At 53.1% G+C, this 138774-nt stretch overlaps 5 protein-coding genes across 12 annotated transcripts; 1 reads left to right on the top strand and 4 right to left on the bottom strand.

The window, feature by feature from the left end:
* Nucleotides 1-3012: 3012 nt before the first annotated feature.
* FADS3 (fatty acid desaturase 3) lies at nucleotides 3013-17816 on the bottom strand. Its single transcript, XM_043581361.1, has 12 exons — nucleotides 17399-17816; nucleotides 9110-9220; nucleotides 8347-8544; nucleotides 7886-7987; nucleotides 7645-7767; nucleotides 7287-7347; nucleotides 6658-6734; nucleotides 6113-6210; nucleotides 5616-5712; nucleotides 5440-5519; nucleotides 5096-5221; nucleotides 3013-3925 (listed from the first exon to the last, which is right to left on the bottom strand). The coding sequence occupies exons 1-12, from the start codon at nucleotides 17603-17605 to the stop codon at nucleotides 3874-3876; spliced, it is 1332 nt and encodes a 443-aa protein (XP_043437296.1). The 5' UTR covers nucleotides 17606-17816; the 3' UTR covers nucleotides 3013-3873.
* A 5456-nt stretch (nucleotides 17817-23272) lies between these two features.
* Nucleotides 23273-43796, bottom strand: RAB3IL1 (RAB3A interacting protein like 1). Of its 7 annotated transcripts, none has more exons than XM_043581370.1 (11): nucleotides 43630-43796; nucleotides 32897-33152; nucleotides 32346-32441; nucleotides 32159-32236; nucleotides 31254-31472; nucleotides 30168-30320; nucleotides 29524-29652; nucleotides 29317-29429; nucleotides 27704-27803; nucleotides 25092-25158; nucleotides 23273-24263 (listed from the first exon to the last, which is right to left on the bottom strand). In XM_043581370.1, the coding sequence occupies exons 1-11, from the start codon at nucleotides 43779-43781 to the stop codon at nucleotides 24181-24183; spliced, it is 1446 nt and encodes a 481-aa protein (XP_043437305.1). In that variant the 5' UTR covers nucleotides 43782-43796; the 3' UTR covers nucleotides 23273-24180. The 7 variants fall into 7 exon arrangements, with proteins under 7 accessions (XP_043437305.1, XP_043437307.1, XP_043437310.1 ...); XM_043581372.1 differs by lacking the exon at nucleotides 43630-43796 and adding an exon at nucleotides 40933-41033; XM_043581375.1 differs by lacking the exon at nucleotides 43630-43796 and adding an exon at nucleotides 40933-40961 and having other exon boundaries at nucleotides 33013-33152.
* Nucleotides 43797-53481: 9685 nt separating this feature from the next.
* Nucleotides 53482-68587, bottom strand: LOC122484374. The gene is made up of 5 exons (XM_043582322.1): nucleotides 68440-68587; nucleotides 65479-65827; nucleotides 64801-64890; nucleotides 55227-55278; nucleotides 53482-53730 (listed from the first exon to the last, which is right to left on the bottom strand). Exons 1-5 carry the CDS (start codon nucleotides 68585-68587, stop codon nucleotides 53587-53589), a joined length of 783 nt encoding a protein of 260 aa, XP_043438257.1. The 3' UTR covers nucleotides 53482-53586.
* A 1471-nt stretch (nucleotides 68588-70058) lies between these two features.
* BEST1 (bestrophin 1) lies at nucleotides 70059-83126 on the top strand. Of its 2 annotated transcripts, XM_043581378.1 has the most exons (11): nucleotides 70060-70213; nucleotides 71239-71411; nucleotides 72823-72917; nucleotides 73392-73625; nucleotides 74197-74351; nucleotides 74710-74787; nucleotides 75317-75469; nucleotides 77052-77132; nucleotides 77429-77580; nucleotides 80032-80676; nucleotides 81661-83126. In XM_043581378.1, exons 2-11 carry the CDS (start codon nucleotides 71260-71262, stop codon nucleotides 81677-81679), a joined length of 1764 nt encoding a protein of 587 aa, XP_043437313.1. In that variant the 5' UTR covers nucleotides 70060-70213; nucleotides 71239-71259; the 3' UTR covers nucleotides 81680-83126. The 2 variants fall into 2 exon arrangements, with proteins under 2 accessions (XP_043437314.1, XP_043437313.1); XM_043581379.1 differs by lacking the exon at nucleotides 77052-77132 and having other exon boundaries at nucleotides 70059-70213.
* FTH1 (ferritin heavy chain 1) lies at nucleotides 82137-85059 on the bottom strand. Its single transcript, XM_043581380.1, has 4 exons — nucleotides 84674-85059; nucleotides 82988-83134; nucleotides 82558-82683; nucleotides 82137-82463 (listed from the first exon to the last, which is right to left on the bottom strand). The coding sequence occupies exons 1-4, from the start codon at nucleotides 84785-84787 to the stop codon at nucleotides 82299-82301; spliced, it is 552 nt and encodes a 183-aa protein (XP_043437315.1). The 5' UTR covers nucleotides 84788-85059; the 3' UTR covers nucleotides 82137-82298.
* Nucleotides 85060-138774: the final 53715 nt, after the last annotated feature.

Consider the following 138774-nt stretch of genomic DNA (forward strand, 5'->3'; position numbering starts at 1 on the left):
GGGCCACATTTGTCTATTGAAGGCACTGGGCTACAGTGATCTGACCTGCGAGCCCTTGCCCTGGCCCTTCTGGGAGACCCTTTAGAGGCTCTTGAGGCTGAAAGACCTTGAGGAACACACTTCCCATCCCTCTCACCTGGGCCTGTGTTCCACCTCCTGCCTAGGCTGGGTGTGGTCCCCTGTGTCCCAGGTGGCCCTACCACCCCACCGGCTGGAAGCCCGGGGTTCATCACCTGTGACAGCCTGGCTCCTGGGGAAGGGGAGAATGGTGGTGGGGTGGGAGTGGGGGGCGGCTGATGGGCTAGGTGGACGCTGGGGCTATGAGGGCACCCGCTAAACCTCAGCTCAGGTCAGTGGGCATGTGGAGCTTCTCTGTGACTCCTTCCCACCACACCGTCCTTGACCTGAAGTATTACCCTTGGGGCAAGAAGCTGGGGACGCCCATACCTGCTCTCTGCCTAATTGCTTCTCCTGTCCCCGGACCTGGCAGAGAGAATCATGGGGGTCGGATCCCCACCCCCTGCCAAAGTCATGACACCCTCACATTCAAGGCCCTGAGTGATGATAAGACTGGAAGCTTCCATTCACAGGTAAGGCTGGGACGGGAAGGGAAGGGCCTGGCCTGAGGCCACTTGGTGGCAACAGCTGGGTCCCTGCTCCTCGCCCAGCACTCCGCCTGGGCATCTTCTTCGCTTCCTTGAGGGAAAGGCTGTCTTCCAGAACAAGGCACCTCCCCACCCCCCTGACACACACACCATGTCAAATGCCAGTCCACTCCCGAGAGGCCAGGCAGCTGTCTAGGGGGGACAGCAGGCCGAGTCCTTGCGGAGAGGAGAGCACACTCCCAGCAAGGTGGCCACCCTGGTGAAAAGTATCAGTTTGCTGGGTGGCCCGGGCACGTGCAGGGTGCCAGGCCCCGGAGGAAGGGTCAGCAGAGCAGCCCGGCCTGTGTGTGCTCCTTGAGCCCCAGAGGTGGTCAGTGCCCTGGCAAGTTCCTTAGGCCTCTGGTGGGACCCTCAGAAACCCTCCTGGCCCACTGGGAGGAGAGAGGAGGCCTTTGGTGACAAGGGGCAGGGCAGAGGCGGCAGCCCTGGGCCCGGATGGCCCTTGGGAGCCATCGGCCACTGCTCATGAGACACAGTGCTTTGGACCAATCAGGACTCCTCAGCTGTCCCAGCCACACCATCCCCAGAGAGGTGTGCCCCTCTGGACAGGACATCTCAAATAATCCTTGCTCTGACAGCTGACACGCGGAAATGATAGGCTGTGGACCCCAGGAGTGCCCACAACCACTTGCGAAGAAACTGAAGCCCCTGGGGCGCCTGGGTGGCTCAGTCAGTTAAGCATCCCAGTTAAGCGTCAAGTTCAGGTTACGATCTTGCAGTTCGTGAGTTCAAGCCCCACATCAGGCTCTGTGCTGACAGCTCAGAGCCTGGAGCCTGCTTCGGATTCTGTCTCTCTCTCTCTCTCTCTCTCTCTGCCCCTCCCCTGCCTCTCTCAAAAATAAACAAACATTAAAAAAAAAAATCTTTTTTTTTTAGATAAGAGACTGAGGCCCGGAGAGGTCTGGAGACCTGGGGCTCTTTTGGCCGCATCTGACATTTCTAACCAAACTGGCCCAAGCATACACACAAGGGGCCACCTAGCATGTTAGCATTTGAAGGCCACGTCTCTATGGTCCTCTGCCATTATAAATGTGTTTCTTTGTATTTTGAAGGCATTTAGTTCTTTCTTCCAAATTCAAGGGCCAGTACCCAGGAGAATTAGTGACAGGTCCCGAGAGCTTGGAAAGGACCCAGCAGAAGAGGCGGCCAGGTGCTCTAGGACGTGTCAAGGGAAGGCGAGTGTGGGGAAGACCAGTGAAAGACAGTGACCTGTCCTGTCCCAAAGGAGTCCGTTCATAACTGGGACCAGCCATTCCCAACATCACAGGCAGGGCTGGTACTTGTGAATCTCCTTTTCCGCCATCTGCCCGGGCTGTGCAGATGTAGGCAGATGGTAAAGCAGGGATACGGGGTTTCTTGGAGGCTCTGCCAAGGCCCTTCCTTCCTTCCTTTTACAAACCTAGCCCACGCTCCCTAGGTTTTTGTTCCATGACTGCATAAGACATCTGATAAGGGGGAGCTCAGCCCAGGAGAGGGGTGATGACCTATCCCCAGAGGTTCTAGCATGGGGGACAGAGTGGAACAAGGATAAGGATGATCCGCCAGTGAAGGATTTCAGGCAATAAGGAGAGATCGGTGGCTACTTGAGGCCAGGCGTCTTCCCAAAGCGTCCTCGGAGGAGGAGGTCCCTAGGCAACCACCCATTTGCAGGCGGAGAGCACTCCCCAAGGCCACCACCAGGGGCAGCATGGAGCGTGGCCTGCCCCACAATGGTGCAGATACTCTGGATGCCCCTAGGTGGCGTTGCAGGCTCAGCCTTCCCCCCGGTGGGGACTGCTGCCCTCAGGTCTGTCCCTGCGAGCCACTGCAGGAAATGCCGCGATTGTACAGGAGATGGAGGGAATGCCATCCCGGGGCCCGCATGGCACCGCTCAGACAGCCACGGGCTTGTCCCAGGTCAGGGCAGGTGGGGCCCCAGGGTGTAGGGCTTTGTGCATAAAACTTTTTACATTTCAGAGGCCTGTTGCCAAGCCCTATGCAAAGAGCCTTCCATACAGCATCCCTTTTACCTTCCGTCACCCTCGGGGATCATACTACCGCTCAGAGAGGTTGAATAACTTCCACAAGGTCACGCAGCTCTGAGTCCAGGCAGAGGCGGGACTAGTCCCCTGGTTTACGGGACTCCGGAGGAGAGGAGGGTGGGAGCTGCATGGGGTGTGGATCAGGGTGGGGCCGGGCGGTCCAGGGAAAGGACTGAACGAGGCCCCAGCACGTGTGCCCCTTCCACCTCCCGGAACAGAACCCAGTCCAGGGCCATGGGGGCCTTGACAAAGCGAGGGGCAATCCTGTGGCTGGTGGGGAGAACTCCCCGTTCCCACTCCAGAAAAGGCCTCAGAGAAAACCTAGCTCAGCACTTTGTTTTCTTTAAGCTGCTTCCAGCAGGCGAGCACCGGGTCCCAGGAAGGCATGGGAGAAACCCAGGGTCCCCTCCTGTGGGCCACTGAACACAGTCAAGCTGCACCCCCGCCAGCATGATGCTGGGTGCAAATGCTAAGATGGGCAGGTGGCCCTAAGAAGCTCCTCTCCACAGAAGCTTCGGGAGGCCAGTGCAGGGCCGGGGGGGGGGGGGGGGGGGGAACATCCTGGCTTCCCCTTCCTGTGCTGGGTGGGAGGGGGGCGCCTGCAGACGTGGCCCGAGCCCTGGTCTGCCGGACCGGCTCCCGTCCCACCTTGCAGAGGAGCAAAGCGAGTGAACCCAACGTGACGGCCGCAGGTTGCTGGTGAGTGGGTGAAAGGACAGGAAGGGAGGGACCCTCACAGAGACCCGAGCCTGGGCCAGCTGCCAGCTTCCTGACCCAGGGCCACCAGTCTCTCCCCCTGACCCCCTGCCCCCCCAGCACCCTGATGGCCCAAGTGGCCTAAACTCCTCTCAGGAAGTCCAGCTCCAAGATTCTTGCAGATTCAATACTCCACCGTTTTTCTGTGTTTGTTTTTATATAAAAATAACCGTTTTCCCTAAATTTTTGCTCTAGGAAAACATGCCATGCTGTGTGGCTTTATGTACTATCCCCCTAGCCCTGGTCCTGTTTGGCCAAGAGCCACGGCCTTAGGGCTGCCAAGCAGACAGGCGAGGGGGGTGGTGAGGTGAGGACAGCAGATCCAGAAGGGTGGGCAGGGCCCCATAGGCCAGGTGGGGGGTGGGGGTGGGGCAGAGTGGTCAAGCCTGCCTGGGCCGGCTTGGTGGTCGCTGGGGCCCTGGGTGCCGCCTTCACTGGTGGAGGTAGGCTTCCAGCCAGATGTCGCCAGACTTCTTCAGGGACCTAGGAGGCAGAGGTGGGGTGGGTGTCTTCTCTCACCCCTCCCCCAAGACAGTCCTCCGCGCGTCCCATTCCCCTGGGCCAGGCAGCTGGGGTGGGGGAGCAGAAGGGGAGACTCGGGGAAGGGGCTACACTCTCATCAACTGGAGTAGAATCTAGACCTCGGGTCGGGGGAGACCAAGGCCGGGCAGCAGCCAGCACGGGCCTGTCCCTCTCTCTTTGGTCTCCTTCTGCGAGGCCCTGCGACCCTGGAGCCCGTGTGTAAGGCATGGAGGCTGCCCACCAGGAGCCCGATGACAGGCAGAGGAGCCAGAAATATCAACCACTCGCCAGGAACCCCTGAGCCAGCTCTTCTAATGGGACCCTGCCCAGTGGCAGGGGCTAGGACGACGGGGCTTGGAAGGGTCATGAAGGGGAAGCAGCAAGAGTTCAAACACCAGCATAGAAGGAAGGGCCTGCAAGCAAAGGGAACAGCATGTGCAGAGTGCAGAGGTGGAAGAGCTCTGGCGGGGGGAATCTGACCTCTGCTCCCCACTGCCAAGGCCACCTCCATTGTCCCTCACCCAGACGGCTACAGGGACCCCTGCACTGCTTCTTGCTTCAAATCGAGCCCCATCGGTGCACTCCCGGTCAGGGCATCCAGGTCCCGCGTGTCCCTCCTCCACTCACACCAGCACACGCCTGCCTCACGGCCTTTGCACTGCTGTTCCCGTGCCCCAGATGCTCTTCCCCCCGATGTCACCACTGCCAACCCTCTGCCCCCCTCCCTGTCTCTGCTTACATGTGACCTTCTCGAATCCACCTACCCTGCCACCCTACTAAAACTCACAAGTCCCCTCTCCTGCTCCTACTCTTAGGTTTTCTGGTTCCATTTCGCCAAAGCATACCTTCTCTTCCCACAGTTTCTGTAATTTACTTAGTTTAACTGGTTTCCAGATCTGCTAGGCAGGGATCTCGGCCTGTTTTGCTCACTGATGTTATCTATAGCCCTCAGGACAGGGTCTGGGCCCATGGCAGAGGCTGCCCTAAACCCCGGCAGTGTGAAAGAGCCCTGGGAAGGGAGGGCAGGCACAGGCTGAGGACCGGAAGGTGGATCAGACAGGCCTTGAATGCCAGCTCTTGGGCTCAGAGAGCCAGGTGCCCAGGAAGGGGCGCTGAGCGGGGGATCCTTACCCAACGATGTCCACCAGGGCAGTGAGAAAGGGCTTCACCTCGTAGTTGAGGCCGTGCTTGGCACACAGCGCCTTGACCAGCGGGGCCACCCTACGGTAGTTGTGCCTTGGCATCGTGGGGAAGAGGCTGGTGGGGAGAGCGTGTGCTGGCACCTGAGGTGACGGGTGACGGAGGGGGCCCCCACCCCACCCATCGCCACCCAGGCCCCCCCCCCCCCCGTTCACCACCTGTCCCCAGCCTCCAGGGAGTCCAGAGCTTATGTCCTGGCCTCCCTGGGGGAAGACTAGACACAGGGGCCCCTCATCAGCTCCTGGGCTCAGGACTCACTCCCACCCCACACTCACTGGTGCTCGATCTGGAAGTTGAGGTGCCCGCTGAACCAGTCGATGAAGAGCGAGGGCTCCACATTGCAGGTGGCTGCCAGCTGGTGGAAGTGGGCGGGGCCCAGGTGAGAGAGGCGGGCATGGGGGCCCCCACCCCCCTCACTGGGTCCCTGCCCGGGCCCACCCCTGCTGCCCACCTGAGAGCTGGCCCAGTCCCGGTGCTTCTCATGGCCGATCTCCTTGGGGATGTGGTTCATCTGCGTGATCCACACGAACCAGTGGCTCTCCAGGACCCTGTGAGGGGAGCTCAGGCACTGCCTATGTCCAGCTCACCCCTTGCACCGGACCCGGGCCTTGGCTTCCTCATCTGCACCATGGGATCACGGGACCCCTTTCCCAGTGGTGTTTAAAGAGGCTGAGCAAAGCCGGGTCCATTGCCAGGCGGAGCTCGGAGCAGCCCTGCTCACGAGGGCGGACATCCATGGGGCTGCTTATAAGCCAGGCCGCTTCCTGCAGACCCACTGTCCCTGGGGTCCTGTCACTCGTGTTTCCCAACAACCCAGGGAGGCTGCACTGCTGTCCCCATCCTGCAGATGGGGCAATGGAGGCTCTGACACTGGAGGGCTGTGGTCAGGGTCCCCTGCTGCCTGTGTGTGGCCTCCCCACCTCCCTGCCATCCCGAATCTGGCCATACCTGACAGCGACGAAGAGGAGCAGCGCCCCAGGAACGCCGTAGAAGGGGATGTAGCACAGGAAGAAGCGGGAGTAGAAGCTGGCAGCCCAGAGCAAGTCCTGCAAAGGAGGGTGGAGGAGCGCAGAGGCCCCCGAGGCAGCCGGGAAAGGGAGCTGGGGTCATCCACCCCTTCTGCCTGATGTGCCTTGGAGCCCCGGACGGGTCACTACCCCTCTCTGGGCCTCTGTCTTCTCAGCTACGTAAAGGGACGGGATCCTTGCCCTGCTGGCCTCATGGAGGAGTGTGCAATGGGGGAACCCCTCCCTGGGGACAAGTGCCTGGCAGAGCCGGCCCAGGGGACCCCCACCCCCAGGGAGGGCACCCCGACCGGGAGAGCACCGCGCGCTTCGCGCACACCCGCACAAGTACACACGCATCACAGCGGCACGCGCGCGCACACGCGTGTGCACCCGTCTGCATTCGCGGACGGGGCCGCCCCCTTGTGCCCCACGTCCCGCCACCACAACTGCACCCCCTGGGGGGGCCGGCGCAGAGCCCGCACTCACCATCCACCGCATGCACACCAGCATGTACGCCAGATTCTCCACTTCAAAGTTCACCAGGGTGAGCAGCGGCGGGCCGACTGCGAGGGGCACAGGAGGGCTCAGGAGCAGGGCAGGGGTGCCAGGCAGGCCAGGCCGAGGGAGTCAGGGAGCGGGGCGGCGAGGACATCCCGGGAATGCCCGTGGGGCCTGGTGCCGGTCCCATCCAGCCGGCTGACCCTGCGTCACCCACGTGGCCTCGGCCACCCATCTTCCCTTGGCCTCCGAGCCTCCCCGGGCTGGCCCTCGCCCCCCCCCCCCCCCCCGCCTCCGTGTTCCTCCTGAGGAGGCCAGCCTCCCACGTCCCCTTAAATCTTCATCCTGGCCACCCCGACAACCCCCCGGGGCCCTAGGGCTCCAGGCCACTCTGGCGTGCGTGCAGGAAGGAATCCTGAACACCCCGGGGCGGGGCCGGGTCGAGTGGGCCCGGGCTGCAGGCCGGGGCCAGCAGGGCTGGGAGAGGTGTGCCGGCGCCATACTGAGGGGGTTTGAACAGGTCCGCCACTGGCCCAGGAGGGGGTGGAAGCAGGCAGGGGCAGACAGGTCCTGGCCGTGGCTGTGCCCCCACCTCCAGGAAGACCGAGGACACTCACTCAGGAAAAAGTACAGATGCTGATGGTTGTAGGGCAAGTATCTGCGCTTCTTCCTGCCATACTGCAGAGGAGACAGCCGGGGCTGGGGTCAGGGGGCAAGGGCAACCCCGGGTTCTAGCAGGTGGGCCCTTCACCCCCGGCAGGCTGGGAGGTGGGGAAGGGGTGCCCTTTGGGTAGGGACTCAGTGTGGAGTGACAGTGGGGGGGCTCGGTCACAGTGACTCAGTGGCTACCGCAGATGGGAAAATGGAGGCTCTGACGACGGAGGGCTGTGGCCAGGGTCCCCTGCCGCCTGCCTGTGACCTCTCCGCCTCCCTGCCTGAGGCCCAGACGAGCGAGTCCACATCCTTCCCACACACCTCGACCGACGACTCCCCCAGGAGGAAGACGGGCGCTACGGTCACATCCGGGTCTTTGTGGAAGATGTTGGGCTTGGCGTGGTGCTGGAAATGGCGGAAGTTCCACCAGTGGGCAGAGAAGCCCTGCAGGGGACAAGGGGGGCTCTGAGGGCGGGGGCCAGGTGCCTGACCGCGTGGGTGGACCCGGCGGGGCACCCCCAGCTCAGCCCCACGGCTGCCCACCACCCACCCCCACCCTCACCTTCAGCTGTCCCATCACAAACTGCTGGGCCAGGTGGTTCCACTGGGACTTCCGGAAGACGGAGGTATGGCCCAGGTCATGCTGCAGACACCAACACTGAGCCTGGGGAGGGGAGCAGGGTCAGGAGCCGGTGGGAAGGGGCCCCAGGGTGCCCTCCCTGCTCACAGGATGCGGCCGCCGCTCATGCTAAGACCCTGTGGGCCAACTCCCTCTTTTAACAGGTGAGGGCAACTGAGTCTCGGGAGGCCTACGGGCTTGCCAGTCTGTCATGGAGACTTCTGGTTCCCCGCCCTGAGCTTCCACGGCTCATTTAAAATGCAGCTTGACCTACAGATACAGCCGTCACGGGGCCTCTGGCCGGTCATTCATTCACTCAGCAGGTATGTCCAGAGTGTCCCCAATGGCCGGGCCCCACTGTCTACTGGGCAGTTCGGGTGGCGGCAAAAGAATGCTGGAGTCACCTGGGAGGTGGCCAGGACAAGGGCGGCGAGGGTGCTGGGCACCCAGCCCGGGCCGAGGAGGTAGATGGTGAGCCAGGCGAGCACCTCCATGGCCAGGATGTGGCCCAGCAAGAGAGCGAAGAAGGCGGGCTTGGCCTCAAACAACTTCATGTCCTCAGCTGCCTGGCGCAGGGCTCGGAAGTCCTCAACCAGCTGGGCCTGCCACGGCCGAATGGCTGGTCAGCTATGGAAGCGGCCCTCCCCTCCCCCCCTCCCCCCGGGTTGTCCCCGGGGAGCCCCCAACAGCGCCCCACGCTGCAGCCACTCCCAGTGTCAGGCCCAAGGGGTACAGCCCAAGAGATGGAGGGGTGAGAGCACAGGCGTGGGATCTGAGCTGGGGAGCCGGCTGGTGGCCGGGGCTCACCCCACCAGAGGTGTGGGCACACAAGAAGCAGAGAAAGGCAGAGCTGGGAAAACCCTTAGGGCCCAGTGCTTCAAAACCCTCAGTGTCGATGGGGATGCTGGACCCAGAGCAGGAAGGGGCTTGCCTTCAGCAAGAAGGGAAATGGAACATGGCAAATGCCGGCCCAGCCAGACCCGGGCCTTGGGCTCCTGCGGGCCTCCTATAGCTCTACCTTCGGCTGCTGCCCGGGAAGGGAAGGCAAACCCAGCCCAGGACCCGGGTCCCCCCTGGAGTAATGTGGATGGCGTTGCTACCGGCGATGCTCCCCACCCCTCCAGGTCCCCGCACTGGGGGCTTAGCCTCCACCAGGGCCCCGCTCACATTCTGGGGTCCATCCTGGCTGGGCTCCTCCGGGGCCAGCTCTCCAATCAGCAGGGGCTGCAGGAACTTGCGCACGAAATTGAGGTCCTGGTGGAAGGCGTGGAAGGCATCCTGAAGGAGAGCAGACAGTCAGGTGGACGGAGGGGCAGATAGAGACGGGGTAGAAGGCAGAACAGACAGATGGAGAAGCAGCTGGTTGTTCCGGGGTCATAAAAAGAGGGCCAAATGGGTCAGCCTTGCCCATTAGCCCTTCCTGGTCCTCCCTAGGCCCTGGGTGCCCGCCTGGTCCTGCCCGGGCCCTGGGTGCCCTGCCGGGTCCTCCCCGGGCCCTGGGTGCCCTGCCAGGTCCTGGCCAGGCCCTGGGTGCCCTGCCTGGTCCTGCCTGGGCCCTGGGTGCCCTGCTGGGTCCTCCCTGGGCCCTGGGTGCCCTACCTGGTCCTGCCTGGGCCCTGGGTGCCCTGCCGGGTCCTGCCTGGGCCCTGGGTGCCCTGCCGGGTCCTCCCCGGGCTCTGGGTGCCCTGCCAGGTCCTGGCCAGGCCCTGGGTGCCCTGCCGGGTCCTGCCTGGGCCCTGGGTGCCCTGCCGGGTCCTCCCCGGGCTCTGGGTGCCCTGCCAGGTCCTGCCCGGGCCCTGGGTGCCCTGCCGGGTCCTCCCCGGGCCCTGGGTGCCCTACCAGGTCCTGGCCAGGCCCTGGGTGCCCTGCCGGGTCCTGCCTGGGCCCTGGGTGCCCTGCCGGGTCCTGGCCAGGCCCTGGGTGCCCTGCCAGGTCCTCCCCGGGCCCTGGGTGCCCTGCCTGGTCCTGCCTGGGCCCTGGGTGCCCTGTCGGGTCCTCCCCGGGCCCTGGGTGCCCTGCCAGGTCCTGGCCAGGCCCTGGGTGCCCTGCCGGGTCCTCCCTGGGCCCTGGGTGCCCTGCCAGGTCCTGGCCAGGCCCTGGGTGCCCTGCCTGGTCCTGCCTGGGCCCGGGGTGCCCTGCCGGGTCCTCCCCGGGCCCTGAATGCCCTGCTGGGTTCTCCCCGGGCCCTGAATGCCCTGCTGGGTTCTCCCCAGGCCCTGGATGCCCTGCCAGGTCCTCCTCAGGCCCTGGGTGCCCCAGGCCCCAGGTGCTTCCCCCAGCACAGGGCACCCTTCTCCAAAAATCAGTCCAGGGCCACACAGACTGGGTTCTCAGGTTTGCAAGGAAGATACATGGTTCAACTCATTTGATTTTAAAAGCAGACGTGGAAACGATGGGTTTAAAAAAAAAAAAAATCAAATAAATATGGAACATTCCTGTGATTCTCTGGAACAGCTGGGGGTGGGGATGGGGTGCAATGCAACAGGGGTTGGAAAGTCGAGAAAGACAAAGCACTGGGGTAAGGGACCAGTTAGGAAGTGGCCCAGGCAGCACTGGAGCGTGAGCCAACTCGGATTGCCCAGCCGGGCTCCCTCAGTCTCTCTAATCCGGTCCTGGTGTGCCTGGCTCGTTACTGTTCCCAGCTCTTCAATGGGTCTTTCTCCCTGGACTCTCTCTGAAGGGACTAGTCATCCAGCTGCCTGAACTGTGGAAACACCACGGGGTGGGTGTCCCCTGGGCCTTGGGAAGGTGACTGCGTGTGACCAAAGGACAAAGGCTGACAACAGGGGCCTCCCGTCGTTCTCTTGCTAGGGAGCCTACCAGAAGCTGGGCCCCTACACTCACTACCAGGACTTCCCCACAGTCCTGGGAGGAGGAAGCACTTTAGGCCCCTCCGGGCCCCCACCCCCCACCCCCCACGCAGAGGCACCACCTGCAGGATCCACCTGAGCGGTCCCCTTTCCTGTTGTCTGCTCTCTTGCTGGCCCAGGGCAGCCCAGAGAGCTGGGGGCTGGGAGGGTGCTGTTTCTGGAACAACCTAGACTCCCTCCCTGAGCTCCTAAGAGGGGAGGGGGCTGTGTACTACTGATCTCCCCGCCTCTCCGGGATGACCTTGATGGAGGGGCAGGACATTTGGGAGTGAGAAAGTGTGGGGGAGGCTGGCCCCCACCCCAGGAAGCTGCTGACGGGGTGGGGGGTACCCCAGGCTCCTGGGGAGCTAGGAGGGAAGGCCGCTTTGGGGCTGGCTGGGCTGACCCCACTCGCTGCGACCTTGAGCGAGTCAACCCTCCAGCTTGGGACTAGACAAAAGAGGGCAAGACTCCGGGGACTTTCTGGCTCTGGACTTCAGAGCAGTAACTTTTTCTTTCTTTTTTTTTTTTTTTGCCCCTTAATTCACCGCTTTCACCCTTTTTAAGTGTGCAGTTTAATGGCACTGAGTGTGCTCACATTGCTGGCCATCCATCACCACCGTGCACTTCTAGAACTTTCTTACCTTCCCCAACTAAAACTCTTGTCTTCATGAAACACCAACCCTCCACCCCCACCCCAGCCCCTGTTAGCCACCACTCACTCTGCTGTCTCTACGAACTGGACCACTGGAGGGACCCCTGATAAGAGGAATCAAACAGATTTGTCCTTTTTTTATGCCAGACTAACATGTCACTCAGCATAACGTCTTCAAGCCTCACCCCTATTGTAGCAGGTGTCAGAATTTCCTTCCTTTTTAAGGTTGATGAGCAGGCGCTGGGGAGTTTCCGCTGAAACTCCCTCGTGGCACATGGGGCCCACGCGTGCCTACTGTAGCCACGGCCCCAGGATTTCTTCCTTCCTCTTCTAGTCCTTCTCTCCCAGCCCTTCTTCCCTCTGTGTCTTCTGGGACCACCCTAGTGCCCAGCAGATCCCCGGGGGGGGGGGGGGGGGTCCAGGGCCAACTTCCTGGATGCTTCTCCCTGGGTCCTGATTCACCCAGGCCAGGCCTGGGGAAGCGCTGATGGACAGGGCCACCCGAGGGCCCTCCAGCCAGGTCTATCTCCTGGTGTGGCAAGGGGAGGTGTGAGCCCCGGAAGGGCTGGCGAGAAAACCCCAGAGCTCGCAGACCAGGCTCCGGCTGATGGGAGGAGATGGGCAGGGCTGTGGCGGGTCCTTGGAAAGCAGGTGGGCTCCCGGGGCTGGTGGGCACCGCTGACCCTATCGCGTTCTCGGCACCAACAAGGTGGGTCGCCGGCCTCAGACCCAAACCTGATGCACCAGCAAATCAGCTCTTGCTGGAATACTTGCTGGGACCAACGGACCAGATCCTCTCTGGGCTACTGCTTAAGGACCCGGGGCCTGGGCAGAAGACTCAGAGAGGTTAAGCCACTTACAAAGAGCACACAGCTCCATTTGATGGCGAGTGGATCAGAACCCAGTCTGACTACAGAACTGGGCTTGTGGCCGCTCCTGGGCCAGGAGGAGGCAGTGGGTCTCCTGTGTGTGTGTGGGGGGCGGGGGGGGGAAGGTTGTAGTGGGGGGGGCCTCACCATGAAGCTGGTCATCATCCCACACAGCCAGGGACCTGGCTGTTTAGCAACTGGACTATAGGGGACAGGAGGGTGGTCCTGGCATTTCTTGGGGCACTGCAGGAGGCCCCACCCCCACCTACCCTTGGTGCACCTGAAAACATCCTCCCTATGATCCTTCCCCACCTAACAAGTGGAAGGTGGCACTCGGGGTCTCTCACGGGGTCTGGGAAGAGAGCTGGGTGAACCCGCTGGTGGCGGCGACAGGCTACGGTCACAGGAGCGTCCTCAGAGCCTGGCAGGGCAGGGGCTGGATAGCAGGTGTGAGTGAGTGGACACGAGCCAACCATCCACAGCCAACAAGGCAGGGATATGAACCAGTTTGCTGGAACAGAGGCTCGAAGTGGCAGGGGCATCTGCCCAGGTCAGAGCTTGTCATGACAGAGTCGGGATGCGAACCCAAGCAGCTCTGTGATGTCCACGCCCTGCCAGCCCCACCTCGGTCCCTGGAAAGCTCACAGTGGCTCCCGCCCTGCCCCCATAGCCCCACACGAGCCCCGAATAGCAGCCAGTTGAGGGGCGGGAGCGCGGGGCTCAGCGCCAGACTGCTGAGAACGGAACCTGAACAGCTACTTATGAGCCACAGACAAGATCGCACTCTCCTCCACTCGGTATTTTCGCATTAGTAAGTCAGAAACCGCCCGTGCCCATCTCGTGAGGCTGCGGGGAGGACTGAGTCAGTGGAGGTAAAAGTGCACTTAGAAGGGCCCGGTGTCCAGCTCTGGCCGAGGCCCCGCTGGCCTGATGCGCCCGAATCCACTCAGACTTAGTGGCCTTGGAGGGTGGGCCTGTAGGCGTGAGGGAGGAGAGTGGAGTCCACCCTGCCGGTTGGGCCCTGGCCAGCCTGAGGCTGGGGAACAGACACACGGGATGGGGAACATTTCTGGTCACTCCCCCAAAGAATCGGGAATGTTCCAGCTCAGGAAGGGAATGGAGCGGGGCTGTGGGAGGGGGTGGGGGGGTGGAGGGGGCGCTCAGGAGGTCTGGGTCTGTCCTTGCTGCCTCCTTAAGCCTTTGTGGAGGAGGCAGCGGTGGGTTGTGACGATGGGGAGTAGGGGGGGTAAGCGTCAAGGGACACCCCAGGAATCCCGCCGCCCCTCCCTCTCGCAGGTGGAAGATGCAGGAGACCCTCGTGCCCAGCACTCATGCTCTTTACCAGCCCCTCCCCACATCATTCCTCATCAGAGCCAGTGGAGAAGCACTATCAGCGCATCGTTTTGCAGATGAGGACACTGAGGCACAGCTCCGAACGCGACGTGTCCAACTCGCACCCACGCGGGCGGGGGCAACTCCAGGACAGACCCTCCCGGGAAGCCACCCCTGGTGTGGCTGGTGACGGGCCAGCACACACAGTAGGGCTCCTCCCCCCAGCACCCTTGACTTCCCGAGTCAGCGACCCCAAAGGGGCCATACCCACTGACACTTTCTCCACCACCACTCTCCAGTTCCCTCCTCAAGCCCTGGTTCTCCCTAGCTGTTTTCTGCTATACAGAGTAGCGCTTGGGTGCCCTGGGGAGGAAAAGCAGGACAGCAAGGGTGCCCGGCCCACCTCTGTACCGTGTTCCTGCCCAGCACTCCCCCAGGGGGGAGCTGGGCACTGTGACTACCCTGGGAAGGGGCCTGAGTGGGTGGGGACATTACAGAAACCACCTACGGAGCCCCGGGGAGGTCACACTTCATGGGGAGTGGCCATCAGGCAGCAGGGTTTCCAAGGCAGCCAGCGAGGTGGGAGGAAGCCTGAGCGTGGGCTCTGGGGCCAGGTCATCTGGGTTCATGGCCAGCCCCTCTCTGAGGCCCCACCCTCACTCTGAGGCCTGGGATATGCCTCACTTCCCCCCAGCTGCTACCCAGACACAAGTCCCACCCTCCGAGCCCAAGGACCTGATGCCCTGCCCTTTGAGGGCCCCAAGAAGGTCCCTTCGCATCACCCATATTCAGCCTGTCTCCTCATCTGCAAAATGGGCGAACACTCACACCCGCTTTCTTTCAACCGGTTGTTGTCTGAATGCCACACGATAGCCACTCTTGCCTTCTGCCCTGGCCATGCCTGTGTTTCGGAGCCCAGGTGAATGGCCACCTCTTCTGAGTGACCTTACCTGGGAGAATCATCCCACCATCTCTTCCCTTAGCCTCCTGCCTTTCTCCAGGAAGGCTCTGTCTTCCCTAGGGATCCTTTTAAATGTATATCAGATTCCCCATGCTTCCCTGCTCTGCCCTCCAAAGATCCCCTTAGAATAAACCAAAGTCCCGCTTCCAAGGACACAGAAGCCCAGCCAACTCCTGTCACCTCTGGACCTCGCTGCCTGCCCCCTCCCAGCCACACCATACCCTCACTGTTCCTTGAGTACCGTCCCACTTCTGAGCTTTCGCTCTAACTTCCTCTTTGAGATATTTTGTTCGCAGCTGGATCTTCAGAGGTTAGAGCAGAGTTTGGTGGCTAGGACCTGCTCTCTGAATATCTGCTACTGGGTTTACTGGTCCAATAATTGCAGAATGAACGAATGGAAAAGCCGGTGAAGTCACAGGGTAGCGTGGGGTTAAGAAGATGGGCTATGGATTCAAATCTCAGACCCACCACTTAATTTCAAGTCACTCTGCTTTTTTGAGCCTCAGTTGTCCCATCTGTAAAGTGGGAAAAACCAGTAATAGTACCTGCCTCCTAGGGGTATCCTGGGGATTAAAAGAGAGCATCCGTAAGTCAAGTGCTAAACTTGGAGCCTGGCACAGAGCAAGTGCTCAGTACCCAGCCCTGGTATACTTCTGGTCAGCAACAGCCAGGCCTCGCCCCTCCCTGGCTGCCTCCACTAGTCTCAAGCCGCCTATGACTCTTAGAGAAACCTGGCTCAGGGCCCAGAGCACTCTCCCCAGGGTACCCAGTTTTGTATCCCAGGATGGCCACAGGCTGACTTCATGGCACAGGAACTCTGGGAATTTCCTGGCAGGAAGGCTTCTGTTGCCTGGACATGAGAACAGCTGATGGGCGGCTGGGGCTAGTGAGAGATGGCCTCAGGAACACAGCCCCGGCATGACAGCTGCCCCACCCCTACCTGCGCTCCACGGCCTGGAATGGGCGCCTGGGGGCTGGGCCTGACCACACACAGCAGTGGGCCGGTCTATAATCTGTCCATCTGTTTGCAGGACATGCTCACACTTATCAGCCAGCAACGTATACCGACCAGGAAGGACTACTCCATGGGCAGGCCTGGGGCCACAAAGTTGAAAAGGCAGGGTCCTGCCCACAGCTGGCTCACTGTCTGGCCCAGCTCTCCCCTCTTTACAGATGAGGAAACTGAGGCTCAGAGGAGTGACGCCTGGTTCAAGGTCACACAGAGTCTCCACTGGCAGAGCCAGGACCGAGTCCCAGGGAGCACACAGACTGCTTCTCTGGAAATGGGCAACAGACCTTACTGGTGATGAATCAGTGAGAAACCTGCCAGACGGAGGTCTCAGGGTCAAGAGATAAGCGTCTGATGGGGTTCCCCTGTGAGAGGCCCCCCAGCACTGGCCTGGGCACCAGGCAGGAAAGAGCATTGAGAAATGCCCTCCGTCAGCCTTTCCTCTCTCCTGCCTCCATTCTGCCCTTCAGCTCTGAGGTTGAAATAGGCCCGAGCACGCAGCCATAGGATCCCTCAGGGGTGGCGAGGGCACAGCCAGCTGAGGGGGAGGGGCAGCGGCACCCCAACCACCCCATACCCCGGCAGAAATGCATGCGCGTCCAACCGTGCACACGAATGCATGCAGCGCTCACGCACATACAGGCCTGTGCGTGGCCACCCACTTGTTGGCCCCTCGTCATCTTCAACTCCATGGCCACCACCCGGCCCGTGGACAAGTCTGTCAGTGTCTAGCCTTTCAGGAGGCTTCTGCCTCTAAACCCTTGGCTTCTTAGGGGGGAAGTGGGGAAGAGGGACCTTTCCCTTAGAGTCTTTGGAGACTGTCCAACCTGGCAGTCCTGGTAAACAGGACCTCCCGGGACAGGACACGCTCTTCTGCTGCCAAAAGTTCTGCCACTTAGGGATTCGTCTCCTGGAATCTTGAAGATTCCTGGTACCCGGCCGGTGTGGCCCATCTCGAATGTTCGACGGTCAAGGCAGAGCATCGTGGTCTCTCCACATGAGGGACTGCTGGACCACGGGAAGGGGCTGGTGAGGAGGCTCCCCGAACAGGCTGCTCTACCACTGGGCTCCGGCCAGATGCTCCCACTGGACCAGGTCACAACCCTCCTTGGCAAGACATGTCTAGACATGGGCTGGGAAAGGGAAGTCGGGGTTCCCAAGGGTCAGTCTATTCCTGGGGTGACTGTGCTTCCCGAGGAGGCCCACCCAGCCTGGCTGGCAAAGTTCTCCCACGTGCAGCTGCCAGCCCAGGAGAGGTGAGTCACTGCCCCTCAAAGCAGTTTACAGCAGCTCTTGGGAAAGCCACAGACCTCTGGGCACTGCCCAAGCTTTACTGCCCAGCCCCCAGCCTCTGGTGGCACAGCCTTGCCAGTCCCCTGGGGACCCCACCCTACCCCTGGCACTGGGCAGGAGCAACCTGGCCTGGGGGACCCAGAACCGAGAGAAGCTCAGAGCAGCAGGGAGGGCTCACACTTCGGGCCGGCTAGTCGGCCATGGCACACCCACCTCTGAGAGCCCCTCACTCCCCCTACAGACCCGCTCCAGCCCAGCCCCCACCCCGTCCATGGCCGGGTGTGCAGGTCCTCCGCGCAGGGACGTGGCCTCCTCAGCCCACATCAGGCCCTGACTTGTCCATCCCAATTCTGGGTCAGCGAAGAGTATCAAGGGTCAGCGAAGAGTAGAAAGGATGCCGGATCGTGCAAGCAGAGCGGATCGCAGTGCCCACGACCAGGCCCCAGCGAGCTCCAGGCTCCAACCCGGCCAGCGGTGGGCTTCCTTACCGTGGCGTCCTCAGCGCCGTGGTGGCCAATGAGGCGGCTGCCCCCCGGGTGCCGTTGTGCCCAGCGGCTGATGTCGTAGACGCGACGCTCGATGACCAGCCACTTGTCGCCCGGGAGGTTGTGCGGGCGGATCTGCTCCCAGCGGAAGGTGGGCAGCGGCGCCCCCGGCTGCGCGGGCCCCCGGCCGGGCTCCCCGACGTCGCCCATGGCCCCGTGCAAAAGCCCTCGGCCCCCCCGCCCCCTGCCGGTACCTTTCCGAGGTCCGACAGAGACCCCGAGGGGAGCGAGTCGCGTCCCCGGGGGCGTCCTCCGCTGCCACCCGCTCCTCCGCGGCCCCGCCCTGCCGCTGCGGCCGCCGTACGAGCGTGCGCCTGCCCGGCTCCCGGCGCAGGGAACTTTTCCCTCCCTTATAACCGCGCTGACAGCGCTCGCCTCGCCTCCTCCCCTCGCTCGGCCCCGCCGGCCCGCCCCGCGCCCGCTCCAATCCCCGCGCAGCGCCTCGGCCTCCATTGGCTGCGCGGCTCTCCGAGCCGGCGAGGGCGGTGTCTGCGGGGGCCCGCCCCGCCCGCGGGGGCCGCGGCCACCACACCCGGCGCTGCCGGGGGTGCCGTCCGCTCCCGGCCCCGCGGGTGGGGCGGGGGACGCGGGAGAGGGACGGGGACTTTACACCCTGGGCCGGCGCCGCGCGTGCCCTCGGGGCCCAGGTCTGCGCCGGCGGGGCTTGGAACGACAGTCTGCACACACGGGGTTTCGAGCCACGCGTCCTGGAACGTTAAATCCTGAGCGCACAGAGGTGGGGACGCTACCTCGAGGCGACTGTAAACAGCTTTCCACCAATCGGGGCGCCCCAGCGGCGGGGCGACGAGGCCGCCGTCGGGGCTGAGGATCGTGGCCGGGCCAACCCGCCCCACGCGGGGGCCGTCTGCGGGGGCCGTTGGAACTGCAGGGTTGGGATCCCGAAGGGTGGCCGGTGGCGTGGAAGGGGAGAAGGGGGCACCGGAGTCGGGGGCGGGGCGCTGGCATTCACGGGTGCTCTGCTGGATGGCTTGCCTGTTACAGTCCCCTTCCCCCGCTTTTGGCTTAAATAAATTCAAGTCCTTTTGAGGGTGTAGGGGGCTCCCCAAATTACTTTGTAGGGTTTTTTTTTTTTTTTTTTTTGAGATAAAGACACCTGTTCCTAAAAGCAAAGCGTTCACACTCAACGTGAAATGAAATCAGGCTGAGGTTATGTGGCAGGGTAGCGGATATCAAACTTGACCGCATCAGAATCATGGGAGAGCTTGTCATGACAGGCCGGCTGGGCTCACCCGCAGAGTGGGATTCGGCAGGGCAGGTTTGAAGGCAGAGAACTGCATTTGGAACGGGTTCCAAGGGTGGTGATGCTGATGGGCTGGCTCAGAGAATGCACTTTGAGAACACTGAGGGTATTTCTCTGATAACTTTATTTTTTAATGTTTATTTATGTTTTGAGAGAGAGAGACACACACCCACAGAGTGTGAGTGGGGGAGGGGCAGAGAGAGAGGGAGGCACAGAATTCGAAGCAGGCTCCAGGCTCTGAGCTGTCAGCACAGAGCCTGACTCGGGGCTCGAACCCACGAACTGTGAGATCATGCCCCCAGCTGAAGTCGCACGGCTGAGCCGCCTGGGTGCCCCTGATACACTAACTTTTTATCTTGGTTTCACAGTTTGTAGGATATCATGATAGCTGGAATTTGTGGGGCAGGAGGCCAGGGTGCCAAGAAAGGCTGAAGGGGCTTCTGGGATCTCCTTGGTACCACCAGACCTCCATTCGGTTGCCAGGACAACCGGTCAGGCCTTGCGGTCACTATGGCCCTGGATGGCCTGAGCACCGACTCCTCCTTGAACCGCCTCCCTGAGCAGGCGTGCGTGTTGGGGGCCGGGTGGATAGAGGTGTGTGGCTGGCGGCTGAGGTAGGAGGTGACAGCAGAACCCTACCAGGTTTGCACAGAAGCACCAGGATAGCCGAGGCAGGCTCTTAGGGGACCTGAAGCTCCCGCACCCAAATCCAGCCCCCCCCAGGGGCATGGCCCCCCCACCCCATCTTTAGCAGCCCTCCATGTTCCCCTAATGCTGATCCCTTCCCCCACCCCCCTGGTCTCAGCCATGTGCGAGGCAGCTGGGGGACTGGAGTGGGTTAGAATCTTGCCCCAGCTGCCCCCAGAGAGGTGAGGAAGATGAAGGCCTGCACCGGGTCCCCAGGGGGTAAAGCAAAGACAGGGCTCGGGGTGGTGCCACCCTTCCAGCCACTTTCTCCCAGCAAGGAGAGAGAGGTCGTGTAGCTCCCCTGCCCCCTGTGGCTGTGGTCCCCTAAGGCCTGAACTGGGGGTCTCTCCCTCATAACCCAGCCAACAGCTTCCCACGTGTGATTTCTCTGCAGGCCTCGAGGCTTCCATCGGTGGCTTGACCACTCCAGGCTTCCACCCAGGGGACTTTGCAAGCTCCTAAAATCAGGGGGTCTGGGAGAGCTTGAGACTCCATTATCCCAATCCCCACACCCTCCATGTCAGGGCATCTCGAAGCCTCTCAGACCACTTGGAAAGGGAGAGGCTCCACTTGGCGTTCCTGAGCTGCCATTGGGCCACTGCCAGGCCCTGGGTTTAGGCAGGGGGAGAGGAGAACTAGCTGAAAGACAAGGGAGGGTCTGGCCAGCTGCAGCATTTTGGGGGGAGGGTTTTTGTGCTTGTGCTTGAGGTTTGAGGGGAGCCCCTCGAACCACTGGCTGGCCCCTGTCCCGGCCCCTGCGGGGCCTCTCCTGGCCACGAGCTGGCACACGGGCCTCTCGTGGGACACACTCGCGTCTCCGCCCGCTGTGGAACCACCAGCCACTGTCCTAGAGCCCAGTGAGACTCGGGCAGGCCAGCGGGCAAATTTACCCCCAAAAGCTCTGGGCCTACCGGCAAGAGCAGTCACCAGGCCCAGGCACGTGCTCGGCGGCAGACACAGGTCAGAGCTTTGCAACTTGGCTTTGAGTTAAAGTTCACCACACCGTGGGCTTGGGGACCAGGCCCGGGACACAACTCTTCGGCGAAGGGTGCAGTCTGAGGGGGCCAGGGCCACAGAATCACGTACGAGCTGTGGCCCCACCAGCCACAAAAGTCTGTCCCTGACGGCGTCGCTATAGCACGGGCTCCTCCGAAGGTCCCTGAGCAAGAAGGCGGCGCATAGAAGTGGCCGACGAGTGTATGAAAAGATGCTCAACACCACGGATCATCAGAGCGCTAGAAATCACAACCGCAGTGAGCTATCACCTCACAGCCATGAGGGTGGCCATTATCCAAAAACACCGACGTGGCAAGCGTTGGCAAGGGTGTGGAGAAATCAGGAAACCCCCCCCCCCCCGGCGCTGCCGGCAAGATGGTAAAAAGGCAAAGCTACTGCGGAAGACGGTGTAGAAGACACAAGTCAACAAATTGAAGACAGGACTACCACATATCGCCCAGCAGTCCCGCCTCTCTGTATAAATCGCCAAAGGAATCGAAAGCAAGGTCTCAAAGAGATAAGTGCGCTCTCCTATTCATTGCAGCATTATTCACGGTAGCTAACGGGTGGAAACAACCCAGATGCCCCTCAAGGGATGGGTGGGTAAAGAGACTAGTAAATCGTATGTGTTTTTGGCCACCATAAAAGACACGAGAAAGGGGTGGGGGAGCTGCGAAGGTCATTTAGTCCCATCCTCCCAACTCACAGATGAGAAGACTGAGGCCCAGAGAGGAGCCCATCGCCCAGGTACGCAATCCTGGCAGCATTACATGAGGGCAGGCTTGGCAGATTGCAGACTGTGACACAGCAGAGCAGTGCGTAAGGCCAGCGTGTGGCTGGGCTCAGGCGCAATGGCTATGGTTGGAGCTAGCTTTTAAGAGGTGGCCACACATCGCTTCTCGGCCTTTTGGCTAAGATCAAGTGTAAGAGGTGGCCACATGTACCAGGAGCACTTCGAGAGGCCCGAGTGAGTTATCTAGAAAATTCACTTAAGAGGCACAACTCCCGCACGGCCGATGTCGGTTAATCCTCTCCCGACTCCAAGAGCCAAAGCCCTGAGCCCCCTCCGGAGAGCCCCTGTGCACCCCCAGAAGCCTGAAGAGCTGGGGGTGGGGGTGGCTGTAAGCAGGGGAAAACGTGGGAAGCCAACTTAGATGGAAATGCGCTTCTGTCACTGCCTGACACTCGGTTTCTCCGTCTCTGGAGAATAGGCCTAATCCAGCGCCAGGCACAAGGCAGGTGTCTAGGAAAATGATGCTGGCTCTGGGGCACCCGGGTGGTGCAGTGGGTTGAGCGTCTGACTTCGGCTCGGGTCATGATCTCTCTCGTGGCTCGTGAGTTTCAGCCCCATAAACGCTGCCTGCCTGTCAGCGTAGGGCGCGCTTCGGATGCTCCGTCCTCCTCTCTCGGTCCCTCCCCCACTGGCGCTCTCCCAAAAACAAATATTAAAAGAAAAGAAAAAAAAAAAGGATGCCGCCTCTGGAGCTGGTCTCATCCATTCCTATCTAGGGCCACCGTTTTCTGGGTGAACTCTCAGTGCCTCAGGGGCTTTATCTGCAAAATGGGGAAACGATACCTCCCGGGACAGCCCTGAGGGTTAAATGTGTTAGTATCAGCTACTGTTGGGAGATACTGAGGCCAGACTGCGTGTCCCTTGGTCCCTCACACGTCTTGTTGCCCACCACAACCCTCTAGGCCTGACAGGAAATCTATCACAGGGCCAGACAGAGCAAGTCTGGGGTGTGGGACGCGCTGCCAGGGCTCTGAAATGTTGTCTGGTGTCTCCTTGGCCCTGGGTGTGGCTTGTCCGGGGCCATGGAAGCTGGGGGCAGGGATGGGAGGAAATCTGCGAGGCTGGAGATCAAGAGGGACCAGGCTGGCGGCTGGACAGGGTGACAGGGTTGGGTGGCCTTGACAGAGTCCTGATCTACTAGCTGAGAGGCCCTGAGGCCTCAGGCTAATCGGGGCCCCTTCAAGGTATCACCAGCCCCAGCACACACGGATTTCCGAGGCTGCTATGCCCCTCCCCCTCCCCCACTGGCCTGGACCCACACCGCTACAGGTGGGGAGGGGATGTGGAATCACAAGACACCTCTCCAGGCCCACCCTGTGACTACTTTTCCTTGCGAAGAAACCATCTAAGAGCGGGAGTGGCTGGCAAGGCCACAGCCGTCACATCCCTGCCTGCCTGCCTGCCTGCCTGCCTGCCTGTGCTGCCCGCAGACATCACCAATCGATCCCCGCACCACTGTCCTGCACTCACACCCAGCAGCCCTGAGGTTTTGACTGTGAACTCCAACCTTCCATTAGAAAGAGGCAGGGAGGGGGAGCCTGGGTGGCTCAGTGGGTTGAGCATCAGACTTTGGCTCAGGTCATGATCTCACGGCTTGTGGGTCCGAACCCCGCATCGGGTTCTGTGCTGACAGCTCAGAGCCTGGAGCCTGGAGCCTGGAGCCTGGAGCCTGCAGCCTGCTTCGGACTCTGTCTCCCTCTCTCTCTGCTCCTCCCCCGCTCATGGTCTATCTCTCTCCGTCTCTCAAAACTAAATAAACATTTAAAAAAATAATAAAATAGGCAGGGATACCAGAGGGGGATCTACCCAAGGTGCCCCTGAGACGGCTCCACTCTCCGCACAGGAGGCCACCCCGCAGGGGAGAGGAGGTGGGGACCGGCCCTGCTAACCCACAGCCCCATGGACTGGACCCGCTGGAGAAGACTCGAGTGGTACTCCCTACAGCAATCCCTTCAGGATTTGGGCCTAATCCCAAGCACGAGGGCGGGCTAGGGAAGGATTTGGTTTCATTCCTTCAGATGCCCAAGCCTTGGCCTGAGCCCCAGGGCGGAGGAGTGAAGGCGCGTGGCTGCCCAGCCTCTACCAACAAAGCCTTCCTTTATTAAATAGAGATCGTGTTACATTCCATTCAAAGGAGGAAATCGGCCACGGTGAGGGATGTGTCCAGGTTGGACCCCGGTCCTGAGTGGGCTGTGAGGGGCGAGGAGGGGCCTGCGTCCTGCCCACCCTCCCCCGGTCCTGTGTACAGGGCTTGGCGACCTCAGCCCCCACTGTCTGAACGGCCACCCACAGCTGAACACAGACACGGTGTCCTGAGGCCCTGTCTGTATTTTACTTCGGGAGCAAAGTATCCTAATCCTTCCAGTGGTGGGGGCAGGGCCTCCAGGAGCACAAGGCTCAGATGGAGGAGGGGGGGAAGGTCAAGTGCGAGGGTGGGAGGAGGGGCCCTGATCCATCTTAAGAACAGTTTGGGGTAGTTCTCAAGCAGATGGTGTGCAAGTCCTTGACAGCCCCTTGTGGCTGCACTGCCCCCACGGGAATGGGGGAGGGATGGCCACACGGGGGTGCTGGTGGCCCAGGGCTTGGGAACCGAGGTGGGAGATACCCTGGAGGTCAGGCCACCCAGTGTGAGCCCTTTCTGAGGACATCACAGCAACAAGGTGACTGCAAGCAGCAGCTCCCAGGCCTGCAAAGGGGGTGCTGAGCCCCTGAGTGTGGGTCCAAGCTCCTTGGTCTTTGGTGCCTTCTTGAAAGTCTCCTGGTGGCTGTAGGGCCACTGGGGAAGGGCGAAGGGTCAGCTCATGAGGTCCTGTCTTTCCCGGGATGAAGATTTGGTACCGGCTCAGCAAGGCCTCCATGGCCTGGCCATCTGTCCATCTGCCCGGCTTCTGGCTCAGGGCTGGCGCCAGGACCCTGTCTTCCTGTCTGTCTGTGCCGGGGCAGGTGTTGGCTGTGGCTCAGAGCCCCCCTCCAGGCTCCGGCCATGCCCTAGGCCTCCTGGGGAAAGAAGCCGAGCTTGGCCAGCGACATCTCCTTCCGCAGCCTCGTGATCTCCCAGAACATCGGCTCCGCTGCAGGCAGAGAGAAGGTGGACGGCTCAGTGACAGGGTCACCTCAGGCAGATGGTCCAGCCCCCGTCCCCTAACTTTGGGCAGGGCAGCTGGCAGGTACCCTAGGGCTCCCCGGTCCCCCAGGACAGATAACCTCAGTAAGTGGCTGGACCTCTTACAAGCGCCACACTGAGGCCTTGTAAACTGTTGAGGGCTGAACCCACTACTCTGCACCGTACCAGTGGGAGAGGTGACACCACCCCTGCGGCCTGACACCCACCCACACAAGCACGCTGCCACACATTTGGTGGGGACTTCCAACCCGTATCCTTGGGGTCTCAGAGACCCAGAGCAGTCAGCAGAGCCATGGATTCAGCCCAAGATCCCCTCCAAGGCCTTGACCCCCAAGCTGGGGAGGAGAGGCTCAGACTTCAAATGGACTGGGCAGCAGGGAACCGAGTTTGGAGGAGGGGCGGGAAGCTAGACCTTGCAGAATAGGGCTGAAGGGGATAACAGGTGGATGCAGGACCAGCCCTGGCAAGAGCGAAGTGGGAGGCAGCGTTCAGTGTCAAACGATCGACGGTGAGGAGGTTACCCCCAGCGGGAAGGAGATTCACAAGGGACACCCCATCGTGCAAGGTTTCTGATGCCAGGCCGGTAACAGGGAGCCCCGGGGCCTGGGAGAGGTTGCTGGGTGGGAGAAGGCAGCCAGACCCGGCAGACCCTGGCAGGGTCCTCCCCTCTGTCAGGGCAAAGCCCAGCCGGTGGACCCCTCAGATGCTGGCCCGCCCTCTCGCTGCCCCCATCCCTCCCAGGCGCCGCCCTCGCCGGCCACCAGGGGGCGCTCACCTTCCTGCCGCACCAGGCCTTGCTGGATGTAGCGGATGTAGGTGAGGAAGTTGCACACTGCGGTGATCTGTGGACACAAGTGAAGAGGCTGTGACCTGCCAGCCCTCACGCTTAGGGTCCCCCCAAGAGCCAGGGCAGGTCGGAGACCCGAGCCACAAATCCCACGTCCCATCAAAGCTAGATAACGAATGCTCCCTGAGTGGCACAGGACTGGGCTCTCAAATTTAATTGCCAACAGTGGTATTAGTCCTGCTCCTGGGAAGAACAATAGCAGCAGCGAACGTTTAACCCAGTACGCGTATCCGAGTGAGGCAGACATGCTTATCATTCCCAGTTGACCCAGGAGGAAAGCAGAGACTCCAAGAATGAAGCCACTGGACAGCAATTATAGAGGCCATGAAACAGTCAGTGGCTGAGCTGGAAGACGAAACCAGGTGGCTCGCCCTAGAAACCACACTCGTCCCCAGGCAGGCCTGCCTGCTCTGGGCGCTGGAGGCCCCGGCCAGCCAGGCTTTGGCCCAGTGCTCCTGGTAATGCCAGGCGGGACAGGGGGATCTGGAGCTGCTCACCGGGGCTGCCCTGGATCCCTGAGGCCTGCTCCATGCCGGGCCCTGTGCTGGGCACCGTGGACCCCAAGTTGGCCCTTCCACGAAGACTCACATACCGCAGAGAGGGTGCTGCTGGTACCCTGCCCAGGCCCCTTCCCCAGGCTGGGGCCCCCTCTCCCCACTACTGAGAGGGTCGTTCACTAATGGCTCCTAGGTGCCCCTCCGTCCCCCCGTCCCCTGCATGTCACAGCCAGTGACTGGCCCGCATGCGGTGTATAAAAGGTCAGCCCCCTTGCCTCAGGGTGGAACCCACTCTGGGCTCCAGGGCCCCCACGGATCAGATTGCAGCCAGACTCCAGCTGAGACCGGACACTCCTCTGCCCACCCTATCCCGCATTCATGCCTCCTAAGAATAGCATAAAATCTTCGTCCGGGGCTCAGCTTCTAGGGAACTCAGCCTAAGAAAGGGCAGAGGGTAGCTGGCAGCTGTGCCCACGGCAGCCTGTACTGAATGTCCGGCACCCGGGGGCAGGGACGTCAAGCATGTGGGAGCCCACAGGGTCCAGAGTTGCAGGGAGGGGACAACACCCCTGGGCCCTCAACCACGTAGGAATCCTGGCCAGCAGGACGAAGCAGGCGCAGAGGGGGTCAGGGCAGAGGTCGGTGCAGGAGAAGCTTGTGGGCCAGGCCGTGGTGTTTCCCAGTGGCCGGCGGGCCCCCACAGGAGGCTGGTGAACGAGGTGTGGCACCGAGCAGGGAGGTTCTCTCCCCAGGGCTGCACTTTGGGGACACAAATCTCTTCTCCCTGTGGATTCCACACTCCTTGGTCTCTTCGGAGTGTGGGGACCACATCCTGAAACTTCACACCCTTCTCGTCTCCCATCCCAGCTCTGCCCAACGCAGAGACATAGCAGGCCTGGAAGAAACAAGGTTCTAGAGGTAGTTTTGCCAGGCACGGAATGTCTGGCGCGGATCCTTCTGGTGAGCCCTGGAGGGGATCAGGAAAATGCCACCGGACAGGGCTCTGGGCACAGATGCGTGGGGCGGAGGCTGCAGCGAAGGGGGACTGGGTTCGGAATGGGGAGCCTCCGGGTCTAGGCTATCCCCCCTCCTAAGGCATAGACTCCCCATATGCAAATGGGGGCTCAGCTCACTGCCGTGGGGGTGGCCAGGACAACACATTGGACGCCCTGCGGGAGCTGTCGTAACCAGACAAGCTGCCCAGCAGTGGGGCCATCTGTCCACTCTGATCCCTGTGAGGAGCCTCTAGTAGGTTGAGGGCAGGAGATGGTTCCTAAAGGAGGACCCACCCACACTGTGTCACCTTTGTACCAAGCTTCAGAACCTTCTCACACATTCTCTTTGGCTCCTTACAGTCCTGTTCACAGTCTGTGAGGGGACAGAGGAACGAGGACCACCCGACCCCTGCCCCCAGCTCAGTGAGGTCCACTGACACAGCCTGGGCCACTTGGCATGTGAGGACGGAAGCTGGGATTCCCGGAGCCCTCGTGGCACCTGCCACTGACAGTCAGGCTCGAGTAACAGACGTGCCTCAGAACGTTCTCAAGAGCCTGGGGCCAGAGCCTGAGCTGGGAGTCAGGAGCCTGGAACTTTAACCTGAACTCTAATGTCACTCCCATGGTTAGGTTTCGGCCAGCACCCAGGTCCCTCAGTCCTTCACCCCTAGGAACTGAGTCTTGCCGATGGCCATGGGAGCTCAGAAGAGGACCACTATCCCCAGGAAGGAAGCAGCCAGCCTACCCCTTGACTGGAGCCTCTGACACCCTGAGCAGAAGATCCAGCTAAGCTGGGCTGACTCCTGCCCCAGGGAGACCGTGATGATAAACAGGTGTTGGTTTAAGCCACTAAGTTTATGGTCATTTGTTTTGCAGTAATGACAAACTAATTCACCAGGCTCGGCTGTGTGGCCCCAGTCAGTCTCTGTACCTCTCTGAGCCTGCGCCCTGCTCTGCAGATCAAGGTTGTGCTCCCAGGCCTGGAGCCCGGAGCCCCAGCCCAATGTGCCCCTGAGAAGCCAAGTGACACTCCCATTGGATGACTTACCCTGGCCCGGGAGGACGGTGAGATGTAATAGTGATTCTCTGAGTCCCCAAGCCGGATTCGGTGGCGACAGGCACGAGCCAGCCCGCTCAGGGCACAGGTACTAGAGGAAAGCAGAGGGGGCCTTGGAGGCTGGCTGAGGCTCGCCCACCCAGCTCACGCAGGCAGGACGCAGCAGCCAGAAAGATGCACAGAGGGAGGGAGAGGCAAACAGACACGGGGGGTGGGACCTGGCAGCCCCTCCCTCGACCCCAGCTTCCCAAGTAGCCCAGGGCCAGGCCAAGGAAGGGGCAGCCCTAGAAGTCCCTGGGATAGATCTCGGAACTAAGCTGGATCCCACCCCTAAAGGCCTCACCTCGCCACTGTTGGGCAGGAGAGTTCAGTCAACCTCATGCCGGGTGCACCAAAGCTCCACTCTCTGCAGTCCGCCTACTTTATCGGGGCCCTCAGACTCAGTGATGCCCTCCCCAGCTAAACAAGAGTCTTCTCTCTCCTCCACTCTGTCACCAAGTCCCCAGGCTAGGCCACGCAAGGGGCCTTTTGCCTGGATCCTCTCAGCTCCATGTTACAGCCAGGGGCTCCTCCAAATGCCCGTATGTAGCCCATCATCTTTCCCCGCTGCTTTGCTACTGCCCAGGAAACCGTTATGGAGAATCCAGAGCAGAGGAAGGTTAAGTAGGCTCCTGGGGTGCGGGACTTATCAGTGCCTTTGCTGCCTCCAGATTCACTGTGACTCTGATTGCACTTGGCAACCCTCTTTTCAGGGTACATCTACTGATGAGCTTGTGAAATGCTGGCCTAGTGGGTCAAAGCCCAAACTTCATTCAAGGCCCTTTACACTCTGGCCCTCCTGTGTGGCCTCAGCCCCATCTCCCTACCCACGCCACCGCTCTGCAAACCCAGTGATGCTTCCATTCATACCGTGGCCTCTCACACCTTCACTCATGTTGTCCCCTCTGCCTGCAAGGCACATCCCTACTTGGCAAACTGCCACTCATCCTTCAAAATGGCTCAAATATTCCCATGAGTGACAAGACTCTCCCCAAGGGGCCTCCCTGGCAGGTCAAATCCTGGGCTGCCAAGGGAAAATGCTCCCTGTCTCTGCCCCTTGCTCTACCAAGGTTATTTTGTTCTGCTGCGAGCCCTGCTCGATGCCAGCTGAGTAGCAGGAAAGCCAAGACATGAGGGCTGTTTGGTTATTTATTAGCAGAAGGAGAGCCAACAAATGACTTCACTTACATGTCAGTCGGGGCCCAGAGCCCATTGTGGGAGAGAGAGTTGGGGGTGGGAGAGGGATGTCTGTCAGGCTGGGAAGAGGGAGACTCCAGCTCCCAGACCAGACCCCCCTGGATGGCCTGGGGGGTCCGTGACTAAAGGCAGCAACTTCTGCCAAAGATTCCTCCCCGCACAGGGCTGGGGAGAGAGGGGGGTGGTGATGGCAGCCACCGTGCTTTCGCACTCTAGCCCACCCGCCGCCCCTGCTCCTCTCGGGTCCCACACCCGGACCCTCCGCAGGCAGGCCTGAGGCTCAATCCCTGGCTACCCCCTCGGCAGAGCTCAAGGCTGGGTGTGGCTCTCTCAAGTGCGCAAGGAAGGGGGAAGGGCGCTGAACGTACTTGGTGCTGCCACACTCCACCGCGGCCACCTTCACGGTGGGCGGCGTCTGCGAAGCCACGGGCTCGATGGTGAGCGTGTTGTCCTCCACGGCGGCCCGTACCAGCGCCGAGAGCTGCAACAAAGCGGGGCAGCAGGTGGAGCAGTGAGGGGCTGACCTCTGGCTGAGGCGCTGGGCCCCGGGTCGGCCGCCCTCTGCCCTGCCTCACCTCCTGCATGGTGAAGTCCAGGCAGGGGCCCACGTCCTCCCGGTACACTCTTTCAAGGAAGGGGCAGGACTTGTCCAGGGTGGGGGATTCCCTCCAGGCCTGGAACTCTGCGAACAGGGTCGTGTCCACCTGTGGGGGAGGGTGAGCGGGGCGCAGCGGTCAAGGCGCTGGGTGGGGGGGGAGGGGCAGCATGGCCTGGACGGGCAGAGCCCACAGCGGTGGGGAGGCGGGGAGGTTGCGGGACGGGCCCCAGCCTGCCGGCGAGTCTGTCCCCAGTGGCCAGGGAGGGAAGCTGAGTCCCGAGGAGGGATGGCCTCCTTCCTTTCGCCCCAAAGACCTCAGAACACAAACTCGCACATCCAAGTGTGCTTTTAGCTTCCTGCCTCTACTTGGGTCCAGGGCCCCTTCCTGAAGACCCTCACTGCCTCCTGGAGGGGGAGAAGTTGAAAAGTGGCCCCGCGGGACCCCCGCCCCCCTCCCCGTACACACAGGTACCACGGCACACACAGACACAGGCACACAGAGGGAACACACGCGGGCCGCCTGCTCTGGAGAGGCGACCTGCTGGCCGCCCTGGGGCACGTGCAGTGTGAGTGAGGCTGGGGGTGGGGGACGGAGGGGCGGCCCCTCTCTGCGGCCATTACCTGTCGGGAAAAGGAGAGAGAGGTAGCGGAGGTGGAGGTGGGGGCCGTGGGCGGCTCCCCAGGTAGGAGCTGCCAAGCCGGCTCGTAGGTGAGGTGAACAGCCTTGCTGGGGACCACGCAGAGGAGCAGGGAGAGGAGGGGGGCCAGCCCGGGCTGGGTGGGCAGGGCAGACGGACAGACAGACAGACAGGTGCACAGAGACAGACGGGAGGAAGATGTTAGTGTTCAGTCGGAAGCTGAGAGCTCGGAAGTGGGGGGAGGGAGAGAGGCCTGGCCCGCACCTCCTCCCTGGAGGCTCCAGAGACATAGGGCAGGAGCGGGCTGGGGGCTGCCTTGGTGTCAAAGACCACAGGAAACAGAATCCCACGACAGCCCTTGTAGGGCTCGCTGGGTGCAGCCCTGAGCCGAGGTCCTGACATCCAGGTCTCGTCAGCGCCCCATAGCCCCAGGAGGCCCTACTTTTGTGAGGAAACTGAGGCTCTGACAGGTGACCTCACTCGCCGAAGGACCTGTGGCCAAGGACCTGTGGCCGCTGCCCAGCCTGGACCAAGCAGCCCATGCACCCAGCCGGGCGGGGAGGGAGACAGCTCCCAAATGCTATGCTTGTCTAGGCACCGGAGCCAGAAGGCGTCGAGGACCCTCGAGTCCAGGGATGTCCCAAGACGGTCTTGGGCGTCAGGGCTGTGGGCGCCCAGGGTCCAAGCAGCCTGTCCCCAGAGGCCCAGCAGTGGCCTCCTTAGGCCGAGGCCTCCTTGTGTCTCCAAGCAGAACTCCCCCATCCCCCCACCCAAGGCAGGCCCTCAGGCCAAGGCCAGCCTCAGGCGCACAGAACATCACCTACTGCTTAGAGGGGCTTGGAGGGCCTATCAGGGCCCCCACGTGGTACACCCAGAGGCCGAGGCCCAAACCTCCTATCACAGAAACCTGCCCAGCTCTCCCAGAGGACACAGAGGCCCAGAGAGGGCAGGCCAGGCTCCAGGTCACACTGTGAGGGGTCTGGCCTCTCCACTGGGCCCCACTGCCTGGCGGACTTTGGGCACTGTCTCCCTGTCCCGCGTCCACCACCGCCCGCCCTCCGCCCCTCACCTCTTTGCCCTCCTTGTCCGGCGTGAGGGTATGTCCGGCAGCGGGGCACACGGCGGGGCAGAGGGTGCTGCTGGTGCTCTTATGGCGCAAGTGGCCCTTGCGGGGCCCGGCCTTGGTGGGGCTCAGCAGCTGTGGGTGGAGCTCGCGGTTGGGAGAGGCCGGTGTGGACGTGAGGACCAGTGTCTTCAAGGCTGTCACCTCTGCCTGCAGCATGTCGATCTGGCCGGGGTGAGGTGGATGTCAACCTTAGTCCACGGCTAACGCTGCCCAGGCTGCCCCTGCCTGCCGCCCCGGCTCAGGACAGCCTGTCCTGGCAGTGACTAGTACCCGACCCCTGCTGTTACCCTTGGAATGGCCTTTGAAGGGGGGATTGACACACCCATTTCACAGCTAAGGAAACTGAGGCTCAGAGAGGAAACGTGGCCTGCCTGAGGTCACACTGTACGTCAGGGCTCTGTGACGTGCACCTGTCTGGGAGCTGGCCAGGCTTCCCACTGAGGGGCCCTCAGGAGCCAGGAACCACACAGCCCTCGCATTTTACAGATGTGCAAATAGACTCCAAGAGAGGAAGCTACCGGCCCAGGCTCCCACAGCCAGCCTGGGGTTTCTGCTTTGTAAAGGGCGTATGGAAGGAGGCAGGAGAAATTACACTGCCCACGGGATCCTCCCTGCCCTGGTGAGGCCCCGCAAAGGTCTCTGGTGCGGTGCGAACGCTGCTGGGGTCCCCGGGGAGCTGTGTCGTCTCAGACACCTCTGCCTCGACGTCCTGGGCCGTGGTCTGCCGATCCCCGCCACCCACGAGAACATGCCGGGGTCCCACCGGGTAGCGAAAGCCCAGCGCTCTCGGGGGCTGGCGGGGCAGGGCGGGAGCTCTGGGTGTGGCTCGAAGCACGCGGGGCCCTCACCTTGCCCCGCGCCTCCTTCAGCTGCTTTTCCGACGCTGCCTGCTTCATGTTGGCTGCCCGCACCATCTTGTGGGCTTCCTGGGAAGAAGGCAGGCTCCGTGTGAGTGCAGAGGGGCCTGCGGACACCCAGCAGCCGCGTTCCCCAACCTGCAACCACCCCCCGCCCCCGCCAAGCCGGCCACCACACCTCAAACAGGCTGGCTGTCAGCTCCTCCAGCTCCCGTTCCAGCTGCTCCCGCACCCTGGACAGCCGCTCACACTCCTCGTCCTTCAGCTTCAGCTCCTGGGGAGGGGGAGGGGTTCCAGGTGGGTGGCTGTGAGCCCCATAGGGGCCCCAGGCCTGGCATGGATGGGACCAGGCACCCCGCTTCCCCCCACCCGCCCCGATCAGGCTCCATTGCCAGGATCATCTTACGTGGGCCTCTGGGCCCCGACCGCCCTTCCTCTGTTGTCCTACAGTTTATGATGCATTTTCCATTTAGCTTGTGGCATGTTGAAGCCCCACCCGCCAGTCTACTAGAGCTTAGGACAGGCTTTCAGAGAAGTCAAGACTTCTAGAAGTCCTTCAAAAGTCACAAGCAGAACTCTCTTCTGTGCTTCCCTCACGCCCAGCACAGGCCTCCGTGCAGCCGGCCCTGGCAGGTGCACAATCTCTCTGGGTGCCCAGGGAGAGCCCACAGCTCCTCCAGACGGGCCCCTTGTCCCCGCAGCCCCTCCCGCTGCCCTCTGAGCCCCCACCTTCTGGGCTTTGTGAAGCTCCTCCTTCAGGAACTCTGAGCCCTTCTCGCGGATCTCCATGGAAGAGCTTCGCAGGCGGAGCACGTCCAGCGGGGCGGCCGCAGGGCCCTCCTCACCTTGGGCCTCCTCCCCTCCAGGGGTCTCCGCCAGGCCTCTTGGGGACTCCGTCCTGTGGCTTTTGCAGGGGCCCACGCTCTTCCAGGGGACGGGGACAGCCTCAAGGGGCGGCGGGTGGCCCTCGTCTGGGTGGGGCTGGCTGCGAGGCAAACAGCAAATACAGGGTGGGGTCCTGAGACCCAGAGCTGAGCCCAGGCACCAACCCTGGACAGCGCGCCTGCCACTCCCGGCCTACTCTGTAAAACAGGGACTCTACCCGTGAGGCTGTCAAGGGCAGAAGGACCAAACATGAGGTCACCTGGGGGCAAAGCCACGACTCACTCACCTTTGTCAACCACCCTCTCCAGCTCAGGGCCTAGGGCTGAGCTTGGCACACAGTAGGTGCTCAGTTTATCTGTCCAGCAGAAGACTGGAAATGCATCAGTGCTGAGAATCTGAGTTTCCACTTCTACAAAGTGGGGACGATCCCAATGGCCCTACCTCCAGGGTCACTGGATGGATGTGACCTGCATAAAACCTTGGCACCCAGGAGGCACTTAAGTGGGAACCGCCTTCTTGGCTATCGGTAATGCAAATTTTATGCAAATTATACCCCATTTAGGGTGGCGGGGAGAGGAAGGACCCAGCCAGGGCAGGCATCGCTGAGGTAGGAAAGTTTTGCCAAATAGCCCAGGCCAGGCGGACTGTCTTCCTGCTCCCTGTGGGGAGCAGTCTGGGCTCTCTCCGCTGGTCTGCCTTGTGAGCTCAGGCAAACACCCTTCTCTGGGCCCCAGGATCCTTCTCTCCCTGAAGTTGAAGACCCTAGAGGTAGTGAGGGGGCCATCAGCCTCTGTCCCCCACCCCCCACTGTCCATCCACACCCCTCACTTTGCAACAGACCCTGGGGAGGGAGGGAGGCAGGAAGGGAGAGGGCCCGGCCGGCACTGGTTTGTGCCAAGACAGCACCTCTGGACTCGCTCAGTCAGCAAAAGCTGGCAGCTCCTGAGCCAGCAGCTTCTGAGCCTCGGTGGCTGGGCTGAGGGTGAGTGGCTGGGCCAGGCCACTGATAACAGTGGGGAAGTGGAGGGGAGGGGGCTCAGCGGGGCCCACACAGGAGGGAGGAAAGACGAGGCCAAGGGGTCGTGAGACTCAGGATTGCTGAGGGGAAAGTGTGAAAGGCAAGACTGGGGATCAGCTGCTCCTCCCTGTCATCTGGACCCCGGCACGGTCACCAAGAAGCCCCTGAACATCAGTGCCCCTCCCAGGTAACACAAAGGGGCTGGGGACCCAGGGACCCCCGCAATGAGCCCATTCCCAGCCCTTCACGTGGCCCTGTCCAGGCACCTAGTTTGGCCTGCCCCAGGCTTTGGAACTGGCCCAGAGTGTGGCCTCATGGTTCCTTGGCTGAGTCCTGCCTGGCAGGGACCGGGGACTGATAGATGAAGTGAGAAAACACATCTGTCACTCCATCAACAGCATTTATGCCAAAGATCTTTCCTAATACCCTTGGGGGTGGGGGAGAGTCTCGTTGGCAAGGGGTCCCTGAGGCTCGAAGAGGGGCTATGGCAGCACTATGGCAGCCCTGGGCTGGGGTCCGCACCCAGGGGACTCCCACCATGCCAGATGCTGGGATACTCTGCCCATGCCCTCTCATTTAGGGCTCTCAGTAGCATTTGTGGGACTGTCCCCATCCCACAGATGAGGGACAGAGTCTACAGAAGTGCAGAACTTGCCCGGGTTCACACAGCTGGTGGGTGGCTGTGCAGGATGGGCAGCCAGGTCTTTGGCCTGAAGCCCCCACCGGGTGGGGGGGTGGGGGGGGTGAGTATGAAATCACTGCATCAGCCTCAGGGTCAAGGTCTAAAGGCCCCGGGTGGACTCAGGAGACGACTCCTTGCCGCAGCAGGGAAATCTGACCCAATTCTGGCCCGACCAACTTCTCAGCCTCTGCTCAGGCCCAGACACTGCCTCCCAGGAGGGCAAAGCCAGGGTCCATGCCAGGCTCTGAGCTGGGGTACGCGCCAGCCCCTGCGAATGTCACCAAAGTTCTCTGAAGCTGCTTCCCACCTGTGGGACGGGGGTAATGACCTAGAGTCACTGGAGAAGCACCATGTAAAGACCGTGCCGTCTGTGGCCACATTTGGCAGATACCCCTACTGTGCCTGCCCGGGCTCTGGGTCCCGCGGCTGAAACCGCAGGCCTCAGGGAGGTCCTTCCCGCTGAGAGTCTGGAGGCCCCGGGCCCAGTGCCATTTCTTCAGGTGAGAGAGGATGGCCATAGTCACTCAGGCTTGGGGGCGGGGGGGGCGGGTGGCAGACCCCAACTCGAGGACTGCACATTTCAACAGGATGGGTGAGAACTGTGGGCCAAGGGTGGGGGTGACCCAGGCAGGATTCCAGGATTCAGACACCCAGCCCCAGTGCCTTTCCCTCTGCAAGGACCACCCCACATATCAGCCATGTCCCCGCCGAGGAGAAAAAGACCTCCAGCCCCTCCCACGAGGGCCACCAGTATGGTCTGGGCCCCCGGCCCGAGTGAAAGACACTAACCCTCCTGCTGGTCCCAAGGGCATGGGCTGGGGTTATGGCTGGACTGCCCCCCCTTAGTTTCCCAACAGGCTCTCACTTCAGCCCCCTGCCGGGAAGGATGGGGGCCCTCTTTTGCAGCCAGAGGCAACAGTGGCCTCCCCACTACCCATCTCCCATCCTCCCTGCCCCCCGTTTCCCCAGTGAAAAAGCCCAACTCAAAAAATCCTAATGGCTGAAAGCATATGAAGAACACGTCCACCCCGTAGTCACGAACCACCCAATGCCGGGGCCAGGGGTTCAGGAAAGACACCCCCCCGCCCACCTCGGTACTGGAAGGGATGCTTGAATCTGTAGGCCCTCCCCTCACACTTCTAGGCTGTGAGGCGACTCAGAAATTTCAGGAGGGGCCCTAGGCCCCACAGGTCCAGCCCCAGCTTCACACACTTCAGCATCCCAAACCAAAGGCTGGCAAACCTCAACGGGACCACCTGCACTCCTTGGACAGGCATGGGCTACCACACCGCACCCCCTCCCCGCCCCTCAGCCCTGGTCCACGGCCCTCTGTTGGAACCTTTTCAGTCCCCATTCCCCGCAGAAACAGAGTCCAGCATCCACAATACGCTGCAGGGGCCCCTGGGAAGGGGTTAGAGGCAGGAGATAGTAAGAGTCAAGGTCAGAGGAAAGTGGGAGCATCCAACACCCTCCATCCTGAACCGGCTCCACTGCCCGGAGCCCACGACAGTTTATACAGGAAAGGCCCCACTGGGTCACTTCCCCAGGAAACACACAAGGGGGTGGGGGTGCAGTAATGCAATCCTCACCCCTGCCAATCCTGCCCTAGGCCAGCCAGCATGGCTTTGTCTCCATCCACAAAAAATGGCAAAATGAGAATCAGGTCCCCTGGATTCTATGGTCTTCAGTCACCCGGAAACCCCCACTGGACCAGGAGGGCCCGTGCAGAGGTCACTCCCAGGGGCCAGGAGGGCCCATCGAGGATCCTGCATACCTCTTCCCATCTCCAGCCCAACCGGCCCGCCATGAGGTCTTTCTGCCCCGCGGTCTCTCCCTGTCCACTGACCAGGGCCCAGGTCACCTCTTTGAATTAAAGATCCCTGTGCTGATGGGCATGACAGGTTCATTAAAGAAGCTGGAAGGAGCTGGTTAGGGAGGCTCTGGAATTGGAGGGAGCAGAGCTGGGACCATCAGGACACAATGGGACCGCTAGCCTCTGCCCGGGGGCCAACAGGGCGGCTTCGGCTGATCCGGTCTACAGGGTGGTGCCACGGCACAGGGGCCCAGTTGAGACTCGTGCTCATGCACCCACAGGTGTTTCCGTAAGCCCTGAGGGCACTGAGGCTGACAGCCAGGTGACTCCGGTCTGGGGGCCGCGGGGGATCCCAGGAAAGGCTTCCTGCAGAGGCTCCCTGACTGGCCAGCAAGCCCGGCCAGGCTGAGCTGACAGAGAGGGGTTAAGCCTACAGCTCCAAACCGTCAAGCCGTGTTCAAGTCCCAACCTCACGATGCCGCGGCAGGGAGATGCTCTCCCTAGCCCGCTTTGGACGATGAGGCACGTGATGTTCAGAGAGGGGTGGCGACCTGACCGGAACAGACAGCCAAAAAGTGACAGGGTGGGAACTGAACCCAGAGTCCCAGCTCTATCGCATCATGTGACGCGTCAGCCGGAAAAATCCAGACGGGAGGAAAGATGAATGGTGGTTTTGGAGAAGTGGGGCGGGATGCAGATGGGGTTTGAGGAAGTCTGTGGGCCGGGAGGGGGCTGTGCACAGGCCACAGAGACACAAAAGACTCAGGGCTGGGGGGACTGTGGCACGACCTGGGGCTGGAGAGAGGGACAGGGGAAAAAAAAACAAACTGCAGTGCCTAGGGCCAGAGAGCCAGCCTGGAGGTCTGAGGAGCAGCCACTGCCAGGGTTGAGAAGGGATGGTTCCAGAAGAATAGGACAAGCGTGTCATATATTTCATACATAGGAACAGGAGGCCAGGCCTGCAAACAGAGTGGGACCCCAGAGTGGGGTGGGGGGCGGGGAGAGAAGGTGCAAGGGGGAAACAGAGCGGGAGGGCGGAGGTCAGCAACAGCCTCGGGATGGAAAGCAGGGAGGTTGGACACCTGAACCCGGTGGACCAGACCAAGCAAACCGTTCCCCGCCACAGCCCCAGGGCTGCCAACCCGGTCCCAGCCCAGACAAGAAATCCAGCCCCGTGTCTCCACCGGGAGCCAACACAAGGTCTGGGAGGGTGGGCGCCGAGCAAGGGGGCACACAGCACATGCCTCACATCCTCCTGCTTAGTCCTAGAAGAATCTGATGCCCTATGACCTTGAAAGTCCAATAGATATATAGTGAGCGCCCATCGTGTGCTAGGCACCCCACCAGCCCCGATCCACCCAATCTGCATGACTGCACACGGAGCTGCCTTCGGACCACATTCTAACTCATTTTGCTCCCCCTCCTCCACCACCCTATTGGGCACAAATCCTGGGCAGACCTGGGGAGAGTCTAGGACAAGCAGGATTCTCATGAGGGTCTGAGCTCCACACAAGTGCAGGAAATATAGCTCCACCGGTTGAGGGGGCAGGGGCTGGTGGGGGGGCGGGGTTAGTTAGATCCAGGAGAGCTTCCCCGGAAGCAGCAGCTGGGAAAGGTGAATGACTGCTTCCCAGGGAGGACACCCGCCCTCCTGCTCCTGAAGCCCCCAGGCTTCATACTTCGGAGGAAGTCTGAGCCTGTAGACCCCTGTGACCTCGGCCCAACCGGCAGGGGCTCACAGATCCAAGCCCCGTAGGGTAATCAACACCCAGAGCAGTTAAGTGACCTGCTCAAGGCCACACAGCCTATGTGCAGCCCTGGAGCGCCACCCCCCCCCCTCCCCCAGGGGCCTGCCTGCTAGGACACAGTCCTCCATCCCTGGGAGGCTGGGGGGGCTTGTTTCATTCCTGAGGGGTAAGTCAGAGACTGGCCCTCTCTAGAGAGAAGTATGATTGGCCCCATCTGTCAGATAGGGAAACTGAGACCAGGGGGCTAGACCAATGGCATGTGGCTGCTTAGCGGCAGAAAACTAGCCCAGAACTCAATTTCTGGTCTTTGCTGACCGAGCCCCAAGTGCCCAGCACCATGTCAGCCGCAGATATACCCAAGATGCTGTCCTCACCGCCTCAGAGCAGGTTTGGCCACCAAGACTGTGGACGTGGGAAACTGTGGGAAATGGGGAGGGGAGTATCCCAGTTATGGGGGAGCTGCCTCTGGGTTCAGAGTTCAGGGCTCCTGCTCACGGAGTCCCCAGGAAGAGGGCCTGCCTGAGCTCCTGCAGAGTCCTGCCCCTGCCACCCACCCTAGGAGAGCAGCCCTGGGTCCGGGGCCAAGGGGGCGAACTGGCACCAGGACCCAGCCATCAACAGCTGCTATTCCTCACCTACCGATGAGAAAACGAAACCCCAGGGACATTGACAGCTTAGCCAGGGCCACTGACTCCTGATCCCCGACTCATACTCTAGAATGAGAGCCCAAATATATACCTACCCAGACTGTCATGAGCCACTGGAGGCCACAAGCCCAAGCAGCTCAGTCAGACTTACGTGGGTAAGTGTGACCCCAAGCAGGGTCCCTTCCAGCTCCTGCTGGGGTCTGGATGAGTTTCCAGGACACCAGACCCCCAGTGGATGCTGGCAGTTTGGCCCCTGATCCTTCTTCAGTCCCTGCCTCCAATATCCAAGTCGGGGGAGGGGGGTCCATAAAAATGCAGTGCTCAGGGGAACCCCAAAACTCTGCCTCTCATTTCCAGGTCCAGCTCCTCCTTCTGCCCCCTATGCTTTCCATCTGCATTTATAAAGCACCTGCTAGGTGCTCTGTACCTGAGGCCCTAGGGGTCCAAACGTACATGCAAAACGTGAGCTATATTGAGGATCATGGCGTGGGGAGGTCAGCTTGGCAGCCTGGTTCATCCAGAAGGCTCTTGGAAATATGGCAGGGAGGCCGGACTAGGGGTCTTCTCCAAGACCTGGAGTCTTTTTGACTTTGTCTTTAAAGAGAGCGTCTATCTGTTGACGGCTCCCAGCCCTGTCTGTCTGGCCCTGGCCTGGATGCCTCCAGGGAAGGGCACTCTGGGCCTGGATCACGCCTGGATCACCTGCTCATTTCATCCAGAGACCCAGAGAAGTGAAGCCATATGCTCAAGATCACACAGCAACTCAGCGACTGTGTTTTGCCTGGGTGGCCCCAACACGTGGGGTCACAAGCTTCTTCCAGACTAGGCTGCCCCTTAAACACAGTTAACCTCAGGCAAGGATTGCGCTAATCTCACCAGGTTCCACATTAACCACTTTTTCCGGAAACTCACTCTTCTTGGGCGGGGTGGGGGTGGTAGTGGTCATGGTGTGGTGTTTAGGTTTCCAAAGAACACACAGGCTCCGCTTCAACTTTCGCCCTTTAAGAGTCTCACCCCTCTCCACACCTCACCCCTACCAGGAGCCCTTTCTCTCAGCACCCCCTGCTGGGGACAAAGCCCCACAACTCCCTAGCATCTCAGCTCCAGCTTTGCTGGGCGCCTGGAGTAAAGTGGACCCAGCCCACATTAGAAACCTCTCCAACCTGCCAGTCTCCCGAGAGGCTTCCCTCACTCCCCAGCTGTGGCTGGGAAGGGGCCCTGTCCTGGGACCACCCAGTTGGCCCAGTTCTTGACAGGAATACAACCCACCCCACTCTGGCCACATCTCTTCCAGGACCTGGCCTTTCCAGGCTATGGGGAAGAGGAAGTGTTTGCCCAAGTTCCTGACAAGACCACAGGCTTTCCGCACGGCCAGGGCAGGGGTCCCACGCCAGGTGGGCCAGAGACTGGGATCACCCCTGACAGCCAATAAACAGTCACGGGGACTGGGGCCACCAAGCCGGGCCCCACGGCTGTGCCGCCCTCCTTCAGCCCGCAGGGAGGTCCCACCCCACACCTCAGAGCCAGGCCGGAGCCAGCAGCCCCAGACGGAGCTCCATCAACTTACTAGCGACCTTGGCAGAGACCCGGCCCCCTTTCCCCCACTGCACTGCTTTCCAAAGGTTCATCCAGGCTTGGGGGCCCCCTCCTCCAGGCGCGCCCCCCAGACTTACTCTGGCTTGCACCCCCCGCTGCCTCCCTCCTCACTGGCGCTCCAGAGGAGCTAGGAATTGGCGCCGTCCCGCCGGGGAAGGTCTGCCGCCCACCCTTCACAGTCCCCACCCTCCCGGAGACCCCCGACCGCCCCCCGCCGGGTGTCCTTCCACCTCCGCCCCGAGTTGGCTCGCCCGTCCTCGGGCCACAGGGGGCCCCTCCGCCGCGGGCAGGGGGCACACGCGGCAGGGACCCCCAGCCCCCGGGGGGGCTGCCGCGGCCCGAGCCGGCGTGGTGCGGCGAGCGCGCGCGGACCTACCCGCTCCACATCCCGGCGCCGCCGCGAGCTCCCTGCGCCGCACGGCGCCGCGTCCCCGCCCGCCGCCTGTCAGTCCCTCCCGCAGCCCCGCCCGCAGCCCCGCCAGCCGCGCGGCCCCCCGGCCCAGCCCAGCCCGCCCCTGCCCTCCGCGGGTCACGTGGCCGAGGGGGGTGGCCCGAGGACACGTGCCCGGCCCCGCCCCTCCGCCGGCCGCGCGCCCCGGGACGGTGCGCCCGCGGGAGCCGGGGGGGAGGAGCCCGGTGTCGGCGTCCTGCGCCTCGCGCAGCGCTCCGCAGCCCGCGGCCGACTCGTCTCTAGGCCCCCCGCGGCCCCGGCGCAGGGAGGCCCTAGCCCTGGGCCACCGCTGCATCAAGAAGCTTAGCGACTTGTCACCGAGAGCCTGCTAACGCCCTCCCACGCCCACACCCCGCCCCCCCCCCCCCCCGGGGCTCGTCTTCCTTGGGCCCTCCCCCCCCCCCCCCCCCACCGCTCTGTGCCTGCTCCTGCGTGGTGGGAAAGGGGCCAGGCCCCCAAAACAAGTTTCCTCGGGTTTACTCTGAGTGCCTATCCGCTTTTCCCAAGGGAGGACCCACCTTTGGCCCGAGTCTTCAACCCCGGGCACCCCCCGCCAGCCCCGCAAAGGGGCCTTTCCGTCTTGTTCTGAACAGCGGGTTCACTGCCCGTCCCCTCCCTGCCTTTCCCCAGCATCTGTAATTAAGGGGAATGCACCCCCACCAAGCACACCCTTCTGGTCTCACGTCCTCTGCAAAACCTTTTTCTGCATCCCAGACCACTGGTCTTCCTGTTCCTGAGTCCCTCCGTCCCTCTGTCACCCGTCCTGAGCACTGATCACTGGCCTCGACTTCAGCCCAGGGCTGGATCCAGTGAGAATATAGCTCTAATCTCCCGCCAGGGTCGGTAGCTTCCACCCTCCATGTCTAGGGAGGCCTGGGAGGCCAGGAGGAAGGAGGTGCTTCCCTTCCAGAAGCTACCAGAACTCAGGGCACTACTCTTCCGAGCCCACAGAGCTGAAACCACAGGCTTGAATTTGTCAGGTCTTCATTTGGGGACACACATTTCTTTCATTCGTCCATTTGTTCATTTGTTCATGTACCCCTTCGGAACACAAACTGTGGACCATACAAGGGCTAGGGATCCAAAGGGAAATTGCAGACGCATGCTCTATTATCCTGGGGCTCCGATATGGGAGGGAGAAGGGGGTGGGAGACATACTCACAAGGACTTCCACTTCCAGGGTCACGGCTTGCCCAGGGCACACCTTGCTAAGTGCATGGTGTCCTTGTCAAAAATAGAAAACAGTACTGCTTTTCCAGGTGGGCACAGCCCATGCCAAGGTACAGGACTTGGCGAGTGGAGGGCAGGCTAGATTTCATGCCTTGCTCACTCACTCCCTTGGCTGGCACCTCGTGCAGTGCACAACCTGTGCAGGCCACTGTGACATCCCTTCTGACTTACCAGAATCATTCTACCCAGGCCTCCAAAGCCCTTCACTCTGTGGGGCAATTGTTTCCCCGACTGTGGTTTCTCAAGGGCAGGGACCAGGTCCTTCTCGGTGCAGTGTTTCTCCACCTACCCCAGCCCATCCCAGAGTCTGGCCCAAAGCAGATGTCATCATGTTTGTTGACTTGAATTCTACACCAAATAAGCGTTGAGCAACAGTGGTCTTCCCGACACGTGCTCTGTTCGTTATTTAGAGGAAGGAGGAAAAGACACAAATAGAGCTCAGGACAGGGCCTTTACCCTCCAAGACTTCATAAGCCTGGGCAGGAGATAAGACCTGGTCCAAGTCAGGGTAACCCAGACTGGTGGGAGATAAGGCATGGAGAGGGTGTCAGCCCAGAGGAAGAGTCCTTAGCAGGAGGGGGGATGGCTAGTGGGCTGTGGAGGCCCTTAAGCGAGGCCTCCAAGGACAGATGTGGGATCGCCACTCTGGGAGCACGGACACCCAAGTACTACCAAAAAACATCACGTCATCTATACATCCAGTGGTCATCCAGTGGATTCCCGGGTCTCACTAGCTCCTCCCACCGCCCATTGAGCTCTGCTCCTCAGCTGCAAAGGATAGGCTCAGAGAAGTTCGGGAACCTATTTGATATCACACAGCCAGGGGTGATGGGGCTGAGACCCCTGACACCAGTTTTCTGGAAGGACAGCCCAGAAGCCAGAGAACTCACTAGAGGCTGCAGCTACGTGCAGTCAGACAACAAACGGGGAGCCTAGGAGAGGCCTGGCCAGCTGGAGGGGAGGGAGAAGTGAAAGGTATGTCCTTTGCCTTTAAAACACTGCCCTTCCCCACCCTCCTCCCTGCCATCCCCATCCCCACCTGACAGCCCTGACCACAGACCCTTGGCTGGAAACAGATGAGCAGGAAACTGCCGGCCTGGATGACCCCGGCCCTGATTCTGAACTTAGGTCTCTCCTCAGCTCACTGTGTGACCCAGGAGATGTGCCTTGCCCTCTCTGAGCCTCAGATTCTGTGTCTGTACAGCCACCAAGTTAGAGAATCAGGGTCACCCCTTGGCAACTGACCTTGTAGGAGGCTCATGAAATCCCTCATGATTCCATGCCAGTCCCCCCCGTCAGGAGCCTGGCCTCTCACCCCCTCCTCCCCAGTGCCCCCGCAGAGTGGCAAGAATCCTCCTCCCCTCCCCTCTATGATCAAGGTCACTAGCTCACCTGTCTGGGTCCCAAGGCTCCTCTCCCAAGTTCCCGTCAAGGGCAGGTCCCAGAACTGATGGAGCGTAGCGGACAGCCCCCGAGCTCATTGCCAGGAACACGGGGCATGTCCCTCGGGCAGGACACCTGGTGTGCTCCTTGGGGGCATCCATTGCCAGGGCCAGCCTGAAGGTCCCTCCGGAGACTGCCAAGCAGGCGAGCAGCAGAAGCCCTTCTCCCCCACCCCTGGGCTGAGCCTCACGCTAACCTTTGCTATCTCTGAGAAGCAGCAGCCCAGGAGGGAGGCCCCTCCCAGCAGGCCTCTATCTCCTGAAACCCCGTAATTATTAACTCCCGTGGCTCAGTGGGCAGCAGACGGCTCTGGGGCCCTCCTTCCCGGGCTCTGGGCCAGGAAAGGTAAGACACCCTAAGGGGTCGTGGGAACTTTCCTTTACATGCCCAAGGCCCCAGGCTTTCACTCGGCCTGAAGACGGAGCTGTCTGTCCCCTCCTTGGCCAGGTTGCTGAGTTGGAAAGAGCCCGTCCAGCCCAGGCTCTATCTATCACCAGTCGGTTGTGTGGCCTTGGGCAAGAACCTCCACCTGCCCCACCCCCCATCCCTGGCCTCGATATCCCCTCGATATCAACCACCGGCGTGCATGGACACCTCAGTGTAGCAGTGAAGAGCGCAGGCCCGGTGTCAGGCCAGATTCACACCCCACTTCTAGACTATAAACCTTTGGGCATGTTACGTTCTGTGCCTCGGTTTCCCCAACTGTAATATGGAATCTCACCCTCTAAGGCACACCAGGCCAGCTGCTACTGCCCCAGACATGCCCTACACCTCCGCTTTCCTCACACAATGTCCCCTACAGCACATCCTACCCCCTGCTGATAAATCTCTTTTGCGAATACCCCCTCCGCCAGCAAGCCTTCCCCTGTGGCATGGGAGGGGGGGAGCCCTCAGACAGATGTCCACCTTGTGTCATGACGATTGGAACGGTCGGACACCCCCACGAGAAATGAGTGGCCCCGTGGGCAGAGGCTGGCCCGCACTCACCACCAAATCCTCAGGACCCCCTTGTCCGGGACGTGGTCAGCCTCAGTCTACCCAAGATAGTTTGTGTGTTTCACCCTGTCTCATTTGGCTTGAAATCTAATCCTGCTTCTGCGGTTCCTTGGCCCTGTGGCCTTGGGGCAAATCACCTCACCTCTCTGGGACTCAGTTTCCTCATCTGTGAAACGGGCACGATTGTCCCCGGTGAGGTTGTGAACATCACAGAAGGTAACATCTGTGAAGGGTCTGCCACCCCTTGAAATGAGAGTTTCATTTCTCTCTACTCCTTTCTCCCTCACCTTCCCTCTTCTTTCCTGTCAGCCTCTGAGTTCCCCGTGGGGGAGAAGCCGCCAGTTCCTGACTAGCAGTCACACCCCCCACCCCCCAGCCCTGCCCCGCGGATAACAATATCTCCTACTCAGGCTTTGGGCTTCGATGCTCTCAGCCTAATGCAAACCAGATGCTGGCCTTGCCTTTCCTGGCAGTGAATTTTCCATGGCCTGCTCCCACCCCCTTCCTGTTTTTGCTCCTCACGGATCCCCTGCTAAATTCTCTCGTGCCCCCACCTTCCTCTGCAGGGCAACCTCTGGGCCCACCTGGAAACAATTAATGGAAAACAGGAAGTGTGGAAAGGCGGGAGGGGGGCGAGGGTCTCTCCATCACCCCGACATGGCAGGAGGGAAAGGAGCTCAGTCCGGCTGGTGACAAAGTGTATAAGAGATAGTCCCCTCGCTGCTAAGCACCAGCCAGCCCCTCGGGGAGGAAACGGAGTCAGAGTCGCTTTGGGGGCTGTAGAGAAAAAACTGCTACCTTCTGGACATTTAGGCATAGCTGGGACTTCATGGGGAGCTGTAAGGGCCTTGTCTTTGGCTGTGACTTAGAAAAAAATCGGAGCCAGAAGAGGCCCAGGCCTCGCTGTTGCAGATGAGGAAACTGACTTGGAGGCTCGTCCAGGGTCACTGGTGAGTCAGAGCCAAGAGGCAGCCGGGGACTGCTTGCCAGTAAAAGCTGCTCCCCGAAGTCACTTCCCGGGCTTGCTATCTCATCATCCCCGCTGCCCTTCCCCCGCAAGGAGCCCTGGGCCCCATCACGAGGATGCTCACAAGGCCACCCGCAGCACCTGGGCAGGCGGACCTGGATCTTCCCCACCAGGAACCGGTCCCTGGGAAGCGAGGCCTGGGGCAAGCCCTTGAGTGTGCGTGTTGGGAGCTCTACCTTTATCCTTGGCCCGTGAACCCCCTCGGGGCATCCAGGGCTGGCCCTCCTTGGGAGGACTCCACCATTCCCAGGAAAACAACAGCCCGAGGGCTCCCTGAGAGCCCTGGCCCTCGGCTCTGGCCGCCCCTCCCTCGGCCAGCTGTGCTGAGTGTTTGGACAACTGGATGGAATGTTTTGCAGCTACAGTCCTCCCTGGGTCCCTGAGCTCAGATTTCAAGAGGGGCGGGGAGAGGATGCTGGCTCCAGGGAGAGAGAGAGAGGCTCAAGAGGTCAAATATGAGTCTGGAGCGCCGCCCCCTCCCCCAACGCCCTGCCCAGACCCGACCAAGACCACTGGCTGGCCAGCCCCAGTGCGGTGGGGAGACGGCATGAGCCTCAGGCCCCCGAGAGGAGGACAGAGCAGAGGGTGGAGGCAGCCAAATGGTGTCAGAGATTTGGTGGGGCCAACCTGGTGAGGTCAGGCCCTGGAGACAGTCTGGGCTCGGGGAGGGGTCAAGGCCCAGGACAGCACTTTGAGAACACTAAGATTGCGAAGATTCCACCACAGAGATGGGTCCGTCTGCTACTATCCCCACTTTACAGAAAGAACAATTGGGGTCCAGAGAGAGTAGACCATCCCAGGTGATGCAGCGTGCTGCGTGTAGAGCTAGAACCCAGGGCTCCAGAACCTAAGCTCAGTCTTCTCATTATTTTCATGTTCCCACCCTCGTCTCCAGCCCCAGAGACACACACCCCCCCCCCGCCACTGAATCGTCATCCTTCCTCTTCCTTAAAGGACGCAGACAAGGGGCGTCTGGGTGGCTTAGTCGGTTAAGCGTCTGACTTTGGCTCAGGTCATGGTCTCACCGCTCATGAGTTCAAGCCCTGCATCAGGCTCTGTGCTGATGGCTCAGAGCCTGGAGCCTGCTTTGGACTCTGTGTCTCCCTCTCTCTGCCCCTCCCCCACTAGCGTTCTGTCTCTCTCTCTCTCTCTCAAAAGTAAATAAACATTAAAAATAAAAAAGGATAACCTACGCAAGTGGGGTACTGAAGGTCCACAAAGAGAACACACAGACGCTAGGCTCGCTGCCAGCCTCTGAGAGCGTTAACCCACTGCAGACAAAAGGCTGGAGGCTCTGGTAGCCAGAATTCCTGCACCTTCTCCCACCCTGGGACCAGAGGTCTCCCAGATTCCCCAACACAGCTGCTCAGGCCTCCCAGAGTCCCTTGAAGCAGGCTGACAAGACACACAAGTCCTAGACCCAACTATATGGAAGATAGTTTGAGCCTCAGTTTGCTCACTTTGAAATTGAAAAGGTTACCTTTGCTCTACTTGCCTCGCCATCATATTGTGGGTGCTGATGAGAAGGAACAGGACGTTCCAGTGGACCCCTTTGGAGACTTAAATATTTCCCAGCAATAAAACCTTTGGAGCTCACTTGAAGAAAGGAGGGAGGGGATTCCTTTGAGCCCAGATGGGTGTGGGAGTCCCACCGAGGTGCCTGGAGGCCTGGGTTAGATTCCTGGAGGTGGAACCTGTTTGGCCACTCCCAGCACCTGAGCAGGAAAGTTCTCCGGCCGCCAAACTTTCAGAGGCAGATGTGGCTAGAGGGGGTGGGTTGGCCCCACCTCACTCCCTTCCAAAATGGTGGGATGAGGCAGGGACTCTTTTTTTTTTTTTTAAGTTTATTTATTTGTTTAAGTAATCTCTGCACTCAATGTGCGGGCTCAAACTCAAGACCTTGAGATCAACAGTTGCATGCTTCTCCGACTGAGCCACCCAGGCGCCCCAAGAAATTAGGATTTTAATCCACATTGTCTAACTCCAAAAGCTCATGTTCTCATCCCTCTACCATTTATCCTCTCAAAGGGTAAGGTGAGGCTTTTTTTGAGAAAAGAGGGCTTGAAGAACAAGCAGGATTTAAATATACAAAATGGAGGATGGCATTCTATGCCAAGGAACGCCAGGAACAAAGGCTTGGAGGTGGGACAGAGCAGGGCACACAGAGAGAAGCCAACTCTTCCCTTTGGCTGGAGCTCAAGCTGATTTGGGGGACACTAGAGAAAAGACTGCACAGGCAGTCTCGGAATGAATCACGAAAAGTGTTAGAGGCCAAGTTAAAGAGTTTGGACTTTATTCTAAAGGCTCCAAGGAGACAGTTAAACATTTTTGAGCAGGGGAGTGACGTGATCAGAGCCCTGCTATGGGAAGATTAAATTAACAGCAGTGTGCATAGAAAATAGAAATGAACTTATCAAATATCCTGAGAGGTAAAGGCTTTCTAAACTTAGATGCATTTGAAGAGACCTCAACAGGAAAAAATCAATAGGTCTGTTTACATTAAAATTTAAAACTTCTCCATCTTCCTCCTTTCGCCAAAAAATAACCAAAATTAAAAGGCAAAAGGCCTAGGGAAAATATTCCCAGCAAGTGGCAAAGTGTTGACATCTTTAATACATAAAGAATTCACAAAAATCAATAAGAAAAAGAAAAGAAATAGGAGTCCAGTAAACATGTTCATTCATTCATTCATGCAACATGCATTGAGCATCTGTGTTGGGTGCTGAGAAGATATTAGTGGACAAAACAATTTATTTTAAAAAGTATTTGGAGGGGCGCCTGGGTGGCGCAGTCGGTTAAGCCTGCGACTTCAGCCAGCTCACGATCTCGCGGTCCGTGAGTTCGAGCCCCGCGTCGGGCTCTGGGCTGATGGCTCAGAGCCTGGAGCCTGTTTCCGATTCTGTGTCTCCCTCTCTCTCTGCCCCTCCCCCGTTCATGCTCTGTCTCTCTCTGTCCCAAAAATAAATAAACGTTGGAAAAAAAAAAAAAAAGTACTTGGAAACCTGGGAATGAGAGGGAACTTTATTAAATTGATGAAGAGTATCCACCAACACCCCACAGCCAATATCATTCTTTCTGTTTTTCTTTTTTTTCTTTTTTTTGCCAAATATTCTTAATGCTGAAATTCTAGAAACAATCTTTTAAAATCAGGAGTGAGACAGGCATGGCTGCTATCATTGCTTCTATTCTATACTATATTGGTGATTGTAGGCAGTGCAATAAGACTAGAAAAAGAAATTTAAGACACAAATATTGGAAAAGAAAAATCAGAACTCTTCTTTTTCCTAAATGATTGTCTACATGTCAAACTCAAAGGTTTAACTATAGAGAACAAACTGGAGGGGAGGTTGGGGGGAGATGGGGTAAATGGATGATAGGCTTTAAAGAAGGCACTTGTGGGGCACCTGGGTGGCTCAGTCAGTTAAGCATCTGACTTTGGCTCAGGTCATGATCTCACAGTTTGTGAGTTCAAGCCCTGCGTCGGGCTCTGTGCTGACGGCTCAGAGCCTGGAGCCTGCTTTGTGGATTCTGTCTCCTGCTCTCTCTGCCTCTCCCCCACTCGTACTCTGTCTCTATCTCAAAAAGAAATAAAACATTAAAAAAAAATTTTTTTAATAAAGAGGGCACTTGTGATGAGCACTGGGTGTTAAACATAAGTGATGAATCGCTAAATTCGACTCCTGAAACCAATACTACACTATCTGCTAACTAACTTGAATTTAAATAAAATCTTGGAAAAAAAAAACAAAACCCAAAGGACTCCATAGAGTCCTATTATTATTATCTATTATCTATATCTATTATTATAAAAAGAGAGCTTGGCAAAAAGGTTGGCTATAATATCGATATAAAAATTATTCACATTTCTGTACACTGGTAGAAGTTGGAAAAATAGAATTTTAAAAATACATTATTTATTATAGCAATAAACGATAAGAACCTATCATAAATCTAACAAAACACTTGCAAGACTTATTATAGAGGAAATTTTAATTTTGGATACAAATTATAAAATTATACTAATTACAGTATTATTATATAATCTAAATTATTCCAATAATAAAAATATCAAAATGATACAAATTCTAAAACTAGGTATTTCGCCAAAATGCCAGTTTTCTCGAACTCGATCTACGTATTCGATGCAATTGTAATAAAAGCTCCAACAGCATTTTTCTTAAATATGACATGCTGATTTTAAAATTTATATAGAAGAGTAAAAATATCTAAGACATCCCTGAAGAATGAGGCACTTCCTTACTCCCCAGCTATCAGGACTTATAAAACTCTAGTACTAAAAACAGTATGATATTAGCTCAAGAATGAACATATATAGACTGATGAAATCGAAACCAGAAAAAGACCAACACATATCTGGAGCTCTGATGTTCAGATATAGCCTTGCTGATCAGTGGGGAAAGGAAGGGACCATCAAATACATCATGTAGGAACAACTGATCGAGTCTATGTGGATAAGATAATTGGAACCCTATCTCACACTATGCAGAAAAATTAATTCCAGCTTGATTACATATGGAAAGAAAAACTCTTAGAAAAAATTGTAGGAGAATATCTTTTTTACTTCAGAGAAAGGAAAGATTTTTAAGTAATTTCTACACCCAACATGTGAGGTTCGAATCCACAACCCCAAAATCAAGAGTCATATACTCTCCTGATAGAGCCAGCCAGGTGCCCCACGAAAGGAAGGATTCTAAAAAAAAATAGGGGCGCTTGGGTGGCTCAGTCAGTTGAACGTCCGACTTCGGCTCAGGTCATGATCTTGCAGTTCATGGGTTCAAGCCCCATATCAGGCTCTGTGCTGATAGCTCAGAGCCTGAAGCCTGCTTCGGATTCTGTCTCTCCCACTCCCTCTGCCCCTTCCCTGCTCATGCTCTGTCTCTTTCTCTCTCAAAAATAAATAAACATTAAAACAAATTTTTAATAAAAAAAACAAACATAAAAAGCGCTAACCATGAAGGAAGACTGATAAATCCAACTACATTAAAACTGAGAACTTCTTTTCATCAACTGACACCATAAAGTAAATAAAAAGATGAGCCATGGGGCACCTGGGAGGCTCCGTCGGTTGAGTGTCCAACTTCAGCTCAGGTCAGGATCTCGCAGTTTGTGAGTTCGAGCCCTGTGTCGGGCTCCGTGCTGACAGCTCAGAGCCTGGAGCCTGCTTCAGATTCTGTGTCTCCCTCTCTCTCTGCTCCGCCCCTGTTTGCACTCTCTCTCTCAAAAATAAAAACATTAAAAATAGTGATAATAAAAAATAAAAAGAGGAGCCATAACCAACAAAGTTGTAGTATCTAGAATATAAAAGGAACAGGAACTCTCAAGTCAATTAAAAAATATATATAAAATAATTAGAAAAATGGGCAAAAGATATGAACGAGCATTTAAGAGAAGAAACATTACAAATGGCCAATAAGGGTTTGAAAAGATACTCAAACCTAATCACGTTGGTTACCAGGGAAATTAAAATAAAACCACAGCGAGAGAGCATCTTACGTTCACTGGGATTGGCAAAAATTAAGAAATCGGATAATACCAAGTGATGAACAAAACGCACATCCATCCACAACAACTATAGCATTGGTATGAGTGTAAATTGATAACTGTTTCGGTGAGCAATTTGACATTACCTTCTAGAATTGAACATTTGTGTGTGCCGTGACCAAGCAATTCCACTCCCAGGTATATGTGCTACAACAATTCTAGCACATTTGCACCAGGGAACGTGTGCAAGACTGCTCATAATAGCAATCCAAGTGTCCAATGAGCAGGGGCTAGATAAATGCATCGTGTTATTCGTTTACAATTCCTATAACAACTGTATCCACTTACCATAAACCAGGAAGGAGGCTTAAAACAACAGAAATTTATTTTTCCACCATTCTGGAGGCCAGATGTCCAAAACCAGGATCACCGGGCCTCAGTGAAGATGTCAGTTGGTCTCTACTCCCTCTGGAGGCAGTAGGGGAGAGTTTGTTCCTTGCCTCTTCCGGGGTCTGGAGGTAGCTAGTATTCCTTGGCTTGTAGCCACATCACTTCTCCATTATCTTCACATTGTCTTCTCCTCTTTCATTTGTGACAAATGTCACTCTGGCTCCCCCTCATAAGGACACTCGTGGTTGCATTTTGAGCCCCCCTGGATGATCCAGGATAATCTCCCCATGTCAAAATGCTTAACTTGATCACATTTGCAAAGATCCTGTTTTTATGTAAGGCACAATATATTGGTTTAGGGGTTAGACTCTGATATGTTGGGGGGGGAGGGAAGCCCTCCCCCCCCCCCGTTTTCTGCAGTCTGCCATCAGTCTGTCACACACACAAAATACATTCACCCTATCCCAACATCTCCAAAAGTCTTAACGCATTATAATATCAACTCAAGCCCAAAATCTCATCTAAATATAATCAGCTGAAACCCCCAAAATTCATCTAAACTAGGTTTGTAAGATTGGATAGAGTCCATTCTGGGGGGAAAAAAGTTCTTCTCCATTTCTAAAACTGTGAAACTAGTAACAAGTAATCTGTTCCCCTAATATGATGGAATGGGCATAGTATAACAGTTACACACATCTTTACTCCAAAAGGGAGAAAATGGAAGAGAGAAAGGGACTGGTCCCAGGTAATTTCAAAATCCAGCAGGACAAATTCCTCTAGTTTTCAAGGTGTAGGACTAATCCTCTGTCACCCACAGTTCCTGCCTCCACATCTGTGGTTCTGACTTCCAGGTCCAAGGCTCTGCCCTCTGGGCTTGAGGTTAATCCCTTTTGTCATTCTTCGTTTTTCTTTTTTTTTTTTTTTTAATTTTTTTTTCAACGTTTATTTTTGGGACAGAGAGAGACAGAGCATGAACGGGGGAGGGGCAGAGAGAGAGGGAGACACAGAATCCGAAACAGGCTCCAGGCTCTGAGCCATCAGCCCAGAGCCCGAAGCGGGGCTCGAACTCCCGGACCGCGAGATCGTGACCTGGCTGAAGTCGGACGCTTAACCGACTGCGCCACCCAGGCGTCTTCATTCTTCGTTTTTCTTAACAGTAGGCACATGTGTGAAGCTGAGTCATTTTATAAGCCTATTTCCTGCCTCTAGAATCGTGGGGGTCCAATAGCCTTCCTTCATTCCATTCCGTCTCTGTCCCTTTCCATCTAAGATGGCAGCGTTTCTGCTGGTATAACTCTCAGAAGTCTTGTGGGTCTCCTGTGTATGTCACAGAGATTCACATCATTACAGACAGCCCTCCACAGATCTCTCCTGGATAATTCTATCTCTATTCCTGGCTTCTGCTGAGATGGTTGAATGGATCTATGAGTCATACACTTAATATCCTCAAGCCTAGCAAAAAGCTGTTCAACCACACCCATGGCCTTCTCCCTAGAGCACATGGTTCTAACAGTAAATCGCCTAATTTTAGTATATTTCACAGTTCGGAAAGGTTGCAAACTTCCCCCATCATCATGTGCTGGTTCCTTTTGATGTAACAGTTCTTTCCCTGAGATATCTTTTTCCTCTCTCATTTTATGATAATCAGCAAGAAAAAACCAGGCCATATCTTCAACATTTTGCTTGGGAATCACCTCAGCTAAAATCCAAGTTTATCACGGACAAGTGCTTCTAACAGTGCTTCTCGAAATTGTTCCAGCTTCTACCCATTACCCATTCCAAATCTATCTTCACATTTTTAGGTGTTTGCTACAGCAGCATACTCCTCGATTCCAAAATTTGTATTAGTTTGCTATGGTAACTGAAACAAATTAACACAAACTAGATGGCTTTTCGCAACAGAAATTTATTTCACACCATTCTGGGTGCCCAAAGTCCAAAATGACTATCACTGTGCCCAAACGAAGATGTTGGTAGGTCCGTGTCCCCTCTCAAGGGCATAGGGGAGACTTCTGTTCCTTGCTTCTTCCAGCTCTGGGCAACTGCTGGCATTCCTTAGTTTCACTCCAATTTCTGCTTCCAATGATCACTTTGCTTTTCCTCTTCCGTCCATGCCAAATCTCCTCTTCCTCTCTCTTATAAAGAGGCATGTGATTGAACTTGGGGCCCACCCTGATAATCCAGGATAATATCCACACACTTCAAGATCCTTAACTTAATCACAGCTGCAAGGATCCTGTTTTCAATAGGGTAACATCGACACGTTTCCGGGACTAGGACCTGATGTCTTTGGCGGGGCGGCAGGGTGGGGTGGGGGGCAGTTTTCATCCTATCATAGTTCTGTAATAGAACTTAGTTCTATTATCTACTATAAGAACATAGTTCTTATAATAGAACTTTATTTTTTTATTATTATTTTTAAATAATTAATTTTCTTTTTTTTTTAATTTCTTTTTTTTACCATTTATTTATTTTTGAGACAGAGAGAAGCAGAGCATGAACGGGGGAGGCACAGAGAGAGAGGGAGACACAGAATCGGAAGCAGGCTCCAGGCTCTGAGCCATCAGCCCAGAGCCCGACGCGGGGCTCAAACTCACGGACCGCGAGATCGTGACCTGAGCTGAAGTCGGACGCTCAACCGACTGAGCCACCCAGGCTCCCCTTATAATAGAACTTTAAACAGCAACGACAGTGAATGAATATTTATATGTCACTTACTTCACTCCCTACTCCAATATAAGCTGTGTGAGGACAGGGCCTTGTTTCACTCACCACTGTATACTCAGTCCCTGGAAGAGTGACCACCAGGTAAATGGTACCCAATAAATATTTGCCGAATGAACTACTAAGGTGGATATTTATATGAAGAATAATACAAGTAAACAGAAAATTTTATGGTATAACATCAAGTGAAAAAATCAGTATGCAGATTTTTATATACAAGGTAATTATTTTCACATAAAAATTCTACACTTGGGGCGCCTGGGTGGCGCAGTCGGTTAAGCGTCCGACTTCAGCCAGGTCACGATCTCGCGGTCCGGGAGTTCGAGCCCCGCGTCGGGCTCTGTGCTGATGGCTCGGAGCCTGGAGCCTGTTTCCGATTCTGTGTCTCCCTCTCTCTCTGCCCCTCCCCCGTTCATGCTCTGTCTCTCTCTGTCCCAAAAATAAATAAACGTTGAAAAAAAAAATTAAAAAAAAAATTCTACACTTAAAAAAAAAAAACTGAGGATGTAGGGAACTCCTAGAGTCCATCACTTCACAAAAGCAGCTAACAAACTGGCAAAACTATCAAAATCAGTTTTACCAGAACTCTGGAAACAGCTCAAAGTTTAGAGCAACCAGGTGAACACTTATCAAGAAACAAACAACAGGGGCGCCAGGGTGGCTCAGCTGATTAAGCATCCAACTCTTGATTTCAGCTCGGGTCATGCTCTCACCGTTCATGACATCAAGTCCCATGTCAGGCTCTGCTGACTGTGCAGAGCTTGCTTGGGATTCTCTCTCTCCCTCTCTCTCTCTGTTCCTCCCCCTGCTTACTCTGCCTCAAAATAAATAAATAAACATTAAAAAAAAAAAACAAGAAAGAAACAGCTGAATTTCACCAAGAAAACTTCACGATAATTTTACTTACTTTGGCCATCTCCCGCTCGCCAGCTCTGTGGCAGCCTCTTGAAGACAGTAACCTTGAAGACAATATTCCTGGTGTGAGTTCCTAGTATTAGAGGAAGCAGAACAGACCTGCTACAGAAAGTATTGGGGCTGTTTGTTTTGACCCGTCTGGCGGCTGTCTGCATGTCTGGCTCAAAGGGCTTGCCTTTATTTTGCCTAATTCAGAACTCTCCCAGAACCGAGGGGGCATTTGTTGAAAATACATAAAGGCCATGCGATTGGCTGCTGCCAACTGGGACAAATGATCGCATTTGGAGAAAACAACAAGCAAATAAAAAAGCTTAGGAAGAAAGGCTGGAGGATAAAATGATTTAGGGAACAAGGACTTTGAAAAGCTCCTACAGCGGCACCTGGGTGGCTCAGTCAGTTGAGTGTCTGACTCTTGATTTTGGTTCAGGTCATGTTCCCAGAGTTGTGGGATGAAGCCCCATGTCAGGCTCCACACTGAGCGTGGAGCCTGCTTAAGATTCTCTCTCTCTCTCTCTCTCTCTCTCTCTCTCTCTCTCTCCCCCTCTGCCCCTCTGCTCCTTTCCCCTGCTCATGTACATGCTCTCTCTCTCTCTCTCTCTCAAAACAAAAACACAAAAACAAAAAGCTCCTACATATTCCTGGGAATAGAGGTCCATATGCATGCCCGGGGCTAGGTACATGCTCAGAAAAGCCCTGACAAGGCCCTAAGATCTTACCTCTAGCTGATCACCAGATTCTCTGCAAGCAGGAAATGAGGGCCAAAGTAGAGTTGTAAATTGCATGACAAATTGTTGAAGGCATTTCCCAATCTACATACAGTGCTCATCTGCAAAGACTAGGAGGTTTTGTTGTTGCTGTTCTAGGCATTTAAGGAAATCTCTGTCAAATGACTAACTGACCACTAAGCTAATGACACAGAGACTTTGGTGGCCATGGACAACAAAAAATAGACTTTCCAAAGTTAGTTCCTGAAAAGTCACTAAACTAATAAACAACAATTTCTATCACAAGCAGCAACAAGTCTTAGCATCGTAGGAAATCCTATTCCCAGAGTTGTTTCATTATAATACTCAAAAGATCCAGTTTAGAAAAAAAAATATGATGCATGCAAAGGGAGCATGGCTTATACATGGCGGGGGTGGGGGGGGGATGTCCTTGAGGAACCACAGATATTGGATATAGAAGACAAAGACTTTAAATCAACTATTTAAAATATACTCAAAGATATAAAGGAAACCATATGTAAAGAACTAAAGGAAAACATGATAATTATTTATCTCACCAGTCAGAAAATATTAATAAGGAAACAAAAGCTATAATACAGAAACAAATTCTGGATTTAAAGAGAATTAGCTGAAATGAAAAATTGACTAGAGTTGTTCAACAACAGATTTGAGCAAGCAGAAGAAAGAGTCAGTCTACTTGAAGATAAATCAATTGAGATTACCCAGGCTGTGGAACAGAAAGGAAAAAAAAAACATGAAAAGAAAGAAACAGAACCAAAGAGATGTATGAGACAACATCATGCATACTAACAAATGCATAGTGGAAATCCCAGAAGAAGGGGCAGGGGAAAAATAAGAAAGATATAATGGCTAAAAACTTCTAAATTTGAAGCAAGACTTAATCTACACATCCAGGAAGCTTAATTAACTTCAAGTAAGATAAACTCATAGAGATCCACACCAGGACATAATCAAACTGTAGAAGGCCAAAACCAAAAAGAGAATCTTTAGAGCGAGAAAAGTGACTAATCACATACAAGAGAACCTCAGATTCTCCAGCTGATTTCTCATCAGAAACTTTGGGGGCCATAAGGAAGTGGGATAATATATTTGAAGTTCTGAAAGGGAAGGAAAAGGCAGCAAGGAATTTTTATCTGGCAAAACTATCCTTCAGGAATTAAAGATAAATCAAGACATTTCCAGAATAACAAAAATTATGAGAATTTGTCACTAGTAGATTTTCTTTACAAGAAATGTTAAAGAGAGTCCTTCAGGCTGATATGAAAGGATAGTAGACAGTAACTCAAATCCATATGAAGAAATGAACACTGATATAAGTAAATATAAAAGTCAGCAATGATGAATTCTTTTAATGTAACTCTTCTTTTTTTCTTATATAATTTAAAGGACAACTGTAATAATTATAAATCTATGCTGATGGATACCAATGTATAAAGATGTAATTTGTGATGCTAAAAACATAAAGGACAGGGAATGGAGCTATAGAAGAACAAAATTTTTTTATACTATCAAAACTAAATTGGTATTAATTTGAACTAGATTGTTATAAATTAAGATGTTAATTGTAATCCGCAGGTCAACAACTAAGAAAATAAAATATATCTGGTAACAGAAACCACAAGGGAATCAAAATGTTACATTAGAAAACATCTAACACCAGGGCACCTGGGCGGCTCAGTCAGTTGAGTGTCCGACTTGGGCTCAGGTCATGATCTCGCGGTCTGTGAGTTCAAGCCCCACGTTGGGCTCTGTGCTGACAGCTCGGAGCCTGGAGCCTGCTTCCAATTCTGTGTCTCCCTCTCTCTCTGCCCCTCCCCCACTCATGCTCTGTCTCTCTTTCTGTCAAAAATAAATGAACATTAAAAAAAAAAAAAGAAAACGTCTAGCACAAAAGAAGGAGGAATTGAGAAACAACAAGATATAAGACATATAGCAAACAAAGTGGCACAAGTAAGTTCTTATTAGTAATTGCATTAAATATAAACAGATTAAATTCTCTAATTAAAAGACAGAGGTTAATGGAATGGATTAAAAAAACACATAATGCAATTATATGCTGTCACAAGAGTCTTTCTTTGGCTCAAAAACTCAAATAGGTTAAAAGTGAAAGGATGGAAAAGATAATCCATGCCAAAAATTAACAAAAAGAGAGATGAAATGGCTGTACTACTATTTTAAAAATAGGCTTTAAGGCAAAAATTATTTAAAAAGACTTTATAAATTATTTATATTTTTTTATCTATAACTATAAATTATTAAAAGAGAGGTATTTTATAATGATAACAAGCTCAATCCATCAAGAAGATATAACAATAATAAACATATACTTAAGAGAGAAATAAACATTACAATAATAATAAGGACTCCAATACTCCATTTCCTTTTTTTTTTTTTTTAATGTTTATTTACTTTTGAGAGAGAGAGAGAGAGAGAGAGAGCACAAGCAGGAAAGGGGCAGAGGATCTGAAGGAGGCTCCTCACTGACAGCAGAGAGCACAATGCAGGGCTCGAACTTACCGATCATGAGATCATGACCTGAGCCAAAGTCGGACACTTAATCAACTGAGCCACCCAGGTGCCCCTCCAATATTCCATTTTCAGTAATGGATAGAACTACTACACAAAAGACAAACAAAGAAATAGAAGCATTGAACAACACTATAAACCAACTAGACCTAACTCCACCCAACAACAGCAGAATATACATTCTTCTCAAGTAAGCATGGAACATCCCTCAGGATAAACCATGTTTACACCACAAAACAAGTCTCAATACATTTAAAACTACTGAATGCATTTGAAGTATTTTCTCTGACCACAATGACATGAAACCAGAAATTAATAAATGCCATATGTGAAAATACAATAATACTTTTACATGCCCAATGGCATAAAAAGAAATCACAAGGGAAATTAGATGAGATGAATGAAAATAAAAACAGCATATCAAAACTTATGGAAAGTAATAGAAGCAGTTCTTAGCGGTAAGTTTATAGCTGTAAATACCTATATGAAACAGAAAATACCTATATTAAACAGAAGAAAGATCTCAAATCAATAACTAAACTTCCAACTTTTTTTAAATGGGCCCAAAGAAAATGTATTGAATATGTAACTGAATGTCCAGAAGTAGGACTTGCTTTAGACATGGACTGTTTCAGGGGCTCAAGCACTGTCCTCAAGATCCAATGTCTCTCTTGTCCTCTTCCTGGTTTAACTGTATTCTCAGACTGGTGCTCCCTTTGGTAGCAAGATATTTACAGAGTCTCCAACCTCATAACTCAACCTCACTCAAGTCCCACCCTAAACCTCAACTTAAGGAACTTAGAAAAAAACCAAACTAAACCCAAAGTCAGCAGAAGGAAGGAATTAAAGATTGGAGTGGAAATAAAGGAAATGCAGAATTGAAAAACAACAAAGAGAATCAATAAAAACAAAAGTTGCTTCTTTGAAAGGAGTTAACAAAATTGATGAATTTTTAGTCAGAATGACAAAAAATAGAGATAAAATATTCAAATCACTAAAATCAGGAATGAAAGTAGGGACATTGCTATCAACTTTATAGATACAAAAAGGATTGTAAGATAATATGATGAATAATTATATATCAAAAAATCAGACAATCTAGATGAAAAGAAAATTTCCTAGAAGACACAAACTACTAAAACTGACTCGAGAACAAATAGAAACCTGAATAGACCCATAAGAAGAGACTGTGAAAGTAAACAAAAAATTTCCAGTAAAGAAAATGCTAGGACCAGATTGTTTCACTGGTAAACTCTCTCAAACATTTAAAGAAAAATGAATACCAATCTTTCTCAAACTTTTCCAAAAAATAGACTCTGCTTCCTAATTCATTCCATGATGCCAGTGTTACTTTGATACTAAGGCCAGACAAAGAAATTATAAGGAAAGATATCTATAGACCAATATTCCTTATGAATATAGATGCAAAAATTATCAACAAAATACTGAGACATTTGAATCCAGCAATTAAAATGATCATACTGTATGGGCAAGTGGGATTTATCCCAAGAATGCAAAGGCGGTTCAACTTATGAACATTAATCAACGTAATACACAGTATTAATGGAATAGAGGAAAAGAGTTGCATGACCATGTCAACGGATGTAGAAAAATAATTTGATAAAACCCAACACCCTTACTGATGAACCTTGAAAATATTATGGTAAGTGAAATAAGCCAGTCACAAAAAGATAAATACTGTATGATTCCACTTATATGAGATACTTAGAAATGAACTATTGGGACCTCATCAAGATAAAAAGCTTCTGCACGATCAACAAAATTAAAAGGCAACTGACAGAATGGGAGAAGATATTTGCAAATGACATATTGGGCAAAGGGTTATTATCCCAAATCTATAAAGAACTTATCAAACTCAATCCCAAAAAACAAGTGATCCAGTGAAGAAATGGTCAAAAGATATGAACAGACATTTTTCCAAAGAAGACATCCAGATGGCTAACAGACATGCAAAAAAGATGCTCAACATCACTCATCATCAGGAAATACAAATCAAAACCACAATGAGATACCACCTCACTCCTCTCAGAATGGCTAAAATTAACAACTCAGGAGACAACAAATGTTGGTGAGGATGCAGAGAAAAGGAAACCCTTTTGCACTGTTGGTGGGAATGCAAACTGGTGCAGCCACCCTGGAGAACAGTGTGGAGGTTCCTCAAAAAATTAAAAATAGAGCTAACCTAAGACCAGACATTGCACTACCAGGTATTTATCCAAAGGATACAAAAATGCTGATTCAAAGGGGGCACCTACACACAAATGTTTATAGCAGCACTACTGACAATAGCCAAAGTATGGAAAGAACCCAATGTCCATTGACTGATGAATGGATAAAGATATGGTATATATATACACAATGGACTATTATTTGGCAATCAAAAAGAATGAAATCTTGCCATTTGCAACAACCTGGATGGAACTAGATTGTATCATGCTAAGCGAAATAAGTTAGTCTGAGAAAGACAAACACATCATTTCCTTCATATGTGGAATTTAAGAAACACAACAGATGAACATAGGGGAAGGGAAGGAAGAAGAACATAAGAACAGAGGGAGGGAAACCATAAGAGACTCTTAAATACAGAGAACAAACTGAGGGTTGCTGGAGGGGTGTTGGGTAGGAGGATGATCCAAATGGGTGATGGGCATTAAGGAGGGCATTTGTTGGAATGATCACTGGGTGGCTCAGTCAGGTAAGCGTCTGACTCTTGATTTTAGCTCAGGTCATGATCTCATGGTTGGTGAGTTCAAGCCCCATATTGGGCTCTGTGCTGGAGTCTGTTTGGCATTCTCTCTCTCTCTATCAAAATAAATACATATATTAAAAAAAAAAAAGAGGGGCGCCTGGGTGGCGCAGTCGGTTAAGCGTCCGACTTCAGCCAGGTCACGATCTCGTGGTCCGTGAGTTCGAGCCCCGCGTCAGGCTCTGGGCTGATGGCTCAGAGCCTGGAGCCTGTTTCCGATTCTGTGTCTCCCTGTCTCTCTGCCCCTCCCCCGTTCATGCTCTGTCTCTCTCTGTCCCAAAAATAAATAAACGTTGAAAAAAAAAAATTTATAAAAAAAAAAAAAAAAGAAACGGGTAAAATTTTAAATGTTATGTTGTGTTACATTTTACCACAATAAACAAAGTTTGGGGGGAAAAACCCACCTAACACCTTTCATGATAAAAATACTCATAAAACTAGGACTCAGAGGGTACTTTCTTAGCTCAATAACGGAGATCTGTGAAAATCCACAGTTAATATCATACTCAGTGGTGAAAGACTAAAAGCTTTCCTCCTAAGATCAGAAACACTACGAGGATGTCTGGTCTTGCCACTTCTATTCAACATTTTACTGGAAGTTTTAGCCATGGGAAGAAAGTAAATAAAAGGCAACCAAATTGGAAGAGAAGTAGTAAAACTGTCTCTATTTGTAGATGGTGTAATCTTATATGTAGAAAATCCTAAAGAATCCACACAGACACTATCATAGCTAATAAATGAATTCAGCAAAGTTGCAGAATATCAGATCAATATGCAAAAATCAGTTGTATTTCTATATACTAGCAATGAACAATCTGGAAAAGAAATTTAGAAAAACAACTTCACTGGGGTGCCTGGGTGGCTCAATCGGTTAGGCGTCCGACTTCAGCTCAGTTCATGATCTCACGGTTTGTGAGTTTGAGCCCCCTGCATCAGGCTCTGTGCTGACAGCTCAGAGCCTGGAGCCTGCTTAGGATTCTGTATCTCCCTCTCTCTCTGCCCCTCCCCCACTCACACACACACACTCTCTCTCTCTCTCTCTCTCTCTCTCCCAAAAATAAACATTAAAAAAAAGAAAACTTCATTTATAATATTATAAAAAATAATAAAATATTTAGGAATAAGATTAACAAAGGAGTACAAGACTTGTACACTGAAAACTACAAAACATTGTTGAAAGAAATTTAAACAGATCTAAGTAAATGAAAAGACATCCTATGTTCATGGACTGTAAAGAAACAATATTGTAAAGAAAGCAAAGTGATCTACAGACTCAACGCAATCTCCATCAAAATTCCAACTGTCTTTTTTGCAGAAATGAGCAAGTTGATCCTCAAATTCATATGGAATTTTAAGGGATCTTACGTGGCCCAAACAATCGTGAAATGGAAAAACAAAATTGGAGAACTCACACTTCCCAATTTCAAAACTTCTACAAAGCTACACAACCAAAACAGTGTGGTACTGGCATAAAGATATACAGACGAATGGAATAAAATCAGGAGTCCAGAAGTAAACCCACACATCTATTGACAAGTGATTTTCAACAAGAGTGGCAAGACCATTCAGTGGGGAAAGAATAATCTTTTCAAATAATAGTGCTTGGACAACTGGATATCTGCATGCAAAAGAAAAGAGTCGGTGGGGGGGACCTGGATGGCTCAGTTGGTAGATCATGTGACTCTTGATCTCAGGGTCTGAGTTCGAGCCCCACGTTGGGTGTAGAGATTACTTAAAAAGGAAAAAAAAGACAGGGCACCTGGGAGGCTCAGTAGGTTAAGCGTCTGACTTCAATTCAGGTCATGATCTCATGGTTTGTGGGTTTGAACCCCACATCAAGCTGTTGCCGTCAGCACAGAGCCTGCTTCGGATCCACTGTCTACCTCTCTTTTTTTCCCCTCCCTGGCTTGCACTCTCTCTCTCCCTCTCTCAAAAAAAAAAAAAAGAAAGAAAAGAAAAGAAAAAGAAAAAGAAAAAGAGAAAGAGAAAGAGAAAGAGAAAGAGAAAGAAAAGAAAAGAAAAGAAAAAGAAAAAGAAAAAGAAAAAGAGAAAGAGAAAGAGAAAGAAAAAGACAAGGAAAAAGAATGAAGTTGCACCCCTACCTCTCACCACATGCAAAAATTAACTCAAAATATGTCAAAGACCTACGTGTAAGACCTGGAGCTACAGAACCATTAGAAAACTTAACAGTAAATTTTTATGACCTTGGATTTGGTAACGATTTCTTAGATATGACACCAAAAGAACAAAGAACAAAAGAAAAAATGAACTGAACTTTGTAAAAAAAAAAAAAACAAAAACAAAAAAAAAAACTTAAAAAAATTTTTTTTAATGTTTATTTTTGAGAAACAGAGACAGACGTGAGTGGAGAAAGGGCAGAGAGAGAGGGAGACACAGAATCTGAAGCAGGCTCCAGGCTCTGAGCTATCAGCACAGAGCCCAATGTGGGGCTCAAACTCATGAACTGTGAGATCATAACCTGAGCTGAAGTGGGACGCTTAACCAATTGAGCCACACAGGCACCCCTAAAAACAAACAAACAAAAAAAACCTTTTGTGCATCAAAGAACATTCTCAAGAAGGTGAAAAAACAAACCAAAGAATGGGTAAAAATAGTTGTGAATCATGTATATCTTGTAAGAGTCTAGCATCCAGAATATATAAAGAACTCTTATAACTCAAACAATAGGAATACAATCCAATTAAAAGATGGGCAAAGGACTTGGGTAGACATTTCTCCAACGAAGACATGTAAATAACCAATAGGCACATGAGAGGTTCAACATCATTTGTCATGAGGGAAATGCGAGTCAAAACCACAAGGAGACACCACTAAGATAGCATGGTTTTGTTTTAGTTTTTGTTTTTGTTTTGTTTTGTTTTGTTTTTTAAGGAAAATAACAAGATGGAGAAACAGGAATCCATCAGGCAGTGCTGGTAAGAATGTAGAATAGTACAGCCACTGTGGAAAACAGGCAGCTCCTTGAGAAGTTAGCCAGAGAATTACCATGTGATCCAACAATTTCACTCCTAGGTATATACCCCCAAAGAACTGAACGTTTAAAGAAAAACATGTCTATAAATATACATCGTAGATAAAAAAAAATGGAAACAATCCAGATGTCCATCAACCAAGGAAGGAATAAACAAACTGGGGTATATCCATACGGTGGAATATTATTCAACCCAGAAAGGAATAAAGCACCAACATGTGCTATAATGTGGCTGAACCTTGAAAACATTAGGCCAAGGGAAAGAAGCCAGACATAAAAGGACAAACGTTCTTTGATTCCATTTATATGAAATGTCAAGAAAAGGCAAAGCCATAGAGACAGAAGTAGATTGATGGTTACCAGGGATGGGAGAAAGGGGTGAATGGGGAGTGACTGCGTAATAGGTACCGAGTTTCCATCCGGGTGACGAAAATGTTCTAGAATTAGTGGCGATGGTTGGATGAAGTAAAGCCACTGAATTAATTGTACATGGAAAACGGTTAAAATCGTGACTCTGATGGTATGTGCATTTTACCTCGATGTTAAAAGACAGGAAGGAAATACATCAAAATGATAATCTTCGGCGATGTTGGTTTTCTTCACCGCGCTGCATTTTCCTAGCTGCCTACAATAAACATGCGGTGCCAGAATAAACTTAAATCGCTCCTGTTGCTGTGTGAAACAAGGCTGTCCAACTGTCAGGTGCACACAGACCTCCCGGGGGATCTTGTTAAAGTGCAGATTCTGATCGAGCGGGCTAGGGTGGGACCTGAGAGTCTGCATTCCCAGCAAGCTTCCCCCGACCTCCCCTGGAGCAGCCAGGCTCCTGAAATCAGCAGCCCAAGCAGCAGATGAAGCAAGTGCACCACAGCTGAGATGCCCACACAGAGAAGACTCTTGCTTCTGGATGCCCTCCCCCCCCCCACCCCGGGGCCTATGCAGTGTAGGACCCACTGAGGTTTATCCGAAATTCAGATGTAACTGACTGCCCTCTGTTTTTATTTGCTAACTCTGAAACCCCAGGCTGCGGTGGAGAAGAAGGGTTGAAGCTGTGGTTGTCCGGGCAACCTGGGGCTGAGACACTTCAAGGCCACTCAAGGCGGCTTGCTGGGTGGTCCCGTCGACCTAACAGGTAGCCACCAACATGGCTTACTCCTCAGCTGGCCTGCCCATCTGCCATCCTCCCCACTGCCCTTGGGTCTGTTTCACCCACCTGGCCCCCTCCTGGAGAAGACTGCCCTGGAAACTGGCACACAGACCCCCACCTGATCTGGCCGCCTGGTCCAGCCGCCCACAGAGCAGAGGAGTCCCCTCCAGGACACCGCTGCCAGGCAGCCTGACCCGCCGACCAACCCGGGGTCCGTAACCGAGGGCCAGGAGGCAGTCTGCAACGGCCTTGAGACTCCGGTGTGAGTGGAGGCTCGGACGAGGTACTTCGCTTCTCTCTGGGCCTTGACACCTACCTGTAACAGGTGGATAACACTTCCTGTTCCCCAGTTCTGATGATGAGATGAAACCATTTCGAAATAGCGCTCCGTGCACTGCCTGGCACCCAGTAAACGCTCAAGATATCGGGGAAACCATAACTTCTTCTCTTCCCCTCCCACAATGCCCAGCATGGGGCTAAGCACAGCTGACATTCAGCACGCACCCGTGGGAGCTGAACAGCAGGAACGTCCCGGAACAGTGAAGGGACGCACTGCTCTGACCTGGACAGGTGGCCTCCTCACACCCTCCCAGCTCTGCCTCTAATTCTTTGTGACTTGAGGTAAGTCCATTCCTTTCTCTACGCCTCGGTGTCTTTGTCCACCAAGTAAGCGGGTGGATGAGCAGCCATCTGTGTTCTCTCACAGCCGTTAATGTGCCCATTCCAAAGATCAGGAAGCCTGAGGCTACTGACTCGCATGTAGTGAAGGTGTGACGGCACCCAGGTCTTCTTAAACCCCGCGCGGTTCTTCAGGAGAAGACTGGCCTGGGGTTCTCCCCCACCTCCTCACCTGCCCATTAGCCCCAGCTCTAAGCTGGTGGGGAAGGGGGTTGTGGATGGGGTCTGCGCCTCACCTGGCTGGCCTCAGTGGGGCAGAGTCCATGGGGACAGGGCCGCTCGGAGATCCCAGCGTTCTCCGCGAGGCTGTGGTGAATCCTCTTGCCTTTTGTATCCGGCTGGGCTGGCTCCAGACCATTCGATGCTATTCCGTTGTCATTGGCAGGACTGGGCTTGGTGAAGCTGGGCCCGGCGTGTCCCAGCGTGTCCCAGCCTCTCCCCGTCCCCGTTGTCTTTCTACAGGAGCCGGAGCTCATGTGTTCGTCTCTTGGGGTGTTGAGTCTACCCAACCCTTCAGGGATCGGGGCTGCTGGCCCCAGTGTAGAGATGTTGTTATCTGTATTACTTACAGGCCCCAGGCTGGTAGGGTCCCTCCCCTCCTCTGACCAGATATGCCCAGCCCCCTCCTTTTTCTCTCTTGGCTTCTGCCCTGTTCTTTCTGTGATTGGCCTAAGAGAGGGGTGTGGGCCGGGAAGTACCCTACACAGAGCCGGGAGGCAGCATCCAGGGCTGGTTGGACCACCCCAGGGCCTCCTGCCCACTGCCCCCCAGCCAAGCTGTGTCCTCTGCTTCCTGCCCAGCTGGGGCAGGCCTGGAAGGGCACAGTGGCAGGCCCTCTGTGATGCTCCTGTTGCCATGGTGATTCTAGATGAAAAGACCATAGCATTCTGTCCCCGGAACCTCCCCCCATCTTCCCAGCTCTGCTTTGTCTGCCTCCGGAGATGGCTCTCCGCTGGTGGCCTCGAGAGCTATGGCTCTGCTGCGGTCAGCGTCTCTTCTGTGCGTCTCCTATCCCCCTGGACCTCACTTTAACCCCAACAGAGACCATTACCCTAAGAGTAAGCCTCTGCCCCCACCCCACCCCCCAAAACTGACATCCACTAGAGAGGTGATGGCGGGTCATGAAAAAGCCACAGGATTCAAAATGAAAAGATCCAGATTTCAGCCCCAACCTAGCCTTTTATAGCTGTGTGGCCTTGGACACAACAGGCCTTGAGCTTCAGGGTCCTCCTCTGTAAAATGTAGATAATAATACCCTACCGAACTGTCCCTCAGAAATGCCTCCGTGACTTTGCACGGACTTTTCCTTATATGTAATACCCCTCCGTCCTTCTCAGCTCCGGCGAACTCCTACCCATGCCTCAGGACCCGGCTGAAATGATCCCTTCCGTGTAACAGTTTCCCTGACCTCTGTGTCCCTGACACAGATACTAGGACTTGCCATTTTGTGTTAAAGTTATTGAAAAGTTTCCTTCGTTTTTATTTGACTATGAATTTTTGGACGCAGGAGGAATCGGATGAGGCTTGATTCCGGCATCAGAAATGGTTTGTTGGAGGACTACTTTGTGGGACAGAAAGCAGAAAAGGATGACCCTGACTGGGGTGGACTCCATCCTTGCAGGGGTCAATCCTGGGGCCCTTTGTCCAAGCACAGCGTGGGTCGATCAGTGCTTGCTGTAGCCTCTCTGTGTGCCTGAGATGCAGGCTTGGGGACATTTTCATGGCTGGGAGCCACTGGAAAAGACCCCGACTTATGCCTAGGGTCTACCTGTCTTAGCACTGGGCTGGGGCCAGGAGCAGCTTCTCACCGGGTGTGTCTGTGGATATCCTGGGGCATCTGGGAGGGGAAGGAGGGGGGGCACAGCACTGTCAGCTGGTCCTGGTAGGACTTTTGGGATATCGGCAAGGAACCTGAAGTTCAGGGGAGAGAGAGAGCTCCGGTTGCCACGGTGTCTTCCGACTCTCTTTCATGGCTCTACAGCTGCTGGTCAGGGTGAAGGAGAAGAGGGAGCCTCCAGGGCCAGCTCCAGGGTCCCTACAGACCGCTCATCAGCCAACAGGGCTTCCGTGGCCGGAGCCAGCGAGTCAGGGGCGCCCTCCAGTGGTCATTATTGGGGAGGCAGGAACCTGAGCGCGCAAAAAGGGAGGTGTTTCATTCACTCCTTCAGCTAACGTTAAGTGAGCATGCCCGCGCCAGACGGGTGCTAGGCACATGTTTCAGTTCTAACTAAAAATATATTGAGCATCTGCTAAGTGGAGAGCTCTCCCTGGAGTGTAGATATTTCTGGGTGGGGGAAGACGGAATGCAAGGTAGGGAATTAACCCTTCCAGCAGTGATTCTGAACCCACGTTGTCCATTGGCCTTGCCTGAGGAACTTGAGAAAACATCAGGGCCTGGGGCCCGTCCACCCAACCGAATCTGCAGGGGTGGGGGCGGACGCACCAGGGGCCGGCAGCCGGGCAGGAGAACCACTGGTTTGACTGAATCATCACCCATGTTCTCATTGCTGAGGTAGTGCTATTGTCCCATTTTCCAGACGAGGACGCTGAGGCTCAAGGGAAGGACAGCGATGGGAAAGATGTTTCCCACTGCACAGGCTGCATGTAGCAAATCGTCCTCGAAGAGACCCCCCCCCCCCTCCTAACTGCAATGGCCTTATTGTTTAATGTGATTAGAAAAATACGCAAGGTGGTTGTGAAACGGTAAGTTTTCCCCGTAGGCGGGGAATTACAAAGGCGAAAGTGGTGCGCACAAAAGTCACCTGCAATCTCAGCATTGTGAACACTCAGGAGTATGTCAGAGAGAGGGAAAGAGAGAAGAGGGAGAAAGGGATGGAGGGAAGAGAGAGGGGAGGGAGGGAAGGCGTGGATTGATTTTAAGGCTCGAGGTCATTTTGTAAATCAGGGCTTCCGAAAGTGCGATCTTCAGACGTGGGCCAGCAGCGCTCTTAAGAAATGCAGCCCGCCCCTCCCCCACGACCCCCAACCCGGTCGCAGAATCGGACTCTGGAGCAAGATCCCGAGAAGCTGCATGTTTCGGTATACATTCCAGACCCTTCCTATGGCCACTCGCTGAAGACCAAAAGCCCCTGGGGCTTCCAGCTTTCACAAGAGGAGCCTGTCCTGGACAGCCATCATTTCCAGGGGCTTAGGGCCTTTGCGTATAGATTGATGTATTAAACTGTTTGGAAGCAGGTGCTGAGACGTTAACCAGCTGCCCTTGGGGACCTGGGTACATACCCCCATTTTGCGTGGGCTGGCTAAAAGCCAGCAACAAAAACACCGAGGCTGCTGCGTCATCCTTCACCAGGCCCAGCCCCCACACAGCAGCCTCCTACCCCAGCCTTCTTCCGTAGCTATGAACCAACCCACTAACTGGATTCTGCCAGCCAATCACAGTCCGAAAAGCTTATGATGTCACCACCAGCCAATCAGAGCTCCTCACCAGCATAGGAAGACCAATGTCACTCTTAAAAAGGTGATGAGGCCTAAAGCGAGGCCATCCTTTTTGGATAGGGACACTGAGGCCTAGGGAGACGCAGAGGCCCACTGGGGTCAGCCACACGGGTGGCAGAGCCAGGACTGGAAGCCAGGACTTCTGACCACGGTCCAGTGTTCTTTCCACTGCCCTCCGTGCTGCCCAAACCCCGAAGGGCCTGGGCCGGGGCTCCCTCTCTCGTGTAGCTCTTGGCACCGGAGATGAGGACCAGGGCCCCGGCCCCACTCCCCACAGCTCTCCCTGCAAGACCTCAGCCGTCAGAAACAGATCCTTCAGTCTCTGGATTTGAGGGGCCTGAGAAAATGGCGGGATTGGGCCCATGGTGGAAGGGAGTTGCCCCAAATTCTAGCCCTGGTCTCAGCCCCCACAGCCCCCAGGAAGGAATTAGAGGGGCCCTGGCCAGGCTGTGCCGGCTGCTAATGTGCAGATTATGAGGAGGGGCCAAAACAAGGGCTCCTTTGTGGAGGCCCTGGATTAGGCAGTCAAGTGACCGCCTAACACACGCATGGGCAGGGCTGGTCCTGAAGCGTGGGCAGGGTCACTGGCTGCAGGACCCCCAAGAGTCCCATCGGTCCAGTGGCCAGAAATGTCGTGGGATTCCCTGAGAGGACTGGAGCTCCTCCTGTGAGTAGCGGTTGGCCCAGGCAGGCGGGGCCGGGGCTTTGAAGTCCCCTGGGGTAGATGGCTGTCCTTGCAACAGTGTGGGTGATGCGGACACATGGGCTGCACGTGTGCGCGGGGGGGGGGGGGGCACCGGTGTGTGTGTGTGTGTGTGTGCAAAGTCTCTGAGGTGGCAATGAGTTTGGTGTGCACAAGGCACAAAGACAGCCACCCCAGCTGCATCAGAGCGAGTAGGGGGAGGGCAGGTGGCAGCCATTGCTTCGGGAAGTTTGTCCTGAGCACCTGCTATGAGAACACAGTGGGAGCTTCCATTCTAAGGCGGGAATAGGCAGACATCCAATTCAAGTATAACAAGAGAAATGCTATGGAGAAAAATCGATAAGATGAGGGGACAGAGAACCAGTGGCACTGGGAGGCTATCTCCAGGTAGAGTAGTTGGCGGCATCCTTTCTGAGCAGACGACCCGAAGTGGGAATGAGCCACACGGATTAGGAAGAGCATCCTCCAGGCACAAGGATTAGCAAGTGCAAAGGCCCTGGGGTCACTGATCAGTAAACATTATTTGAGCATCTCTACCAGCCAGACTCTGTTCTGGGCAGTGGGGACAGGGAAGTGGGCAAGACCGACGAGGCCCCTCACCAGTCTTGGTCCAAAGTGGCTGAGGGTGCTTGGGGAGATAGTGAACAAGATGGGCTGGGGGACCAAGCCCAATGTGTGGACTTGGCTATTGCTGTTGTCATTACCTCTGTCAGACAACTTAAGGGCACAGACCTATCTGTGTCTTCTCTGCCAAGGCTGTGGGCAGCTCTGGGCTCACTTCCCTGGCTTCCCATGTCCCACAGTCAAGAAGAGCCAAAAGGGCCTTTGAGGCCACCTCATCCCCCTCCCAGTGTCCAGACAGGAAAGCTGAGGCCCAGAGCAGGGAGGAGTCCTGGCTAAGATCACTCATGACGCCCAGACAAGCTCTGACCAAGACCCCTGCTCCTTGCCAGGCCCTCATCGGTGTCCCTCCCCTGTCTGTCTACTAGCGTGCCCCCCCGTGCTCAGTCATGACCGTCACCTACTCAAGCCAAGTGGCTAATGCCCGCTTAGGCTCCTTCTCCCGCCTGCTCCTGTGCTGGCGCGGCAGCATCTACAAGCTGATCTATGGCGAGTTCCTCATCTTCTTGCTCAGCTACTACATCATCCGTTTCATTTACAGGTGCAGGGGGACAGGCTGGGGTGGGGCCTGGGAGGGGCGCAGCTGGGGCTTGGAACAACTAGGGGGACGCTCTTACAGGACCAGAGTCCTATAAGGCTGACCTGAGCTCCTAGCCAAGCCCTGGGGGCTGGGGGCTGGGGGCTGGGGGCTGGGGGTTGGGAGGACATAAAAGGAGTCAGACTGGGAGGGCAGCTCACGGCAGGCCAGGAGTATCTTTCTCCCAACTCAGGGACAGGCCCGGGAACCCAGGCCTTACCTGGTCCCACTCAGCCAGCCTGTTTTCCTGAGTCCCACACAAGCTCAATCCCAGACCATACTTTTTCCCCCTCCAATAAACATGTTTATTTAAACAATAAAATATAGGACAGACACAATCACAGAATATACGAAAGCATTTTGAGTGGAAAACAGCACTTATGACCGAAATGGATTGAAGGGCTCTTACATAGGGAAAGTTCTTGGATTAGTAATTACAATGCCAATAACAAAGCACATTGATTTTCTTTGGTTGTTACTAGGCCATCAAGATCCTTTTTTAAGAAAAATTAGAGTTCATTTCTGAGAGTTTTAGGTTGATAGCAAAATTGAACGGAAGGTAGAGAGTTTCCATATTCTCCCTCGAACACACACAGCCTCCCCCACTATCAACGTCCCACGGCAAAGTGGCCTATGTGTTGTAATGGATGAACCCACACGGTCACATCATTGTCACCCAAAGTTCATAGTTTACACCAAGGTCCACGCTCGGTGTTGTGCATTCTGTGGGTTTGGACAGATGCGCAATGATATGTATTCACCATTTTAGTATCATACACAGTAGTTTCACTGCCCTAAAAGTCCTCTGGGCTCCACCTATTCAACCCCCTCCCCCATCCATATTTTTCTTAAAAATATTTTTTTAATGTTTATTTATTTTTGCGAGAGCATGCACACGCACACAAGGGGGGGGGGTGCAGAGAGAGAGAAGGAGACACAGAATCCGAAGCAGGCTCCAGGCTCTGAGCTGTCAGCACCGAGCCTGATGTGGGGCTCAAACCCACGGACTGTGAGATCATGACACGAACGGAAGTCAGCCGCCCAACCGACTGAGCCACCCAGGCGTCTCACACGCTTTTTAAACACCAAATGCTATTTGAACCTGCTTGGGATCCTTTAAAAGGGGGTCAGTGGTGCCTGAAACTAACTCCTGGCAAGACCTTCCTATAGCTCACAGAAAACCTCTTGAGGGGGCCTCTTCCAGCCATGGAGCAGAGGCCCCCTTGGGGTTTGGGGTTGCCAGAGAAGGACGGGTTGGGCCAGTGAAAGGGGCAGGGAAGGGTGGGGGAGCAAAGCGGCAGTCACATTCCTACCCTAGGCCTGGCTGGACGTGGTACCTGTCTCAGTCATGTCTACACATCCCCCTCCCCCCCAGGATGGCCCTCACGGAGGAACAGCAGGTGATGTTTGAGAAACTGACTCTGTATTGCGACAGCTACATCCAGCTCATCCCCATTTCCTTCGTGCTGGGTGAGCTCCCCCTTCTGAACGTGGGGGTCCCAGGGGCTGCTCCAGGCTCCAGACGGGGACACTACGAGGAACTAGCTGGTGAAGGCCACTGGAATGTCAGTGCCTCTTGGCAGTTCACAGAAATGGGGGGACTGCCCCCAGACGGAATGAAGTTAGACATTAGGAAGGACGTCCTGCTGTTGGCACTCAAGACCCCAGTTTCTGAGGGCAGCCCTGACAGGGTCCCTGGAGCCTGTGCGCAGGAGGGGAGGGGTCTGGCAGATTTCTGGGTTAAGCGGGGGGCCTCTGGGAGCGAGAGCTTGGGGCTCTTGCGCCTTTCTGCGGCGATGGTCTTCCCCTGCTGAGTGCCTTCCAGGAGGGTTGGGGCTGGGCCCCGCTCCCATCACAAAGATGGAGAAACCAGGCGTCGCCCTTGTTTGGCTCTGGCCGCAGCCTGGGCCCTCGCCTCGCCCCCCTCCCCCTTCTCCTGCCCAGGCTTCTACGTGACGCTGGTCGTGACCCGCTGGTGGAACCAGTACGAGAACCTGCCATGGCCCGATCGCCTTATGAACCTGGTGTCGGGCTTGGTGGAGGGCAAGGACGAGCAAGGCCGGCTGCTGCGGCGCACGCTCATCCGCTACGCCAACCTGGGCAACGTACTGATCCTGCGCAGCGTCAGCGCCGCAGTCTACAAGCGCTTTCCCAGTTCCCAGCATCTGGTGAAAGCAGGTGGGCGGGGCCGGCGGGGCTGGCGGGGCGGGGGCAGGGCCGGTGGGTGGAGCCAGAGGCCTGCCTGCTGATGATTGGGTGGGGATGGGGTCGACACCTGGATCGAATTGGGCGGGGCGGAGTCAGGTGCGCGAAGGTGGGTGGGGCGAGGCCCGGGGAACCACGCGAGGAGAGGGTTTTGAGATATGGCTAAGGGACCCTTGAGGGATGAGAGAAGAGTGGGGACTGAGGGCCCGGAGTGGGGCTTTGGGAATCGGCAAGAAAGTACCGGTCTGCCTGCCTCTGTCCTTCCCCGTCCAGCTCTGCGGGTTTTCAGTCTCTGACCTTCCCTGGCCCTTACCTGAGCTGGTCCTCATTAAGAAGACAGACACTTCTCGCGTGCTCAGGCCAGAACAGCACATAGTAGGCACTCAGTAATTATTTGTTGAAAGAGGATGGCAAAGAAGCTCAAAGGTCCCGATGAACTTGGCCCTAAATCCTGGGCTTCGGCAAGGCCTGGCCTGGCCACCCCTGCCAGCCCGTCCCTTCTGCAGGTTCCCCCACCCGCTGCCTTCTTAACTCCACCCCGCAGGCTTTATGACCCCCGCGGAACGCAAGCACTTAGAAAAGCTGAGCTTGCCGCACAACACGTTCTGGGTGCCCTGGGTGTGGTTTGCCAACCTGTCAATGAAGGCGTGGATCGGAGGTCGAATCCGGGACCCTGTCCTGCTCCAGAGCCTGTTGAACGTGAGCTTCCCGACACAGATGGGGCTGTTGCAGAGTGGGGACGGTTGTGCCCGAGGTTGCACAAAGTTTCGTACAAAGAGGAGGCTTGAGGGTCTTCCCAGAACCTGCCTTGAGATTGTAGGATTTTGTCCAACAGCATTCCACAACCCACCGTGGCCCCTAGCCCCCAGTTCCCTTCCCACTTCCTGTCTAGAGTGAGCCTCGGAGATCCTGGTTCCTTTTTGATAGATGAGGAGGCTGAGGCACAGAGAGGTTAAGGGAGCCGCCCATGACCACACAGCCAGGGCTGGACCATGAGGGCTTGAGCTTGGGAGAGCACACGGTGGTCAGAACCCCAACCCTCCCTCCTGCTCCCCAGGAGATGAACGTCTTGCGTACTCAGTGTGGACTCCTGTTTGCCTATGACTGGATCAGTATCCCACTGGTGTACACACAGGTGAGGACTAGGCCAGGGAAGCTGCCCATTTGGGAAACGAGGTGGGGGGTGCTGGTAGGACTTGGGGAAACAGCCTGTCATAGGAAGGGCTCACTTAGGGGCTACGAGGCTCCCCTGGAAGTTAGATCTGGACTTTGCGGGTCCTCGCCAGTGCCAAGTTGGAAGAGTCCGGGCTCCTGCCTGGTTCAGCCCAGCAGAGGCAGTATGATCATCCCTACTTTATTTTATTTTATTTTTTATTTTTTTATTTATCTATTTTTTTAATAGGAAATTTATGGTCAGATTGGTTTCCATACAACGCCCAGCGCTCATCCCAACAGGTGCCCTCCTCAGTACCCATCACCCACCCTCCCCTCCCTCCCACCCCCCATCGACCCTCAGTTTGTCATCCCTGTTTTAGAGATCACAGAGACCCAGAGTCACTGGACTGCACAAGTCAGAGCAAGGTCTCGTTCTCCCAGCCTAGGGAGCTTCCTGACTTCAGGGCCTCCCCCAGCTCATTTCTGCTGCCACCTCCCTTTCCTCCCAGGTGGTGACCGTGGCGGTTTACAGCTTCTTCCTGGCTTGCTTGATCGGGCGGCAGTTTCTGAACCCGGCCAAGGCCTATCCTGGCCACGAGCTGGACCTCGTTGTGCCCGTTTTCACGTTCCTGCAGTTCTTTTTCTATGCTGGCTGGCTGAAGGTGAGATTCTCTGCCTCACAAGACCGGGTGAGGTCACGGCCAGGAGGTCCATGCTCAGCCAGGAAAGGAGAGTCTCAAATGTGGAAAGTGGGCTGCTGGGCCCCGCCCACCACCCTCTGGTCTCCTCCTTCCCCGTGTCTTAACATAGGAAGAAACTGAGACCCAGAGAAGAGCAGGACCCGCCAGAGGCCTGTGTCTGATCCCAGCGCTTCACCCGAGGCCTAGGGCATAGCCGGCAGGAAAGAGACAGGGAAAGCCCAGTTGTCAAACCATTAGATGTCCCCTCAAGAGAACGTTCTCCAAACATCTGTCCGGAACACAAGGGAAATGTATGGACTAAGAGGGCAGTAGCTGACCCCACTGGCGAGGCAACTCCTCACCGTCCCCAGTGATGAGGCTCTGGTCCCAAATTTGTCCCCTCTGCTCAGTAAAGCAAAAGCCCTGATGTTAACTACCCTAGCCCCCATCCTTTCAAGGCAGATTAGCACCACCTCTCCTTACTCAAGAAATCTATCCAGGGCGGGAGGGAGAAGGTGTCTCATCCCCACCCCAAGTGGCTTTTCCAGGTTTTCCTCCCACTACACCTCGAGCTGTCCCTAACCAGGAGTTCTGAACAGCACCATTTCCTCTCCATCTCTTTATCTTTCCTCTGTTTTTTTTTTTTTTTTTAATTTTTTAACATTTATTTTTGAGAGACAGAGCAAGACAGAGCATGAGTGGGGGAGGGGCAGAGAGAGGCAGGGGCACAGAATGCAAAGCAGGCTCCAGACTCCGAGCTGTCAGCACAGAGCCCAACGCGGGGCTCGAACCCACGGACCGCGGGATCATGACCTGAGTCAGACACTCAACCGACTGAGCCACCCAGGTGCCCCAGATCTTTCCTTCATTTCTCACCCACCCTCTGTCTCTTCCTTTTTTCCTTTATTTTTTGGTAGCGGTGGTGATGGCACGTTGCCTCCTCCCTCCCTCCTGTGCATGGTTTGCGCGCGCGCGCGCACACACACACTCACACACACACACACACACACACACACACACAGCTATTCCTTCCCCATCCACACCCTCAGCCCCTCAGTCATCTTCGCTTCAAACCAGATCACACCCATTTTTCTGGTTGAAATTCCCCAGCGGCTTACGGGCTGTCCCTTGAACCCTTAGTGCAGCTCACCCCTACTGCGGGGCTTTGTCAGGGGACTTCACAGGTTAGTGCCAGGATTCATCCTGCCTGGGCCACCCGTTATTTGATCACAGCCTCAAGGTCTCTGTTGCGTTGAAAATAATGAATAAATGAGTGTTTGAAGACTGGAATGAGTAAATGAACGAACGCACAGAATTCTGGAACTCCGGGGAGCATATAGGTTTGGGAGGTACCAGTGATGACTGGTACTGAGTGACACAATGAAGGACAGCTCTTCCCTGAAGAGCTTCCCTAAAGGGAAGGACATACTGGCTCTGGAGATGGTGGTTAGGGAGGCCAGGCATCGAGGGGGGCGTGGAACTAGAAGGAACTGAAAGTTTAAGGCCAGGGAGCAGGCTGCAGGGAATCTACCTGAGGATTTCCAGAGCCTCACCTCTCCCCAAGGTGGCAGAGCAGCTCATCAACCCATTTGGAGAGGATGATGATGACTTTGAGACCAACTGGATTGTCGACAGGAGCCTGCAGGTATTTGGGGAGAGGGGGCGCCTATCCTGTGGTCCTTCCCTGAAAAGGCCAGGGAGGGGACCCACAGGTCTGCAGGAAGGCCTCACCGTGAACTGCCCCCTCCCAGCCAACCATTCATTCACAGGATTCTCACCCCAACTTCCGAGGCTGAAGATGGGCATCAGTCTCTCCATTTCACAAGTAGGGAAACTGAGGCCCAGAGAGAGGGAAGTGACCTCTCCAAGTCATCTAGCAAATTCAAGGTCCTGCTTGGGCTGACCTTTCTGCTGGATTTTCCTTCTGTGCCTGGCAACCAGGTGTCCCTGTTGGCTGTGGACGAGATGCACCAGGACCTGCCCCCAATGGAGCGGGATATGTACTGGAATGATCCAGAACCACAACCCCCCTATACAGCTGCTTCCGCCCAGTATCGTCGACCCTCCTTTTTAGGCTCTACCTTCAACATCAGGTGAGCAGTGCCCGGGACCACTTTGGTGAGTCGAAAAGCCCAAGTGCAAGGGCCTGCCTGAAAACTTAGAATAGCGCTGGTTAATACATACCGGATGTGTGCTAAGTGCTGGGAATTCTGCTAAGCTCTTTGTATAAACTCTCTTTTTCCTCCCAATGGTTTGGTACCTCCAGTTTTCAGGTGATTAAGCCCAAGTTCAGAGAGGTTAAGTGGGTTGTCCAGCCCAAGGTCACATAGTTAGCAAGTGATACACGTGGACCAGGTGTGTCTGCTTCTATCTCCACATCCTTACCTTGTACTGTTTAGTAATTCCTAAAGCTGTAAGGGATTTGAGGTACAGCCAGTCTAAGCCCCCCACGTCCAGAGCTGGAAACAGGTCCTGAGAAGAGAAGGCACTTACTCAAGGGCAGTCAGTGGTCAGTGATGCGGTTGGGATGTCAGAGCCTGGTTCTCAGCTCTGGTCCGGAACTACGTTTCCTGATAAGCCAGGGTGTTTGGACGGGGAGTGAAAGCGGGGAGGGGGAGGAAGTGAGGGGAAGGACGGCAAGCATGTCCCCAGCAAGACGCTGGGTCATCACAGGTAACTTCTGGGCAGGCTCCGTGCTACAGAGCCCAGGCCTCAGGTCACCCACCGCAGCCAGCCAGACTCCCCTGCACATGGGTCCTGTTTCCCTGATTCCGTCCGAATCCCTTCTAAGCTGCAGCAGGGTCACAGTGGGCTGAAGGGCCATCCCAGACAGCCCTCTCTCCCCAGTATGAGAGTGGGGAGGACTTTATAGAGTCATCTGCATGTCAGGATCCAAACCATCAAGATTTTCTTCCACAGTATTAAGCATTGTTGTCTTTTTTTTTCTTTGAGAGGCTTTTTAAAGTTTATTTATTTTTGAGAGAGAGAGAAAGAGTAAGCACAAGCGATACAGGGGCAGAGAGAGAGAGAGAGAGAGAGAGAGAGAGAGAGAGAGAATCCCAAGCAGGCTCTGCACAGATGGTGGGCCCCTGATGCGGGGCTCAAATTCACAAACCATGAGATCATGACCTGAGATGAAGTCGGGTGCTTAACCAGCTGAGCCACCCAGGTGCCCCAGCACTATTGTCTTTTAAAAACCATATATCTGGGGGCGCCTGGGTGGCTCAGTCGGTTGGGCAGCCGACTTCGGCTCAGGTCATGATCTCGCGGTCCGTGAGTTCGAGCCCCGCGTCGGGCTCTGTGCTGACAGCTCAGAGCCTGGAGCCCGTTTCAGATTCTGTGTCTCCCTCTCTCTGACCCTCCCCCGTTCATGCTCTGTCTCAAAAATAAATAAACGTTAAAAAAAAATTAAAAAAAAAAACCATATATCTGGGGCGTCTGGGTGGCTCAGTCAGTTAAGCATCTGACTTCAGTTCAGGTCATGATCTCACGGTTTGCAAGTTTGAGCCCCGCGTCGGGCTCTGTGCTGACAGCTCAGAGCCTTGGAGCCTGCTTCGGATTCTGTGTCTCCCTCTCTCTCTCTGCCCCTCCCCTGCTCGTGCTCTCTCAAAAATAAATGTTAATAAAGAAATAAATTAATTAATTATTAACATAAAAATAAAAACCAAATATCCTCTTTAGCCATAATTAGAATTAGCGAGAGTCTCTAGTAGGTGTGAGGAAGGTTTGAAAAAGTGATCACACGAAGGCTGGAGGCTTGCTCGGGTCAGAAACATTTCTGGAAGTTGCTTTTGAATTCCATGTGGTCTGTACTCTGGCAGCTGAAGGTTGGGTGGAGGACAGAGAATAGTAATACATAGACCTTGTCTGCAAGGAACACACAATTCAGTGAGGGGACTCAAACCCAAGGCCCAAACTCTGGATACAAGGTACAAAGTACCAGGTGCCTGGGGGAGACGGAACATAGAACAAGAGACCACCTTTGGCCTGGGAGGTGGCCTCCAGCTGGACCCGGAGCTGGGCCTTGAAGCGTGGGGAGAATGTGGACACGAGCGAGGGCAGGCCACACTCTGGGATAGGCGGGCTCTTTCCTGCAGAGCAAAGGCCTTGGGCTTCCAGAAAGCCAGACTTCTTTGTGGATATGCTGCTCCGCAGTTACAACCGCGAACCCCCAGCCTGCCCAGAGTCACTCCTGGGCCTCATGTGACTGACCAGACCTGGGGAGCAGTATTCTGCTCGCCTGGAGTGAGGGATGCTCACGAGAAGACGGAGATGAAGACAGAGCCCTTAAGTGCCAGGCTGGGGGGGGGCAAGGAGGGGTTAGTCAACACGGGCAAGAGGGAGGCACACAACAGTGAGGGGAGCTGGGCCTGGAAGGATTCACAGGGCAGTAGAGGATGGGTCGGGAGAGAGGTGAGTCCAGGCATAGTGAGAAACACTGTGTGTCTTTGGCTTTGGGCCATAGAGAGGGAAAAGAGGGGGTGAAGGAGAAGTCAAGTCAGGCTTTGGTCCTTGTCCACTGCTCAACCGAGTCTCCTTTACAGTCTGCATAAGGAAGACATGGGGTTTCAGGCAAATCCAGAAGAGGAGGAGGACCCTCAAACTGGCATCATTGGCCGCTTCCTAGGGCTACAGTCCCACGACCACCATCCCCCCAGGACGAACTCAAAGACCAAACTACTGCGACCCAAGAAAGAAGGCCTTCTCCAAGAGGGCCAGCCCAAGAAACTCGGGAGTGCCAGACAGCACTCTAGGACCCAGGAAGGCGGCAAGCCTTGGAAGATTGAGGAGGAGGATGATGCTTTCGAGACTGCTGCACTATACGGGAGGTCAGGCTACCACAGTGCCCCCCAGACACCCCTCAGCCACACCCCTATGGTCTTCCCACCTGGGAAGTCAGCACCCTCAGGCCTTCGCAGAGTCTCAGGCACAGACAGCGCTGTCAAAGACCAGAGCCTACAGCCTGTGACTCCTGACAGAGAGAACAGTTTTGAACTGCTCTCAGATGGCGTCGGGTCCTCAACGGAGAACCCACAATTGGGTCACATGAAGAAGAAAACCGTTGAGTTTAACCTGACCGACATGTCGGAGACCTCGGAACATCTCAGAGAATCACATTTGGACCAGTCAAGCAACATAGAGATAATACTCAGAAGTCACGGAGATCCCTACTGGGCCTTGGAAGACAGGTCTGTTCTCTACCTTAACCAGGTCACTTCACCTCCCGCCCTCCCCACACTCCCACCCACATGGGGGGAAGCCCCACCAGCTTCCCTTGCTGTGAGCCTACCCTTCCTTCCGCCATTTTTCCTACGGTTCCCTCACTGCCAGAGCATGCTGGACTCCCACCTTGCATTGCCTTGGGGCACACACCTGGCCACCTCAGCAAGGGCCCTAGTTAAGTGCTGAGGGCTTTTGCTCATTTCACCCAAGAGGCTGATACCACCAGGAAGAGTCCCACCAGGCCAGGCTTAGGTGGGCATGTTATCCCTGGAGCTCACTTTTGGAGGAGCAGACCCAAAACCATGAGGCAGAGCTAGGGACTCTAGGCGGTAACCTAAGAACTCCACTCACTACCCAGCCTCAGCTGGGTGACCGCATATGAACACTCCCCCACAACCCTTCAGTGATCCTGGAAAGTATTACACCCCTGGGAACTGGTAGGTGGTCAAGGTGAGGGTGGCCAGGTCCCTTGGGGTATCTTACTGCTTTGGGGAACTCATCAGGACTTCTGAACTTCTACGTGCTCTTCATGCTGCCTCGGGGGTCCATCCAAAGCTGTCAAAACCCCAGCAGGTGTTTCCCTACATTCAGGATTTCACCCATTAGACCCACCCTACCCCACCCCCAATCATGATGTGGGAAGCGGAACTTCCTATTTCTAGATTCTCAAGCAGTAACTTCTGGGTCAGAATGCACACTTTGTGATTAAAAGCCTGAAAAGGGCTACCATCCGTTTTGTTTCTAGCCAGACAGAAACTTACGAATCACCGTGGCTTGTTTGGGAAAGGACATTAATGTAGTTGTTAGCAAGGAGATGGTTCTGTGGTCTCCTGACCCTACTCACTGACGTTGTGTAGTTCAGATGTCCCAACCTTTGCCACACTACGCAACTAGTTTTAACAACGAAGTGGAGGTCTTCCGTACTCATGACTTTCTTCAATTTTCTCTAGGGATGAAGCACACTCTTAGCCTGTTTCCCCGAGAGGGACACTTCACCGGCCTGGTCCTACCTGCATGTACACCAGCGGGACACTGATCCAGTCGTAGCCATATAGCTGTCCACACTGAAGCATACGTTCGTATGACAGCCTGAATTAAATGGTTAGCTTAATGGGTAACAAAATCAGTAGTTTCAGGACTACTTAAGCCTCTAAGTGCCTTTTGTACATAAAAATTGTGAAAGCTAGACCGAATCACCGGAAAACATGTAATTCAAAACATCAAATTCAGCATCCGGAGTCCTTACGTCCTGTCTGAATTCCACACCCCCAACCGTGACATCTTTCCCAAACTAAAGAGTTTAGTAAATACAAATCCTCCTAGGCATTTCATTTGGTTACCGTGGTTGAACTGCAGCACTCACAGATTTTGCACAGAGGACCTAGATCCAATTCTAGCCCATCTCAACGACTCAAAAGACAACAGCTGGGTACCAAATTACTTTATTTGAAGGAATGGTACAAATGAAAGAAGTTAAGTAGATGTTTTGGTACAACTTCTAGAAAAGGGAAAGGTAACCCCAACACGCATGCACTGCCTCGGTGACCAGGGAAGTCACCCGTGTGGCGATGGGAAGACAGCCTAAGGCTTAGCTCTCATTATCACTGTTTCCCAAGGTGTGCTTGTCAAAGAGATACTCTGCCATGCCAGATTCGGGAGCCCCCATCTTGCGCAGGTTGGTTACGTGGTCACCCAGTTCTTTGATGGACTTCACCTGCTCATTCAGATAATGCGTCTCAATGAAGTCACACAACTAGAAAACAGAAATGGGGAAGAACGTTATTGGTAAGCTTTGCCAGGAGAGGCAGACGGTTCCCTCCATGGGCTCCCCGGCTCTCAGTACTCACATGGGGGTCGTTTTTGTCAGTGGCCAGTTTGTGCAGTTCCAGTAGTGACTGATTCACACTCTTTTCCAAGTGTAACGCACACTCCATCGCATTCAGCCCGTTCTCCCAATCGTCACGGTCTGGTTTCTGAACGAGAGGAGGTCAGGTCAACGCACCTGCAGCCTCTACCAGCCCACAAGTCAGCAAGCACCTCAAACGTGCGCTTCACAAGGGACATCCAAGTTTCTCCTGCAACAGCTTCCAACTTAACACCCTCGCCCACTACTCTTTGCTGCCTTTAGCTTAGACGGTTAAGCCTAAAAAGAGCACAAAATCCCGAAGCTGCCTCGTTTTACCAGGGCAACTGCTAGCTTCCGAGTGATTCCTGACACCCGAGGACTGCTAGGTAGCTTACTTAGGAGGCACGGCACCTCTAGGATCTTTCGTTCACCTTGATATCCTGAAGGAAGATTCGGCCACCTCGCTGGTTCTGCAGCTTCATCAGCTTCTCAGCATGTTCCCTCTCCTCATGAGATTGGTGAAGAAAATATTTGGCAAAGTTCTTCAAAGCCACATCATCACGGTCAAAATAGTAAGACTGAAAGGGGAACATCAATGTTAGGCTAAGGAGTCCCAAGAAAGGCACTCTGCTGGCCTAAGTCTGTCTTTCTCAAAGCGCAGCAAGAAAGGGATCTGTGCTGAAGGAGACTGGGGGCAGGTTGTGTTCCTGGAATGAACACAACAGTAATTATTGTGTCTTTATTTGGTCCTTGAAATTGAAAGTTCACTACAAGGAACCTTTAGAATATCATGGAATTGCCCCCAGCACGGAATTTCTTAAGGCTCTGTATTAGTGCAAAGTTCTTCCGCCCAATGTCCAATTTGATTGGAGAGGGTGTGGGAGTATTTACCCTGTACAAATAGTGCCTTCTCTCTCTACTCCCTGGTTAACCCCTGTCAGAACATGAACTTGCCAGCTTACAGCAGCCTGTAAAATTTCTAAATTTAACAAATTTCTAAAGTTAACCCATTAGGGATGGTGAGCTGTGGGCAATGCTAATGTATACAAATACATTGCCAGCAGAAAGCAAAAAAAAAAAAAAAAAAAAAAAAAAAAAAGCAAAACAAAAACCCTGAATACAAATATGTTGCCAGCAGAAAACAAAACAAAAACAAAAAAAACCCCGATGCAGTTTTAGACACTTGCTGTATTCAGGTATTCCTCAAATGGCACGGCAGTCATGGAAATCCAGGCCTGTTTTCAAATGCATCTGGAACATGTCTATTCTTGGATAATTTGCACAATCATAAGACAATTCTAAGTAAAACTCCCACCACCTCGCCTCAAAACCAGGATTTTGGAAAACGGAGCCCACCGATTGGCGCATGGAAAAATTCTTTGCCCAGTTACTGGTGGTGTACTTTATCCGAAAACCACGGGTTCAGTTAGAGGGCCACAACTCTCAGGCACCAAAAAGATAAGGAATTAAGTATCCAGGCAAAAGGACGGATGACTAAGACAACTGTGTCCTCGCAAGGGGAGATTTCCGCGCTTCGATTCAAGTGGGACCCAGAGATAAGCACAACAGAGGGGTGGCGACGGCTGCTCCAGAGTGGTCAGCCTACAGGAGATAAGCCACTTAGCACCAGACCACCCCCGCCCCTCCCGGCCGTTGCTATCCGACACCATTACCCAGCAGGCTCAGCCATACCCGAAGGTGGGGGGGGCGGTGGGGGTGGGGAGAGGATGGGGGCTGGACCACTTCGCCTGTTACCCAAGCCAAAGGACGACCTCAGGATCACGTGATCGACGCAGGGGAAGGGATGGAAAGGCCAAAACCACCTTCCTCGCTGCAGGATCGTACTGGTCGCAACCGTGGCCGACGCCAGGGTTTCAGCAAACCAGGCTCTCTTCAAATATAGAGGGGGTGCGCGGAGGCGGCCCTGCCAGGGGACACTCGGAAAGGGCGAACTCGCCAGAAGGTCTGCGCAAGTCCCGGGAGACCTCGAGCAACGTCCATTTTCTTGCAGGGCGCGCGCGGAGGCGGGAGAGGCCGCCCGTTAGCCACACCCCCGCCCCGCCCCGCCCCGCCCCGCCCCGCCGCCCGCGACCCGGAGAAGCCGCGCCCGCGCTCACCATGGACAGGTAGACGTAGGAGGCGTAGAGCTCCAGGTTGATCTGGCGGTTGATGGCGGCCTCCGAGTCCTGGTGGTAGTTCTGGCGCACCTGCGAGGGGGACGCGGTCGTCATGGCGGCGGCTGAGGAGAGGCGGCGGCGGCGGGCGGTGGCGGCGCTGGAGCGGCGGCGGGAGCCTTGGGGCGGTCCGAGGGCGCTGTGAGGAGATGGCGGAGGGCTGGCTCTGGGCGGCCGGCCGGAGGGGGGTGGTCGAGCGCCGGGTTCCGTCCAAGCACTGTTGAAGCAGGAAACCGCGGCGACTCTCAGCAGACTGTGGCGCAGATGGCCGCGGCCCCGCACTTATAGCGGGATCGGGCGTCAGGCCCGCTCGGGCCAATCAAGCCGCCCGCCCGCCGGGGCAGGCCCCGCCTCTTCCGGTGGGCGCGCGGCCCCGCCCCTGGGGCCCTGGGGGAGGGCGGCGCCGCCGGGGGAGGCCGCGCGTGTCCCGCCGCGCGTGGGGCCGGAGGCGTCCTTGCGCTGGGCCGCGCCTTTGGTGCAATTGTGGGGAAGACGTGCGGAAGGGCAGGAAGCCCAGCTCGGAGCCCGGGGCCCAGGGCGTCCCGGGTCCCGGAGCCGACGGAAAGCGCCCCTGGCTCCCGGGGCGTCGGGGCGATTCCTGAGGCCCTGGGCGGGCTCCCCGAGGCTCTTGGCCAAGGGCACGTTACAAATCCGAGCGGTAGGGCCCCAGTTAACCACACTCGAGGCGACTTCCTCGTCATGCAAATTGGGAAACTGGAAACATAGGCCCTAGGAGGCCGTGTGAGTCAGAGATGTGGCTGGGATAAGGCTGGCTTTCTCTTCCTCAAGGTCTAGCAAGGAGCAAAACGCAGGCCTCGGCCCGTCCCTGGTTGTCCCCCGCCCTTCCGACCCCGTCCGCCTTTTGCCGAAAGCAAATATGGCTCCTCCTGCAGCTTCTACAACAAAGGCTGGGCGGGCTGTTTCCCGAGAGGCATGGACAGGGCCTTCCCCGAGGGAGTCCTGGCGGGGTGGGCCGCCTGGGCTTCCGAGAAAATCCAGAGGACGATTTTCTTTTCTAAAGAAAAGACAGGAGAAGCCGCTTGGATCTGGAGACGAAGCCATGAGGCCATTTTGAGATGGCCTCTTTTATGGGCCCCACTTACAGGAGACATCTCCTGGGGTTACCCTTGGAGAGAAGCCGGTGAATGACCTGCGTGACAGGTGCAAGGAACCCTGGAAGGGCAGGGCTACTGGGTGTGGCTTGCAGCTGTGTCCCAGGCACAAGTAGGTGTGGATTCGGGGATGGCAGAAATGGAGTTAGGCCCGGGCTCCTGTCTTCCAGATTCCCAGTCCGCTGGCTTCGAGGTTCACTGTTCTTAACCGGGTTCCTTCAACACAAGTGGGAGACCTATCCAAGACCCCTTTCGGGGTGCTCACAGACATGAGACTGGAAACTGAACTCCCCAACCTTAAAAAGGGAAGGAGCTCTACTAAAAAAAGAAGTTGCTGATGGAATTACTGTGATTTCTCTTTCTTGGGTCTTTGCTACACTCCTTTCAAAATGAACGAGCACATGTTACTTTCAGGAGGAAAATTTTAGTGGGGCTAGAACTACAAAAAATAATAAGCAGAAGGCTGCTGGGAGAGCATAGACAAGGGGTGCCTTAGCGTGTCTGGGATAGGAGATCAGGGCAGGCTTCCCAAGGGAAGTGACAGTTGAGCTAAGTTTGAAGAAAAAGCTAGAAAGAAGGTGGAGTGGAGGGAGGGAGGGAGGGAGATGGGGAAGGGAATTCCAAGCGGGGAGAACAGCATATGCAAAGGTGTGGAAATGGATGGCCTAATCAAGGTACCTTAAGAAAGTGTTGGCCTGGAAGATAGAGTCTATGTTGGAGAATTCTGGAAGGCTGATAGAGGGTCAAGGTGGGGACAGGCTGTGGGCCATAAAAAGGGGTTAAATTCTATCCTGGGCGATCTGGAGACACTAAAGGATTTCTAAGCAGGGAGTTACTACATTAGTTTTATTTTTGGAAATCTTATACTGAATCCATAGAAAAGCTCTCCTATATTAGCAGTAAACAGCAGTTAGAAAATGTTACAAGAAAAAAGTATTTTTAACTTACACTGGCAACAGAAGCTTAAAGTACCTAGGAATAAAGTGAACAGGAAGTATACGAAGAGAATTAGAAATGTTTGCTGCTGGCCAGAAAAGAAAACCTGCATAAAGGAAGAAACACCATGGATAGCCAACCTCAGTTTTGTGAAGACGTCATTTGTCCCCCATGGAAACCTATAGATTCAATGCAATTTCTGTAAAACTCCACGGTACATTTTGGAACTTGACGAAATGATCCTAAATTTGGAAGAATGCATGTGTAGAATAGCTGATAAGCATTTGTCGGAAAAAAGGTTCTGAGGGTTTGCCCTCAGGGCCCGATTTGCCCTCTGATATTTAAAAAGTACTATATAAAGTCGTCTAAGCAGTTGGTACCGGCTCAGGAAGCGATGATCTATCAGTGTTAACAGTCCTATTCGGGTACTTATGGGAACTTCGTAGATGCCGAAGTGACCTTTCAAATTTGGGGAGAAAGAATGGGTTCAACAAATGATGTTGAAACAATGGAGAGTCATATGAAAAAAAAAATGACTCATTGTATTTCAAAATGTGTTCCAGACAGATTAAAGATCCAAGCCTTTAAAAAACAATAACACCCATGAAGTTACTAAACGAATATCTAGGAGATTATCTTTTAAAATGCTGGAGTAGGGAGTGTTCTTTTGAGGTTGTAAAAAGCCATAAAGGGGCAGTTGGCAGATTGACTACTTAAAAAAAATGAAAAGTTGGATGGCTGAGAGGTCCAGTGACACAGAGAGCAGGTGACAGACTCAGACACGTGGGAGAGTGGCACCTGGCCGCCACGAGACAATGCGGAGGACGATCAACGATGGGATTGTGCCAAATAAAAACGGCCAGTGTCTTCAGAAGAGAAAGAATCTGCCAAAGAGAAAATCGATGACACTCCCAATTCCTGTAAGAGCTCCAAATTGTTGCAACAAGTTTGCAAACCTGAAAGTTACTACAACTACCTTGGTGATCAGCTGCACTTGATTACAGGAAGAAGGAATTTAGGACAGACTTGGCCTATTTGCAAGAGGAACAGAGAGAATCCAAAATTTCTGGGACTTGTGGTATTGAAGCTAGAACTGTTTGTCTTTTTCAACCAGTAAAAAATAAAATGGAGAAATACTTTGAGTAGCAAATGCTGATTAAGGTGAATCCTCAGGACAGTGACCAAAATCAAGGACATGGCTCACACAGAGTTTGTGAAAATGAATTAAAATTGTTCCGGACCACCTGGGTGGCTCAGTGGGTTAAGCGTCTGACTTCGGCTCACGTCATGATCTCAGGGTTCGTGGGTTTGAGCCCCGTGTTGTGGGCTCTGTGCTGACAGCTCAGAGCCTGGAGCCTGCTTTGGATTCTGTGTCTCCCTCTTTCTCTGCCCCTCCCCCGCTCACACTCTGTCTCTCTCAAAAATAAATATTAAAAAATTTAAAAATAATAAAATAAAATAAAATTGTTCCTAGTAAGTCCTTTCAGTTGTACAGAGCACTCAGGGAAAAAGAACAGAGGGTATGGTCCTACAAAAACTTGGTAAGTCCAAAATACACGTAGTTACATCTTTGAGGGAGGCATACCTAGAAGAAAAATTGTGGGTATAGCTATAGGAATATGGAACAGACTGGAATCAAGTAGATAAAAAGCCAACAAAACTGTTTTTTCTTTGCAAAAATGAGTGATTTAATTTTTTTAATTAATTACAATAAAATGCACAGAATCTTACATGCTTGATTAAGGGCCAGTGTTGACCCTTGAATCCAGCTGAAACAAGATACAGAAGATTTCCATTATCCTAGAAGTTCCTTTGTATCCCTTTCCAGAAGTTTTCCCTGTGCCCCCCAAGACAACCAGCTTCTGACATTCTTCAATATTGATTGACTTCGCACGTTCTAGAATTTCACATCAATGGAATCATAAAACAACAAGCTGTAAGACAAAAGATGCCATAAACCAAGTTAAGAATACAAATGACAGGGGCGCCTGGGTGGCTCAGTCAGTTAAGCTTCCGACTTCGGCTCAGTTCATGATCTCACGGTTCTTGAGTTCAAGCCCCACGTTGGGCTCGATGCTGACATCTCAGAGCCTGGAACCTGCTTCAGATTCTGTGTCTCCTTCTCTTTCTGTCCCTCCCCACTCGCACTCTGTCTCTCTCTGAAAAATAAATATAAAAAAAAAATACAAATGACAAATTGAGTTGATATTTGTAGCTTGGTTAAGTAGTGACAACGAATAACTAAAGTATAGAATACTTGTGTGTATGATTATATGTCATGCACGCATAAGTCACTTTTTGCTTATCTTTCCTGCTGGATACTGTAAGCTCCTGGAGGGCAGGGCTGTTTCTGCCTTCATCCTGCACTTTCAGCATTTTGCAAGACGCTTGTTACTAGGTGCTCTGTATCCGTCGAGCAAACAGAAGACGGCTGCAGGATTGAATGCGGAGGGTGGATTACAGTCAGGCAAGAGGGCTGGTTACTGGTTGGGAGGGAACAGCCCTGGTTCTCAGCAGAGGAGACAGCAAGAAGATGTGAGATATGAGGGGGACAGAATAGACAGGACGAGGTGGCTGATTGGTAGTGCGAAGGGTGGAAGTAAGGAGTGGGGGGTGGGCAAGAGAGCTCCCAGCCCCTAGGAGCTGGGTGAGTGTGGGACGAAATGCAGGTTGGAGGGAAGGCAAGCTTGCTTTTGGACCCTGGGTGCTGACTTTCGGGGCCTCCAGGACATCCAGGCGGACAGACCCAGCATGACATTGGACCCACCTGAAGGAAGTCGGTCTATTGCAGAAAGTAGGTTTCAATAATGAGTATTGGCTCTGTGCTCAGATAAAAACACAGTTGCAGTCATGAGGGAGAGCTTTGACTGTGGTAAGCCATTGGGAGAGGCTGGCTGGGAAGAATGAAAGGGAAATCTTGTGCTGGGCTGAGTGTGTGTGTGTGTGTGTGTGTGTGTTTGCTTGCCATTCCCCACCTTCTGGGAACCCTGAGTGTTAGAACTGCCATTTCCAAGCCTCTAGATTCTTTCAAAGCTGCGACCTGCCCTCTGGACCTTTGCTGACCAGGATTTCGCCTCCCTGCCCCTCCAGCCCCAGCTCCTCGTGACTTGGAGGAGGCGGGGCGTTTGGCTGGCCTCCCGGGACAGCCACCTCTTGGGGCTGGGAGCGGCGGGAGGGAGGGCAAGCCAGAGAAGAGCCGGGCTAGTTTTTTTTGTTGTTGTTGTTGCTTTTGTTTTTATTTTTTCTGGAAGACACTGGCTTATTCCAGAACTGGAGGGGGAAGAGGCGGGGTGGGGGGGTGGGAGTGCAGGGTGTGGGGTTGTGGTCGACAACTGCTGTCCCACCGTGACTCAGCACTCTGCTGGTCTGGAGGGTTTGAGCTTTGACTCCAAAAGTGCTTTGTCATCGAGGGGCGGGAAAGACTAGGAGGCTTGGAGGGCTGTAGCTTCACTATGAGGAGTGAGTGGGTGAACACCCCCATCTTCGAATGTGGCTCGTTGCCTAGGCTCGACTAACAACGAAGGGATCTGGATCACCCAGCCAAGGAACGGGGCTAGTGGTAATCACTTTTCCTACCTGTTTCTTCCTCAGCGCCGTCCCACCCCACAGTGAGGCCTCTCCCTTCTAGGGACTGTCACCCTAGGATTACAGTTTAGGACTCCACAGCTGGAAAGTCATAAGACACTTGCAACATTAAGGCTGTGAAAAGACTTGGGAGTTTCCACCGTCACCATGTTTTACAAATAAAGAGGTGAGAGACCTGTAGGAGGCCAGGCTTGCCCAAGGCCATGGTCACTGGCAGAAACACAAGCTGAAAACGTAGACCAGGACACAAGGTGGAATACAGCGTGGTCGTTAAAAACAACGATAAACTTGTTGCTAGAATGTGTATATCACGTGATGTGTATGTGAAAAAGCGGAGCCCCAGGTAGTTGGTGCAAAGGTGAGGACGCTGAAGAAAAATCCCAGGGCTGGAAACCTTGGTGGGGACCGGGAGGGACTGGGTTGATGTTTTAAGTGAACAGCTAACGTCTCAAGTGTCTGGGATTAACCCCGAGGTTCAGGAAAGTGAAGTGTGCAGGAAGTTGGAGTTCGGAAACTTCAAAACTGGAAAGAATGACACCGAGGCAGATTCCGGTACATTTCTAGACGATGCAGCCGCGATTCGGAGAACTTGGCCTTAACACACTTCTTGAAAACCCAGAGGCAGTGTAGACTCAAAGTCTAGGGGCTCCGGATCCCCCCTTTCCAAGAGGTTAAGGCCAAAGCCATGACCTGGGATGTTGAGGATGATTGAGCGTGGAAGGCCCCCGTATTTAAGGCAACTCAGGGCTTCCTGCCTCTGTGGGAGCTCCCGCTGGGAGAGCCCAGCACACCATGTCTCTCTGGGGACCTTATCCCTCGGGCCCTGGCTGTTGTTTGCTTGTCTACCTTCCCACTGGACTTTGAGCTGCGTGTTACATTGTGTCCCCAGACCCCAGCACAGCCCAGGAGCCCTTCCATTTCTAGCAGCTTGCAGCCCTGGAGATCTCTTCTAGAATCATCATGCCCAGTGGAGAGCTGGCCTCTGCCTTTGGACTGGAGGCCTTTGGAGGTCAAGGATCTTGCCTTTGATGATGTCCTTCTAAAAGACCCCATGACTATCTGCCCTTGGAGATACCTTGGAGAGGTCACCTGGCCTTTCTGAACTTTATTGCCTGTATTTATTTACGGTATCTGGAGCCAGCCCTCCCCCCCGTGCTACCCTGGCTGCCCCCTCCCCCACTGTGGGTGTCCTCATCGTCACAATTCATACTACGCCCCATGGCCTGGTACCCAGCTCCGTGGCGTTCCCATGTTACCCAGTCTGAGCTCAGTCACGCCCCTGCCCCCACACTGCCTCCACCAGTAGGAGAGGTGGCAGGTGGGGAGCAGTGCCAGTGGGCTTAGAAGGAGGGAAAGAGAAGGGTGAGGCACTCGCTTTGGCAGGGGCCGGGCAGAGAGGGCTGGGAGCACCTCATTGGGAAAACCGACGCCTGTGACGTCCTCGGTCTTTCACGGTGTCCACGCTTTGCCTATAGCTGGAGGTGTCTTCTGATGCCGGTTGGGGAGAGGAGGCCCCAGTCATCTGGGCCAGGCTCCTTGTTTCCTGCCTGTGTGTGCTCCCACCTGTGGCCTTGCCCCTCTTGTCTCTTTTCTGCCCCTCCCAACTTTATGAAAGGCTCCCCAAGGGTTCTCCACTGCCCTGGGGGCTGGGGGGTGGGGGAGAAGTGTGACTTTTCCACCCAAAACGAACATAACATTGTGGGTCAACTATACCTCAATTAAAAACAAGGAAAGAGTGGGGGTGCCTGGGTGGCTCAGTCGGTTAGGCATCCGACTCTTGATCTCAACTCAGGTCGTGATCTCAGGGTCATGAGTTAAAGCCCCCGCACTGGGCTCTGCGCTGGGCTCGAAGCCTACTTTAAAAGAAGAACACAAGTGTGACTCTTCTGTGTGTCCCGAGGCCCTGCCCGCTGCCCAACACTCCCCTCCGGGACCTCCTCTCCAGCCCTTCCCCGCGGCCCAGCAGTGATGCCCTCATACCTGGAGAACTTGGCACAGCCGGTCCCTTTGCCCTGAACTTTCTGCCTGAAAAACGACCCAGTCTTCAGAAGCCAGCTCACATATCCTCTGAAAGGCTTCCCTCCCTCCCCTCTGCAGAGTGGAGAATGTCCATTCTCGGACAACTACGTGCTGGATTTCATTTCAGATCTCAGCTCCTACTCACGTTCCCTGTTGTTGAGGGACAGGCCTCCCGCCCAGCCCTTGTCTCACAGGTTGGCTCTTTCCACCTCTTTCTCCCTCTTTCTACCTCGCTCACAGAGCATGCAGATGAGTCTGTCTGGGGGTGTGAGGCTTATTCTGCAGGAGAGACCTGGGGACACTACGAGGCATTGGGGGCTGTGACCACCAGCTGGGGACAGTGATGCCAAGGTCACGGGCTCCCTGCTCTGAGGACTGGTCCCCTTTGTCTGCATCTGTGGCCACAGAATGTGTCCTCAACTGGAGGAATCTGTGGGAGGCCCCAAGGGGCCTGGGTACACATGTCAAAGGGTTGGTTCTCTCTACTAGAGAACGGGCCGTGTGCTTCCTGGAGATGGGACCAGAGCATTCTTGGAGTCGTTATCATCCTGCAAACATAACATGCCACAGTGTTTACACAAACTGAGTTGACACCTTATGGTGGCTGGAACCAACGAGGCCTCTAAGGAGGAAGTGGGGCAGGTAGCCAGGCTGTAAGCAGAGGGGGAGACCGCAGGTCAGAGAGGTTCAGTGACTGCCTCACTTGAGGTAGCACAGCTGGCCGGAGACACGCTGTGACCGGAACCCGGAGCCTAGCTGTGCAGCAGTTTTCCAGATCAGGGGCCCTGAGGCCTCGACTGCAATTCTGAAAATTCGAGGCATCCAAGCGGGCGGTCGGCGCTTTTAAAGGAGTCGCTATGATCGCACCAGCAGCAAATGGGTGATTTTCAACATCAGCAGTTTGATTTGATTAGCAGCTGGAGTCTGCTTGGTGGGAGCTGGCGATTCTTCAGAAGACGCTACTGGGGGTCCTGCAAGGCTCAGTTTGTGGGCTTGGACTTGAGTTCTATCTCCTGAGCCTGATGCTTGTGGCTGGCAGGCTTCGGAGATGACCGGGAAGCCTGGGGACCCTTGGTTATTCAGTGGCATCGCTGAGCAGGGCAGCTGGGTCCAGACCCACTCTTGAGACCTGAGGATATTTCTAGAACATACTTTTAATAGGGACCGAGGCTGGTTCCTCAGACCTACAGTGCTCCCCATGGGCCCGGAGACCTCTGCTTAGCCACTGGTGGACGCCCCAGGGTTGGGATTTGTGGGTAACACCTCCTCCAAGGGCTCACAACCCCTCATTCCAAACATAGGATCTGAGCATCAAGTAAACTCTTCCCAAAAAGCCTCTGGGTACCTGGAGCTGAAGCTGACTACTTATCAGGGCACTTAACATGACCCCCTTCCCAACTGGGGCAATCCCACCTCCCCGGCAGGGCCCTGAGTGCCCCCTCAGCTTTCTCGGTAGAGGACTTTCTAACAAAGCTTGTGGTCTAGGACTGATGCTTAGAAGAAGCCTGTCTGCCTAAGTCAGACCCAGGACAGCTTTCCCAAGGGAGGGGAGACTGCCTGCCCTTTCCTTTCCTACCTCTTTAGTTCTAGCTGCACGGAACCCCCTTTCAAAAACATCCCTGCCTTTTTTATTTTTTTTTTTTTCAACGTTTATTTATTTTTGGGACAGAGAGAGACAGAGCATGAACGGGGGAGGGGCAGAGAGAGAGGGAGACACAGAATCGGAAACAGGCTCCAGGCTCCGAGCCATCAGCCCACAGCCTGACGCGGGGCTCGAACTCATGGACCGCGAGATCGTGACCTGGCCGAAGTCGGACGCTCAACCGACTGCGCCACCCAGGCGCCCCTGTTTTAGTTATTTTCTGAGAGCGTGCACAGAGGGGAGGAGCAGAGAGAGGGGGACAGAGGATCTGAAATGGGCTCTGTGCTGATAGTAGTGAGCCCGATGTGGGACTTGAACTCACGAACCTCGAGATATGACCTGAGCCTAAGTTGGATGCTCAGCTGAGCCACCCGGGTGTCCCCCGTTCAATTTGCCTTTAACATCATCTGAATGGCAACAAATTCCTTCATCGGGCAGAGTTTTCAAGCCAGGAATGTGCCTTTGAGGCTACCTGATCTCACACTTTCGTTCAGTCACTCAGCTAACAAAGCATGGCTCATAACTGGTCAGAACACATTCCAAATGCCCGAACTTTCTAATCAGGAGTCAGACAGAAGGAAACGAGAGTTGGAATCAAACCAATGAGGAAATCTGTTGAGGGGCCATCCAAGTTCCTGACACTTCCCTTGGCTTTTCCTTGTCCTTCTGAGCGATACTCACGTTTCGGGGCAATTGCTTCCAGAAGCCGCCCCTGCGTGCCGGACACAGTTGCCTGACAGGTGGCAGAGCAGGCTGGGGCTGCATGAGGTCTCATCCCCTCCCATTGTCCCTCCTGCCTGTCCATTAGCGCTGTGTCCTGTGTGGGCTGCACCCCCGTCCCTGCGCTTAAGTCTTTCCTCCCCAAAGCTGTCCCCTTTGACATATCAGACCTACCCTTCTCCCAAACTCCAGTCCAAACCCTGCCTCTGCCAGGAAGCTTCCAAGATGGGAGCTAATCTCCTTCCTCCTCTAACGGGGGTCCCTTCAGCCTTTCCCGAGTGACAGTAGGCACTTGTGTGCCACAGCACTATCATTCCTCTGTTGCCAAGAGGAGACTGAGGACTCAGTGGACACAGGAAGCTCTCTGTCATCTCCGCTCCTGGCCCTGGCCCATGACAGCGCCTCTGAGCAAACTCTGGGTGGCTGAATGGAGTTGTGGAAAGGTCGAATCCTTGCCCCAGAAGGGTCCTTCCCTCTTTGAGATACGGTTCTCTGCACTTAACTGGGACTAAGGGAGGGCCCCTCCTCCATTCTTCCTCTTAGGAATCTCACGAGTTGGAATTGGTCTCTGGAGTTTGCCTTAAGCCCCATCAACCTAGTCACCCCTTCAGCCCTGAACTCCTGCATTCCAAGGGAGGGGGTCCTCAGGCCCAAGCTATCCAGCTGAGTGGGGTTTACTCAGTCCCTTTTCTTAAAAAAGAATCTGATCATAATAAAAAGTACTGATGAATGATAAAAGCTAATGCTTGTTGAGTCTTTACTAAGTATATATCAAACATGCCACTTGACGGATGAGGAAACTGAGGCAGGGGACTACAGAGTAACCTGCCCAAGAACACCCACGGTTTGAATTCAGGGCCCACACTCCTAGCCGTTCCTCACCCCTGCCCCCTGCCCAGATCACTTGGCCCTCCGCTCCAGCTCGTCCTTGGCTCCTCACCCCTCTCTGTTTGCCCAGGACCCCTGATGGGGCGGCCCACACAGGGGTTTAGTAAATGCTTATGAAACAAGTGAATGGAATCAGGGAATTCTGTCTATCAGGTTATCCCCAGGAGGGCCTCGAAGGCATGAGAAGGAACAACGGAAGTGCCGAAAGCCCAGCTTCCAGGACCTTCTGTCACTCTCCACCACATCTAGGAAGGGGGATGTTTCCGAAAAGTTCCTGGATTTCAGATTGACTCTCTTCACTGTTGACGTAAGATGGAGGGCATGGGTGCGGTTGCCTCTTGGCCAGACCCCGTGAGAGACCTCCAGGGAAAAACCAACGCAGAGGGCCGTGGCTTCTGAGGTTGTGCCTGAGGTGGATGGATGAGAGAGCAGGGAGGTCTGCCTGGGTCAGGAGGGTTTTGATTTCCAGCAACAAAACCCAACCCACACTAGCTTAGCAACGGGGGAGATTTATTGGCTCATGTGGCTGAGAAATCAGGAAGTGGACTTGAGGCACGGTTTCATCAAGGCTCTGGCCCCATGCCTCTGCAATTCCCTCTCAGGTCTGCTCCTACCCATGGAGCTTCATCCCCAGGCTATCTTCCAGCAGCATTGAGGGTGGCAGACCTGCTTCTTCTTCCAGGGGAAGGTTAGACACCGCCCCACCCCCATCTCACAAGCGTTGTCTGATTGGGTCTCACTTGACCCAGGACTGCCTCTCCGAGTGTCTGCTTCTAATTTTTTTTTAATGTTTTTATTTTATTTTTGAGAGACAGAGAGAGTGAGACTGGGGGAGGGGCAGAGAGAGAGAGAGGGAGACACGGAATCCGAAGCAGGCTCCAGGCTCCGAGCTGTCAGCGCAGAGCCCGACGCGGGGCTCGAACTCACGAGCCGTGAGGTTATGACCTGAGCCGAAGTTGGACGCTCAACCGACTGAGCCACCCAGGTGCCAGCGATATTTTCAAACGATAATTCTGTTTTTAATCTTTGGGGGGAAACTTCCTCATTCTTCTTACGGCTCTGGAGTACTCTGCTGTGTGGATGTACTCTTGTTTATTGGTTATTAAAAACAGAGCTGCAGTCAACAGCCACATCCCTCCGTCTTTTTGTATTATTTGCAGTGGATCCGTAGGATAGATTCCTAGAAGTGGGATTGCAGGATCAACGGATCATGCAGTTTATTGGCAAACTCCCTTCCGTAGGGACAGTCCCATTTCGCATTCACATCGGCAAAGTGTGAGACTATTTGTTTTCTCAGGCCGGGACAAAAGAGGATTTTGTTAAACTTTTGGATTTTGGCCAGCCTGATCAGCCAGCAATAGTTCCTTGGGGCAATTTGCATTTCTTTCACTAAGTGAGGTTGACCATCTTTCCCTGTGGTTTGGAAACACTTGCCTTGCCTCTTCCGAAAACCGGTTATATTTTTAGTACATTTTTCTCCCCGGTGGTTGGGCTTTTAACTTACACGAGGGGCTCTTTCTACGCTAATAATATTAACGCGTTCTCTGTGATGCAAGTTGTGAATCTTTTTTTTTTAACTAGTTGATCATTTGTCTTTTTCATTTTACTTCCGTATTTATTTCAATCTACTTTAACTTTTTTTTGCCACGCAAAACTTCAATTCCTTGCAACTTATTAATCTTCCCTTGTATTGCTTCTGGGTGTTGAGTCAGGATTAAGAAAGCTTTGCTCGCTCCCAAGTTATAGAAGAATTTCCCGATTGCCCCTTGTACTTGGATGGTGTTCTTTTACACTTAAATGGCCAATCCTTTTGGAAGGTATTCTGGTAAAGGACAGGAACACCTCCAATTGTTCCTGGTTCCCCAGGGCTCTCCAGTTACCCGAGCACTAACTGAAATCACCCATTCTTTCCCCCCACCCCAGATTCCTGACCCTGCCTTTATCTCACACAAGCTCTCCACAGGCAACCGGGGGCCATTTCTGGATTTTTGCATTCTGCCGTCCGGAAGAACACTTCCCGCTGCTCTGGGGTTGGTGAGAGCACAAGTTCAAAGGGCTAAAAGCATCAGAAAAAGAGGCTTGGGCCTTGTTGTCTGAGCAACGGTCAACACTTCGGCCTTGGGGAAGCGAGGTCTCTTGCCGAAACTCTCCTGGCTAGAAACACAAGCTCGGGGAGGCGGAGCAGATGGGGGAGAGGGATGGCGGGGACCAGCCTTGAATGATGTGATAAGCCGTCTTTCTGCAAGACAGGCTTGAAGTTTAGAGCGGGGAGAGATCATTTCTAGCTTGGGCGCTCCAGGAGGGAATAAGCTGAATTGATTTTGCTCTATGAAGTAGAAGTTAAGTAAATATCGATGAGTTGGGGAGGGAAATCGATTCGATTTGCAAATCAATCTGCCGATTGATTTTTGGCGGGTCTGCCTCCAGCGAGTGCTGTGAGTGAGTCTGGAGGGGTCTTTGGGGAGGATTGCAGCTCTCAGCTTCCTTCCAGCACCTAAAAGGGAGACCCTGAAGGTCGCGGGCAGGGTGACGGGCACAGGAAGTGGAGGCCCGTCCTGCTCGCCTCTCTGGAGGGACACCTGAATGATGTCGTACCAGCTCTGCTCGCCGGACAGCGTCACTGAGAGGACCGACCCTGTGGAATGTGACTTACAGTCAAGTATCCCACAATATTGTTATTGTTCATGTGGCCCGGATTTTGCAAACACTGCCCACCCCCCCACCAAACAGCCACTCACAGCTTAGCCGCTCTGACCCCTGCACCTCCCTTATTACCCTGAGGTGACCCTGACGCCCCAGTCTCGTAGAATCAGACGTTGTTTAAGAGTTAAAGGGAGTCTATGGGGCGCCTGGGTGGCGCAGTCGGTTGAGCGTCCGACTTCAGCCAGGTCACGATCTCGCGGTCCGTGAGTTCGAGCCCCGCGTCGGGCTCTGGGCTGATGGCTCAGAGCCTGGAGCCTGTTTCGGATTCTGTGTCTCCCTCTCTCTCTGCCCCTCCCCCGTTCATGCTCTGTCTCTCTCTGTCCCAAAAATAAATAAACGTTGAAAAAAAATTAAAAAAAAAAATAAAAAAAAGAGTTAAAGGGAGTCTAGAAGTCACGGTGTCCCTCTCGGTGTTGGCTGTGTCGGTTTAGGTGGAGAAGGGTGGCAGGTGTGGACCCCAGCTCTGTTAGGACTTAGCTTCGTGGGAAGCCGGGGATCCCAAGGGAGCATGTCCTGCCCCTCAGCTGCGTGCGGAGGGAGGAGTTGCCCGGGTTGTGTGGCTCTAATCCAGTCTGCCCCACATGTAGGCCTCGTCCAGATCCAGGACCAGCTCTTCTGGAGGCTCGGCATGGGTGGGGTGGGGGCGCCCACCACGAGAGGTACCCCCCTTTCTCTGCTGGGCTGCCGCAGAACTGAGCCGTGCTTCCTTTGAATGAAGTGACCTCTGCCCGTTCCTCAGCCCCTGGGTAGTCACACCCACTCCTCTGAGTACCCCCTGCTCTGACTCCTGCCCACCCCCCACTCTGTCCGTCTGTCTTCAGACTGGCCACCCATTTCCTTTGCCTTTGCCCCATCTGGCCTGCCTTCCCGCCTCCTCTCTGTCGGTCCCCTCCCCAGCCTCTCACTCTCCTCCCTGCCAGAGTGGTGGTCAGGGCAGAGGCAGAGGGACAGTCATCTCCCTCGTGCAGGGTCTGGGTCTCTCTTTGTGTTGCCCACAGTGGCTGGTGGAGAATGGTTTTTGAAGGGCCCGAAAGAGAAACCCTCCAGGACCTCCCTGAAATGACAAAAGCAAGTAGACGGCCCCCTGTGCCTTGGGATAGGAGTCAAATCATCTGACCTATCACTGAGGACCTCGGATGTCTTCCTGACCAAGTAAGTAAACTAGACCGTCGTGAGCCACGCTGGTGCCCAGACGGCTCGGAGGCTGGAGGAAGGAAGCCAGCTTTGGGGCTGAGCTGAGCCACTGGGTGAGGATGCCTGGGGGAGAAGGCCTCGGCAGGGAGCCTGCTGGGACGTTAACCGGTAACCTTGCCCGGCTCCGCATCTCCTGGGAGAAGAGCGCAAGGTCCCTGCTCGCTGGGCTCGAAGCAGCATGTGGGGCCCACGTTGCCAAAAAGGACCGTCTTGGTTGGTCACTTTCCAAGGCATTTGCATCCAGAGGGAAGTAAGAGGAAGCATTGCGCATGGTCAGGAAGCTTTGTCACCCCCTACCCCTGGCACGCGGGAGCCTGCAGTCTGTACCAGTGCTCCCTGAGGCCCTGAAAAGAGAACACGAGGCTGTCCTCTGTCCTTCTCAAGGACCTAGCTCGCCGTCCGGAAGAGGAGAGGCTACCCCAGCAAAGAGCTCTCTCCCTTGTCACGATGAGCCCCTATGTGAATGTGTACGAAGGTCAGGCAGATATAGGCGAGTTCTTGCTTTCATCACGATCCCTGTGAGGAACCAGACGGAAGGGAAAACAATCTCGGGAGGCTCCCCAGAGATCTCCCTGGATCTCCCAGTCTGGACATATTTGATGTCCCTCAACACATGCTGCTCCCTCTGCCTGGATGCCCTTGCCCCAAATCTTTGCTGGACTGGCCTCTTGGTGCTGATGGCTGTGCTCAAGGGTCAGCTCCTAGCGGCCTTTTCTGACCCCTATCCAAAGTGGCCTATCCCCCTAGGACTCAGTCTCTCTCTAAATAACTGCTGTTTCTTCCTTACAGTAGTCAATATTATTTCTGTTTAATAGACTTATGTCCCTTTTCCAGCCTCCACTGACAGGAACGCGAACTCTCGGGGAGCCAGGCCGCTCTGTGGTGATCATCGCCATATCCCGATGCCTGGAGGGGTGCCTGGCACCTGGTGGGTGTTTGGGCGGCAGCTGCAGAAGTGGTGGGTGGTCTTGGGGGTGATGGAGAAAGGAAGAAGGTGGTTTGGAGAAGAGCAGAGATGCAGGGAGGAGATACCTTTTCCTTTCCATCGGCTTTCCTCCTCGTGTGCCTCTTGAGGGGCTGATCATGTGAAGAAAGAGACACCCCACGGACCCTGTCCCTTTGAGTGCCTTCACCAGGGGTCAGGGAGGGGGCAATTTTTCTCTGTGTGACGCTGGAACCCGGGAGCCCCATGCTGGAGAAAGTGGGGTGGGCCCCTTTGACCTGCTGAACTTTATTTTTTTATTTATTTACTTTTTTAATGTTTATTTATTTTTTGAGACAGAGAGAGACAGAGCATGAATGGGGGAGGGTCAGAGAGAGAGGGAGACACGAATCCAAAGCAGGCTCCGGGCTCCAAGCTGTCAGCACAGAGCCCGATGTGGGGCTCAAACTCACGGACTGTGAGATCATGACCTGAGCCAAAGTCGGACGCTTAACCGACTGAGCCACCCAGGTGCCCCTAACCTGCTGAACTTTAAATGTCAGTTACCCAGCTGGGAACAGGTTGAAGGAATCTGGTTTCCTTCCAGTTGGTCTGTCCACAAGCTGCAAGCTCTTCTGGCAAACGAGGTCCCCTTAACTTTGCCTTGTGCTGGTCCCACTTGCTAGCTTGGTTGAGTTCCTTAGATGCGGAATCTGAGACGGAGGTTTTTGTGCACAGGGCACGGGAAGGGAGAGCTCTTGGGATGACAGCCGGTCAGAGAGGGGAAGTAGGGGGCGCCTGGGTGGCTCCGTCGGTTAAGCATCCGATTTTGGCTCAGGTCATGATCTCGAGATTCGTGGGTTCAAGCCCCGCGTCGTCTGAGCTGTCAGCCCAGAGCCTGGAGCCACTTCGGATTCTGTGTCTCCCTCTCTCTCTGCCCCTCTCCTCCTTACATTCTGTCTCTCTGTCTCTCTCTAAAAAGAAAGAAAGAAAGAAAGAAAGAAAGAAAGAAAGAAAGAAAGAAAGAAAGAAAAGAAAAAAGAGGGGAAGCAGGAAGGGGCAGATGGAGAGGCCAGGCAAGGCTGTTTTCAGCTGAGGTTTGACCACAGCCAGATGCTCTGGGAGTTCTGGAGTCAGTGGCAGCACAGGGCTGTTCCATCTCAACACAAGGGGATGGGATTTTGTAGCCCTGTGTCATAAAGTCTTCACGGCCAATCGCCCGCAACGGGGTGCCATGACTAGATGGCTCCTGTCCACCAAGGCAATTCTCCGGATTGCCGGAGAATTGCTCTGTGGGCCACCAGCAGACAACACTCACAGCCAGGATTAGAACCCGTGACGCCGCTCGAATGTCCCCGTTGCCACGTCTAGGGAACGGGACGTGTTTTCTAACTCGCTTGTCTGATGTCAATGTTTTCGTGTTTCTGGGTGTTGGCCTTGTTTCCATTACCGGTCGGAAAGCTCGAACTCTGTCGTCTTACCCAGGCTGACCTACTGCTCAGAAGAGCCATGAACCACAATCCCCTGGGGAAACACACACACACACACACACACACACACACACACATATGGCAGCAGCCTCTGAGGTCAGGTGCGTGGGACTTCCAGAGGAAGTGAAAACGACAGCAGCAGCCGGACCACCCAGGCCAGCTGGCCAGAGCCCAGCCCCATGGCTCGCTTTGCCCTGTGACCCAGAGCAAGCCTGTTCTCCCTGAACCGAAGTTCACTAGCCCCACAGTGGACAGCAGAACTAAGCCACTTATTAATGCCACTGCCACCAAGGGTCCCCTCAGGGCCCGAGGCGGGTCAGAAAGACTCTGAGGCCTGGCCGCCAGACTTTGCTCTTACGAAGCAAGGAGGTTCCAACTCTCTCCTCCCCCTCCTTCCCTCACTCCCTGTCTCTCCTTAATGTGCGTTTGCCCTAAGACCCAGCCCTGGGATACCCAGGAATGGACAGAAGGACACACAAAAGGCAAAAAAGATGTTCCTAGGACAACTCGGAGGCCAGGGTCACTTCTGTTCTCTAACAGTGCTGAGAAAGGACGTGTGCATAGACCAGAATTCTGAGCAGGAGCCAAGGCGGCAGCTGGGCCGGGCCCCGAAACCAATCTGGAGGAGGAAAACAGTGCAAAGAAAGATGTTATTCAGGCCACAAGCAGTCCGTCTCTCCTGCTCAACCTCTCCCTCGCCCTCTGAAATTCTTCTTCCTACTCACGGGCTCCAGCCTTTTCCATCCTGTGACTAGTATGTTGGGGGGGGGGTGGTGTGTGTGTGTGTGTCAGGAAAACAGGTTGCCCTGATGTTGCCTGGCCAGATGACTGCACATGGCAAGTCATGGACCACGCAGGGATCCGGGATCAGTGCTGTCCCCCAGACACCAGCTGTCAGCCCCTTGGTGTCTTCCATTCACCATCAAGGAGGGGACCAAGGGTTTTTCTCTCCCTCAAACCATACGGTTAGACTTGGAGACTCTTCTTTTTTTTTTTTTTTTAATTAAAAAAAAAAATCTTCTTTCCAATGTTTATTTACTTTTGAGAGACAGAGCGTGAGAGGGGGAGGAGCAGACAGAGAGGGAGACCCAGAATCCGAAGCAGGCTCCAGGCTCCAAGATGTCATCCCAGAGCCCGCCGCGGGGCTCGAACTCACAGACCATGAGATCGTGACCTGAGCCGAAGTCAGATGTTTAACCGACTGAGCCACCAGGTGCCCCGCGGAGCCTCTTCTTTTTGGAAGGCTTGTGGGGGACTGAGAGGAAGGGCAGCTGAGGTAAAGTATGGGGGCCACCAGCTTCCCCAGGGAAAGGGATTTCTAGGCCAAGACCTTGTGGAGTCTGTTTGTGTCCATCTGGCGTGGTGAAAAGAAAGGAAGCAGTTCTCAGCGTGTGTCTACCCCTGCACGATAAAAGGAAGGAACTATTGATACACAGCACCTCGGATGAATCACAAAGGCCTCAGGCGGAGTGAAAGCAGCCAGTCTCCAAAGGTTAGATACGGCCAGGTTCTATGTCTATGACGTTCTCGGGGGCAAAACTGTATGGAGGGAGAACAGGTGAGTGGTTGCCAGAGGTCACAAGTGGGGAATGGAAAGGCCCAGCAGGAGGGAGTTTTGGCAGGATTGTTGTGCATTCTGTCATGGGGACAGTTACACGAATCTGGGGATGTGCTAAAATTCAAAGAATTGAGGGGCACCTGGGTGGCTCTGCTCTCGCTCTCTCTCAAAATAAATAAACATTAACAAAGTAAAAAATAAATAAAATTCAAAGAATTGTACACCCCCGAAGAGGTCAATTGTATTGTAGTGACAATTTTTCAAATAAGAACTTTGAAAGTTAATGATGACTGGGGCACCGGGGTGGCTTAGTCGGTTAAGCGTCCGGCTCTTGATTTCAGCTCGGGTCACGATCTCATGGTTCCTGAGTTCTAGCCCCGTGTCAGGCTCTGGGCAGACAGCACACAGAGCTTGCTTAGAATTCTCTCTCTTTCCCTCTCTCTCTGCCCTTCCACCCACACGCGCTGCCCCTCGAGCTCCCTCTCTCTCTCTCTCTGAAAATAAATAGATAAAACTTAAAAAAAAAAAAAAAGATGGGGCGCCTGGGTGGCGCAGTCGGTTAAGCGTCCGGCTTCAGCCAGGTCATGATCTCGCGGTTCGTGAGTTCGAGCCCCGCGTCGGGCTCTGGGCTGATGGCTCAGAGCCTGGAGCCTGTTTCCGATTCTGTGTCTCCCTCTCTCTCTGCCCCTCCCCCGTTCATGCTCTGTCTCTCTCTGTCCCAAAAATAAATAAACGTTGAAAAAAAAAATTAAAAAAAAAAAAGTTAATGATGATAGTAATGGCTGACATTAGCTTTCTATGTACCCAACTCTGTGCTGAGTGCGGTGCCTCCATTTTCTCATTTATTCCTCTCAATAAGTCCGTTTGGCACTCAGATGATGATGCACCTTGTTCAAGGTCAGGTAGTAGTAAGTGGCAGAGCAGGAACTTGGACCCCTGTTCTGCCTGACTCAAGAGCCTGAGATCTAATCACTGTGCCTCATTTGGAAGAGGTGGGGTCGAGAGCAGAAGTTTGCTTGTGGAAACGTTCTATTTTAGGTCCGCCTGGATCATTGAAGTGGAGACGTCCCGTTGGTGGTTGATTTCGACATTCTGGAACTCAGAGAAGGCTGACTTAGCAGTGCAGGCGTGGGGGTCGCCGGCATACGAATGGGGCTGAAGAGCCTGGGAGATGGACACATCTGACCAGAAGAACTAGGAGACTCAGAGAAGGACCAAGGCAGAAGCCCAGAGCCCACACACCTAAGCGCAGTCACTCGCACACCGCCCTCACTATTTATTTGCCACATCAGTACACGCCCCCTCTTGTTTTCTAGTAAATAGAAAGTTCTTGAAGGTCTCCTACTTTTTAATGTAATGAGTTTATTTCAAAAGGAAATTTGTACATGATGGGTGGAAAAAAATCAACGTCAGAGCCGTGAAGGGCACTGACGATAGAAACACAGCGAAAACAAAACAATACCACACAATTCTAGCTAGGTAAAGGACATCTGCAAATGTGAGTCCTGTGTTCAAGACGGAGCCGCCCCCAATTGAGCCCTGGTCCCAGAAGAAGCGAGGATTGAGAGAGAGTCAAAAAGGAAGTAACTTTGTTAGTGACACTTAAAATCAGCTCTCTGGACACCGGCGGGAGTCACGCTCTTTGTTTAAAGCAGAGGCCCTCAACCTTTCTCCGTGAAGGGCCAAATAATAAATATTTAGACTTCGAGGGCCACTTGCATGCCTGCTACATACCCCCCCCTGCCACCGCCCTTGTCTTGAAATCCTTTAGAACCATTCTTAGTCCTGGTTGGATTAAAAACAGGCCCAGGCCTGGGTCTGGCCCACGGGCTGTAGTTTGCCACCTCCTGATTTTTTTTTTTTTTTTTAAATTTTTTTTTCAATGTTTATTTATTTTTGGGACAGAGAGAGACAGAGCATGAACGGGGGAGGGGTAGAGAGAGAGGGAGACACAGAATCGGAAACAGGCTCCAGGCTCCGAGCCATCAGCCCAGAGCCTGACGCGGGGCTCTAACTCACGGACCGCGAGATCGTGACCTGGCTGAAGTCGGACGCCTAACCGACTGCGCCACCCAGGCGCCCCTGCCACCTCCTGATTTAAAGGATGGTGAGAAGAAGGCCAGACCCCCAACGAGACAAGTGTTTATGGTGTCACACGGGGTTCCTAGGCACTCAACTCCAGACCGCGCAGTAGCGTCCCCACCCCAGCCATCAAAGGCCCTTTTCCGCCTCTGTTTTTAGGCTCCTACGCAGGCAATTCCTTGTCCCCTAGGAGCCTCGTGGGAGATTTGGCCACACCTCCCTTGTGGACGGTTTCACAAGATCAGAGCCTCTCAGAACTGGTTGTTCAGGGAGCCGCTTTGGGGCTAGGTCAGCATTTCATTACCAATACTTCCCTCCGGACTCTGTGGGTCCCTCTTCTGACGTCACTCCTTGCATATTTCCTTCCCTCGGGGCCTCTCTGTGCCTCGGATGAAGGCCTCACTGTTCCTTCCTCACTGAAGGTTAGCCACACTGAGGTCACCTATGACCTTAGATCACCGCGGCCGCCATCAAGTCCTTCCCTCCCTCATGTCAGGACGTGGAGTTCAACGGCCCCTCCCCCACCTCAGGTTCCGGTGGGTCTTCCTTCCATTCGAGGTGGAAGGGATGTTCTAGGTCTTCCAGGGCAAGGCCTTAAGAAGTCCTGCAAGGCTCTCATGGAAACTGTCTTTGGACATTTGTTTAGGGTGGAGCCAGCTGCCCTGAAAGAAGTTTGACAATCCCAAGACCGCCATGTTGTGAGGACATCCAGGCTAGTCAAGTGGAGAGAACACGTGGAAAGAGCAATGCTTGGGGTCCCCAGCTGTCCCAGCCCAGGAGCCACATATTGAAGCAGAGAAACCTTCAGATGGGCTCCAGCCCCCACTGCGACCTCATGAGACCCCAAGTGAGAATTGCCCCACTGAGCCCAGCTGACTCCTAGACCATGAGAGATAATAATAAATTATCCTGTTTAAGCCATTACATCTTGGGACTTTTTTTCTTCAAATGTTTGTTTATTTTTGAGAGAGGTTGGGGGGGGGCAGAGAGAGAGAAAGAGAAAGAGAGAGAGAGAGGATCCGAAGCAGGCTCTGTGCTGATGGCAGAGAGCCCAATGTGGGGCTCGAACTCACGCACTGTGAGATCGTGACCCGAGGTGAAGTCAGACACTCACCAGACTGAGCCACCCAGGCGCCCCTGGGGTGTTTGTTTACACCTCGATAAACATTTGGAACACCACCCGAAAGTGAAGTCTCATCCAGGGAGTTGTCTGTCATGCTCAGGCACAAGTTTTAAAACTCTCTTTTCCAGTCCAAACCAGAAGAATTTTCCTCAGCTTTGCAGGTCAGTCTCTGGTCCCTTCATCAGAAAATCGTATACGTTTTGCACCTGAGTCTAGTTGTCCAAAATCAGGCGTCCTTGGGCTGGTCAGTTGTGGCAGGTACTTGGGGTCAATTAACTCAAAGTCATCCCCTAAACCTTTCTTCCTGTCTTCCTCTCACTGCGAAGCTTGGGAAGGCCAGATACACCCTTTCTGGCTTTGCTGTGGAAGACTTTATAACCCCTCTGGCCAATGATGTGAAGAAAGGGTTGGGTTCTTGAAAATAGTCTTTGCTTGCTGATAAGGAAGAATCTCTGCCTGGTATCACCCCCTGTTTCCTGCTTCTGAACATGGTGTAAAAATGTGATGTATGGGGCTGCTGCAACCATCTTGACACCATGAGGGGAAAGCTAAGAGAATGAGAAAGACCACAGCCCAGCCTGTCATTTCTCTCATATATGAGAGAAATAAACAACTATTTCTTTAAGATGTTGTTGGTCAGGGTTTCTTTTATTATTGTTGTTGTTTTTCTTACTATTATTATTATTACTATTTGTGGCTGAATATATTTCTAGCTATGGCATCAGTCGTGTCCACTTTAGGGACAAAAGTTCTCATTTTTCCCTATAAAGGGAAAATTTATTTTCCGGTCTTTCACAATAAGCCAGATTTTGATCTGCAGCCAGAGATTCAGGTGGAGGGAGAAGGAAGGTCCCTTTACCTGGGGCTTGAGCTGGGGTTGGGGGGGCACAGGGGTTCTGACAGAGAGGTCTTGGGGTACAGTTTGTGTGTGCTCTCCCCACTACAGAGCCTAAGGAGCTTCTCCAGCGTCAGCCCTGGGTCTTGGTCACATGAGGCATCAAAGATGTCCCCCCTGAACCAGGGAGCTCGCCCTGATACTGATGGTGGGCAGGGACAGGGGCAGGGGTAGGAGATGGCCCCAGCCACAGATACTGAGTCAGATAAACAGACTGGGCTGCAACCCCAGCTCTGCCACTGTCTGTGTGTCGCTGTCTCTTGCCCAACTTCCTGAGGGCAAGTGCTCTGAGCCTTCATCCATGAATAGGACACTCTGTGTTCATGGGAACAGGCTTTCCCCGGGCCCCTGGCCTCTGAGCTTCTTCTCAGAAACATGAGCAATTCTGGGCAGCCAGGGGCCCTCCCTCAACTGGCAGTCAGCAGTGCCGTGCTGGGAGCCTCCATTGTAACAGGTCCCTGGAAATGGGAACCTGAGATCCCGGAGGGCCGACAGCAGCTCAAAGTCATGTAGCTTCCCGAGCACCAGGTATGGGGGGGGGGTGGCAGAGAGGGGGCAGGAGGAAGACAAAGATGAATCAGAGGAAATCTCACCTTGAGCAATGCAGAATAGGGAAAGGATCCAGGTTCCTAAGCTCATCCACCTGCTGTCAGCCCCTTTCCAGCTTGCTTCCTGCTGCTGGGGCAGAGAGGTGGGTGGGCTCCAGGCTACACCACTGTGTGTGGGGGGATGGGGAGATGGGCGGGGGGAGGGCAGTGGATCCCAGAAAGCTGGCAGTCCTGGCCTCTGGAAAATTCAGTTTTTCTCCCTGGCTCCCCGGGAGGCAGAGCTACTGGGAAGTTCCCACCACCCACCGTGCCTCGGGCTTTCCTGGAACCTTCTGTACAGCCAGCCAAGAAAGGATCTGCCCACAGTCCCCTGGAGCTACAAATCTTCTCCCTGTGCTCAGGGAGGACTGTCTTACCTCTGCTCTGGGGAACGCCTTCAATTACAACAGTAACCAACAAAAATATGATTCTGGCCATGGGAACGCTGTTTGTGTTCTACGTGATGTTTTCATACCTTATCCCATTCAGTCCTCTGAACAAGTCTGACAAGTATTCTGTTGGTTTTACAGATGAGGAAACGGGAGCAAAGACGCTGAGTAACCTCCAAGGGGTCACGCCAGCCACGAAGTAACATGACCACAATTCTCACTCAGGCTTATTGACCTTACCCTCTGCTTCAGGTTGGCTTCCTTGTTACACCTCCGATCTCAACCCCCCCAGCCATCCCCCGCCCACCCCACCCAGTACTCTTTGAGTGGGATAGTGGCCTGCGTTGGGAGGGTGGGGCCAAGGAAGCTTCCAGCAGCTGACTCCCATGGTGTCACATCCAATGAGCATGCAACTCATTTGATTTCAGTGATTTGAGCTCAGCAAAAAGACACTAAAAATAGAGAGCCACGAACACAGATGCCAAATTTAAGAAAATGCTTGAATTCTCTCGAACGGAGGAGACGTTTGGGCAGAGTTACACGGGGGCTTCTACTGAATCTGCTACATTTTTAAAAAATATTTTCTTACTGAGAAAACAAGAGCCACACGTTGGTAAAGTGTTGAGATTGGCGGTAGGTGCACAGATCTCTGTTACGTTATCGTCTGTACCTTTTCCTGTAAGCTTAAAATATTTCGTAATGAAAACTATTTGCCATGTTTGTCCTTCTGTGGGGCACTGTGGTAGGGTGAATAATGCACCCCCCACAGGCCCTGTGAACATGTCAAGGCAAAAGGGATCTTGCAGATATGATTAAGTTGGGGATTTTGAGGCAGGATTATATTGGGTGGGTCTGAGGTAATCATAAAGATCATTACAAGAGAGGGGCAGTTGCAGAAGAGTCTGGAGATGTGAAAACAGAAGCGTAAATCAGAATGATGTGGTTATGGGTGGAGGAACGTGGGGAGCCCCTATGAACTAGAAAAGCCAAGGAGTTGATTCTCCCTGAGAGTCTCCAGAAGGAACATGACCCTGGCCACACCTTTCCAGCTCCTGAAGGACTCATTTTATTTTATTTTATTTTTTTATTTTTATTTTTTAACGTTTATTTATTTTTGAGACAGAGAGAGACAGAGCATGAACGGGGGAGGGTCAGAGAGAGAGGGAGACACAGAATCCGAAACAGGCTCCAGGCTCTGAGCGGTCAGCACAGAGCCTGACGCGGGGCTCGAACTCACGGACCGCGAGATCATGACCTGAGCTGAAGTCGGACGCTTAGCCGACTGAGCCACCCAGGTGCCCCCTGAAGGACTCATTTTAGACTTGACCCCTGTAAGATAATGAACCTGTGTTGTTTCAAGCCACTAAGTTTGTGGCCATTTGTCACAACCACTATAGAACATGCATGCATATAGCATGGTCTACAACTACACCGGTCGATGGTGATACAATTTCTCAAAGTGAGGACAAGAGGCCCAGGGAGGGCACCCCTCCTACCCAGGATGGCTCAGCCAGGGTTCTTGAGTCCTGAGTCCCCAGCCCTGTACTTTCGATAGAGTCTGGTCAGCTCTAACTTCAGCAGGAGAGCAAGGATGCAAAAAGCTCATGGAACCAAGAGCCCTGACCTGCTTGGCCAACCATCAACACTCTATCCTGGCCTCAAATACCCAGTTTCTTCTGGGGTCTGGGTACCAAGACACAAGATGCCCCTGGTCCAAGATTTAACTGCCTAGGTCTTCTCTTCTGAGTCTTGCAAATGAAAAGACTGATTTTCCAACAGGTGGGTACCCAAGCGCTTCTAATCCCTTGTCCCATCCCCTTGACTTGCTTGTTTTTCTGCTGCCCTAGAGGTCACTGGGCAGGTGGCTTCTGACCTCCAAGCCAAGTCAACAATTCTTTGTGAGCACCCAGTCTGCAATGGTGCTGAGTTCTGGTGGGGGGGGGGCAGGGATGGTGCCCTGCCCCACTCACCTCAGGAGCTTACGAACCAGCAGGGGTAACTGTGGCACATACCTGGAAAGTCGCAGAACAAGGCGCATGTGACTAGCGGGAGGGAGGGCTCTGAGATTCCACACTTAGCGATTCACTTAGTTGTTAGGGCTCCAAACTCCTTTCCCATCTGCCCACCTAGACTCTAAACTCTGAAAATGTGATCCTTTATCTTGAGGGAGCAAAGAGTCTTACTAGAGAACCAAAACCACAGCAAAATTAAAAATTCACTAGCAATGCCCAGTAGTATTGGTAAGGATGTGAGTGTCCTGGCGTTGTCTCAGGCCACTACGGGGATTCAGAGAGGAGAGAGTACAGAATGCTCTTCAGCGGAGGTGGGACTCCAGATGGGTCCTGAAGACCCTCAGAACTTGTGCTGAGAAAGGCGTGGGCATTCTCAGCCATAGGAGGTTGTAGTCAGAGATTTGAAGAGAAGGCCACAGGATGAGCCAAAGGTATGAGGGTGCCGGCAGAAAAAGGTATTCCCAGTTAGGAGTGGGCTGTCAGGAGGGGCTGGCGTTAGCCCAGGTCAAGTTTTGTGTGGGCGAGATAATCTATGCTCATTAAATCAAACCGATGTTAAACCCAAGTGCCCCTTGAGTGGCTTATCAGTGCCTCCTTAGTACCTGTTCAACCTTCCGTGGGGAGTCTGTCCGGGCGGCACCGAGCAGGAACTCAGGTAGTCCAGAGAATCTGACGGGGCAGGTGGCCTGAACAAACAGGATACGGAGGAAATATCTGAGAGGGAGGGATAGTCTTATAATTAAATGGGCTCAAAGGCATGGCGGAGGGTATGAAGGTCAAAGAGTATGTGTTGAACTGGTAAGGCTTAACAGGAAGCATTGAGTAAAGGAGATTATTTGCAGGAATAATGAAAAACACACCAACAAGGATTTAGGGCCACTTTCCCGGGAGAAGGGAAATCAATCAGAACTTCCGCAGGAAGCGGCCAGAGTATTTTGTCGTTCACATTCAAATAGGACCAAAGGACAATTTAAAGCCACTGTCGTACAGCCAGAGGGGGTCCTCCGGACCGAGGAAGAAGGTAGAGGAGGGGGACTGTCCCACAGTGGCTGAGCCTGTATTGAGGACGGGGGACTTGGCAGCCAGTGGGGACCGGGAGGGACACTGCGCAGAGCCCGCTCCAATAGGGTTAAGATGAAATGTTAGAGAGAAAACAAGGGCGAAGAGAGGACTGGTGGATACCGTGCCATTCGAACACAAGAGAGGAAGAGGGGGAGAGGAGATAAAAGCTGGAGGCCAGCGAGAAGGATGGTGGGGAGACATGTTCTGAGGGTCTTCATGGACATGTCTATTTCTATGTCTCATGTCTACGGCCATAGCACCTTGAACGCGCCCGATCTCGTCTGATCTCAGAAGCTAAGCAGGGTCGGGCCTGGTTAGTACTTGGATGGGAGAATAACGTACAGTAACCAAGACGGGGCAAAAACAAGATGATTATGCAGAAGGCCAAGTCCCTGAGAACAATAGGTCATGGGAGAGAAGAACAAAGGCCCCAGAGCAGTCACACTGTGGTCCCCAGGATTCGGTAACACAAAGGGGGCTAAGAGCATCTGCCAAACACAGGGACAAGTGCCCCGCTGTCTGGCTGGTCTGGGAAACTGGGCTCTACAGTCAACTGAGTGTTTACTCCGTGACAAGCGTTGACCTACAGCGAGCTTTCGTGAATCAGATGGGCTTTCCTCGTGGAGTGAGCCGTTCGGGGTCTCGTACTCCAGCGGGGCCGGGGTGGGGGGTGCGGCATCACGGCCGCCAAGGTGACCGCAAGTCCTCGTCCAGGCCATTCGGGGCCCTGGGACGTCAGATGGGGGCAGCGTGCCTCCGATGGCGCTCCAAATATAAGTCAGAGCCCGGCTCCGTTGCCAGCGTTTGGTAATTTCTGATGGTTCTGTCTGATCTGGACGGGAGCGTAGGGCATGTCATAAGGGCCAGTATGACACTGTGGTTGCAATGCAGGCTCCATGCTGGGGCGGCCCGGGTTCACACCCCTGCTTTGCTCCTTCCTATCAGTGAGGACGTTGGCCTTGATTTTATGACCTGTGTATCACGACGATACCGGCCTCACAGGGTGGTTGCCAACATTGAATGGGTGCACACGTGTTAAGTGCTTGGAACAGTGCCACGTTAGTAATTAGGACTTGTTGGCATTCACAAGCACAAAACACTGGGACAGGAAGTAGGAGGAAGATAGCCTGAGGGAGGAGAAGCTACTTTTGGGTAGGCTGCGTGCCTGGCTTACATAGCGGGGGGTCAGAGAGATGGAAAGGGGGTTCCATGGGGGTCTGGGTGGGGCCTTTCTTGGGTCCACTGGCATTTCTTATTTGCCCTAAGTCCAAGAGACAGAACCAAAGGCCTCATCCATTCACCAAGTAATCACTAATGCTCGTCCTGGCTAAGTTGGGTGCCGGGTCCTGGGCTTTATTGCTCCCTGCCCTGGAGATCTGTGCCACGGTCCGGCTCTTTGACATCTGAAGAAACCAAATCTCTGCCACTTGCTGGTGGTTCGGCCTTCTATGCCTTTGGTTTCCTGCTGTACCTCAGAGACCTCTGGTGAAGATCCAGTGGGTAAGTAAAGACAAACGAAGCGGGATCCCCGATGAGCGCTGTTTTCGAAGCTCACGTGCGGATGGGTTACAGGCCTAACTGAAACATAAACTATGAAAGACTAAAGACTATCTGTAAGGTAATGTCTTTATAGACTACAGGCGAGGAAGGACTCTTCTTAAAAACTTCAAAAGCACCATCGTAAGACTCAAAATTAGTGGGATCCCTCAAAATAAAGGATTTCTATAAGACAAAGGACACAGCAGGTCAAAGATAACAAGCAGATAACAGACTGGGAACAGATAGTGAATATCTAAAGCCAAAAGGAGACAGTATCTAGAAGAAACAAGACCTGCTCATCAAGGAGACAGAAGAGCTGAATGGAAAAATGGGCAGAGTATAAGGGGTCATTTTCAGAATATGAAACTGGAGATCGCAACAAACACGTGGAGAGGAGTTTATTGCGTACAAGGTAACTGCAGATTAAACCAATGAGACGTCACTTTCTGCCTATTTGGCAAAAATGTCAAAGCTGAGTGACACCAGCTGGGTTAGGGACGTGGCACTATATAAGCTCCCTGTGTGACTGGTGGTGATGTGTCCGAGGTGTAGCTGTTCTGCAGAATAACCCGCCCTACTTAGCTGGACTATGTGTGTGCCACATAACCAGTAACCCATAATCCACTCCTGGGAGTGCGTGTATGTGTGTGTGTGTATCCTGAACCTTCTCGTGCAGGGGCCTAAGGACACATACATGAGGTGCTCATCATAGCAGAGGGTTCTTGTGGGGACAGGGAACTGGGCACAACCGAGGGCCCTTCAGTGGGGGAATGGACAGGTAAGAACTGGGGACAGCATTCTATGGATTATCACACAGCCGTGGGGGCTGGGGGGGGGAGGTGCAGGGGGTGGGGGTGGAGTGGGTGCTGAGGGTGGGGTAGATGCACAGGGAGCAGCACAGGTGGATCATAGTAACACTGTGCCCGAAGCAAACGTGCATCCTCATTTACGTGAACACAGCTGACAGCAATAGAAATTAAAATATGTGTGTAGAAGACGAACCGAAATCCCAACAACACAAATAGGGATACATGTGACACATGTTGAGAGGCCTGAGAAAATTGAAACTTAAAAGCTTAAGTTATGGGAAACTGAAACCTAACCAAGCTTAACCAGCTTGTTCCGCTTCTGTACAATTGCTTGGCATGCCCATGTATTCCTGATCAATCATTATTGCCTGGCACATCCGTATATTCTTGATCAACCATTGTTACTTGGCACATCCGTGTACTCTTGATCAACCATTGTTACTTGGCACATCCGTGTACTCCTGATCAATCATTGTTGCTTGGCACATCCGTGTATTCCTGATCAATCATTGTGATACCTGTACCCCCGGTTGTGGTCTGACCTAAAGGCAGGAACCAATCGAATACTGTTAAGTGTCCAACTTTAAACACCAACCAATCGCAGCTCTGTAACTGTGGAAAATTCCTGATTTCCCCATGACTTGTTTGTACCTGTCTATAAAAGGGGTGTAAAAACCTCTCTCAGGGCCTCTTGGCGTCACCGGCAACGGGGGCGCAGAGGTCCAGGTTCGAACCTGCAATAAATGACCCTTGCTGCTTAGCTTTGACTCTGGACTCTGGTGGTTCGTTTTTGGGGGTCTCTTAGACTCTGGGCGTTTCAATGTCAGGACGGTTGTCTTTGGGGGAAAAGAGCATGGGAATTGAGACAAAAGGCAGTAGCTGTTTAAAAAAGGGTTTAGCGCAGGGGCACCTGGGAGGCTCAGTCGATGGAGCATCTGACTCTCGGTTTTAGCTCAGGTCATGATTTCACGGTTCGTGGGTTTGTGTCCTGCGTCGGGCTCTGAGCTGACGGTGGGGAACCTGCTTGGGATTCTCTCTCCCTCTCTCTCTGCCCCTGCCCCCCCGCTCGCTCGCTCTCTCTTCATCAAAATAAATAACCTTAAAAAACTTTTTTTTAAAGGGGTGATAGGGGCTCAGTTGGTTAAGCATCTGACTTCAGCTCAGGTCATGATCTCACGGTTCATGGGTTTGAGCTCCATGTCGGGCTCTGTGCTGATGGCTCAGAGCCTGGAGACTGATTCGATTCTGTCTCCCTCTCTCTGCCCCTCCCCTGCTCGTGCCCTGTCTCTCAAGAATAAATAAACATTAAAAAACTTGTTTTGAATAAAAAAGGGTTTAGCACAGCAACCGGCATGCAGTAAGAACTCCCCAAGTGTTAGTTATTATCGATTAACCAAAAAGAATAGTCCAACAATACGTGTAGGTCAAATTATTATACTGTCGACTGTATCTTTTTTAAAAATCTTTTAAAATATTTATTTTTGAGAGAGACAGAGCATGAGCGGGGGAGGGGCAGAGAGAGAGAGAAACAGAATCCAAATCAGTCTCCAGGCTCTGAGCCATCAGCACAGAGCCCGACGTGGGGCTCGAACCACGAATTGCAAGATCATGACCTGAGCCGAAGTCAGACGCTTAACCGACTGAGCCACCCAGCCCCCTCCCCCCCCCCCCCACGCCCATGTCGACTGTATCTTAATAAAACTGGAGAGAAGACAAAGAAAAGGCAGCGGGTGCTATTCCCCAAGCACCCATTTTGGTAAGCTCCAGGAGGAGACAGGACCCGTTTAAAATTTAAAACCTCAAAACGCATATGTACATAAAACAAAATAAAATGTAAAGCTTCTGCTCTGAAGAACACAGGATCAAAAGAATTAGAAGACAAGCCACTGACTCAGAGAAAATATTTGCAAAAGACCCATCAGATAAGGACTGTTATCTAAAACATACAAAGGACTCTTAAAACTCAACCACAAGGAAACAACCTGATTTTTAAAAATGAGCCATAGACATTATAAGACATCTCACCAAAGAAGGCATAAGAGAACAAATAAACATATGAAAAGAGGCTCTACATTATGTCACAGGGAAGTGAAAATTAAAACAACAGTGAGAGGGGCGTCTGGGTGGCTCAGTCTGTTAAGCACCTGACTCTGGCTCAGGTCATGATCTCACGGCTCGTGAGTTCAAGCCCGCATGGGGCTCTGTGCCGACAGCTGGAAACCTGGAGCCTGGTTCAGATTCTGTGTCACCCTCTGTCTCTGTCCCTCCCCCACTCACACTTTGTCTCTCTAAAAAATAAATAAGAATTTTAAAAAATTAAAAAAAAAATAAAACAACAGTGAGATACCACTACGCACGTCTTAAAATGGTCAAAACCCAGAACACCGACAACGCCAAATGCTGTTGACAGTGTGGAGCAACAGAAACTCTCCTTTAGTGCCAGTGGAAATGGAAAATGGCAGCACCACTTTGGAAGACAGTTTGGAAGTTTCTTACACAGCGAAACCTCCTCTTACCATATGATCCAGCAATCTGCTCGTTGGCGTTTCACTCAAGGAAGCTGAAAGCGTGTTCACAAAAAAACCTGCACATGATGTTCATAGCACTCTGATTCATAATTACGTAAACTTGGAAGCAGTCCAGATGTAGGTGAATGGATAAATAAACTATGGTGCATCCAGACAAGGGAAGAGTGTTCAGTGCTATTAAGCCAAGAAAAGATATGGAGGAAACCTAAGTCCAAGTTACTTACTGAAAGAAGCCAATCTGAAAAGGTTACGTACTGTGTGATTTCAGTTATGTGACGTTCCGGAAAAGGCGAAACTGTGGAGACGGTAAAAAGATCAGTGGTTGCCCGGGGGTTGAGGAGGGGGCATTAATTGCCAGGGCACAGAGAATCATTAGGGCAATGAAGGTACTCTGCATGGTTTTGTAATGACGGGTATATTTGTACAAACCCGCTCCCCTAGAATGAACCCTAAGGTAAACTGTGGACGTTGGGTGATCACAATGTGTCAATCAATGTAGGTTCCTTGGTTTAAAAACAAAACAAAAAAAAAGTGCCATTCTGGTGAGTGATGTTGAGAATGGGGAAGACTATGCATGGGGAGGGAGCAGGGTATGTGTGGGAAATCTCTGTACCTTCTTCTCAATCTTGTGGGAAACCTAAAACTGCTTTCTAAAAAATGAGCCCGCAGGGGCGCCTGGGTGGCGCAGTCGGTTAAGCGTCCGACTTCAGCCAGGTCACGATCTCGCGGTCCGTGAGTTCGAGCCCCGCGTCGGGCTCTGGGCTGATGGCTCGGAGCCTGGAGCCTGCTTCCGATTCTGTGTCTCCCTCTCTCTCTGCCCCTCCCCCGTTCATGCTCTGTCTCTCTCTGTCCCAAAAATAAATAAACGTTGAAAAAAAAATTAAAAAAAAAAAAATGAGCCCGCATCGGGCTCTGTACTGACAGCTCAGAGCCTGGAGCCTGCTTCTGATTCTCTGTCTCCCTCTCTTTCTGCCCCTTCCTCTCTCTCTCTCTCTCTCTCAAAAATAAACATTAAAAAAAATTTTTAGTGAAAAAAATAAGACATAAAAAGTGCTAACCACAAAGGAAGACTGATAACTCCAACTACATTAAAACTGAGAACTTCTTTTCATCAACTGACACCATAAAGTAAATAAAAAGATGAGCCACGGGGCACCTGGGAGGCTCAGTCGGTTGAGCGTCCAACTTCAGCTCAGGTCAGGATCTCGAAGTTCGTGAGTTCGAGCCCCGCGTCGGGCTCTGTGCTGATGGCTCCGAGCCTGGAGCCTGCTTCGGATTCTGTGTCTCCCTCTCTTTCTGCCCCTCCCCTGCTCCCTCTCTCTCTCTCTCTCTCAAATCAATAAAATAAAATAAATGAAGTCTTTAACAGAAAGAAAAAAGAGGCTGGATCTTCCTCAGTCATTTTTCAGGAGCCTAGAACAGTCAGTGTCCGGCAATAGGTATGCCTTGAATGAACAAAAACTGGTTAGCGTCAGAGTTGCTCAGCAGAACGGTCAAGTCTTCTACGCAACCCAGAGGAACGTTCCGGTTCTCTCCTCAAAGGTCTGAGTTCGAGTCAGCCACGTGTTGTATTTATACATCTCTTCTATCCCGATCTCAGCGCCCAGGAATGTCCGATAGCTGTCCACACAAAACCCACCTCCCCCGAGTTAGAACTCAAGGTCCTTGTGGTTAACTCCGGTGGCTTCCACACCTTTCCGTGAACTCTGGTGGAGGAGCCGCCCCCAGGGTTTGTTGATCCGTAACCCTGCCGCCGGAGCTGAGGGAAGTGAGTCAGCCTCTTGCCACACACACAGGGATCCACACAGAAGGGACAGCAGACTTCAGGGCATGAGGAAACACATCTGACAAGTTGGTTGTTACATCGAGAGAGCTGATGTCAGCGGGAGCACTCCGCGGTCAGCAGACACCCGCAGGACCGGACGGGGTCTGTTTTGACCACACCCCTCTCAGCACTTCCAGGGCAAGCCAAAGGGGAAAAGCCCAGACACCATGACTGGCAGAAAAGTGGCCATTTGGGCAACCAGTGTATATGTTATGAAATCACGTTTTCAACAGATAAGGCAGGGCCTTCGCGTGACTGTGTGCGCCTAGACCAAAACGCCTCAGGATAATGGCTCCTGACCGCAAGAACAGCAGGGTATCAGCTAGTCTGCAATCCTCCCATGTGAAACCATCGCCTTGAGGCGCCTGGCTTCCTTAGCAACTCTTTTTTTTAATGTTTATTTATTTTTGAGAGAGAGTAAGTGGGGGAGGGGCAGAGAGAGAGGGAGACACAGAATCGGAAGGAGGCTCCGGGCTCTGAGCCATCAGCACAGAGCCCGATGCAGCTTGAACCTACGAACCGTGAGATCATGACCTGAGCCGAAGTCGGACGCTTAACGGACTGAGCCACTCAGGCGCCCCCTTCCTTAACAACTTGTAACATACATCTGCCGCTGCCCCCCACTTTGCTCACGGAGGCCGTCGGCTTCCTCCGTGAACCCCAGAGCAGCGGTGTGCAATGCTGGCCTGCACATTGGACTTCTGCAGAGAGCTTTTTAAAATCCCAGCACTCAGGCCGCACCCGGACCAATTAAGCTGGAATCTGTGGGCGCTGGGTGTGGGCATTGGTGTTACCTAAACTCCTCAAGGTCATCCCGGCTCACTGCCAGGGCTGAGCAGCATCGCTTTTGAGTCTTGCTTATAGGGCACTTTCAGTACAGATCTATTAAATAAAGTGTGAAGACCGATTCTGTCTGCGAGGCCCAGTGCCAGGGCTTTAGTCCTGGGCATTCACTGGGCCAGGTTGTGAGTGAGAATCACCCACCCCAGGCACAGCCTGCTGGCCTTCACTCTGTGGCTTCCAGGGGACATGGCTTTGCTGAGACCCTTCGCGATCACCGGGCCCTTAGCATGGCTCCTCTCAGATCTGCCGTTTGCCTGGTGCTAATCGGAGGGGACACCACGCGAACCCACTTCCAGCTTCTGGAGAAACTTCCAGCATGGTCGCAGACAGGGTGAGGGTGACAAGGGCGGGGCTCTCTGCGGCCCCGATCCTTATCCTCAGCTCTCCTCCACTAACCTCGGGGCTCTCTGTTCCATCCTTGCCCCGGCCTGAAACAAAGATGGGATTGGATGTAAGGGGGTAAGATAACAGACCGTACCTGAGAAGGTATGAGAAGATTTGACTCTGTCCTGATCCTGTCGGCCAGAGGGAGGGGCAGGCAGTGACTGTGATAACCGCTTGGGCTCTCCTCTGTAGAGAAACCCTCTGGACAGCTGAGACTAGAGATGACAATAGCTAATACTTTCTTTTTATTTTAAGTTTATTCATTTACTTTGAAAGAGAGAGAGAGAGAGAGAGGGAGAAAGAGAGAGAATTCCAAGCAGGCTCCTCGCCGTCAGCACAGAGCCCGACGGGGGGCTCGAACCCATGAAACCATGAGATCGTGATCTGAGCCGAAACCCGGAGGCAGACGCCTAACGGGTTGAGCCGCCCGGGGCACCCCAGAATTTCCTTCCTTTTGAAGGCTGAATAACACTCCATTGTTTGGATAGACCACATTTTGTTCATCCATTCGTCAGTGATAGGCATGTGGTCTGTTTACCTTTTGGTTACACAATGATTAATATTTTGAGCACCTCCTACATGCCAGATACTCTTCTAAGCCCTTCGCCCGTGCACCCTGTTCCTGCTTGGAACTGACCTAGGGCAGCACAGAGCCACAAATAACCTGAAAGAACAGCCCTGTTTTGTCTCCTATTGTCTCAGCCCATCATAGGTGGGATGGGGTCCCTACAGATCCCCCAAGAGCAAAGGTCCAACACACTCTACTTTAGGCCTCCAGTAGCATTTGCCTTGTTCAGTGTCAAGCTCCTTCCTTAGTCCTCTCCTCTCGTCCTGCTGGTCCCTGTCTCAATCCTCCAGACCGGATTGTCCTCTCGGGAACCACTCCCATTAGCGAGGCTCTTGCTTCGAGTGGGTTTACTGCCCCCAGACTATGCGGTCACTTGCAGGGCATTGGCTGTTACTTAACTGCAGAAGAGTCAAACCTTGCTCTACGTTCAAGAGCTTTCTTTTTTTTTTTCCCTTTTAATTTTTTTAATGTTGATTTGTTTTTGAGAGAGAGTGACAGAGCGTGAGCGGGGGAGGGGCAGAGAGAGAGGGAGACATAGAATCCGAAGCAGGCTCCGGGCTCCGAGCTGTCAGCACAGAGCCCGACGCGGGGCTCAAACCCACGAACCGGGAGATCATGACCTGAGCTGAAGTCGGACGCTTAACTGACTGGGCCACCCAGGCGCCCCGAGAGATCTTTCGGAGCTCCAGATCAAAATTTCTGACTCCTAACTGGATGCCCCAAAGCAACCTCAATTTCCCTCCTAATCAGCTAATGCTTTCACTGGGAGGGATAAACTTACATTATTGACCTTATTTCCTCATGGTGGGCAGAATATATCCCCCTACCCCTTGATTTTGGCCTTGGCCATATGACTTCCTTTGGCTAATAGAGGTCACACTGTGCCCTAGATGAGCATCTGGCATTGCCACGAGAGGAGCTTTCTCTGGGTGGCTGCTGTCTCCTGAGTCTGGGCCAGAATGAACACACGTGGGACAAAGCTGCCCCAGTCCATGTGCAAACCCATTGTAAGGAGCACCTCTGCCCCCACCCCTGTGGACGGATCAGAGCCATGGGCCCTGCTGACCCCCAGAGCTGTGAGAATAAAGGACAGTGGTTTTAAGCCCCTGAATGTTGGCTGTTTTGTTACACAGCATTGCTGTAGCAATAGCTAACCAATACAATCTTACATAGAGATGAATGTGTAAAATATAGATACACAAGTGAAGATTCATTTTGTAGGGAAAATCTACGTAACCGCCACCAAGGTCAGGAAGCGAAACATCCCTCAATACATCAGAAATCTCCATGTACCTCTTCCTGATCCCCACCCCCTCCCTCAGCCCTTGAGGTAATCACAGTTTTGACTTTTTAAAAAAATACAATTTCGGAACACCAGGGTGACCGGTCGGTTAAGAGTCTGACTTCGGCTCAGGTCACGATCTCACGGTTCGTGAGTTCGAGCCCCGCGTCGGGCTCTGTGCTGACAGCTCAGAGCCCGGAGCCTGCTTCGGATTCTGCGTCTCCCTCTCTCTCTGCCCCACCCCCATTCATGTTCTGTCTCTCTCTGTCTCAAAAAATACATAAACATTGAAAAAAAATTTTTTTAATAAAACACGTAAAAATAGCCCACGGGGATGCAAAGCTAAGAGATTAGGAGCAGGCTCTGGCCCACGGGCTAGAGTTTGCTGACCTCTGCTATTTGAGCTCTGTGGTACACATGCACAAATGTTTCTCCAGGAGTGTAATGGTTGGCCGGAGGACTCACACTTGTTCGGCCTCTCTAGGTTAATGCCCACTCTTAAATTCAGCATGTGGAAGATGGAACTTTCATCTTCTCGAGCAAATGAGCCTGTGGATACACCTGCTTCATGATAAACGTGAGAGTCCTGTGGTCCCGATGGGACGTGAGCCCTCTGCTACTCCCATGTCTTCTCCCTTCTGTTCCAGATGGCGGTGAATAGCCCACTGTCAAGCTGGACGCTCTTCACAGTGGGCCAGGGAGGCTGGCACCAGGCAGGCCAGAACAAGGGAGTCACGCCCGGCATGGAGGCTAGGCTTGGATGTAATTCTACCTGTAACAGAAAACCAGTGGAGGAGGTGAAGCGGGGTGGTGACACGGCTGAGCTATGTTTTAAAAGGATCTGGGGCACCTGGGGGTGGCTCAGTCGGTTAAACGTCCGACTTTGGCTCAGGTCACGATCTGGTGGTTGGTGAGTGCGAGCCGCGTGTTGGGCTCTGTGCGGACCGCTCCCAGCCTGGAAGGAGCCTGCTTTGGATTCTGTGTCTCCCTCTCTCTCTGCTCACTGTCTCTCTCTCTCTCTCTCTCTCTCTGTCTCTCAAAAATAAATAAATGTTAAAAAAAATTTTTAGGGGCGCCTTGGTGGCTCAGTCGGTGTAGCGTCCGACTTCAGCTCTCAGGTCATGATCTCGCGGTCTATGAGTTTGAGGCCCACGTCGGGCTTGTGCTAACAGCTCAGAGCCTGGGGCCTGCTTCGGATTCTGTGTCTCCCTCTCCCTGCCCCTCCCCCGCTCATGCCTCTGTCTCTCTCTCTCTCTCTTTCGCTCAAAAGTAAATAAACATTAAAAAAAATTTTTTTTTTAATTTGTTTTAGAGGAGCGCTATGGCTGTGTCAGTGGATTTTGGGAGAACAAGAAAGGAGGTAGGGAGACCTAACAGACGGTTGCTGTAGGGGGTCTCCTGAGAGTGTTAGGAGCTCAGGCCAGGCTGCCTAAGCTAGGCCTCGACTTCATTCTCCAGCAGCACCTGCACCCTCCCCTTAGGCACCCACAGGTCGAGCCACCCTGACCGGAGAGGGTCTCTGGGTCACCCTGTTGTGCCACACACCCCATTTCTGCAATCCCTCTCCCCTAACCCAGAGAGCACTGTTCAGACACCCTGCCCACTGTGGATCCTTCCCTGGCTGACCCCTCCCCCCCAACTAGACTTCTCCAGCAGGCAATTAGGTGGCCCCAGGCCACAAGATGCAATGATAGATGTGATACATGCCATAAGTCTATTTCTCACTGGACTTTAGACAACTCTAATCATGGGGTTTTATCTCTATATTTGCCATTGAGTGGGCATTAAAGGCAATAATGGAACTGATCCATTATCTGGACGACCAGGCAGATAGATATGAGCCTGACTACGGTGATTAGGAAACAGGGCCACACAATGAGCCCGCAGGCTGGGTCACAAGGGAAGAGACAGTTTGGTAAAAGCGGTCGAGCCAGAACTGGAATTCACAGGGTATGTAGAGTTCTTGAAAGAATCGAGGAAGGTGGAAATGCCATAGCTTGGCTTCCAGAACAACGCGGCACCCACGCTGTGCTGTAGGGAGCAAAGCTAGAGGCGCCCAGGGCCAGAACCTCCTTAAAATAGAAGCTGAGAACACATCTTACCGTTGCTTAACAACGGATAAGTCTCTTATCTCTCCTCCTACTCGTTAGCAAGTGGTTACAGCCAGGCCTGTTTCAAGATGCGACCCCGGGCACTGTTTCTGTTCCTTGTGAGTTGTGGGCTCTGTTCCCATCTGTTCTCTGGAGAAGTTGCAACACAGGGGTAAATTAAGTTGTAAAAACAGGTCAAACCCTCCAGTTAGTCCAACTGAGCCACCCAGGTGCCCCGAGAGTGTGTTTTATTAAAACATGGCAAATTATTTCAAGGTGGGCTAGACCATTGCTTCACAAACTGTCCAGGAACAGGGCTGATCTGTGTGTTACTGGTTAAGAAGTAAATACAGGGGAGTTGAGCGAAATTTTTTAGAATGTTTCACGGTGGTTTGACAGAATAATTTTCTGATTATTGAATCTAATAATGACAATAGGATTTATATTTTGTCTTTTTTAAAATTTTATTTCCCTAGTGCAGAGGAGGCAAATATGCCCCCTTCCCTTGTAGGGAAGCATTTTTTTAAACGTTTATTTATTTTTGAGAGAGACAGAGACAGAACGTGAGCAGGGGAGGGGCAGAGAGAGAGGGAGACACAGAATCCAAAGCAGGCTCCAGGCTCTGAGCTGTCAGCCCTGATGCGGGGCTTGAACTCACAAGCCGTGAGATCATGACGCGAGCCAAAGTTGGATGCTTAACCGACTGAGCCACCCAGGCGCCCCAAACCTCCATGTTTTTAAACTGGGTTGACTAGAGATGCAATCATAGAAAAGTAACTAAAACATAGGGGAGGCTAAACGAAGAGAATTATTTTAACAAAGTCTGTTCTCCCAGAACTTCCTCAACTTCAACTCCCTGCCCTTGATGATAAGAGATATTATCAAAAGTCTCAGTAACCAAAATGCACCTGTCAGAACCCAGTTCGCCCTGGAGCCACAACTACCCCAGGCAGCACATGCCCTTCAGACCACTCTCAAGATCTCCACAGGTGTCAGAGCTGTCGAAGACAATTCAGAATGTTCTAGATCGTGCTGAGGAAATGCTGCTGCCTTCGGCTTCTATCGCACTATTTTGGGCAGGAGCCTGCCTGAACTGAAACTCTGGCTAAGCATATCTCTGCATGAATCAAATCTGGTGACCCCTAGGCATCCATCTCCAGAGGGGAGGAAAAGGAGAAGGTCTTCAAGGAACGCTGTGTCCTTGGGAAGGTGACACAGCACTGAACGTGCCAAATGGCAATGTGACTATGGGTACAAATACGGCGTAACAGATCTCTCAAAGCAGCACACACTCTGAGTTCAAATTAATGAGAGAAATTACTGTGTGAAGAGAGGCGTCTTTGCGGTGGCCTGGGTCACCTTTGATGGTGTCCTGGGTCTAAAAGGCTGGTAGAAGTTTAATAGAGAGGGAGCGATTCGTTTGCTTTTTGGCTAACAGACAAAGGAAAGAATGTGGCAACGTAGGAGTGGCCAGGGGCCACTTTAAGTGACTCAGGGCTGTATCTCAGGGTTATTTGCACCCCAGAGGGTTATAAAACCAGAGGCATGGCGGGGGGGGGGGGGGAGGGCGCCTGGGTGGTTCAGTAGGTTGAGTGTCCGACCTCTGCTCGGGTGATGATCCCGTGGTTTGTGGGTTCGAGCCCCGCTTCGTTGGGCTCTGTGCGGACTGCTCGGAGCTTGGGGCCTGCTTCGGATCTGTGTCTCCCTCTCTCTCTGCCCCTCCCCTGCCCACGCTCTTTCTCTCCCTGTCTCTGAAAAATGAAGAAATGTTAAAAAGAAAAAAAAATTAAAGTAAGTAAATAAATAAAGAGCGGAGGAGAAGCAGGAAACTCCGAATAGGCGAGGAGCACGGTCAGTGTCACCCTGACGTGAAATGAATGTGAGCATGAACGTCTGGGGTGTGAGCAGGGGTCTACTGCTCCCATCCCAGCCCCTCCGTACGTCAGTGTGGTCTGCCGCGGGTACCTCTCCTCTCCCGCACCGCGTGCCCTCGGGTGTGCTCCCAGACCCATGGCAGAGAAGGGGTGGGCTGCGAGGTCGAGCCCGATCCTTGTGCCCAGCAGAGACGTCCCTGGAGCACCGCCTGGGCAGCTTCTGGCAAGGTGGGACCATCACATGTTACACCACCTGGTCTCTTTCCAGAACATTCTCTCGCGTCCTTCTGCTCCTAAGCGAAACCTCTCTTTTTCTGGGGAAAAGGCAAGCTGGTTGTTTTGCATTTTCAGAAATCCTCAAGAGGCAAAACCAACGTATAAGGACCAGCAGGGAAACTAACCAGATGATCCACCGGCTCCCGCTTGCGAAGCACTCAGACCAGGCCAATCCTGCAGGAGGCTTGGGAGCCCCTGCCGGACCCCACTATCCACTATCCTTTGCCTATTCATTTGTGCAAGGATCTGGGAGGTGGGGGTGCAAATAGCACAGCCCCCACACTCCAGAGAGCCTCTGCTCACCCGGCCTGTCGGGTTCCTCCACTCCGGCCCGGCTCCTCGGTTCTCTGCTCAACTGAGGCCAGAGGTCTGGGGTTCTCTTGGATTCTTCTTTGTCTTTTGCTCTCCCTCTCCTCGTCACCGTCCCCCATCCCTCACCATCTAGCCAATCACCGTGCCCTCTCCGCCTCACCGGCTCCACCTGTCGAATGCGAAACATGACAACTGATGGGTACTGTTCTCCGTGCGTGCGTGTGTGACTCTGGAGGTCTCCAAACAGAAAGTCACGTTTCACATTGAAAGTCACGTTGAAATTTCTCGAATTGGTCCCTTCCGCTCTGTTATTTCAGAGCCCAGATGCTCATCACCCCTTGACTATCTCCACGCCTCCTGCCTTTGCCCAGCTCAGCCCCCAGCCTCCCTCCCCCTCCCAGTCAACCTCCGATTGAGTGACTGTCCTTCCCTCTTCCCTCAACACCGAAGGAAGAGGGCGGCAGGGGCTCCTCCTTCTAGACAATGGTTTAAACTGCTCTCAGTTGAAGGAGTTTCAAGACACGGGATGCGCAGTCAAGCCCTCTGCCCGGCACGCTTTCCCCCAGGGCTGGGGGTCAGGACCCGGGTTCTGGTCCCAGCACAGCCGCCAGTGAGCTATAAGGATGAACCACTGCCGGTCTCCGGGTCTGTAAGAGGGAAATTCATAAAAACTCCCTTAGCCCTTGCCAGCGCGCTCGCTTTCAAAGGGATTTGAAGACCGTTATCGTCTTGTTTGACCATCCACACAGACCCATGGGGAAGTCGGGGCACGTTTTATGGTTATTTCACTCAGCGTGTTCTTGGCAGAATATGAAATGAGCACCTCCCTGCCAGAGGAAGGCTGACACACGTCTGGTTCAAGCAAATGAACAACCTCCTCTCAACTGGCCGACTTGTCTGAAACACGTTCAAATGCCAAAGCAAATAGAGAAGAAGTCTTGCAGGAAGAAGGAAAGCAGACACGTATTTTGACTTACTGGGATGTCTTTTTAAAGGCATGTAATTTTAACCACGCAACAAAAAAGCACTGATTCTTGGGGTGTCTGGGTGGCTCAGTCGGTCAAGCGTCCGACTCTTGATTTGGGCTCCGGTCATGATTCCACGGTTTGCTAGATGGAGCCCCATATCTGTTAGCACAGAGCCTGCTTGGGATTCTCTCTCTCCCTCTCTCTCTGCCCCTCCCCTGCTCAATCGAGCACACTTTCTCTCTCTCTCTCAAAATTTTTGAGAGAGAAGGAGTGAGCAAGCAAGCATGAGCGGGGGAAATGGGCTGCAGAAGGGGAACAGTCTACAGAAGAGGGAAGTTATGAGTTAGGACGTTCCTACTATGGTAGTCAAAGCTGGGCAAAGGTAACTTGGACCAGGGCATGGTTGTGGAGATGGAGAGGAAGGTTCCAGAAGTCTCCTGGAGGTACAGGTGACCAGACTTCCCACAGATTGGTCATGTGGGGTGAGGAAAGGAGAGAATCAAGAATGTGCCTTGGGTTTTAGAAGGAAACAGCTCACTGTTTTGTGTGTCAGTAAAATACGCATAACATAAAAGTTCCCACTCAATCCATTTTTTCAATGTTTTATTTATTTATTTATTTATTTTTGAGAGAGAGAGAGAGAGAGAGAGAGAGAGTGAGCTGGAGAGGTGCGGTGGGGGGGGGGGGGACAAAGGATCTGAAGCGGGCTCTGTGCTGACAGCAGAGAGCCCGATATGGGGCTCGAACTCATGAACCGTGAGATCACGACCTGAGCTGAAGTTAGACACTCAACCGACTGAGCCACCCAGGCGCCCCACCACTTAATCCAGTTGTAAATGTATGATCAGAGGCATTAGGTACATGCACGATGTTGTGTAACCATCACCATTATCTGCTTCTAGAATTTTCTTGGGTGTATTTTTGTGGCCCGAACAATCTGGGTACTCATCAGATTCTATGGCAAGTGGAGAGCTGGGGAGTTTCTTGGCAGTCAGTGCTACTGCATACAAAGACCCGTCTCTGATATTTCCTCTGATTGTGTCTAGTGGGCCCCTGGGCACCAGGAACATGATGTCATGTTTTATTTTTCTCCTGATTTTGCCTCAGCAAATCCTAGAAACAACCCTGGGCATGGTGCTGAGTAAGAACTTCCTCTTAACCTTGATGAAGACGGACTCCCCGGTATTCTATCCTTCCTGCCTCCCAGACACACACAGGAGGGTGCTGAGTGGAGTGTGGGTTAAAGTCCTTTTGACCTTAACCCAAAGCGTTGGTCCCTCTTGTCCACAGCAGGGGCGGGGCGGGGGGGGGGGCTGGGGGGGATCGGTTACAGAAAGGTAGGCCGAAGGACAAAGAGGGCAGATGTCTCCAACTGAAACCCTAGAGGAGGGAAAACAGGACTGCTGCAGAGAGGGAGGGAGAGGTGGGGAGCTGAGGGCCTGGTTTGCAAAGACACCTTGGCCTCTAACCCCTGACTTTAGAGAGGTCTCTAACAATTAAAAAAGCTAAGACCACCTATGGAGAACCCTCGCTTGGGAATGTGCAATGAGACTGCCCCCCTCCCCCGCCACCCCCGCCACCCCCGCCCCCCCCACCCCCCATCCCCAGGACCGAGCTCCACAGAGTTATGTCTGCGAAGCAGTAACGATTTCCTCTAGAGTTTAACTCAGGATTAAGACCGTGCAGATCTCTTATTTCCTAAATGGCAGCATTCTTATGACGCTCTGGGAAGGAGCCTAATGGGGTATCTTAGAGCTACTCCTGGAGAGAAGCATCATGTAGGTAAGTTGGCAAACTAGTTAAGAGACTGGCACAGGGGAAAGTCAACTAACCTTACCATCCTTCTGCCCTAAGGAGCTTAAATGATTTAATTTCTATATCAGATTTCTTTGACTGCTGTAACAAATTACCACATACTTGGTGGCTTAAAACAGTACAAAAATGTGTATATATATCTATACATATATTTTTTGTATATATATATATAGTGCAGAGGTGTAGTGTATATATATATATATATATATATATATATATAGTTCTGGAGGTCAGAAGTGTCATTGGGTGTCACCAAGGCTGTGTTCCTTTCCGGAGGCCCCAGAGGAGAATCTATTTCCTTGCCTTTTCCAGCTTCCAGAGGCCGCCCACGTTCCTTGGTTCGTGCTGTTCCATGCCAGCAATAGTGGGTTGAGTCCTGGAACTCCTACTTCCTCTTCTGCCTCCCTCTTCCAAATTTAATAGCCCCCGTGATTTCGTGGGCCCACTGGAGACTCCAGGATAATCTTCCTGTTTTAAGGTCAGCTGAAGAACAACCTCAATTTCATCTGTAGCCTTAATCCTCCCTTGCCATGTAAGGCGACGTATTGACAGGTTCCAGGGATTGGGACAGAAACATCTTTAGGGGTGGGGAAAGCATTCTGCCATAATTCCTACCAGAAGAGCAGAAATTGGAAGAGTGTTTTCAATGCAGTAAATGAATTTGGTAAAGTCACAGGATATAAAATGAATAGACAGAGACATTTTTCTAGATATGTCTCCTCAGGCAAGGGAAACAAAGGCAAAAATAAACTATTGGGACTACACCAAAAGAAAAAGCTTCTGTGCAGCCCCGGAAACCATCAACAAAATAAAAAGACAACTTTGGAATGGGAGAAGATATTCGCCAATGGCATATCTGATAAGGGGTTAATATCCAAAGTATATAAAGAACTTCTACAACTCGACACCAAAAAACCAAATAGCCCAAAGAGAAAATGGGCAGAGGAGCTGAATAGGCATTTTTCTTTTTTCGTTTTTTTAGATACGGGATTTGTGAAGACATCCAGATGGCCAACAGACACGTGAAAACGTGCTCAACATCACTCATCATCAGGGGAATGTAAATGAAAATCACAATGAGAGATCACTTTATACCAGTCAGAATGCAAAACAAAAAAAAACAAAAAAAAAACAAAAACCCACAAGAAACAAGTGTTAGCGAGGATGTGGAGAAAAAGAAACACTTGTGCACTGTTGGTGGGAATGCAAACTGGTGCAGCCACTGTGGAAAACAGTATGGACGTTCCTCAAAACATTTTATTTTTTTAATATTAAATTTATTGTCAAATTGGTTTCCATGCAACACCCAGTGCTCATCCCAACAGGTGCCCTCCTCAATGCCCATCACCCACCCTCCCCTCCAAAAAACTTTAAATAGAATTACCACACGATCCAATAATCATACTCCTGGGTATTTACCCAAAGAAAGCAAAAACACTATTGAGAAGATATATGCACCCCTATGTTTTGTTGCAGCACTATTTACAACAGCAAAAAGTGAAATAAAATAAAAAGCAGAAATCAGAAGAGCGTTTTTAATTGCACCAAGCTGGCAACTTCTGAGAGTTTTGCCATAAGCCCAGCCCTGAGCACGTCTGCAGAATCACTTGTTGACATTCAGGTTTTATCTACTGTACTGCTCCTTTGTCCCCTAAGCAGAAGAAAAAAATAATAGACTCAAAAGAACAACCTGTCGGAAGAACCACTGAAAACCTCCCCAAACCAGAAATATCTAACACTTATTGAATGCTTACTGGATTATAGGCAGTTTTCTATCCGCCCCCCCCAACCCTCTTCATCATCTGTCTACCCAGACAGGTAGGTACTATGATCTCTGTTCTACAGATGAGAAAACTCACTCAGCCCTTCAAGTAGAAGCAGAGTTTATACCCTGTTCATAACAGCCACTAAGTACAGAAATTCAGATTTAGTCTGTGTTTCAAATAAATTTTTAAAAATTTTTTAAATGTTTATTTATTTTTGAGACAGAGAGAGAGCAAGCAGGGGAAGGGCAGAGAGAGAAGGAGACACAGAATCCGAAGCAGGCTCCAGGCTCTGAGCTGTCAGAACAGAACCCCACATGGGGCTCGAACCGACTAACTGCGAGATCATGACCTGAGCCGAAGTCGGATGTTTAACCTACTGAGCCACCCAGACACCCTTCAATGCCCGGTGAGATCAGGCCTGGGGGCTGTCCCCAAGAGAATGACATCAAGTCTGTCCTGGGCATCCTCCTTGTGCATATTCCTGGGTAAAGACTTTTGCAAAACAGAGGAGAGTTTCTGCTTTGAAAAGTGAACAAAGATGCAGATTGACCTTGTGTATGGTGCATCATCTTGTCTCCCATGATGATCAAAAAGGTGAAACCACAAAGACAACGGCAGGGAGAAGGGAGGACATCTGCCTGCAACAGACCCGGAGTGGGTTTTTAGCAAAACCTCACAGGAGACCCTTCCCTTAGAGAAGTCTTTTGCACGTTGGCAAACCACTGACTCATGTGTTCGTCAGGCATCAACCCACCTACGTGTAATTTGCTTTGTAATATTTGGGTGACAACTTTGATCGTCCCTTTTCTTCTTTCAAATTATTTTTTTAATTAATAGTTTTGATTTTTAAATATAATTTATTGTCAAATTGGCTTAGATATAACACCCAGTGCTCATCCCAACAAATGCCCTCCTCCATGCCCATCACCCATTTTCCCCTCTCCCCCACCCCCCCATCAACCCTCAGATTGTTTTCTGTGTTTAAGATTTTCTTGTGGTTTGCCTCCCTCCCACTCTGTAACTATTTTTCCCTTCCCCCATGGTCTTCTGTTAAGTTTCTCAGGATCCACATATGAGTGAAAACATATGATATCCGTCCTTCTCTGATGGACTTATTTCACTCAGCATAATACCTTCCAGTTCCATCCACATTGCTGCAAATGGCATGGTTTCATTTTTTCTCATTGCCAAGTAGTATTCCATTGTATATATAAACCACATCTTCTTTATCCATTTGTCAGTTGATGGACATTGAGGCTGTTTCCATAATTTGGCTATTGTTGAAAGTGCTGCTATAAACATTGGGGTACAAGTGTCCCTATGCATCAGCACTCCTGTATCCCTTGGGTAAATTCCTAGCAGTGCTATTGTTGGTCATAGGATAGTTCTATTTTTAATTTTTTGAGGAACCTCCACATTTGTTTTCCAGAGCGGCTGCACCAGTTTGCATTCCCACCAACAGTGCAAGAGGGTTCCCGTTTCTCCACATCCTCACCAGCATCTATAGTCTCCTGAGCTGTTCATTTTAGCCACTCTGACTGGCGTGAGGTGGTATCTCAGTGTGGTTTTGATTTGTATTTCCCCGATGAGGAGTGATGTTGAGTATCTTTTCATGTGCCTGTTGGCCATCTGGATGTCTTCTTTAGAAAAGTGTCTATTCATGTTTTCTGCCTATTTCTTCACTAGATTGTTTTTTGGGTGTGGAATTTGGTGAGTTCTTTATAGATTTTGGATACTAAGCCTTTGTCCGATATGTCATTCGCAAATATCTTTTCCCATTCTGTCGGTTGCCTTTTAGTTTTGTTCAAATTATTTTTTAATAGATGACAGATGAAAAAAAAAACCCCATTTAATCAAGCAGCCTCATTTCATGCTAATGAGGATCTGGGGTTGTCAGAAAGAACAACAGCTCAGCCAGATTAATTTTCCGTAACCCTCCACTACCGCGAGAACCATCGCACCCAAAACAGTTCTCAAAGCTCTGTGTAATCAGATCCAAAATAGGCTGCATTTCAGGGGCTCTGCAAACCCTTACTATATCGAGCCAAGGGCAATAAAGACAACACATGTCACCCCAGGAGGCAAGAACCCACTGGTGGTTTGATTACTTATTAACCAGTGTGGAGCCGGTGAACGCAGCCTGCTCTGTTTCCAGGGAGAACCAGGGCTCCCCCTTGCCTGTGCTGTTCTCTGGCGCCCCCTACTGGGTGCTTAGGGTTAATCGCAGACAGGAAGTTACAACCACGCTTACTGCTTAGAATAAACTAAATAAAAGACTTTCTGCCTTGGTTTCTCTACAAGTTCATTTGCCCTCTCTTTAAAGTGACAGTTCACAAAACCAGGATATTCTCAGCAAAGTTTCATACAGAGGAGTCGACTGTGGTTCTAGAAGATTAGTCCCCAAAAGATGCTAGAGCTAATTTTTAGATATTTCAGCAATTCTTACACTAATTCAAAACATACAAAAAAAGTATAGATAATGATACAACATTTATGTACTGATGACTCCGCTAAACACCTAAAATATTACAGATTTATTTGTAGCCCCAATTCAGTTTCCCTTTCTTCTCGGTGGTAAAATAAAACTCAGGATAGACATTTGCGATCCACGTGTATATTCATATTTGTACAACCCGTATGGGTACAAATCGTATTGATTTGTGTGTTTTGAATTTTTCAAAAAATTGGTGTCATATTATATCATCCTGAAGATCTTGCTGTTATAGATCGATACCGTGTTTAAGAATTATTCATGTCGGGGTGCCTGGGTGGCTCAGTCAGTTAAGCGTCAGACTCTCAGTTTCTGCTCAGGTCATGATCTCATAGTTCGTGGGTTACAGCCCGGCATCGGGCTCTGTGCTGACAGCACAGAGCCTGCTTGGGATTCTCTCTCCTCTCTCTCTGGCCCTCCCCTGATCCCTCCCTCTCTCTGTCTCTCTCTAAAAATCAATAAGCAAACATTAAACAAAAAACAATTATTCATGTCAATGCATACACAAATGTCTCAACATGTGTATGTACATTAATACATAGTTGATCCATTTTTTACTGCTAAAAAGTTCCTTGTGTAACTAAGCCCATGTTATTTATCTATTCTCCTTATAAAGAAGTCATGGTAAGTAGATCTTTTTTCTTATTAACACGTTGAATTTTTTAATGTTTATTTTTGGGAGAGAGAGAGAGAGAGAGACAGAGCACTAGCGGGGGAAAGGCAGAGAGAGAGAGATGGAGACATAGAATCCGAAGCAGACTCTAGGCTCTGAGCTGTCAGCACAGAGCCCGATGTGGAGCTTGAACCCAGGTGCCAAGCCAAGAGATCATGACCTGACCTGAAGTCAGTTAGAGGCTTGCCTGACTGAGCCACCCAGGTGTTCCCGAATTCTTTTTATATTCCGAGCACTAATCCTTTGTTTGATGATATGATTCACAAATTACTTCTTTCAGTCTGTGGCTTATCTTTTCTCTTCCTGTATGGTGCCTTTTCAAATACAAGATTTTTACACTTCAAAGCCAAACGTATCAATCTGATCATTTATGGCTTATGCATCTTGAACCTTTGGAAATCTGTCTCTCTCTTGAGGTTAGAAGGTAGTTTTCTGTATTTTCAAAGAATCTTAAAGATTCGCTTTTTACATGCAGATGCTTAATTCCTCTTGATTTTATTTATGTAATTGGTACAAGGTGGATGTCTCTTTGTCTGTGTGTGTAAATTTCTGGCAGGGTGCACGTTAGAGTAGCCTTGGGAACTTTTTAAAAAACCAATTTCTGGGCCTCGTCCCAGAACCGATGAAGTCTTTGTCTCTGAGGGTGGTGTTGAGGCGTTAGGATTTAAAAAACACCAAGTCCCCCAGGTGGCTGTAACATGCGACTGGGACTGAGAACCCCCGTTTGAAGGTCACGTCAAGAATAGAATTGCTCCTGTGTATATTATGGGGAGCATATTATATCACCAGTTATACTGGATATTGCCAGCACTCTGTAAAGTGACTATACCTATTTATGGTCCTTCCAGTAGGAGAGTTCTAGTTCGTTCACATCTATTTTTATTTTTGAGAGACAGAGCACAAGTGGGGGAGGGGCACGGAGAGAGGGAGATGCAGACCCCGAAGCAGGCCCCAGGCTCTGAGCTGTCAGCATAGAGCCTGACACGGGGCTCGAACCCGCCAACCATGAGATCATGACCTGAGCCGAAGTCAGACATTTAACCGACCGAGCCACCCAGGTGCCCCAGTTCTTTCACACCTTTGAAAACACGTGGGCATTATTATCCCTGTTAAGTGATCGGGAAACAGGTGCTCAGAGAGTTTAGGTGACCGGGGACTTGCCTAAACTCACATAGATCGCTCCTGTGTTCTCCACATCTCTGCCATCCTGCCTCTCCGTTTACACATATCACTCCTGCTGAACATGCTTCACTCACTAGCGTCACTGGACTAGGACCCCGGTGATATTTTTGGTTCCATGTACCCTGGTTTGGCTCCTGTTCAGATTCTAAATTCAGCCTCAGCTTGAAGAGAGAGAGTCACCATACAACTGACCTCTCCCCAAATTCTGGAGTCAAGCCACTCCCCAAAGCCCAGGCTTTCAAAACACACAGAAACACCAACTTAGGGGAGGCTGGATATCACCAATGAGTTAATCTTCAAATGCCAAGTGACAACCAGGGATTTGTCAAGTTTACAAAAATGTATGCATTCCTAACCATGGGCCAAGAAGCAGGCAACATGTCCTAAGGGTTTCTAGAAACATGAGGCACATTCTGCTCTTTGGAGATATTGAGATTTTAATGTAAGTGAGACAAAGTTTACACAACTCAATTTTATGTATTTTTTAAATGCTTATTTATTTTTGGGAGAGAGGGCGTGCGTGTGAGTGGAGAGGGACGGGGGTGGGAGGGGGTGGGGGACAGATGATCCAAAGTGGGCTCTGCTCTGACAGCTGAAAGCCAGATGTGGGGCTTGAAACTCACGAACCTGTGAGATCATGACCTGAGCCAAAGTCAGACGCTTAACCAACTGACCCACCCGGGTGCCCCTACACGACTCAGTTTTAAATTCTCAGTAGAGGGGCGCTTGGGTGGCTCAGTTGGTTAAGCATCCGATTTCACTGCGGTCATGATGTCGAGGTTTGTGGGTTCCAGCCTCGCACGGGGCTCTGTGCTGACAGCTCAGAGCCTGGAGCCTGCTTCGGATTCTGGGTCTCCCTCTCTCTCTGCCCCTCCCCTGCTCACACTCTGTCTCTCTCTCTCTCAAAAACAAAAAATAATAATAAGACAAACAGGTCTTCCTGAGCTAAAAACCAAGGTGTCATCAGGCCTGCATCCATTCTGAAGGCCCGAGGGGAGACTGTCACCTTGCGGCAGCTAGAGGCTGCCTGCCCGCCTTGGCTCAGGCCTGGCCTCTCGCTCTGTCTTCAAAGCCAGCAGGGCGCCATCTTCAGATTTCTGGCTCTGACTCTCTTGTCTCCCTTACAACGCCCCCCTGTGGTCACATCGGCCCACCCAGAGAATCCAAGGCAATCTCCTCACCCCCCAGTCCTGAACCCATCCCCTCTGCAAGCTGCCTTCTGCTCTGTAAGGTAACTAGAGGTCCTTATTCTTCCTACACCAGGCGGCCTCAGAACCACCATGAGAAGCAGAAGGGAAACACGCTGTGGCGAGTGGGCCGCGGAGATCCAGCCCCAGAGGGTCCGCGGAAGCCCCCATTTTCATTCCCGGGTGGCCATGGGAATGGAAGGTCCCACAGTAGACGAGGGACGGAGCTGGATCCCCGCTTGAAGTTGTGCACGGGGCCGGGCCGGGCGAGGAATGAACTTCATTGCCACCGGACACTGTCGGGGCTAAGGCGTATCACAAGCTACGAGCCCAGGGCGGTGTGAGGGCCAGCGTTCACCTTGCTGGCTCAGTGCCCGGATCTGCCATCATCCTGGGTCACTCGGGGGGGGGGGGGGGGGGGGAAGGGACGGAGGCAGCAGTGCCCAACTGTCGTAATGAGAGCCTGTTCTGGACTGGAGCCCGCGAGGTCGGAAAGGAGGCAAATGCAAAACCATAAGCCGGAGAGAGGTGAGCACAGAACGAGAGAGACCAGGAGAATCCAACAGACAGAAAACTCTGAATCTAACCTCTAAACCTTAAGGTTTAGAAGCCATGTTACCCACAGAGAGGACCCCCGACGTGTCAGGCCCAGATAGGGCAACAGTTCTGAGTCCAGAAGACCCACATCATTTCCCATTACATAGTTAATCCACCACCTGCCAGCTTTTCAGTAATAAAGAGTCTTTCGGATCAACAATACTAATGTCATTCAGGTCATTCCAAAGATTAAACACAAATGTTTTAATGTTTATTTATTTTTGAGAGAGAGACAGAGAGAGAGAGAGACAGAGAGAGACAGAGCATGAGTGGGGCAGAGGCAGAGAGAGGGAGACACAGAATCCGAAGCAGGCTCCGGGCTCCGAGCTGTCAGCACAGAGCCCGACCCGGGACACGAACCCACAAGCTGCGAGATCACGACCTGAGCCCAGGTCGTACTCTGACTGACTGAGCCACCCAGGTGTCTCTAGGTCATTCCAAAGATTTTTTAAGTGCTCGAACCCATCGCAGCCCCAAGAAATGTTCCTAGAAATTCTCGGCTAAGGGTGCTGGTCGTTTGTAGAGAGGCAGAGAAACAGCCTCATTTGGAGACATAAGATCTTACATAAGTAACCCCTTTTTGGTCAGTGGGGTTTCTACTGAGCCTCTACTATGTACAGATGTGAAGCCATCTTGCTTGACAGAGTAGAGTGCTTTTTTTCATAGCCTCTGGGGTTAAACTACAAGTTTGAGGTAGTGGTTCTGGAATCAGAAGGGCATGAGTTCACGTCCCTGCTGCTACTCCTCGGGCTCCTCTGCTGGGTCCAGAGCAAGCCGGCTTTTGTCTTTGGGACTCAGTGCCCACATGTGTAAAATGGAGACCATTAACAATAATACCAAATAGGGTGTTGTAAGGATTCAAGATGAGGAATGCCACAATATATCGCATAGGTGTTGGCGCTATAAAACAAAGGTAAGTGATCCGAAAAAGGATTTACGGTGCTAATAACTGGAAAGGTGCAAAGACAGGGGACAATGTGGCAAAACAGTGAAAGTGTCAGGCAGCCTTCTAACTGGAGGCAGGACATCTCAACAGTGGTAGGAACAGACCTAAGCTTCTACATTTGCGGTCTTTGACTATGTGAATCCTTTATTCCAAGGGTCCCTTGACCAATAACGTTGTATAAAACGGCTTTCCGGTCTTCACTGACCATAGGAGGAATTAGATAAAAAAAACCGAGCTGTTCTATTCACACGTAGATGTGCTGACTGTCAAATACGTGGGCTGAACCCTGAGAACCAAGAGGAAGAAGTTCTAGGCTCTCATTTTAAGAGGACATTGCATCTACTTGTAATTATACGTACAATAGAGTATTTGATAATCACAATGGAGTATGTGAGCTCTATCACCCCCATTCTCTGTGGTACGCTCTCCCTTTGAACATTTACTGCTAATCTCTAAATGGTCATGGATGGGAAACATCATTCTAACTGGTGCTGCTCCAAGGACTTAACCAGGATGTCACCAAAGTAGAACGTACAATGAAAGAATAAGTGAGAGTGTTGGACTTCACTGTAATCAAAAGAAATAGATATAAAGATGAGTTATTTGTATCCATTTGATTGATTAGAGATTTTGAAACATAACAGTGACTCACATAGGCAAGGGCTTGGCAAAATGGACACTTTCGTAGATTTCCAATTGGTAACAACGAAACAAGAACTCATTGTCCCCCCAAAACTCATCAAAGAGAATATTTAACTAAAATGTGACACCCTCAAGAAGAAATTTCATAGCCCATAAAAGTGAGACTCATGGGACACCAGAGTGGCTCAATTGGTTAAGCGTCTGACTCTTGATTTCAGCTCAGGCCATGATCTCACAGTACGTGAGTTCAAGCCCCACATCAGGCTTTGCGCTGACAGTGCAGAGCCTACTTGGGATTCTCTCTCTCTCTCCTTCCCTCTCTGTTTCTCTCCCACTTGTGCTTTCTCTCTCTCTCAAAATAAATAAACTTAAAAAAAATAGTGAGACTCATGAAGTGGTTGCATGATAAAACACACACGCATAAGAGTAACAAAAAGGTGGGGTGCCTGGGAGGCTCAGTCAGTTAAGTGTCCGACTGTGGCTCAGGTTATGATCTCATGTTCGTGGGTTCGAGCCCCGTGTAGGACT

The sequence above is a fragment of the Prionailurus bengalensis genome, chromosome D1, assembly GCF_016509475.1.
Source record: "Prionailurus bengalensis isolate Pbe53 chromosome D1, Fcat_Pben_1.1_paternal_pri, whole genome shotgun sequence".
Lineage (NCBI taxonomy): Eukaryota > Metazoa > Chordata > Mammalia > Carnivora > Felidae > Prionailurus > Prionailurus bengalensis.

What these genes read in the sequence shown, in the direction of transcription:
- FADS3 (XM_043581361.1), bottom strand. Translation starts at nt 17,605, where the DNA reads ATGGGCGACGTCGGGGAGCCCGGCCGGGGGCCCGCGCAGCCGGGGGCG. An exon ending in GCCAGGATGGACCCCAGAAT is followed by an intron (nt 8,545 to 9,109) that starts GTGAGCGGGGCC and finishes CGGCCGTGGCAG; the next exon opens with GCCCAGCTGGTTGAGGACTT. An exon ending in AACTTCCAGATCGAGCACCA is followed by an intron (nt 5,222 to 5,439) that starts GTGAGTGTGGGG and finishes TCTCCCCACCAG; the next exon opens with CCTCTTCCCCACGATGCCAA.
- RAB3IL1 (XM_043581370.1), bottom strand. Translation starts at nt 43,781, where the DNA reads ATGGATGCCCCCAAGGAGCACACCAGGTGTCCTGCCCGAGGGACATGC. An exon ending in TGAAGGAGGCGCGGGGCAAG is followed by an intron (nt 31,473 to 32,158) that starts GTGAGGGCCCCG and finishes CACCCCGGCCAG; the next exon opens with ATCGACATGCTGCAGGCAGA. An exon ending in GTGGAGTGTGGCAGCACCAA is followed by an intron (nt 27,804 to 29,316) that starts GTACGTTCAGCG and finishes GCTTTCCTCTAG; the next exon opens with TACCTGTGCCCTGAGCGGGC.
- FTH1 (XM_043581380.1), bottom strand. Translation starts at nt 84,787, where the DNA reads ATGACGACCGCGTCCCCCTCGCAGGTGCGCCAGAACTACCACCAGGAC. An exon ending in CCTACGTCTACCTGTCCATG is followed by an intron (nt 83,135 to 84,673) that starts GTGAGCGCGGGC and finishes TTCCCCTTTCAG; the next exon opens with TCTTACTATTTTGACCGTGA. An exon ending in CTGACAAAAACGACCCCCAT is followed by an intron (nt 82,464 to 82,557) that starts GTGAGTACTGAG and finishes TCTGTTTTCTAG; the next exon opens with TTGTGTGACTTCATTGAGAC.
- LOC122484374 (XM_043582322.1), bottom strand. Translation starts at nt 68,587, where the DNA reads ATGGGTGATGATTCAGTCAAACCAGTGGTTCTCCTGCCCGGCTGCCGG. An exon ending in CTTCTCCAGGAGGGGGCCAG is followed by an intron (nt 64,891 to 65,478) that starts GTGGGTGAAACA and finishes TGTTTATTGTAG; the next exon opens with GCAGCTAGGAAAATGCAGCG. An exon ending in TCCTGTCTTTTAACATCGAG is followed by an intron (nt 55,279 to 64,800) that starts GTAAAATGCACA and finishes ATTGTCTTCAAG; the next exon opens with GTTACTGTCTTCAAGAGGCT.
- BEST1 (XM_043581378.1), top strand. Translation starts at nt 71,260, where the DNA reads ATGACCGTCACCTACTCAAGCCAAGTGGCTAATGCCCGCTTAGGCTCC. An exon ending in TGCTCCAGAGCCTGTTGAAC is followed by an intron (nt 74,352 to 74,709) that starts GTGAGCTTCCCG and finishes CCTGCTCCCCAG; the next exon opens with GAGATGAACGTCTTGCGTAC. An exon ending in TCTATGCTGGCTGGCTGAAG is followed by an intron (nt 75,470 to 77,051) that starts GTGAGATTCTCT and finishes CCTCTCCCCAAG; the next exon opens with GTGGCAGAGCAGCTCATCAA.